Below are 144,179 nucleotides of genomic sequence, written 5' to 3'. Positions count from 1 at the left end.
ACAAATGGCAAAAATTTGAGAGCTACGTGACCTTGCCATCATAAAAGCACTCGACGCTTCCAACTCATGTCTATCAGTCCACGGCGGCACCATTGATCGCAGTGTGCATGGGAAGTTTGTGGGTGCAGCGATATCGCAGCACGCATTCTTTCTGAATGTAGCCGTACAGTACAAAAAGACAGTCTTTATTCCGCACACTGAAACTCCTTGATTCACGCCCCGCAGATAGAAAACGTTACTGGACCGTGGGCACGGTCGCAATCGTCGGTGAAAACCTGTCAGGTACAGCTTCGCTTCTTCAGTATCGAGCCTGCACTATGTGCTTGACTTTGCGGCGCACTTTAGGTTTTAATCATTTGCCGTACTCCACTTCTGTATTCGCTTATCTATTTGCCCCAACGCAACGCAACGTAGCAAACATTCGTTCTCCTCACTCTTTTTCTTTCTTTCCTATTCGCCAAAGGGTTCACAGCGTAGACCGTCAAAAGGACGATGGGTGACTTAAGACTAGTCACGTGACCTTCAGCACTAAGTCATGTGACCAGCCACGTGACCAAAAATATTTCAGGAGTTCAACGCTGCTGAACCAAATATTGAGCGAAAGCATTAGCTGGGAGTGACCGAGCGTTCTTCTTCTTCTTCTCTTTTTCTTCTTCCTCAGCCCTCATATAAAGCCCCGCTTTAACCGAGCCGTATGAACGTACCTCAGTGGCCTATAGGGGTAACGTGAATTCCAGGTTCCTAGCGGGCTGATTCTGACATAACCGTCTCATGTGAAACGAGAGACCCAAGTTGGCAGCTCCTGCCAACTAAGCCGCAGCTCCGACCGCGCCACGCTGACAGCTTGAGTTGGAAGCCCATCTCTCGCTTTTGTTTCACGTGGAATGTGACGTCACAGCGTCACGTGGGTAAGATGTGGCTACCACCGCGCTACGCTGAAGGCTTGAAACCTATAGTAGTATTGCTTTCGCAATAAAATTGACAGCCATACAGGAACATGCTGAGATCAGGAATCACTAAACCCCACCCGCCGACCATGTGACTAGCATCAAGAGGCACCACAAGGGTGCCTCCTGATGGTCACATGGATAATTGTTAATGCTAATCACATGGATAATGCTAGTCACATGGATAATTGTGGTGTCCGAGATTGCCACAGAGTAACACTTTGCAGCAGGCCTTGGTCATCAGCAAAAGCTAGGCAGAAGTACAGCAGCAGCTATGATTATTTAGCGGTTTGGCTAGCATAGGGCAATTATTTTGCTTTTTTTTTTCTTTCGTGTCTTTGTTTCGTTCTATGTGGTTATTGAGCGAAGTTTGCCTTAGTTTGTTGATATTAAGGACTAAATTAATAAAATCGATTGGAAGAGAACATCACTGATTCAGTTTAATTCAAGAGGAACGTCAGCAATCATTGAAGCATTGTGTAATCTTTGCATTGAAGAGTTAATTCAAAGCTGGTAGAAATTATTTCAAGAAGTCTACAATATGGGACTGGCTGGCATGACGTTTTAAAACATAAAACTGACATCGCACAGCCTACGGGCACCTTGCTTTGCAGTGCCAGTGCATGTTAAAAAACCCCAGGTGGTCGAAATTTCCGGAGTCCTCCACTACGGCGTCTCTCATATCCTGAGTCGCTTTGGGATGTTAAACCCCACAAACCAACCAAACCAAAACATAAAACTAAGGTGGAGGTGAGGGGCAGTACACAAAGCAAGAGCAGACAAGACCAGCGCGCTCGTCCGATCTGCTTTTCTCCCATATCTTGTTCCCCGCGCATTTTTTAGTTACAAAATAGAATACATTTGCGTCGAACTACAGTTATTTCAGCCCTGCACTGCGCAATCACAATCCTGCACAAGTTCTAATATAAGCCAGGAATCAGGAAAAATGCGACTTGAGTTGACGCATTCTACTCGTCGTTACCAATCACGTGCTTATAAGAGGTAATTAGGCATGTCGGAGTGGGAAAACGGGGGAAAGAAGGCACAAACAACCTCGCTTTTATATGTCTGAAAAGGGTTCGCTAAATGGTTCGATATAACATTAATTTCCTGTATAAGAATAGCAATAAGAGAGTGAATACTCATGGGCATCTACCTAAGTGCAGTAATATGGCTACAAAGGAAAGCTTTCCTTTGTTGCCGTATGGCTGCGCTTAGGTAGATGCTATCGTGTAATCACTCCCTTATTAGAACTTCTACTGCACCTATAGAGATTCCCCTAAACTTTGGACTAAAAGTAGCAATAGATAAAATTACCTGTACAAAAAATTCCAAGAGCACTGTGGCATCTACACTGCAGAAATGCGAAAGCCTGAGCGTTGCTGGGGCACACGGTGCATCACGTTTGCTCTCATAATCATTATCAGCTAAATGCACCGTCATTGTTGTTGCTAATGTCATCATTGTCATTATCACTAATTGCAGCGTAATTGTCATTGCTACTGTCATCCTCACTGTAGACAAGGATAATTATGATGTGCATTTCACAATACCGGGCGTGGTGTAGTTTGTTAAAGTGCTTGGCTGGGGATCCGAAGAATGGAGGCTGGATTCCCTGTTGAGACTGGACTTTTATTTTCTGATGATGTTAGTTTTGGTTTCGGGTGGTGACTTCATTTGATTCACAGCTATAGTGTTACCGGACGAACAAACGCTGGCAGAATGAGCCATTAAAGGCTTTCACCTTATAACCGCCTGCGCTAGTGATGCTCTCATTGCACAGATGTGCCTCCCACTAGGGTGCTGGCAGCGCATGCTCACTTGGTGCTGGTAGGTTTAATCTCCTTCGCATACAAGCCGGTTCTGGGGCGTCCTTTGGAACCAGCCACTACCTATGTTAAGACGCTGGAGCCTGCTATCAGCAATTTAAATATAATTATCACTCTTTAAAAGGGAAGTACACCTGCTTGTTCGCATCGCCTTCAGCAGCGAAGCAAGCAAAGCACGCCAAGCGGTCTGCCGCTACACTCGAGTTCATTAAAGCTGGCTCTACGGCAAGACAGCAATGTGGAGCTGAAAATGTGTACAAGAGATCTGAGCCCACCCCACACTCGCCTCTTTCACGCACTATCGCCTCTTAAGGATGAGCCGCGGCTGCTGCAGCTGGTGTCAGACTAGGCAACGCGTTTACTACGAGCCCTGCCAGGCCTCCACGAGGTAAAGTTCTTATTTAGGAATGAAAACAGTCACTGAATTTCTCTTACCAGCCATCAAGCACGACACATATCGACAACTTCCAGTGGGGCAATTCAGAGGTTTGATCTTTAGATATATCCTGCGAAAGAGGATGATAACGCGGCGCACACACACCGCCACCAAAACGATGACATTCTGGATTGTGATCCTGTTCGAACATTGTAAGGTCATCCTTCTTGATCCATTACGAAAAGTAAGAGGGAATTGAACGGGTAAACTACGTAGATGGCAGGCTCTAAATAATAAAGATGGTAGAAATGTCAGTGGGTCCACTTCGATTATGAAACACACAGCTCAACGACGACTCGATTCAACACAAATTAACTGAAGTCCTGAAGGAAGTGCTGGTTCGATAAGAGCATGGAAGATAACCTAACTCCGCAACCTGTCAACTACGCCGATTTAGTGACGACTGTTATAAGAAAAAGCCGGTCGCGTTTGTTTTGTTTTTGTTTTTGTTTTTTCGCGCAGAAGGGATAAGGAGAGGCTTGGTACTTCTCCTGTTGCTCCAAGCCCGCTCTCCAATGATTGCTTCCGTCTGATGTAACAAAGTTGCCCAGATACTGTCGAAGATTGCCCAGAGCTTTACAGCCTTTAATATTACGCTGCCTCTTTCGAAGAGGAATGTTGCACAACGGGGCGTGATCGTCGCCTTTATGATTGACATGTAGGGTAGACATGGCGCAGAGAAAGAAGGGTTCCTCGCATGCGGCTCTTGTGAGTTCGAGCTGCCTCAAAAAATCAGAAAGTACGTTAAAGAGGGCACATAGTTAAAAATAAAGTTCCTTATGGGGTCTTCTGTAAAATATATTTTGAGTATCATATGCGCAATAATAAAAGAGTGCGTTTTATTTCTTAGACGTCATATCTCATACCGATTATCTCGTATATAGGCTGCCGTTTTCGCACTACCTAGCGCTGCTCATGGTGGCTGTACCTACGTAGTTAAATCTCTCAATTGTGCAATACTGCGCCGCACCAAACGTGATCTGGAGTTGGTTCCGAACCGTCCCTCTTCATCATTCCGTTTCAGGTTTGATTTCAAGACGACTAAATATATATATATATATATATATATATATATATATATATATATATATATATATATATATATATATATATATATATATATATATATATATATATATATATGGATTTTGGCTCCGTGTTGCTTCAATGTTCAGTTTCATTTCTGGTTCGTCACCTTGCCCAAACGAGCTTCTAAGCACAACCTAGTAACCATGACGCAAGATTAATCACCTATATTAGCTTCAGTTTTCGTTTCTCTTTTAAGATACGAAGTGTTACATGCACTAGACGACACACGGAACATGAGGCACAAGCGTCGCTTGTGAAACTAGCTCTTTCATGCTGCCCTAGCCCAAATAAAAATGCTCGGTGTGCTGACGAACGCAGTAACTTAAGCACGACCCTAGCTCTCCAAACCCTTGAGCTTCGCATGTCGGCTAGGCCTCAGTCGGCCACGGTGCAGTCAGCTAACCGCCGTCCTTGTAGTTTACAGCGTTTGGTTCGAAACAAACACCTTTCTTTGTACCTGCGCCGGGAAGAGGTTTCCACTAGGCATTTTCTGAACTGAAGATAGCCAATACGAAATACGCACTTTTCAGGGCCAAAAACAAACTTCTTTCAGCGAACTTTACCCTTACCTTCGAACAATCCAGGCTAACACGAGAACGTTCTGTAAATTTTTTAGGCATTGTATTTCAGGAACATGTGTTTTGGAGCGAACACAGAGACTACATTAGTAATAAAATTTTTTGCTATATTGGTATTCTAAACAAGACGCGTCGTACTCTTTTACCATAAAACTTCAAGCTACAGCTGTATTACACCTTTGTTTACTCTCACTGCTAGCTGTGCGAGGAATATCTAAAATAAACGTGTTGCAGATATAACGCTATGCGTTTATCAGATGCGTTTAATCCTTGCTTGCACGCTCACACAAGCACCCACTCCTTTCCCGAGGGCGACCGCGCACACTCCACGCTACACGAGCGCCGCTTTCAGTGCTGAAGTAAATCCTGGTTAAGTCATTCTTCTCAGTTTATTAATACATATTCAGCATCTGACAGTATGGCCGTTGACATTAAACAGCCGGAGAAAAGATAATTTTCTGGGTTACTTAGATATTGAAGACGCGAAGTAAATTTCACGTAAATCGTGAAAATTCTTGCGGGACATAGGACTTGTAAATGTTCTACGTCTTGTCGTTCTACTGATCATTACTTATCATCTGCCGTTAATATTTAGTAGAGCATGCAAAAGTGGACTATTCAATTAAATTCAGTTTAGTTATCTTTTTTTTTTTTTAGAAGGGGAGGCTGGACTAAAGCCGTAACAACGATTTTATGTGCATGGGTGCCGGCTTCTTACAAGTTAGCTTTCAAACAGGTACGAATATCCTGTCATCATTAATGCCCCGGGGTAAAACAAAATAGTAAAGGAATGACTGCCGTAAATGCATCTGGATAAATTTACGCATTTTTCTGCTGAAACCGAGGTGAAAAAAATGGTTGCCAAACTTGAAAAAAAAAAAAAAATAGCGAGGATGCTCTGAAAATTATGCAGTAATTAGATATTTTTTCATTCGTATGTAATAATGCGCATTCGCCACTTCTTAATTTGTTTACCTTTCCTGGCATGAAGACAAAGCAAAGAACACTGCAAGTTCTCGCTATAGGGGAACAGCAATCGGTTTACTTACCCCGGCGGAATGGAGCGAAGTGCTGTTAGGTATCCAATTTTTTGAAGCAGATGGAAGCACGGAGACGGCCTTGCAAAACTGTGATATCCGCTGAAGGAATTTGATTTTGGCGGAATTTGTCGCCACAGGTCCGAAGCATTGCCTGAGGTGTGGGTCCTTTCATAAGAAACAAAAAGCTAGGGAAAAAAAAAGACCCAAGTCCACCTCTAAAACCTCAACGAAAACAACGCTTTATCAAATCCCCATCATACTGCGCTGCGAAATCAGCCTTATGTTTGTGTTCCTATCAAACACTCAGCAGAGGAATTGGGATAGCTTCAGGAGAAGAACGGTGTCAGTGCTAGCGCCACGGGACGTCCGTCCCCCGCGGAAACATGCGGCGTTATGCCGAGCGCCGCTGGCGAAGCGCGCGCTTGTAGCCGCGCAGCGGGAGGAGCCACGGGGCGCGCGCACTCCTCCCTGTCTCCCGGAATGCTTCCTTTCCGAACATCCCCTCCACCCGCTTCCCCAAACGAAGGAAGGAGAGAACCGCGCTTCGGCCACTTGTTCCTCCCTCTCTGCCACCAACGATTTCGCTGTCTCCGGCTCCGTCTAAAACCCCGGAATTGTAGTCCTTCCCAAAAATATTGCTCCCAGGTACAACCGAAAGAGAGGGGTTGCTTGTGGGATATGGGGCTTTCTCTTTCCGATGCGAGGAGAATAGGGTCTTTGGAGTTTCTTCTTCCATGGCAGCCTCCGTTTGTGAACATACTTCCAGCGGGGCTGGGCGGCCAGAGACGCCGTTTTTTCACCCTAATCCCAGGTGGCAGTTACCATCGGGGCCGTGTACTTCGTCGTCTATAGTGTTTCCGAAGCAGGTTCCAGTTACTCCGTCTTATCCCGTGGGATCCCATTGAGGATGATTACGAGAGAAGGCCACTACAGCTGTACTCCCCATTTCAGTTCAGTTCCCTATCGGAGGATGGTAGCGATCGCCCGCGCCTTTTGTACATGCGGAAATGTTTCGACACAAAGCGTCACCTTTCCCGGCGGGCACCCATTGGGTCCGTTGCTTCAACTGTACATCTGTTCTTTCTTCTTGCATTGCGTATTACTTTACTTCCTCCTTGGCAACAGAGGTAAGTAGACTAGTTGTGTTCAGCCGTTGTATGGTCGCCTGCAATGCATGGAATGGCGCATCATCACAACTCAAGTTTCCAGTGTCTCTCGCAGGTGAAAAGGGTTATCACTAACCTAACCCTAAAACGAAAAATTGGTGACAAGAAATAGCGCTCATTCAATTTGTGATATTTTAACAACTCCATCCAACCAGCTTGGTCTTATGCTCGAGCGGTCACTATTTTTGTTTTTACGATATCATGTTGTTGCTGCTATGTAAAAAGATTTGCGTTTCGACACTAGGCGTCTCCAATAAATCTCAAGGGTTTCTATACTCAACAAGTTCAATTAGGATATGGGTTGTCTTTCGACCACGGGAATAAGTACACCACGGAAGGATTCCGCTACGCGTTCCAATCTAATGTTACCAAACAGACTATATAACACAAGTACTAACCACCCCCACTGAATGTCACTACAAATAACGAATTAATAATTGACTTTGCATAAGTGCGTGTACCCCCTTACAAGAACAAGCAATGAAGCATTCAAAGAAGTGGTGGAAGTTTATTACAGGCATGGAGTGTTTTGGCCGATTGTGCCTACATAGGCCAGTTCTGCTTCATCAGGGCTAGTATGGAAGAGCAAGAGGACAAAGCGAACTCATAAAGACTTCCTTTCTACTATATGTATTGGCTGGACTTCGTCAAACCTTTCGCAACAAAATTTGCCCCGACAAAATCAAGCGGCACCTTACTTAAGACAGTCGTCGAGCAAGTGAACGACGACATTCGTCGCACAATGGGCACACTATTCCAGAAAATGATATTATTCACTCAAGAGCCGCGTAGCGGAGCAGTTTTTGTGTGTCTGTGGGTGTGTTCACTGAAGCTATCAAGCATGGGCATCGTTTGCGCAATGAGGCAAAAGAAAGCGGTCTGACATCCTTCCTGATTTCTTATTTTCTTGCGCGCTTGCGAATATAATGGCAGTCGGAGCTGTTTCCTGATATAGCAGTCATTCTTTCCCCGGCGTCTGGATTTCTTTAGCTGGGGTAACCAATGGATTAGTCTCTCCAAGAGCCGCACTACGGACACGAAGGAATGCCTGTCTGCGATTAATAGAGAGCAGAGACGTCGATGTCATTTGCTTTTATTTTATGCTATATTGCCTTTTTTTCTTCCAAGCTGGTCCCGAATAACATCATTCATGAAAACCATCTTTAAAAAATATTCTCTGGTGCTTTAATGCACCGCCCTAAGTAAATCCCCTAACGGGCAGAAAGCCTTGCCGGATAAATGCCTCGTGGATGTTGGCCCTGCAGCTAACTGTGATCAGCCGTAATTTATTTAACTGCTTGCCTCTCACAGTAATTCACAGTTTACAGACCTGCAAACCGATCACGATAACTGGATAGACAAGGGAATGTCAAGGCTCAGGACAATCACTGACTGATCTTACGAGCAGAACAGGTCTCATGCAGGTTCTCTTTTTGTGATCTGAGTCCATATCTTGATTTCATTTGCTGCACAGTTTTCATAGTGCAGGCCAGTTTTAAAGAGCTACACGCACCAATTTTATGCTTCTCGATTTTCGTTTTTGTAGTGATGAGTGAGACTTTACAATACGTTAGTTACCTCATGGTATTTGTCCATGACCACTAAGAATATTTCAACGTTTTCTAAAATTAAATGCTCTTTCCGGCTTCGATTTAAGTAGTAGTAGTAGACAAATACCTCATGGGCACACATGTACAGCGATATCGTATGCTTCATTACAACGGACAAAACGTTTCATCAAAACACTTTTAATACGAGCATTTAAGCCTTTCTTTGCATCTTTGTTGTTTAAGTTCGTCTTTAGGCACTTCAGGGGGCAATATATATACCGGGTGTCCCAGCTAACTTGAAAAAAGGGCTACAAAATAATATTTTGAGGTAGGTCAGTGAAACCAGTTGCATACAACTACCAGCCTGCTTGCGTACTACAGGCAATTTTTTGTTTTGCAATTAGTTAATTGGCTAATTATGTTATTTTTTCTAATTTAATAAATATTCACCTTAGACCAAAAATGTGAATTGGAAAGTTGTAGAGCACCTTCAGAAACCTCCATTCCATTAATTGCAATAAAGAAAGTCTCACGTGTATCTTTTTTTCCGGACTCAAAAGAAAGCCCGTGAAATACAAATAATACCACGTGACTAGCGCATTTGAGCGCAGCGATCGTGGTGCTCTCAGTCGTGGTTTGAGCGAACGAAATCTGTGATCTGAGTCCATATCTTGATTTTGTTTGCTGCACAGTTTTGATTGTACCGCCTAGTGAAGAGCAGAGACATTAGTCTGCCAACGAAGATCCATATAACTCGTGCTATGGTCTTTCCAGTTGTGATGTATGGATGCGAGAGTTGGACTGTGAAGAGGGCTGACCGCCGAAGAATTGACGCGTTTGAATTGTGGTGCTGGCGAAGACTCTTGAGAGTTCCTTGGACTGCCAGAAGATCAAATCAGTCGATATTGTCGACCATAAACCCTGACTGCTCATTGGAGGGTCAAATTCTAAAGTTAAAGCTCAGCTACTCTGGTCATCTGATGAGAAGAGAGGAGTCGCTGGAGAAAGATTTGATGTTGGGAAAGGTTGAGGGTCGCCGGAGAAGGGGTAGGCAGCGAACGCGATGGTTAGATGGTATCCTCGAGGCACTGCAGATGAAGTTATGTGATGTTAGGAAGATAGTGAGAGACCGGAAAGCGTGGCGTGACATGGTCCATAGGGTTACGAAGAGTCGGACACGACTGAACTGAACTGATATATATATATATATATATATATATATATATATATATATATATATATATATATATATATATATGTGTGTGTGTGTGTGTGTGTGTGTGTGTGTGTGTGTGTGTGTGTGTGTGTGTGTGTGTGTGTGTGTGTGTGTGTGTGTGTGTGTGTGTGTGTGTGTGTGTGTGTGTGTGTGTGTGTGTGTGTGTGTGTGTGTGTGTGTGTGTGTGTGTGTGTGTGTGTGTGTGTGTGTGTGTGTGTGTGTGTGTGTGTGTGTGTGTGTGTGTGTGTGTGTGTGTGTGTGTGTGTGTGTGTGTGTGTGTGTGTGTGTGTGTGTGTGTGTGTGTGTGTGTGTGTGTGTGTGTGTGTGTGTGTGTGTGTGTGTGTGTGTGTGTGTGTGTGTGTGTGTGTGTGTGTGCGTGCGTGCGTGCGCGCGCGCAGTCACTTAGCTTGGTGAGAAGAATAGCTTGAACATTTCCTCATTTCTCCTTCAGTTTGTGGGGCTGCGCTAGATCCTGACTGAGAAGCATGGCAGTGGAATATCTTCACTGAAAGGATGCCTTGCGCACCTTGCTTGATTCACGCAAGGTGCGCAAGGCTCACACCACCAGCGGAGATTCACTGAATGATTCGTGTTTTCCATAGGTATTTATTGCACTGATGAAATGTGGTGAAGAGATGCCGGAAGTCTTTTACAGCTTTACAGCAAATAGCACCCCGAAATTTTCAGCCCCAGGTGCAAACGTTGCGATGGCATAGCGGACATGATCCACATGATATGGAAGTGCCCTAGATTTGGAGAACCTGACAGAACCGATGAGTCCTGGGAGGCACTACTTCTCCAATGGGACGAAAAAGCAACGCGAAGTTCCGTCTCGCCCTGGCCGCTGCTCATATTCAAGATATCCAGGTCGACGGCTAGGGGGAGGACATGGCTGGTACAGAGCTGCGCCTCGGATCCTCTCCAACCTTTTTACGGGTGTGAATAGATGTCTTTTCTCTCTCTTTACATGTAGAGCGGCTGTTCATGACGAAAACGAAAGCAGGAGGCTGTCTGCAGCCACATAATGTCATCCCAAATTCTAAGATGAAATTCGCTGTAATCTGCCTCTGACGATAAGGGAATGACATGCACTTGTTACTGAAGTGTCGAAAAGGGTGAATTAAGAAGCCGCGAGCTATAGACCTTCATACAAATTAAGTAGGACAGATATTGGGCAAATGGCGTACGACTCTTTTATGGCATCGCTTTGGATCGCACCGCTTTTGGCATGATTCAAAAGGAATGTTTTAATGCATCACATCTACAATCTGGACATGGCGTCCAGTAATTTTCCTTCCTTTCTTAATCTGATAAAAAAAAAAAGAAGAAACACCTCGAAGTGAGATGGCTTGCCGCAATCGACGCGTTGACACAAGAAGTCGTCACGTGATTTACACTGCAGTCATGAGATTTTTATTACCATGGTATGCAAAAATCGGTCCTCAGGTTGAATAATGACAGGAAATGTGTGGTACCTTGTGGGTTGTGTGGTACCTTCTGAAATGCTTTGTCAAATAAATAATATCCTTACGTTGCGCTGACCGACGCACCGAATGACGACAAATGAAAGGCACATCAGCAGCCTGGCGCCGAAACACATATGCCATCCTGTATTTAGTTGGTGTATGCCCCGCAGACATAACCGTCATTCGTCGTGACTATTGGAAGTTAATACTGGAAGCCCGATTAAGAAGAAACAGACAGGAAATGAAGCGCTCTGAAATCCGTCGTTTCTTAACGGAAAGCATATCCTGTGCTTTTCTACTTTCCGGACAATCCTCGTTTAAAAGATGATTTTGTTGAGGAGTTGATAGATAGTGAGAAGTTTGGGCTTAAACTGAACATTAAAAAGACGAAGATCATAGCGTCTTGCCCTATCAAGTCCTGGAGCATCAATGGACAAGAAGTGGAAGCTGTGACAGATTTTTTGTTCTTGGGCGCCAAGATTACCTCGGAAGGAGACTGCAGCCATAAAATTAGGAGACGCCTGCTTCTGGGAAAGAGAGCAATGGTTAGCCTTGACCGCCTAGTAAAGAGCAGAGACATTAGTCTGCCAACCAAGATCCGTATAACCCGTGCTATGGTCTTTCCAGTTGTGATGTATGGATGCGAGAGTTGGACTGTGAAAAAGGCTGACCGCCGAAGAATTGACGCGTTTGAATTGTGGTGCTGGCGAAGACTCTTAAGAGTTCCTTGGACTGCCAGAAGATCAAATCAGTCGATATTGTCGACCATAAACCCTGACTGCTCATTGGAGGGTCAAATTCTAAAGTTAAAGCTCAGCTACTTTGGTCATCTGATGAGAAGAGAGGAGTCGCTGGAGAAAGATTTGATGTTGGGAAAGGTTGAGGGTCGCCGGAGAAGGGGTAGGCAGCGAACGCGATGGTTAGATGGCATTCTCGAGGCATTGCAGATGAAGCTATGTGATGTTAAGAAGATAGTGAGAGACCGGAAAGCGTGGCGTGACATGGTCCATAGGGTCACGAAGAGTCGGACACGACTGAACGCCTGAACTGAACTGAACTGATAGAATTCGGCTCAGCGATACCGTCATTTCTCTTATTGAACCTGACGTCTTCTTAGATGCCTGTCTAAGAAAAGCGGAAAATCCCTGCCAAATGCCAAATGCGGTCTGTGAATTCTCAGGGGTCACTGCACCTGTGCTGTCAGGAGCGCACAAAAAAAAAAAAAAAAAAAAGCGCTGAATAGGGCTTTTCTCAGGAGCGCTGAATACTGACCCGTGTTGAAATAAGCGAAAAGATAAAGATCTCCCCTCCATTCGTAGCGTTACTTTACGGCCGGCAGCGTTAGCCGCTGGTATCTCTCCAAAACTGCTTAACTATGCGTACAAGCGAAACACGAAGTTTTATTCGCAGAAGAAACATACTACGGTCGCATGTTTCTATTTCCACAGCACACGATCAAGGCGGAACGCTATTAGGAGCACGGAACCGTCTTACGTTGCGCTGACCGACGCACCGAATGACGACAAGTGAAAGGCACATCAGCAGCCTGGCGCCGAAACACATAGGCCATCCTGTATTTAGTCGGTGTATGCCCCGCAGACATAAACGTCATTCGTCGTTACTACCGGAAGTTAATACTGGAAGCCCGAGTAAGAAGAAACGGATAGGAAATGAGGCGCTCTGAAATCCGTCGTTTCTTAACGGAAAGCATACGCCGACATCAGCCTGTATCATAAAGAGACTGCGATATGCTCAATAACAGCAATGACCTGAATCAGCGTCGCCACGCCCACTCTGGCGCACTTTAGATAACTGTATCACGCAAAGGTAACGGTATCGCACATGGCGACTGTATCACGCAAGCAGCAGTGCCTGTGAGTCTTTCACAGGGCGTTTGTCGTGTAGGTTCTCCTTGGATGAGTAACCTATCGAGAGACTTTCTTTGCTTTTGCGACTCTTGAAGATAATCTCCATAATCGCTTTGGAAATTAATCTCCAAAGTGAATGTCTTTATGATTTCATAAAAAGATATTCAGCGCTACACAAGGACACGGACACTGGAAGAAAACACAGGACGGGTGCTGACTCCAACTAATTTTATTGAAACAGATTCATCCCACGTTTGTATACCAGTCATTGAACGAGAGTGCATGCGTATAGGAAAATACCTGCCAGATTAATAAAAGCAGGTACATTCTATCTTCTATTTGGCAATCTATATTCAGTGTTTCGCAGGTAGATTGATGTGGTGCTGATGCATGTGTCAACCCTTTCCTTGATAAAAAACGCCTCTGACGATTCGCGTGCTAATGTATCCTTACTTTTGCGCAGAATTTTGATTTCCTCAAGTCGTGATTGACAGTGATTACCGTTGTCATCTTTGCAAGAGCGACAATGGGCTGGTATATTTTCACAGGATTGGTTTGGTTTGGTTTGTAGGGTTTAACGTCCCAAAGCGACTCAGGCTATGAGAGACGCCGTAGTGGAGGACTCCGAAAATTTCGACCACTTGGGCTCTTTAACGTGCACTGACATCGCACAGCACACGGGCGCCTTGCTTTTCGCCTACAACGAAAAGCGGCCGCCGAGGCCGTGATTCGATCCCGCATCCTTGGGAACAGTAGTCGTGCGCCGTAACCACTGCGCCACCCCGGCGGGGTGATTTTCCCAGGAGTGCAACGCATTACCAAGTGAACGTTCATGTTCCCTGACACGTTCGTTTACACAGCGGTCAGTTTGCCCGACCTATATTTTGCCACATTTTAAGGGGACTTGATAAACCACACCCGTGGCACTGTGAACGTACGGCTTGGAGTGTTTTATGCCACAGCGTTTCGTTCACTAATTGGTGTACAAATGTGGGATGAATCTGTTTCAATAAAATTAGTTACAGTCAGCGCCCCTCTTGTGTTTTCTTCCAGTGTCCGTGTCTTTGTGTAGCGCTGAATATCTTTTTATGAAAGCATGCTTCACTAACTAGCCCAGCAATGCGTTTTGTTAATGTCTTTATGACTTGCCGGTTCGTATGGTACGTGGCATAAGGCGTAAAAAGGAGTGAACTGTCAGCTTTGCATGTTTACTTGCACTCTAAAAGCAGCTCGCAAGAAGCACCGAATGACCTATCGTGAGCGTGCGTGATGTATCAGGCAGCCAGAAAGGCCCGGTTCAGTGCAGCAAGAAGCTAGTGTGACGTACACAAAAGATGACGAGACACCTGCGCTCATCATTCCCTCTTCACCGGCAGCCACTTTGAGCAGCTTCACCAGCCGCAAGTACATTTCGAGCAGAGCTTGTGCAGACCCAACTGTATGCTGGGACTCGGAGATGTCAATTTCTTCTCACTGCCACTTATCCCAGCATGAGGACAAAAATTACGTGGCATCGCCAGTGCAGGGAAGCTCTCATACATTTTGAGGTAATGCGTAATCGTGAGACCACCACAGGTGGGTGCAAGCAAAGCAATGAGTTTTTCATGCTTTTCATGCAGACAAGAGAGACAAGAAAGGAGCAAGAACACTGCAAGAAAAATTACCGGGACACCTAAGCTGTGCCTTAAAGGTATGACGTGATAGCGGCCTATGTGGTCCTCTGAGATTCGTCCACAGCGAGAAATTGAAAGAAGATACGAATATTAAACAGGAAAAGCCACCTTCTAATGAAAAACGCTGAAACCATAAAGGAACGCTCTACTAGGACGCAAGCTAGCAAAACAACTTTTGTTGGAGCAGCGGCGTATATCAGATCGCCAGGGTGTTCCGGTGGCTGCCTCTTGTCGGCGCGGCTCCCCCGGGAACGAAACACATCAAAAACCAGCGCTCACTTGGTTGATTGCTTACTTTGTGCTTTTGTAATTACAGCTTCTCTAATTAAACTCCATACTACTTAGCATACTCTCGTAAATTTCGGCGGAATGTTACTCGGAATGCAGGGACGTGGTCTCAGGCGGTAAGGTTGCGCATTATACTTAAGGTACGGTAAGGGCACACGAAAAGAAACGGTAGTTTTGTAGCGTGAGCTTGTTACGGAACACACCTTGAGCCGTCGTGGAGCCTAAGTCCTTCCAAGGCCACTGATCCAGGTGAGAGCCAAGAACAAAAAAAGATAAGAGAATGGAGATGAGTGGCGATAGCAGAAAAGAAGGTAGAAGTAAGACAATAGGCAAAGAAGAGTAAGACAAAAACCTCGAGCTCAGCGGCTTTCGCCAATCACTGTCGAGGCGGCGTCGTGCTCACAAGGGATGTCATCCATGACGAAATTCGCAAGAGTCGTTTATTGCCATCAGGCCATCGTAAGCCGCTCTTAGCTCCATGTCTTAATCTCTTTACTACCCAGGCTAGTGGCTGCACCTCGGAAGCGAAAGCTAGCGGCATGAATGATTTCAGCCTAGTTTTTTGCCTGAAAGTGGCCGGACGAGCAAAATAACAAGCCGGAAAGCCAACACGCGTACATTTTGCAGCCGCGGCCGACCCACATTTACATGGATGATGCGGAGGATGCCCAGTGATCGCAGAAGCTCGATGCCTGCGTAGAAAAGATCAGAAGGAAGAGAGTAATTTAATGGCAGAAAGGTAGAGAGGTTGGCAGGCCATAAGGTGACCCTGGTCTGCTACTTCATACTGGAGAAAAGAGAAAGTGAAAATAAAATGAAAGATAGAGTACACGTTGAGGGTGATGATATTATATGGCACCGAATTGCTCGGGGTTATGTAGAGAAGACAACGCACACTCTGGTTGCCACTGTTTTCACCTAGAGTGAACTTATTGCACTTGCAGCCCATAGCACGCAGACACACTAGTTGTCATTGCATACGCATCAAGCACAGTTACAGAGAACAGCTCTACACACTCTCATATGCCGGGACAAACGCGTTTGCACGCCCAGCACTAATGCAAAAATAACTCTAAGTACATTCACGCACACATCCAGGCGCAAATGCTTATACGTTTGATGTAGATTTACCAACACGACGAGCACAAGGACTGCGCCGCATATTGCATCGGTACAATGTATCGTGAAGCAGCACTAGCATACAGACGGAAGGATCAGAGTGGTCGCTGCGCAGCTTGTCGATAATGAATCGCGCGGAAGAATCACGACTCTGCTCGATGCCAGTGTGGAGAAAGTCCGAGATGGGCAAAGTGCTGCCAACTGCAGCATGGTCAGGGAATCGGGAGGATTAACGGTATGGCGAAAGAAACAGTCAGTGTCTCGGTGTAGCCGGCCTGATCCTACAAGACTAGGCCCAGTGACCTAGAGGGTCTGTACAATCATTACGGAATGACAGCCAACACAAGTCATGATGATCCGTCACGACTCTAAGGGCCTCCCAAACAAATACTGTATTTAGTAAGAGCCTAAACGAGTGCGAGGCACTCTCCCTGCGTAAATGCTACGCTAAAAGGGAAATACAAAGCGTCTGCGGTAGACAATTACACGGGAGTAAAACAAAGTGCTGGCGGTTTTCTTTACTTCATTGCTTATCTCGCCTGGGCCATGCGCTGAATTTCCACTCGCATTATAAGATACCAGAAATCGCCGTTGGCATTCACAATTGATAAGTGGAATTCGTTACCACAAGCATCGTTAGCCATATCGAATAATCGTCTTTTCAAACAGCAAAACGCGTCATATCTTGATCTATACAAAATATGACTGTGGTAGCATTTTTTTCTTTTTCGTTTTATTTCATGTTATTCTTTGTAGAGCATTCAGTTCAGTTCAGTCGTTCAGTCGCGTCCGACTCTTCGTGTCCCTATGGACCATATCCCGCCATGCTTTCCGGTCTCTCACTATCTTCCTAGCATCACATAACTTCATCTGCAGCGCCTCGAGGATGCCATCTAACCATCGCGTTGGCTGCCTACCCCTTCTCTGGCAACCCTCAACCTTTCCCAACATCAAATCTTTCTCCAGCGACTCCTCTCTCCTCATCAGATGACCAAAGTAGCTGAGCTTTAACTTTAGAATTTGACCCTCCAATGAGCAGTCAGGGTTTATGGTCGACAATATCGACTGAGTTGATCTTCTGGCAGTCCAAAGAACTCTCAAGAGTCTCCACCAGCACAACAACTCAAACGCGTCAATTCTTCGGCGGTCAGCCTTCTTCCCAGTCCAACTCTCGCATTTATACATCACAACTGGAAAGACCATAGCACAAGTTATACGGATTTTGGTTGGCAGTGTGATGTATCAGCTCTTTACTAGGCGGTCAAGGCTAGTCATAGTTCTCTTTCCCAAAAGCAGGTGTCTCCTAATTTCATGGCTGCAGTTACCTTCCGGGGTAATCTTGGAGACCAAGAAGAAAAAAAATCTGTCACGGCATCCACTTCACATTACCGGCGATTTATTGTTTTAACACTATGTTTTCCCAGTGTTTTGGTGTGTGTGTGTGTGTGTGTGTGTGTGTGTGTGTGTGTGTGTGTGTGTGTGTGTGTGTGTGTGTGTGTGTGTGTGTGTGTGTGTGTGTGTGTGTGTGTGTGTGTGTGTGTGTGTGCGTGTGCGTGTGCGTGTGCGTGTGCGTGTGCGTGTGCGTGTGCGTGTGCGTGTGCGTGTGCGTGTGCGTGTGCGTGTGTGTGTGTGTGTGTGTGTGTGTGTGTGTGTGTGTGTATGTGTGTGTGTGTGTGTGTGTGTGTGTGTGTGTGTGTGTGTGTGTGTGTGTGTGTGTGTGTGTGTGTGTGTGTGTGTGTGTGTGTGTGTGTGTGTGTGCGTGTGTGCGTGTGTGCGTGTGCGCGCGCGTGCAGCTGCTAATCCAAGTTGGCCTAGTCTATCTCCGCAGTTTCTTATCATGTTGCTGCTTTCTTTAAACAGCCCCTTACCCCCCTCCCCTCCCCCCATCCCTCTTTGTATAACGCTCAGATCCGAGACTTGATTACGCTAATATATTAGAACGCAATGCACAACATCGCTGCCTTGCCAAAATTTACACTCATTTCGACTGATGAGGAATATGCACAGTTGAGCACATTGAGCGCTGCTATATAAAAGTGAGAGAACCAAAAATGTAAAAATAAAGTGGTACGTTGCGCTTGTTACAGCCGTACAAAATGAAGTGACAGCCCCACTCCGCACTGCTCATACATGAGAGCACCTAAAATTAACGCGATTAAACTCCATCGTAAGGCAAGATAAAAGTCCAAGAACCCAAACAAAAAGGAGTGTCCTACCAGCCTGGCTTTTGATCTGCGCTCTGTACTTCCTCTGATTTCCCGGTGTGGTTACCGCCTCCCTGATAACTAGATAAGATAAGGTGTCCCTTAAAAAAAGGGCTGAGGCGCCCACCAATATGTCGGTTGTATTAACGTAGATGTGAGACTCTCAGTGTGAGGCAGGGCTGAGCACACGCCGGCTACTGAGGTTGACCTTCATTACCTTTTGCGAACGTCTTCAGGGACACAAGCCTCAGGAACAAGACTTTCATAGGAAGCTGGACTCAGGGCTGCAATAGAGTAAAACGTGTCCTTGTGGATAACGAACAACGCTAAGAGCTTAAGCCGGCTTTCTAATAATAGAGAATAGCCTCCACAGCCTATTGCAGCTTACAAATGCTCTTAATTTAGGCCCTGTCAAGGCTTCAAAATTCAGAGAGACAGAGAGAGAAGATAAGAGCTAACCCAGCCTGCTTTCACTGATGCTTCACCGCAATTCTCACCTGCCTAGCAGTAAAAACAATCAAGCGAGACTAAAGTAAACTCAAAGTGGCCGACTTGTGGTTACTGTGACAGATTGGACTCATATTTACACTGATATCTATTTTACAGTCAATGGCAGATTATTATTGCTGACACGCGTCGAGCATATCGAGCAGTTTTCGTCTGAGAACTTCAATGACGGATGACAAGAGTTAATGAGAGCGCGTGGTGGGAAAAACGGTCGGAAAAATGTCTGCAACGACCTTGATTACAGAGTGTCGGGTAACACTTCATATTCGTTCCGGTTTCCCCCGGCATTAAAACAAAAATAAAGGCGTTTAATTTTGACTGAACTCAGCGGTATTTAAAAAAAAAAAAAAAAAGAAAGCATCTGAAAAGTTCGAATGAGCCTCGTTGGTATTTTTACGCTAAGACAGCTGATGAAGCCAAGGCTAGTTTGTTTTATCTAGCACAATAGAAAGTTTACATTTAAAATCAGGTAATAACTGAATAACAAAGGGGATAAAATCTGTTCCTTGGAGAAAAAATGCGCCATGAACGCACAATTATTGAGCGGTGTGTTGTTCAGTGCTTCTGAAAAATAGCATGGTAAGCCTTACAGCGAGCAGAACACTCGCTGTGCAATTATAGACGTCTTATTCCCGTACGGTGCACCATATTGAACGTAGCTTATGCTTATATAGGCTCGCTAAACAATTCCCAGGCGCCAATAGCCGTAAACAGGTTTGGTTCACTCTTCGCTTTATTTCGGAAAAGAAAACTGAAAGGTTTCTGCTTTTTATTTCAGTTTCGCGTAAAAATAATATTCTTTTGGTGTGCATACAGTTTTGTATTCCCCTACTAACGTCGCCTACTAACGTCCTTCTAGGACATGCATATCAGTTCACAATTCACTACGCACCGCCACCGCAACCCATGAAAAAGATACTGTCCCACGCATTCCACAAATATAGCTGCGCCCGCAAGAAGGCGGAAAGTAAAGCCAAGACAGCGGCTCACAAACATGAAACACGAGCCGCTATGGCCGTGGGGTAAATGCTTCGTATCAAGTGCATTCAGAAAAAAAATATTAGACTCGACCGCCCTATCTAGAATGGCTCCGGGGAAGAAATTATTGTACTTGGTTTGAATGCGTATATATCTCCCGAAGGCTCTAAACCAAAAACATCATTCTACTTTGAACATTTTCTCTGGTGCCGCTATGAACACCATATTCTTTTCTCGAAATAAGAAAGTATTCCTTTGGAAACATTACTGCTCTGTTGCTGGTGTAAAAGCACGTCAGCACATAAAAAGTGTTAAAGGCCGCTTATTTGAAGTCAACGCACGTCACACGACGCCTAAGGGAATGTTGAACCAGCGCTAACTCGCAACAGTTGTTTGCTCTTCTCCCGTCTAACCTTTCCTCTGTCTGCACGTAAAGAAAGGTTAAAGGCGGCTTACTTGAAGCTCAACACACGGAACACGGCACATAAAGGAATGCTGGACCAGCCCTAACACACAACTATTGCTTGCGCTTTTGACGCAAAGCTTCTCCTCCGTCTATCGTGTTTTGTTCTATCTCTTATTTCATGCGCAAACTAGCACCAAGCGAACGATATATATGTGACTTTTCTGTTATATTCTTCAATTTCTGGTTTCAGTCATACCATATCAAAAAAGATCCCCTTCCAAATTTTGCTTTTCGCGATCATAGACACGCGGCTTGTTCTTTGACTGCGCCGACGTTTGTCAATGATGGACTGATTGAAAACAAAATTGGCTCTATAAAATTTCGCATCGCTCGGTTCAAACTCATGGTGTATACACTGAAAATAACGCCGTGGTCGCTGCTTTGAAGTGAAGGACGTTCCTCCAGTCCTCTAAGGTCCGTGTCAAAAGCCTTATTTATTTCTGGTCTTTTCTAGTTTTTAAAAGTTTCGTTTTGAGCGAAAATAACGCTTTTGTCTTTCGAATGCTGTAGTTACTTATACTGATTAATTTAATTCTGTCCAAACTTTTTGCTTAAAACCGGGATTATTGCCCCATTACTCAGATTTTGAGATACGTGAAAAACATACAATGTGGTTTTCTTAGACACTGAACTGCACTTATTTTTTCTTAGACTGTATAGAAACCGCCCGTTCCCTTAGATTCACGTATACATTTAATTGTGAACAGTGCGACGCAGTTAACGTATGCTGGTGTCCTTTTTTTACATTTTATTTTACATGTTTACATGGCACGTGCTGCAGTATTGACCAATATAAGCATCGTACAAATCAGCGCTTCGCGACTAAATTGATATCCAAGAACAGAATAGGTACAAGCAAACAATTCTCAAGATTCGTTTGTGACGTCTCATCATTTGACAAAACGCATGTGCGGATTCGCGTGATTTATCGCGCGTAATGTGGTCATTGTATACGTCGCACACCCTCTTTGCGCCCGTAGCCGCGTATTATGAGTACGGCTTTCCGCTAGAGATGTTCACCTATTCCTACAATATCAGCATATCTTAGACGCGGGAAAGAGATCAAAGTTTAGGAACACAGGCAGGTCATGAAAGGTGTCGTGGGGTTAAACATCCAGTTTCTTGACAGCCGTCTCTTATTCATAGCATTACTTCTAATCTTTCCAGGCAACTATAGATAAACGCTGCGCCTTCTCCCAGAATTGGTCCTTTCTGAAGAAAGTATATCGTGTTAGGATCAAGAAAAATTTGCCGCAAATATTTTTGGTAAGGTCTTTGTCCTGAGAAGCGCATTAGAAGCTTTCTTCAGTTGTGTTTTAACCGAGACGACCCATAGAAATGGAACGTTGATTCCGAGTTCATTAACCGAAGCCTTAGAGGGAAAACTGTGATTGCCGCTTGAAAACACTCCAGCCGTCTTCGAAACCACTGCACTGATCTCTGAAATACTGTCTCAAAAACACTACGTGACTCGAGTACACCAGAAACCATTAAAGTCAGCATGCACCTAATGGTAATGTATCGCAGCCAGTGACTCGTTGGGCTGCCGTTTCGCGGCCCGAAAATTTCATTCCATGGAGACCTCGGCGAGCTATCTGTCCCCCTTTCTCGCACCTTGTTTCCGCTGAAGCACATTCGAAGAGGTCGTGAACCCCATATAGCCACGATCAATACACGGCTAGTGTACGTAAGGTGTGTACGTAAAACACAATAAACACTATAATGGGTTGAGAAATCCTCTTTCGACATTCGCACTCTGATGCAAGCATTGTCTTCGAAGTCAAAGCATTCGGGGTGCATTCTCAAAGCAGAACCAATAAGGGGGCAGTAAACGGAAGTTAGGTGGACGCGCATCCGTGGAGGGGAATGGAATTCAAAGGAAACCGGAGCGGACTGGAGGCCGAAATGAGTCGGCCAATTTTTACGGGCGGTCGCAGCTGTGCTGTGCAGGCATTAGTGAGCAGCGGAGTAGCGATCTTTCCTGTATCCTACTCAGCCATTCGTTCCCAGCGAGAGCCTCGTTAGCCTTCCATTGTTAGCGATTTCGACAAAGGCGAATGGGGGATATGTGTTTACTTCACGAAGGGCTAGAATATGACTCCAGCGTAGAGTTAAAGGCTGAGAGTGAAGCCTATCGGAAGCCCCTCTGGCGGTCTTATCGTGTGCGGGCTAGCACCGCACAAGTGGGCATCTGAGGTAACATCGGAGCGCCAGGCATCTGGTGCCGTTAGGTGACGGACATTTTTCTTTGGACGAAATATTTAGTTATTTGCTATTTTAAGAAAAAGCGCTCACCGCCGACAGGAATGTACACGGCGTCTGAACTGAACGTGAACAAGCTTTTATAGACAAGCGGTGTGTCCTGGGCACTGAAACGGGTAGCTGGTTGTTGAGGGTCAAGCAGCATAATCTGCAATATCTTTTCCAAGCACTAAAATTATTTAGGAGTAAGGACTAACTAACTAAATTTATTTCTGGGAGAAAAGCTTTTATTCGAAAATAGAGGAAGTCTTAAAAAGCAGCTGTATGCAATGTTTCCCACTGCAAGTTGTCCCTTACACAGCTCTACTTACTTGTCTTGAAAGAACCTTGTATGTGACTAACATCTCTCTCCTCCAGTGCTCTCGAAAAGTCCCATTCAGAAGAGCGCTCCAGAAAGGATCGGTTTTTGTTGCATGAAATGCGACTTCGGGCTCTCAAGACGCATTTTGTAACGTGGAAGAGCGAGTAATAATTTAATTTTCAAAAGAAATAACTTTATATACATGGTTGTCTGCTGTAAACATTGATGTCATTTGCTAAGATGATCTACTCATTTTAAACATAAACGCTCGTCTGGTGCAAACATATCTGTCCGCTGCTTGTTAAGACGATATGCAACACCTTAATTTGGACTGAAACCAGCAGCTACAAAATTATCTCATTTTTCCTAACCCATTAGAAAACATTGAAGAATAAAATAAATGTAGCAGAGTAGGTGATGTATCTCAGAAGCCGTCAATTGGCTTCACTTCGTTTGGACGCTCGGGCCTTTTAATTAGCTTGAGTACATTTACCTGGGGCACCTGGTATAAGCATATACAGCATAGCATAACATAAATCTATGGCTTTCCGAATATTCGAAGTATTTGAACAGAAAATTAAATATAATTTTGTTTCATTCACTGAATGTATCAAACAGTACCCTTCGTAATGAATGAGCCCAGTTATGAAATTCTCAATGATTTTTTTAACAGTCGCACATACTATAGTCTTTTTCCCCAACGACTGTCTCACAGAGCAGATTCCAATGATGCCACGATAGGTGATAGCGTCGACGAGTAGTCGATTCGTGCGCAAGTGCTCGCAATTCTCATATAAATGGCCTTAAAATTTCAGCGACCGAAAATAGTCCGGTGAGGTTTATCGACCCCTTCATGGATCACTGCCTTGTCGTGGCGGAGGGGCTTGCGAAACTCGATGAAGTCGTGAGCTCTGATGTGTAGGGCCACCCAAGATAGACAGGTCACGGCAGAGAGTTCTGACAAAATGTGATTCACTGGAGAAGGTAATGGCAACCCACTCCAGTATTTCCTGCCAAGAAAACCCTATGGCCAGTCACAATACCATTAATGATATGGCGCCGGAAGATGAGCCCCCCAGGTTGGAAGGCGTCCCACATGTTACTGGGGATGAACAAAGGGCGATTCCTAGTAGCTCCAGGACGAATGAAGCGGCTGGGCTAAAGCCAAAAGGACGCTCAGTTGTGGATGTGTCGGGAAGCGACCGGAAAGTCCGATGTTGCAAGGAGATGTATCACATAGCAACATGGAATGTAAGATCTATGACGCAAGGTAAACTGGATATCGTCAAGCGAGAAATGGACAGATTGAACATTGATATCTTGGGTATCAGCGAGCTCAAGTGGACCGGAATGGGAGAATTTAACTCCGGCGACCATTATGTCTTTTATTGTGGACACGAATCCAAGAGAAGGAATGGGGTCGCTCTCATAGTAAACAGAAGAATGGGCAAAGCAGTGCTAGGGTACAACCCCAAAAACGACCGAATGATTTCACTTCGGATCCAAGGTCACCCTTTCAACATAACAGTTATCCAAGTCTATGCACCGACCACTACTGCTGAAGAAGCTGACGTTGAGAGATTTTATGCGGACCTACAATGCCTTTTAGACCGCACCCCACCATCAGACGTCGTTTTTCTCATAGGAGACTGGAATGCTAAGGTAGGGAGTGAAGAATTATCCGGAATTACAGGCAAGTTCGGTCTTGGTGAGCCAAATGAAGCTGGGCAGAGGCTAGTAGAGTTTTGTCAAGAAAACAACCTGACCATAGCGAATACTCATTTTCAACAGCACAAGAGGCGCCTGTACACATGGACTTCACCGGACGGTCTGTACAGGAATCAGATCGATTATATTATTTGCCGACAGAGATGGAGAAGCGCTATACAAGCAGTAAAAACAAGGCCTGGGGCCGATTGTGGCACCGATCATCAGCTTCTTGTTGCCAAGATTAAGCTTCGATTGAGGAAAACGCAGAAAACTAGAAGGCCTTTCAGCTTTAATCTGGATCAAGTTCCATTAGAATATGCTGTGGAAGTGAGGAATCGATTTCAAGAATTAGATCTAGAAGACAAAGAGCCCGAAGAGATGTGGACTGATGTTCGTGATATAATACAAGAAGTTGCTACTAAGGTAGTTCCAAAGCAAAAGAAATGCAAGAAAGCAAACTGGTTATCTGAAGAGGCTTTGCAAATAGCTGAGGAAAGGAGGATGGCAAAAGTTATGGGGGAAAGAGAAAGATACAAGGTTCTTAATGCGGATTTTCAGAAAATAGCAAGGAGAGATAAGAATGCCTTCCTGAACATACAGTGCCAAGCAGTTGAGGACAACAGCCAATTAAGGAACACAAGAGCTCTGTATAAGACAATCAAAGATATCAAAGGAAGCTTCTGTGCTAAGATGGGCGTGATAAAGGACAAACGAGGCAAGGACCTCACTGAAGTTGCAGAGATAAAGAAGAGGTGGCAGGAATACACAGAAGAACTTTACAAGAAGGACCCGAATGTGCAAACCCAACATAAGACGGTTGTGGTCACTGATCTCGAGCCGGGCATCCTGAAGAGTGAAGTTGAATGGGCCTTAGCCAGCCTTGCTAAGAACAAAGCCAGCGGAATTGATAGCATTCCAGCTGAGTTGCTTCAAAACCTCAACCATGACGCTGTTAACATTCTGCATACATTATGTCAGAAGATTTGGACAACCCTGCAGTGGCCACAGGATTGGAGGAGGTCAGTTTACATCCACATTCCAAAGAAAGGCAGTGCCAAAGATTGTTTCAACTACCGCACGATCGCGCTTATTTCGCATGCTAGCAAGGTGATGTTGAAAATCCTCCAAGGTAGGCTGCAGCAGTATGTGGATCGGGAGCTTCCGGACGTGCAAGCTGGGTTTCGCAAGGGCAGAGGAACTAGAGACCAAGTTGCCAACCTTCGCTGGATCATGGAAAAAGCAAGAAAGTTCCAGAAACTCATCTACTTCTGCTTTATTGATTATGCGAAAGCGTTTGACTGCGTAGATCACAGCAGACTGTGGCAAGCTCTCCAAGAGATGGGAGTTCCAATTCACCTCATCTGTCTCCTCAGGAACCTGTATGAAGGGCAAGAGGCCACAGTCAGAACTGGGCATGGTCTTACTGATTGGTTTCCGATTGAAAAAGGAGTGAGGCAAGGCTGCATACTGTCACCCTGCCTATTTAACCTATATGCAGAGTGCACCATGAGGAAGGCTGGTCTGGACGAGTCTTCAGCTGGAGTGAAGATTGCTGGAAAACGTATCAACAACCTTAGATATGCGGATGATACCACTTTAATGGCAGAAAGTGAAGCGGAACTCAAGAGACTTCTGATGCGCGTACAAGAAGAGAGTGAGAAGTTTGGGCTTAAACTGAACATTAAAAAGACAAAGATCATGGCGTCTTGCCCTATCAAGTCCTGGAGCATCAAAGGACAAGAAGTGGAAGCTGTGACAGATTTTCTCTTCTTGGGCTCCAAGATTACCTCGGAAGGAGACTGCAGCCATGAAATTAGGAGACGCCTGCTTCTGGGAAAGAGAGCAATGGTTAGCCTTGACCGCCTAGTAAAGAGCAGAGACATTAGTCTGCCAACCAAGATCCGTATAACTCGTGCTATGGTCTTTCCAGTTGTGATGTATGGATGCGAAAGTTGGACTGTGAAAAAGGCTGACCGCCGAAGAATTGACGCGTTTGAATTGTGGTGCTGGCGAAGACTCTTGAGAGTTCCTTGGACTGCCAGAAGATCAAATCAGTCAATATTGTCGACCACAAACCCTGACTGCTCATTGGAGGGTCAAATTCTAAAGTTAAAGCTCAGCTACTTCGGTCATCTGATGAGAAGAGAGGAGTCGCTGGAGAAAGATTTGATGTTGGGAAAGGTTGAGGGTCGCCGGAGAAGGGGTAGGCAGCGAACGCGATGGTTAGATGGGATCCTCGAGGCACTGCAGATGAAGTTATGTGATGTTAGGAGGATAGTGAGAGACAGGAAAGCGTGGCGTGACATGGTCAATAGGGTCACGAAGAGTCGGACACGACTGAACGACTGAACTCAACTGAACTGAGGTTTATCGAAACCTGCCTTATTGTCCAGTATTAGAGGTCATGCTGGAAGCTCTCGATCATCTAATGAATTTATATTTGCGCTCTTTTGTTAGCAGTCTCGAGTCCTCACCAACGAATGACAATTTTCCTGCACGTAAGACTTGATGGTCCCTTAGTTGCTATAGCAACATCGTGTTTCGTGCAGTCTACTTCAGATCGTGTTAATTGCAGTTTTGACAGAGAGCACTGGGCGTCAGAAAAAAATGCCACAGCTTAAAAAATGGTACCCCAGTTACTATACTGGCTTCGAGTTTCATGTCGCTTGCTCAACATCCGTGTTCTTCAATCTTTTGACAGTATCAGTTTCCTGCAATACTGAATTGTAGGCCACGCGGGGAAATCCGCATCTTCATAAGTTTCCGCGTCTGACAAACTCACAACAGCTGACAACAGTGAATCGCTGGCCACATTAAAACAAATCAGGGATACATAAAATATACCCATAATTCACAATATATTGGCAAAGCTAGGTGCGGTGGTACACACTGCCGATACCATGTTCCCGTAGCATGCACAGAAAAATATCTCTCAGGTGTATGGGGAGCAGCAATCTCATTCGTCGTCTATAATATATTTTTTTTTTGCTCGTGATCAGATCACGCCCATCGTCATACGACTCTTTGAGACACACGAGAAAATATTAAAAAGTTTGTAGCTTTAAAGTTATTCACCAGAAGAGAGATTTCTGTTCTTTGAGGTGCCTTTATACGTTTTGAGAATCCACCAAGGAAAATGATCACATTGCACTCTCTTGAACCAGAAGCTGCGAAGAAGCCCAGAAAAAGGTCAGAAATAAAAAAACAAATTGCGTCTTCTAAGTAGGTATCCTAAATGTTCGTAAACTGCTTCACTATTTTACGCCTTTCCATGCTGTGACGCCGGACATAATTCGTCAAGGCGAACGCGATACTTCGACGTCACGTCTATGTTTGCGAGTGAGAAACTCGAATGTACCGATATTGAGTCATCAAGCCTTTGGATTCTGGGATGTGGGGCTGGTAGCGCTGGCAATACTCTTATTTCGCGCCCCCAAACTGAAACTCGGTCTTCAGCGTGATCAAAGAAAAAAAGATCGAGTCGTGGACGTAATAAATGTTCTTTAACAGAGCAGCAAGATTGCCTTTCGTTTTCTTCTCACATACGCTGACTTCTTTGCGGGAAATAATTTCTTGCCAGAAAATTTATTGTTTTTGGTGTAGTACGACTGGAAATCGATTGCTTTGTTCGTCGTGTCAACAAATAGGTTGCCTCTCGACTGCAGCGACCGAGTAAAAGAACGATCGTTTGTTCTAATCAACATCCTTGTTGTGCTGCCATTGTTCCTCAAACTTATTTGCGCCGGAAGATTTCACTCCGCCTACAGCAGCTGCAGCATTGCAAAATGTGATACAAAAAAAAAAATACCTTTATTTATTTAGTTAATGTTGATCGATTGAAATACTTCGACGGACTAAAAGAAACAAAATTCGCTGGTTTGTTAAGCAATGAGGTGAACTAATTCACAAAAAGAGGAACAATGAGGGCGCGAAGAGAATGGAATATTACTGTTGCCGATAATGTTAGCGGGCCCTTTGATGCCAGATTATTATAACCAGGTTACTAGAAGCGAAAGGGAACCACAGTTATACTTCACAAGCTAATCAGAGTATTCGAGTGGTAATTGAAACAGGGCACAGGTTCCAGAACATCACATAGGACTCCAGGAGTTCTTAAATTGGGTTCCGCGAGCTGCTTTAGTGAGATCCGCGAGCTCACTCTGGATCTCGACAATGCAGGTTTCGTATTATTATGGCTGCGACTGCAGACATCGGGTTCTTTGTCCGCATGATCACTTTATGCTTCATCAAACGCGTTTTGTACAATTGTGGCAAGCAAATTTCCTGACACATTTGTCATTAAAACGTGCAGCATAAATTTCTGTACACAAGGCTGAACATTGATATGAACCTCCACGTGTTTTGTTTGTTTGTTTGTTTGTTTGTTTCTTTTTTGTTGTTTTTCAATACTTGACTACGGGCACCTTTTTATTAAAGCGAACATGACATGTAAAGCCACGACAGTCGGCATAACACCCCTCCCCCCCCCCCTTTTTTTTTTCCTCCCTTACACTGAAACTCTAGTTGGTTGGACTATGTTCTGCCGGACACTCAGCTGGAGCCAGCCCATGTATGCTAGTCGAAACAGTGCTTTGTTAAGCTGTGCCCAAAGTGCGAGTAAGGCATGTAGTCCCCAGACCAGCGCAGCTTAAACAACGGCAGCCACTCGTTCGGCACACCAGCCAATGAGCAAGCCACGCCCCCCCCCCCCCCCCCCCCCCCCCCGCATTGGCAAGTTTCGTCATCACCCATGAGAAAGGCTTTACAAAGAAAACCCAGCGCTGGAGTTATGAGCGAAAGGTTACGAGCATGCCTGTCGGGCAGGTGGTAGTTGGCAGGTGATATGGCTGGATTTGTCTGCGGGTTTAGTTAAACTGCGAGGCCCCTTGGCCTGGCAGGGTTGGCAGGAGTTGCCAGGGGGACCGTAGTTAGAAGGAGATAAATATCGAATCCCAGATCCTTCATCCGAAGTCAGACATGCTAGGGTCTGATCCAGGAAAGTACGTTCGTACGGTTCGTTATTTTGCTGGCTCTTCCGCGAGCACAAAATGTCGTATTTTCTGGTATACAGCCCTGGAAAGAGGTCCCTGTAGATATCCAACACGTGGAAATGTGTGACCAGGAAATTGTACGTATATCTTCAAATTCGCGAAACGACAACAAAATAAAGCCTTCAAAATAAACTCACAGGGGTGAAGAAACCCTTCCTTAGACGAAGTAGGGCGGGCACTGAAAAAGCCTTGCCAGCGTTTAATATATTGCATCGTGTACTTCTATTGCTTTGTCACGATGTCATTTGAAGCACACGCTGAGGGTATGAAAATTGTCGTTTTTAAATCCGTCAAAATGTATTTGCATACAAAATGCGAGTGAGTGCAAGCTTTGAAGAGGTCGCTTCTTCTTGAGCGCCACTTGGTTAATAATGGGGATGAAAACGTCCATAGAGAGCCACAATGATTTCGACTCGGCTGACCAGGTCCCTAGTCAGGGACACCTTCGGTAAGGCCCGCTGCCCGTGCTCTTTCGGCGAGGGCTTGTTGTTCCTCGAGGTTCGAACTGGACAGAGCTGCCTCTCAGCCCTCCCACGCTGGTTGATTTATTACATCAATACTGCTACTCCTCTGAGAAGCCCATATTGTATAAGTTTGCCTTCTCGTCACAACATTTTTCACTAGGTGGAAAGGACTCTAGCTCAACGGTTTTCTGGTTTAGAAAGCCGGTTTTTCTCTTTTTTTTTTTTTTTCGCCTCTATTCAAGGGCACTGAGTGAAGCATGTGAGTCTCTGATTAACGTTCACGGAAATGTCAACCCCGGAGATTGGTGGTAAAAAATAATTTTGTTTTATTTTTTCATTATGCTTACTTTGAGTTTTCAGGCTTCTCCTAAGCGCACAGCATCTGATAACGGCGGCATGGTGACAACATCCACAAGTCAGGTAAATTTAAAACGCCGAAGCGCTTGCTAAATGCAGAAAATGAAAGGCACCGAAGGCAAACCCCGAGGAGCGTTGCTTAGAGGTCTTCGACGGGGCACGGTAAGGCGTCAGAAGGAGAGAGTAAATCTTTAATCTAACACTTCAGGTTCTTAATTTTTTACACCATAAAGTGAAACGCGAACTGCGCCATGCCTTTAGCTGGCATTTACGTCATCATTTTAAGTTCTAGGAAAAAAGAAGTTCTCTAGTTAACTTTAACTAGACGTCTCATATAACCCAATCTCGACACTCTCCGAAGTCTTACAAAACAGTTCAGCTCTATTTTTAAAAACAAAATGTGGGGAGTAGTGAAAATGCTGCCAGTCATTATTGTCAGCCGCAGTATACTGCGTTGTCGGCGGTGCAACTTGCAACCGTCATAAATCATGTAGCGCCAATAGAATGTCAGCCTCTACTTGAGAATAGCCTTAAACGCCTGGAACACGCCTTCGTGTGCCGGCCTCTTTTATATAACTGGTGACTCGAGATAAAAGCGGTCATTACGGTTTTCTTTCCTTCGCACTATAAATCAAGGGCTCCATTTTTCAGTAACGAGCACACCGCCCGCCGTCTAGCGACAGAACAGTTAGCGTCCACAAAAAAGCGACTAAAATCGGGTCCGCCGTCTGACCCCTTCGATCCACTGCTACCGTGAAATAAGCCACACCGACTTTTCCGGTATCCCAGACTGCAATCAGTCACTCACTATCGCGGACTAAACTTTGAGCTTGCCGGCCAGTCCTAGACCTTGACGCTTCTCCCTCCCCACACCCCCACAAAAAAAAGGAAAAAAGAAAAAAAAACATGCAAGCAATAAGGCTGAGCTGACATTTAATAATAATAATAATAATAATAACAATAATAATAACAATAATTTATGTTTTCCTTTAATACAAGGAAAGGAAAGGCGCAGCTGCTAAAAAGCTGCTTCAAAGAGCAGCTTGACGGGGCGGGGCGGCTGCCCCTGTATATGATAGCATTTCACAGCAGTTGAAGTATCGCTTAAACAATGAATAAATAATGAATGAAGAAATAATTAAGTTACAAAAAAGCACGAAGTAAATCGGGCAAAATACATGAAAATAGCACAGAGACACGCCGCAAGATAGAACACTTAATTTGAAAGTATGTATTCATAGAAACATTTCGCGGATTAATTTATTGGGAGGGAGGAAGAAAGAAATCTTGACCACTATTAGGAAAGTATTGATTTAATATGGTAGGAAGCCTGAAACGAAGCATCTGCCTGCCATAGTTCGTCCGGCACGCTGTAACGTGCCAATGCAATGCTCCGGGTTACGGGTGTCGTATATGTTTATGTTGTCTTGAAGCGCTGCTATGAATGTTAGTGTGTTTGCGGCATTTATCCCAAAATCGATGTGCCACATTTCTCAAAAAATAGTTATCCGCTCACTAGAGACAGGCTTGCGGTGAAAATCAAATAAGGTCGACCGATGATTGAAAGCAGAGAGCGTTGTAATCGCCGTAACCTAATATCATCTGCCATACGTACTCACCTGGCAGGCCGAATTGTTACACAGACGTACGAGTCCGTTCCGAACTTCATTTGCGAAGCATTGCCTGCTATGCCTATTCGACGGGAAAGTGTAGAGCGTTATCCTTTCAGCAAAGTGAGGCAAGATGCTGGTATATTCTTTATGCATATAAAAGTAGCACATGAGTCATTTGGGTTGAATATTGTGCCTAATTTTATGCACTAAAGTAAGCTTTATTCTAACTCAAAGGTAGAATAATTAAGTGCCTCCATTTTTTAGTTTTTGCTAACTGTAAAATTTAGCGCGATGAAGTCTTCAATTTCGAACACTGGTTTCTGAGATTGGAATCGGAAAAAAACATATATTTAAATAATTCTATGTTGTGACTGGATAAATGTAATACGTTCGGTAGTTATTGCATGAGTCTCCCAAATTTCGCTTTATATATCGAGTAATAAGCCCCAAATTACCTTGTGTTTGAAGAATTTGGAATGGCAGGTTTTTAGTTTGTGAAACACCGAATAAGACTGCAAGCTGACGCGTCACCTACACCGGTGCCTTATCAAATTCGTGTCGTCTGCATTAGCGATTTTTCATTCTCTGGGCACCACGTGTCGTCTGCACCGGCGCTACCGGAGCCTTTTTTAACCATGCCATCGATACAAGAAGCGCTTTGGTGCTCACTAGCACCATCAGTGCCCACACTTTTTTACGAACGTAAAAACTGTGTATTGCTTTGTATGGCTCGTTTTTTTTTTTTTTTTCGAACTCGGGAAAGGCGTTGCGATGATTTTTCAATTAGTGACGTGAAGAGCGACCGGATTTATTCGTCACCACCGAGAGCTTAATTTTTCGGCAGAGATTATTTATCCCGAACGATCGCAACCAAACGCAACTGTTTTTGCATTGTTGGAGATTGACCTAGCAGCATTTGGCAAGTTATCTTGAAAGTTCTTTGGTGCGGCTTCATCAGTAGAGCAGCCGAACGCTTTACAGGGCATTTTTTAAAGTGCGGTAAGCACCCGGGCGAGAGTGCGGACAAAGTTTGTCGTTACTTGCTGGAACCTTGCAGTGAACGCGTCATAAAGACAACAGCACCACCATATGGCTGCCTTCGATCGCCGAAAGGGGGCGATCGAGGGCATCGCCCATCGGCCCTCGAAAGGGAAGGGGGGGGGGGGGGGGGGGGGGAACTGTACTTCCATTTCTTTCTGTTTTCTGTGCCTCCGTTCTTTTTCCTGTTCTCCTATTTTCCCTCCGGGATCAGTTCCAGTTTTAATTTCGAAGCAGGGTTGTTCAGTCCCTCATTTCTTCTATTTGTATGTTTATTTTTCGCTCTCTGTACTAATACAACAATTAAAGGCTTGCTTTGATACACTACTGATGTTTTCATCAGTCTAATGAAAATCGCATAAACAAGTCACCCCTCTTTCTGACCCTATAACCTCTTTTTACACTAGTCTACAAAATAACATGATACAGCCTCTCCTACTTAATCTTTCACCTCCCTTTCCCTTCTGAACTATTACTCATCACGCTAATGTTTCTTTCCGTTAGGCTTAGGCGTACTGCCTTCGGGAGGAGTGCCATCACCGTTAGCCTCGTTGTCCCGGTGTTAGCAGATCCCATCAGTGCCGCATCCTTTTCACGTGTTGAGTCGTTAAGACGAACGGCAGAACCAGCTGTTCTCCCGGTCCCAAGCTAAAAGGACGCAAGGCGCACGCCACGAATAGTGCTTATCGTGCGGCCACAGGCGTTCCCCCACCTCACGAGGCGGCATACGCGTCAACGATACACGCACGCAAAACTTTCCGTGTAGCACGCAAGTGCAATCTTGAAGGCCTCTCCCCTATGTTGGCACTGCGATGTTTTTTGCTATGTCGCAAAATTATTGATCAGCCTCGAGCACGTGGACCCGAAGAAAATGTGCGCTAGACGATAAGACGCGTGGGGAGAAAGTTCGGTTCACGAGATTAATGTAGTGGGGCAGGCACGTCACCCAAAGGATTAGCGTTGAGCAAAAGATGTCACGATGAATTTTTTCCCAGAAGTAGACGCGGATGCCATTGCGCCTTAGGCGCGAACTAATATGCCCAAGAATATTTCCGCTGAGAAGGTGTAAAACTTTCCATGCAGTCCCGAGACTGGGAAACAACTGGTCGAAAACTTGGTTGGAGCTCTCAAAAGTGTATTTACTTGTCGATGAATCAAAGCTGTAAAGGAAAAGTGGGACAAAATATGTATACGCAAAACCTTTTCCTCGCATACGACGTTCACAATAAATAAGGAATATGTATTCTACGTTTGGGTCATAATATGCTGAGTAGAAATTCGGAAAATGTCTCGTGGAGAGCGTGCGAGAGGCAGTGCTGAAAAGCTTTTGTTTCTAACCCGCAGCACAATGCATGCCGGGCATATCACAGTTTCATTTTGCACTTTCTGGCCCGTTCAGACGCTTTTCAAGATTCCAAGAGAAAATTATCAAATTCGCAACCAAGAAGTATGTAATCCTTGCCTTGTGACTGATAATTGATGTGCAAACCAAACCTAAGGTAATTAGCGGAAACGCATCACGGGACGTTGATGAGAAGTTCGTTGCCTACGCCGCTTATTTTTACTGTTCACTTATCCTCTTTCGCAAGTCTGCTTGCTCTCCCTTTCCAACCCCCAAAATACAAACGTTGTCTCTTCCAAGAAAAGTGTCTGACACAAGCATTCCGTCATCCAGTTTGCTCAGAGAATGTAAAACCTAAAGGCCTCGATAGATTACAGCGCAGGATCAAAAGAAGAAACAAAATAATTTTGTTCGGCCATCAATTATTAGATTCTTAGTTTTATGCTTAGTTTATTGAACAATTACCTCAAGATAATCTTAGTGCGGAGGCCTGAGATTCATCACCTGCTCTCATTCATAATAGAATGCGCTGTTCTGAAACTGTCATTGTATTTAGCCATTAGAATTTAAGCGGAAAGTACCCAAGTTAAGCGGAAAGTACCCAAGTAGCAACAATCCCAAAACAGGCAGAAGCACGAAATCGTTTGTCGCTAAAGACTTGCTCTTACAGCGTCGGCAAAAATAGGGATTTGCAGAACACAAGCTCCGCTTAAAAGATATTACCTGATAGTTTCAATGGTGCCTGTCTGCAGCTACACTTGCGTATTCTCGTTCACGCACTTTGATACTCGCTTTATATGTGCCTCTATTTTCTCGCACACCCGATAGCATAGAGCAATAAGCTACGTCATTATGCCGAAGGCCGCTAGACTTAGGTATATGTAAATACACGCTTTAACCAAGTCGTACGAACAGGCCTGTGTGACATAGCCATATCGTGTTAGAACGGAGATCAAAGTCTTGTGATGGTTTTGTTTCCGATCTAAAAAAATGGTGGAAGGGGGGAGGGGTAGAGTTAAGCATGGCTCGAACCTAGTTATAAAAGCGAATTCTCTTAGTTTAGCCCAATTACTTATCTTTGTCTGTCCAACGTAGCTTCTCCACGGCTATTACCAGCTGGATGATCAAATGAAGCCTGACGTTCTCGTTTCTTCTACCAGAGAAAAAAAAAAAAAAAAAAGCCGAGGCAACGCTTTAACTCTATCCCCTTTCATCGCTGCAGGCCGTGTGAGGACGAGCGCGCAGCAAGCTCCCTCTCATAGCACCGGGCATGAGTTAATGACGTCAAATGTGGTGTCCCCGATGATTATACCGCTGACATAACTAGTGACGTCAAAGGTGAAGGTCATCGCTCGTCAGCGGTCACGTGACTGCTATGGCCATAACACACCAGACATTGATGGCTGCACATTGTGAAACGGCAGTCCCAGTGTGATCTTGCGTGACTCCTCGAGGTCGTTTCAGCAACGGACAGCGAAATCTGAAGTTTGACTACTGTGCCGGAGTTCCCGGGATCGAATCCCGGCCTCGGCGGCTGCGTTTCGATGGAGGCGAAACGAAGTGGCGTCCGTGTGCTGTGCGATGTCAGCGCATGTTAAAGATCCCCAGGTGGTCGAAATTACTCCGTAGCCCTCCACTACGGCCCCCCTTTCTCTCTATCCACTTTCACTCCCACCTTCCTCCCTTCCCTTACGGCGCGGTTCAGGTGTCCACAGAGCAAGTGTGACAGATACTGCGCCTTTCCCTTCCTATGAACCAACCAACCCCGAGTAGTAAAGCTTTAGCTCTAAAAGATTGGTAGCTCCTGCCAATTCGGCCATCGCACGAGGTCTCGTGACGTCTGATAACCCACCGCCCAGCCAGCGCCTGGTCGAGTCACCTGCCAACAACGACGTGCCAGAGGCATTCTCGTGATTATTCGCTCGCAGAGGAGACGCCAGGGCATACAGCGTCAATGCCGGCGCTGGAATTTTTTTGCTAAAGAGATATTTAACTCTGCCGCTTTAAATAAAAGAGAGGGGAAAAATGTTTAGCCGATGCTCACGGGCTAATGGCCGTCGTCTAGGCAGTGGGTAACCTCTAGGTGACTCCCCTGTAGAAGTCGGACAATAAAGTTTTCCCGTCCTTCCTTCAAATCTGCTACATGCGGCTAAATACTACTACTAATATTAATTGATGTACAGGATAAGAGGAGAAGGAGGAGGAAAGGCAGGGAGGTTAACCGGTAAAAGAAACCGGTATGCTACCCTGCACTGGAGGAAGGGGGTGAATGGATATGAAAGTGATGGGTGAGAAAGGGATGGGTGAAGCCAGTATAGTCACATCATAGCCATATCACGTCACGTCATATCATGTCACAGTCATATAACGTCACATTACAGCAAAATCGCGGCCTATCGATCAGGCCCGTCGTTTTCATAAGGAAAGGCACAGTATCTGTCGCAATTTTTTTGTGGACACCAGCCCTGCGCCCTAAGAGAAAGGAGGAACTTGGGAGTGAAAGCGAAGGGAGGGAGGGAGGGAGGGAGGGAGGGAGGGAGGGAGGGAGGGAGGGAGGGAGGGAGGGAGGGAGGCTGTCATATTGAGGAGCTACTGAGTAGTTTCAACCAACTGAGTATCTTTAACGTGCACTGACATCGCAAAGCACACGAAAGTCTCTCCGTTTCGCTTCCATCGGAACACAGCCGCCGGCGATCGGGCTTGCGCTTGGCTAACGAACTTGAATTCCGGCGCTTGATTATACCGCACCACCAACTGTAAGAAGCTTAAGTCAGAGCTCGTTTGGCTCTATTTTTTCTTCTGCGGGGATAAATGCATTAGGGACACAAACTGCGAAATTTACAAATTCGTATTCATGCTTTCTACTGCAAAAGAGTTCAGGAGAAGGAACGACAGTTGCAGGCTGCATTTAGAACGAATCCTGTCACGTAAGTTCACAGGTCCCGCTCCTTTTAGGTGACATCGGTAGCCTGCATTCGCATCCACTTACATTCGACGGGCCAAATTAAGCTCTGAGGAGCACCAGCCTTTCTGAGCCTGTTAGGGGTATAGCTGACGCGAGGTAAGGCCACTTAGTTAGCATAGCGAAAACCAGTAAAAGCTGCACATGAAGACACTAACTGAATCTCCTCTAGCTCATTACAAGCGGAGCGATGCCTTCAGTACGCGCCGAGACATGTTAACCTGATTCTTCGCTTTAGTGTCGCTTGGTTAACTACAGGAGGACATCAGTTTATCGGAAGTTGCGACGATTGCACGGAGCTGGTTAGTTAAGCTGATGGTCTTTCAATATCATCGGTGTCTCGTCCACGTGCCCTCCCTAGTTTAAAAAAAAAAAAGCGGCTTTATGTCAGCCATTGCTTTCCTCCTTGGTTTGGAGCCTGTAATATTATTTTATTTTCATAGAGGCAGTCTTGCATACATGAGTTCATCGGAGGTAGACGTATAGGAAGCAGTGCTCTATTTCATTTTCTGTGCACTCCATTTCGAAGATTAACAGCTCTAAACGTATCTTTGTACTTCCTTTTTCTACTAAAACAAGGCTTCGAACAGATCTTAGGAAACCAAGTGGCCCAGGTTTCATCCGAAGAGGCCAATACACATACTTGCGCAAACTACCTGCCTACAGAGATTGAATCCTGGTAATGTAAGGCGCTCGGTAATAGGGATGTTGGGAGCATATCTTTCAGTGAGATTGTGCATATTGCTTTCGAAAATAGCTGGTTATTCTTGGGAGAGCTTTAATTGATGCCGATTAAAACAAGGTAGGTATCTCAGCTCAGTGGTTACGGCGTTCGACTGCTGAGCCCGGAAACGCTTGCTTGAACCCTGGTTCCGGCGGCCACATTTCGATGTAGCAAAATGCAAGGGACATGTGTACGTCCCTCCACCTGCCTGAGTCCACACTAAGTTGCTGCGAAATGGCGGGTCAAAAGGCTGCCAAAACTCAAAACTTTAAATTGTTCTCATACCGCTGGATCTCTCGATACAAAAGGCATACCACCCACCTGAGATGGGTCGGTTACCGCGACCGTAGAGCTCGGTGCTTAGTGGACCTGCGCGGTTGAGGGAACAAAGCTTCTGCTTCTAGAATCTCGCTTTTGGCTGGAATCAAAGCTAAAATGACCTTTTTACTGGAGAAATTCCAGAGCAAGTAGCTTCTAAGCTCGGGAACGTCAAAGCTGTCAGTACACGGCTAGTAAGAAAATCGAACATTTCACTTCGGCCATGCCCTAGAAAGCACAATGTATCGCCATTACATTAATGGGGCAGCCAGAAGTACTGAAAGCAGCTGTGATGATACCCGCTCGAAAGACAACACGCCAGTTCATATTAGGGTTTACGTCAACCGCTGCTGCTGAGCTTGCGACCATTGGTGGTGTATATTCAGAGACTCGAAGCTTAAGCTAAAACTTTTGGTTTTTTATTTTTTATTTTTTTTTTTACGCCGCACCGCCCACCAGTCTCTGGAACTGAGATCAGTGAGTTCTTTTCATCTTTTCGTGGTCGAGCTTAGGTCACAGGATGGTGTTGCAGTAAATCCCTGCATAGTGCGCCTGTGACAGAAATGGGGAGACCGATACTGAAGCAAAGAACGCCCTCAACAGGGGCCTGTGAATGGCTGTGTCATTTTCTATATAGGATGTGTAGGGTCATTTACCTCGCCGGCGCGACATTTTCAGCATGAGCCTAGGAAGACTTTCGCCTTAATAATTGGCTAACATGAAGGGAAAAGCGCAGTAACTGTCATTTCTCTGGACACCTGAAGTCGTTTTGGGGAAAAGTCGAGTCCACACGCCGGCGACCGGATTTTCACGTAATTTCACTTTAAAATGAAATTAATATGAAAATAAAATGAATTCTGCATTATGGTCCGATTATGAAAACAAAATTTGAGGACACTTTGGCGACTACAGTGATGAAAAGCGTAAGCCTGAGTGCTGCATTCTGCTTTGCGACTGTTACGCACGTAGCGATGAATGCTGCTACGAGTAAAGCGAGCGACTACTGGCAGCAGAGGCCGCCGGCGAAACCAAATCGGCCAGCATCTAATGCGACCATCCCGTGCGGCTGGGCCGCTAAGTCCCCTCCCCCTTAAAGGGGGGTGAGACAGAGCGGCCCAGGCGGTGTGGTCCTTCTCTGTTGGACAATAAAAGTTTTCAACAACAGCAACAGCAACAACATACTCTTTCACATTCTGCGAGTGCATTTATTCAATGAATTCTGCTTGGCAGCAACGAGATCGCGCTCCTTGTATCTTCGCAGTTGTTCTATGTTTACTGTTGTAAGTTGATTTTACCAGGAGCGCGGCAATAATTAGCAATTGATTGATTACGCAATGACACTAGATAATAATAATTATTAATAATTAGCTGTTAATTAGTAATTAAAACTTAGTTATTGATTATGAATTATTTATTCGTTAAGCTGGAATTAAATATAAGTAACTGATTAACTAGTCATTGAATAAGGAGGTAAATTGATTGTCATATGGCCCATATAAGGCACGCATTCACGCATACTGTGCTGGTGCTCTGTGATTCGTCGAGACCTCCATGACGTCATCGTCTCGACCAGTCAGCGCCACCGCAAAAGCGTGACACTTTTGCTGACGACAACTATGAGGCAATAAAGGCTTTCGACTTAATAAGCTTGTTGTTGTTGTTGTGGCAGTAAGAAGAAGGAAAAGAAAATTCATGGGTTTTCTCTTCTGTCGGCACGAGGCAGCGGAGGTGGCTCAGCTACAGAGCCAGTAGCAGGCCCGTGCATTTTCTTTTCCTTCTTCCTAAAGCCACAACAACAACAGGAAGTTCACGGGCCTGCTACTAGCTCTGTAGCTGAGCCACCTCCCCTGCCTCGTGCGGACAGAAGAGAAAATAAAGAAAAAAGAAAAAGAAGAGGAAGAGAAAGACACGCGCCGCAATAGCCATCGTCCACCACCGAAGCGGTAGCGGTAGCAGGCTAGCCCCAGCCGCAAGCGGCGGTGACCTACCTGTCCCAGCCCTATCAGGGCCAGGAGCAACCACCCTTCGTCCCCCCTAAGCCTACACCGCCGCGCTGGCTTAGTGGTTACGATGCCCTTCTGTTGTTCCCGAGCCCCCGTGTTTGAACTCTACCGCCGGCGGCTGCGTTTCGATGGAGAACGGAGAGACGTCCGTGTGCTGTGCGATGTCAGCGCACGTTAAAGATCCCCAGGGGGTCGAAATTACTCCTCAGTGCTCCACTATCTCACCTCTTTCTCTCTTTCCGCTTTCCCATCACTAGGTTGCCCGGGTTCGAACCCGACCTCGGCGGCTGCGTTTCGATGGAGGCGAAACGGAGAGGCGTCGTGTGCTGTGCGATGTCAGCACGCTAAAGATCCCCAGGTGGTCCAAATTACTCCATAGCCCTCCACTACGGCTCCTCTTTCTCTCTATCCTCTTTCACTCCCATCTTCCTCCCTTCCCTTACGGCGCGGTTGCGGTGTCCACAGAAATCAAGTGAGACAGTTACCGTGCCTTTCCCTTCCTATAAACAAATCAGTTTTTTTTTTTTTTTGCTTTCCCTTACGGTACGGTTCAGGTGTACACAGAACAAGTGTGACGGATACTGCGCCTTTCCTTCCCTGTGAACCAATTATTTATTTATTGGACGCCAGTCCTGAGCTCGAATGGCTCGATGCCAAGGTCATTCGTCGTTAGCAGAAGCTGTCACAGTTTTCTGTCCTCCTGATTTGTCTCTTCCGTGTCGTGCGGTCACTGTCGTTGGGCGCGGGTGTCCGAGTGGTTCGGCGCTGCGTGAAATTACTAGTCTACCGTGAAGGAAAGAAGCGAACAGTAGGCGAGGCCAAGGAAAGCAGTAGGGATTGTACTTTGTCTTTCTTTTTAATTTTTACTTGGATAATCACAGAAAATGGTACTGTATTCTGTTTAGGGGAAAGATAATTAAACACAAAGTAGAAGAAAGAACAAAGTGGCGATGGTGGGAACCGAACCCACGGCCTCCGAATATCGCGTCCGGTGCTCTTTTGGTGCTCTATCCTGTCCGGTGGAAGAGCACCGGATTCCGTGAGTAACAGATACTGCGCCTGTAAACCAATTATAGAACGCCGGTGAAATTTGTTGCGTTCGACGGAGCACTGGTTGCGTTCAACGAGGGGCGCGTAATATACGGTGTGCAGCAGCAACGTTCGGGCTTTCGCTTTTCTCCACAGTAGATTCTGCAGTGATTGTTGGTTGGTTTGTTGGTTTGTGGAGTTTAACGTCCCAAAACAACTCAGGCTATGAGAGACGCCGTAGTGGAGGACTCCTGAAATTTCGACCACCTGGGGTTCTTTAACGTGCACTGACATCGCACAGCACACGGGCGCTTTGCTTTTCGCCTCCATCGAAAAGCGGCCGCCGATGCCGGGATTCGATCCCGCATCCTTGGGAACAGTAGTCGAGCGCCGTAACCACTGCGCCACTCTGCCGGGGTCTCTGCAGTGTGTGTGTGCGTGTGTGCGTGTGCGTGTGCGTGTGTGTGCGCGTGCGCGTGCGTGCGTGTGTGTGTGTGTGTGTGTGTGTGTGTGTGTGTGTGTGTGTGTGTGTGTGTGTGTGTGTGTGTGTGTGTGTGTGTGTGTGTGTGTGTGTGTGTGTGTGTGTGTGTGTGTGTGTGTGTGTGTGTGTGTGTGTGTGTGTGTGTGTGTGTGTGTGTGTGTGTGTGTGTGTGTGTGTGTGTGTGTGTGTGTGTGTGTGTGTGTGTGTGTGTGTGTGTGTGTGTGTGTGTGTGTGTGTGTGTGTGTGTGTGTGTGTGTGTGTGTGTGTGTGTGTGTGTGTGTGTGTGTGTGTGTGTGTGTGTGTGTGTGTGTGTGTGTGTGTGTGTGTGTGTGTGTGTGTGTGTGTGTGTGTGAAGTTAGCTCGCACACATCTGTGTTACAGTAATTGAATATAACGTATTTCGAATCGCACACTAAAACTCTGTCGGATAATGAAACGTAACGTCCCTTGGGTTCACCTTCAAGTTAACATTGGGCTAAAGCTCTCTTTTTTCAGGAACTGCATTCGTTTTAAGCAGTCATGTCTTCATAATCATCCCCGGCTACCGCCTTGTCGAGTAAGAGCTTCGCAGGAGCTGTAATGTGTTTTTCTTCTTTCCTCGCCCTATCAGCAATCGACATATGTAGACAACCGCAACGCCTACGAACTCTCACACAATGGATGCGTTCTATGATTAGCGATCGTACGAGCAATTTCCGACCGGGGCGCCACGTACGTGTCGCGCGTCTTCCCTTTGTAGCAGCCTTGTGCTCGCGTAACGACCTCGCGAGAGGCTGTTCGCTGTTTCCGCTGGAAGAGGGACGTCGACGAGTTTGCTTCAGTTTTCGCTGCACTGCGGATGAGGATATTCCTGGCGCCACTAGGGCGCCCGAGAAGCTCGGCAGCCGGCTGCGCAATCAGGCCGGATATCAGCCGCGATCCGCTATGGCCGGTTGGCGGAGGGATTCGAGACGCCGAGGCGGGGGCAAAATGAAGACAAGTAAAAATGTGGGGAAACCAGAGGAAGCAAGTTCACTGAGGAGATGCTCGGAAGGAAAACCTAGGAAAATTGTAACCGTGTCGTACGCTGACAAGCAATAAGCGGACGAATCGAAATGCCATGTCTCAGGTAAAAGATATCTATTGAGCACTGCTATCTGGGTACGGGTGGTCGTGGTAACCCCCTCAGGGCCCCCTAATCCTCTTATTTTACGACCTTTTGTTTTCCGACATATTTAAATTATCATTTTCACAAAGAACGCACAATCATTCGCAGATGTAATCATGATCATATATACGGAACTCGAATGAAAGGATGAAAGGGGGAGGGGGCAAGGAGGGGACTCACATTTAACTCCGAAAAATCTAAGTACGTCGAGATGTTCAGGACTACGGCTGCCATTTCGCAATCTAAAAGTAATGATACAAAACTGAAAGCAGATTGCTATATAAAAATTCTAGGAGTCATCTCGAACAGTAATTAACTTTTGCAAGGTACATTAAACAAAGTAAAGCAAAGCTTAAAGTACTTGCGATTAACCTAGCTCGATTTACCAGAAGAAAAAAAAGTAGCACGCAAGCACAAACACACAAATATGAAAAGAAAAACACACAAACAGGTAAAAGAATGAGGGTATATACGGGGCATCCGTTCAGTACATTTTAAGTGCAATAAATAAAAATAAACTATGATTAGTTCGGAGAATTCCCCTTATCTTAATTTCGATGCATACAGGACAACAGCAAACGGCCCCTTAAACACCTTGGCCAACAGGCCCTCTATACACCTTGAATTGGAAAGCAAAATAGAATTATGTCAAATATTGAAAGGAGATGGAACATTTGAAAAAAACAGACTCAATTTCCCAGGAAAACAAGCAGCAATAACTTCAATATATAGGGATTGCATTCAGGTCAATGGCCTACGCTCAATACGCGTTTGTCGGCCGTCAATTTCTGAGCTTTTAAGTTCATCGAAGACATTGACAACTATTTCCAACATACGATACAGGTGAAAATGCGCAGCCTATTTGAGAACACCAGCGTTTACGACGTGAATGGAGTTTACAAGGGGAAAAGACTACGAAATGACTCTGGTCACAGAATAAACACACATGCTAGCTTAAGCGTTGGACAAGTAACCAAAGCCTTTTATTTTCTTCTTTTTATGCGCACACTTCATGCCCAAAGTAATGAACGCGCAAGAAAGGTTGAAAACGATTAGGCGCTTTTTGTTGTTATTGTTGTTGTTGTCGTCGTCGTCGTCGTTGTTGTTGCTGTTGTTGTCGTTTTTGTTGTTGTTGTTGTTGTTGTTGTTGTCGTCGTTGTTTTTGTTGTTGTTGTATTTTCCGGCTTGGTACATTACCTCATGATTTCCCTCTACAATTTCACCATACCAAAAACTGTCGTTTATCACACGCAACTCGAGACAGGGCCACGGTGGTTGACGGAAGGCAGCTGCAGGTTCCGGCATATGTCTCCCTTGGCGATCATAAGCACCGCGTGACTGCAGCGTGCCTCATTAATGAACACGGCTGCCGTACCAGCGAGGCGCAAGCGCGGGGAAAGCCAGCTGGTAAGCCGACACTCAATGACAAAACTTCTGCCAGCAAATTTTTTGAGGCATGGTTACTAGTGCTTTCTCCTGCTAATGATGCAACACTCTACCTCCCGGGAGATGAAAGCCCCGCATTTGTGCGGCATTGTTGCAATGTATGTTTATGCAGCACATCGACCATTGATGCGGTGTTTGTGTTTGCATGATCATCAGAATTTCTATATAGACCAACCACACATCGATCGCGCTTCTGATTTCGGTGCAGTAGGCTTGCTCGCCAATCTCTTCGTTTGAGTAAAAATTTACGCATGCAACAGGCGTGGGTATCTAGCAGTATTACTAATACTGTTTTAACCCACAGTACCCTACAGGTGGGCATTTCTTGCTAACTTACGTCGTTGTAATTGAGTGGATGTGGGTTGATTTTGTCGTTAACTCGCTCATTGCTATTTTTAATGTGTATGGCTGTCGCCTTCCTTTTAACTTTAGAAACTACCCGCTTCTCCGCTGGCAGAAAAAAAAAGCAAGTCCACTAGCGCCATTTTACATACTTGACCATTTTGATGAAATTTAGTCTGCTTCCACGACAGTCCTCCAACAGATTACTAGGCAGACAGGAAATCAAACTGTAAAACAAAATATGGGATAACCAATATTTTTGAAGTCCAGCATTACGTAACAGAACAGTGAAAAAAAAAATCCTCCGTAACAGTCGGTGCACGGGCACTGTAATGGGGAAACACTGGCTATAGATGGTGTGGCGATTGCACTAGCCACGACCCACTCCGCATAGAAGTACATTATTAAAGATTCCCAGGCGGTTTATAAAAACTATAAACAGTCATGACCCCCATCCTTCAGTACCGAAAATGACGAAACAATAAATCGATCACAACTGCTTACATTGCAGTCCCAAAGCGACAGAAGAACACTTCTATGTGACTGTAAATAAACTCCCCCACCAAAAGACCATCTCCCAGCACCCTCACAGGGGGCCTCACTTAGGCTCCTGAGGGAGCCGGACAAGAACACACAAGCCAAGCTTGCGGACTAGGTGGGAGAGGTAGCCCTTTGTTAGGGGGCCCCTAATTCCGTCTTACTGATCTTTTGATCAATAAAGTTCTACAATTCAACGGGAAGCTAGCATATGACAGACGCCGTAATCAAGGGCTTCGGAAATTTCGGCCGCCTGGCCTTCCTCACCCGCGATCGAGAGTAAATGCAAGCATGAAATAAGATTATTACAGGCGCTGTCCCATTGTCTGGCTCCATTGGTCACCTTCAGCAGTTGTAATGGAGACGTCATTCACGCTCGATGTTTTGCAGCTTACTAGAACCAGCCCCGCCTCAATGGCAGGTCTGTGAGCTAGCGGGGGAACGCCTAGATGGACAGCGGTCAACGCGGGATCGTTGTCCCGAGGTAGATTCAGGTGGGTCAAAGCTCGAAAACGCCGTTAGAGACGCGTGTTCTATGCGTCTGCTGGTCTGCTGGTCTGGTCGCGCGTTCATTCTGACTGCGGTGTCTGAATGCTTGCGGACGCGCAGTGTTGGTGCGGTGAGAGGGGTGAGTGTGGCAGAGATAGCTGCACTGTCTGAATGGCGCACCGAGATAAAAGGCGTTTCACTTCTGCTACGGCACGTGCCTCCTCCCACGGTGCGTGTCAGGTGTCCACCGAGAAATTAGATAGTTTTGCGTCTTACAGCACTGCGTGGAGCAGGGGGTGGCTGCTTCTGGCCCTGCGGGGCTGGGAATGGTAGGTCCCCGCTATTTGCAGTTGGGGCTCGCATGCCACCGGCGGTTGTACCTGTTGTAGGCCGTCATTGCAGCCGCCATCGCTTCGGTGGCGGACGACAGCTGTTGCGACGCGCGTCTTTCGCTCCCTCTTCTTTTTCTTTCTTTCTTCTTTATTTTCCTTTTTGTCGTTACAAGGCAACGGAGGTGGCTGAGCTACAGAGCCAGTAGTAGACCCGTGCATTTTCTTTTCTTTCTTCCTACAGTCGCAAAAGTGCCTTTCTGTCGTCAACGGGCAGTTATGTACTACATATACGTGGTAAGGACGCGTAGTTCCCTTGTGCACGATTAGAGCGAAAATGCGTTATGGGGCCGAATCAGTCATCAGTCGTGCGGCCGAATGCACTCAGCCTCGCAACCTGAATATAAAAGAAAGAGTGTCCAACAGCTTGCGTGCGGTCGCATTGAGTAGTAATTTCCTCCGTGATGCTTGCCAGTCGATGACTCAATTACCCCGAGCAGTCTGAGGGCGACAAGACGAAACGCCTCGAGAAGAAAACCGCACATGGTACGACCAGTATTTATTTATTTATTTATTTATTTATTTATTTATTTATTTATTTATTTATTTATTTATTTATTTATTTATTTATTTATTTATTTATTTATTTATTTATTTATTTATTTATTTATTTATTTATTTATTTATTTATTTATTTATTTATTAGCTGCTTGCACCCATTGATTGCGTACAAACAGCAATACACTCTCAGCTGTGGTGTGACATTGTACGTTAAAACATGACGCAACAGTTGAAGCATGCGGAGTATGTTGATGACATTAGCTCTATTACTATACAAGCAGATAGCATGCATGCAAATAGCATGCAAATTGGAGTATAGAAAGCAAACTTGTACACTGCTATATTAATGAATAATGGTCATCCATTCAACATGTGCTGAATGCGCAGTGGTGGAGAGAGGCATCTGCGGTTGTCAACAAAACACCCAGGGGCTTTATGCACTGCACTTGAGCACGGCCAGTTTAAATGCAGAGCCATGGTAATCTCTTCTATTTTTACCTTGCGAGCCTTTCTACAGGAATGATCTATACTGAAATGCACGCCATATCAAATATATGAAAAAGGTTCAATTCAAGCCATAGTCGACCATAATTGAAGTAGTATTACCTTCCTATATATCGATCATATACGATACGGATTAACCGCCTTTGAACGCAATCGATCACTTTAGACTAAGTGAATGTCAGCTAGTTTTATACGACGCTTGATCATTCGAATTTTGAGGCCCAGTGACTTGTGGAGTATTATTTCGTTGTCTTTAGATTTAAATCGGTGTGTTTAGCATAAGACTCTTCCCGGAGTTTAGAAGGCTCAAGTGTATTTTAGATAACTTATGTGCGCCTCAAAGTTCACTTCACCATCTAGATATACACCTAAGTAACGAACATTACCAACACGCTTTATTACACTCTTATTAACATAGTAATAGGAGCATTTTTCGCAAACACGTTTTATAATACTGGCGACGAATTTCATAGTAATCGGAGCATTTTTCGCAAACACGTTTTATAATACTGGCGACGAATTTGACCCAAGTGGTACACTACAACTTGCAGATTAACAATCAAACGAGCATCTGCGATAAATGACGACATTCTTTAAAATAAGCTTGGAAGATTCGCAATACGTAGTAATAATTTCTGCGGTCGTAGCTTGCCTAGAGTAATAATCGCTACCTAGGTAGGAAGTTTCTGAAGTCAAAATATATATCATTGAGCTGGATTTTTCTTTTTTTTTTCTTACCGAGGCCAGTTGGCCAACTACGCTAGTCTCCACTTAGCAGCCAAGTAGTAAAGCCATGGTACTCAATGATCAGCTTACTTTTAAAAGCTGCCAAGAACACGATAGAAAGAATTTTGACAGTTATGGCAGCACAGAAATTGGCTTAATTTGGACACATGAATAATGCTTTCTTTATTAGCCTTTGATACATTGATACAACAAATCACAGCTCTTCGCAAGATGAAAATTCTCTACGCCACAGAGATAAGTTAAAATCGTGGCTTAAAGCAGAAGGACACTGGCGCAACCTTTTAACACACACAAAAGAATTTTGCACGCTCCTGAAGATTTTTTTGGCTGCATGGCAAATGTAGCTTCTAGAATTCTCTTGGATCGATGCTGTCAATATAAAGTAAAGCTATTTTTTCGCTTTTGCTGATAAAGTGCATTTCTTTCTTTCGCCACTCAAGCCCGTGAATAAATATTAGTAAAATGTTTAAGCGCAGGGGGTCACTAACCTTTTCAGATCCTTTACGAAGGATTATTCCCAGTTTAACTCCATTTTCGTCTCAACCAGATGAAGCATATTTGTATAAAGTTGCAGTGAATTGCCCCACTCTTTCTTCCAAAGGTTGCAAATGACCATTCTGGTCGCCACGGTGAACGAATTTTGCCCCCGGCCGAAGAACCGATCAGCTCTGTATTTTTCTTGTAAATATCCACGTTCGATAATGTTACCTAGGGTGCCTCAATACGGCGGCACGCTACATCGAGGCACCCTAATGTCACCTATTACAGTGCAACTCTAGGGGCATTTCTTTTCATAAATCGGTTGGGAATAATGCGGGTTACCAGCTCCTTTTAATATCCTTACAGGCAGTAACGATCGCGGGGCCACAAAGGATTCTTTCTGTGCGGACCGCTTGGCGAGTCTCATGTACTACCTGCACGTAAAGCGTGCTTCACCTTTTGCTTGAGTGCGGCAGGTGATGCCTGCTGACAGGTAGGCAAAGGACCGAGCCTGAGTAATCGAATTTTTAGTGTACTTGACAAAGTGGCTGCACATATCTAATAATGCATAGCAACAGAGCTGAAGAGGAATTATTTAAAGAATAAAAGAAATTTTCAGTGCTGCAGAGTGATATAACAAGCAGAGATGTGTTGTCAAGGGATCGAAAAGCCAAGTATTGTCCCCATCTTAATAGGATGCACTTCTGCCTGTCAACGTAGAAAAAAAAATGCTGAAATGAATGCCTGCTAAACTACTAAAATAAGTCGACCTTGAATCCACTATGATTCTAAAATTATTTAACTCCTTCTCTTCTGCGCCCAATGAGCATTGTTAACCGCCTATTGGTGATTTCGCATGAGAATTTCGGCACCTTCCACATTGCTTATGGACCCGCTGTGGTGTTTGTCATGTAAGTAGAAAACTGAACTTTCATTTTCAAAGTTGTTTTCATTCTTTTTTTTTTCTCTCGATGCTGAATTTTTTTAGCGCATTCCGAAGGCGCGGTAGCGTGTAAGTCGAAACCAAGAATGGTCAGCTTTAAAACGTTGCAGTCGGGAATTCGCCTGGTCCGCGGTTAATTTTATCGACAGCCCGAGCAGCTGTGAGTCTTATTGCGTTTCTTTTAGCGTCACAATTCAGCTCTTTGCAACTACAACCAGGCTGGAACATCGGTGTCCGAGCATCGGTCAGCTTAGTTTTCGTCGTTGACCTTGTTTTGCGTGTGCAGGTATTACTTTGTACCAAAAATATATTGAACTTCAAACTTTCGTTGTTGTTTGTTTTTCGCAGATAGTGGCTAATAATAGGTCAAGCATTCTTTTTTTTTTTTTCATATACCAAAAAAACTTCTACTTGTTTTTCTGGTGCAAGTATATGCTTATATTTTTTTTTCAACGTTATTGTAAAACCGTGTTTTGTTTTGCGATTAAACTTTTGAATTGCAACGCACATTTCGTTGCCTAAACTTGTGTGCTTAAAAACGAAGCCTTTTTATTAATTTCTATTTCATAGGCTGCACAAAAAAAAATTAAATTTATTGGCCTTGTGGGATTCTCTACAAGGCTGCGGCTCCGCTCTTAATTAACCGCCGCTCCGTTAGCTCAGACCACACTGGTGGCCCCAATGAACACCGAGGACCAAAGGGTTAACCGTTTATTGGTATTCCTCGGCTGCGCGCGGGATCAAACAACGGCTGGGTACACCTGATCAGTCCGTCTGGCTTCGTGAACGCGTCCGCTCTCTTCGCCCGTCCGGTCTGCCCTCCTCGGTGCACGCACAGGCGCACTCACTCACGCACTCCTGTCTGCAAATGTCACACCCAGTGCCACGCCCAGAAAACACAGCGCGCGCCGCCGCAGAAGCAGACAAGAAAGGGGGAAGGAGGCCGGCCACTTGATCAGGAGAGGAGAGGCTGCGCGCTTCTCCCTCGCTGCTACGGCGTAGCCAGGAGGGGAAGTGCAAGATAGCCGGTAATATTATATGCCTTCCCACAGCCTTTACACAAAAAACACGACATAAGGTTTGGTTTGGTTCGTGGGGTTTAACGTCCCAAAGCGACTTAGGCTATGAGAGACGCCGTAGTGGAGGGCTAAGGAAATTTCGACCACCTGGTGTTCTTTAACGTGCACTGACATCGTACAGCGCACTGGCGCCTTGCTTTTCGCCCCCATCGAAAAGCTGCCGCCGAGGCCAGGATTCGATCCCGTGTGCTTGGGAACAGTAGTCGAGCGCCGTAACCACTGCGCCACCCCGGCGGGGTGAACGCTACTTAAACTTTTAAGACACGCTAATTTTCCTTACGGTAGAAACAGAGTTTAGCAGCGCACTTTTATTTTAATTGTGGAAAGGCCATTTTGCAAAGCACAAAGAGTTAGGTAATGATCGCAATTCAGCAGTAGAATAAATTAAGCGCACAGCTCATCGGTTTTTATGTTTGCTGTAAAAATTACATCTTAGATGAATTCTTGGCTGTTGTGGAGTATCACTGACGCAACAGCAGCATGTGAGTTCGTACAATGAATAAATAAATACGCATGATTATTGACTCCCAAGCAATGTGTATATCTTCAGGGAAACAACGTCGGAGGAGTATTATTAACAACACGAGAAAAGCTTAATGTCTCTACTGTTGTTTTTCGGCGGGATTTCAGAAGAAATCAAGGCGAGCGAAATGAAATCAGCCCACATAGCGGCGGCGCCAGCCACAGTCAGGTAGGGTAACATAAATTGACGCACATCAATGTCTCACTGTTCATTGTGCTCCCCTTTTTTGTAAGGGCCAGCTTTAAGAGAACCTTTATTGCTTCGTTTTTGCCAGCTTGCTGAATTTGCAGTCTTAGTGCGGCTGATTCTATGCAAGTTCTCAACCAATGTTGCTTTGTCCCACAAATTAACAGAAAGAACAGAACCGTTCAATAATCAAAGGTTCAGAAAGCACCATAACCACTAATATCCCCAAAAGTGTTTGTTCATGTTAGCCTGTCGCGCCCAAGTTGCAGTCATCCTAGTAGAGCAAACTTCCTAATCTCCTCAGCGCACTTGACTGTTCGCCGCCCCTTGCTGAGCTTATATTCTCTTTTAACTTCGTTACCCTGATCGACCATCGGTTATCGTTTCTCTGCATTACGTGCCCCATCTATCTTCATTTCGCCTTCTTCAGTATTATCAGCTAGTGTTCGTTCCCTGACCCGCTTTCCTCTGTTCCTCTCTCGTAACGTTGCCCCTATCATTTTCGTTTTCATACCTCCAGCCACTGTCACAAAACGCTCCTCGAGCATCATCAGTCAAATAAATGATGTCAGGAAAACTCTGTGGGAAGCCATGGTCTGTCTTTCGCTTTGAAACAATGCTTCTTGTGAACCTAGCTTTTGTCTGGATAATTCTTAACTTTTCGTCACCGTGAATGTTCAGCGACATCTCCTGACAGTAGCAAGGCGGCAGAATCATTGCTCAAAGTGAAAATCACCTTACCGTTTGGCAATACAGCTTGTAAACTAAAATGAATACATTAATGATTAAATGAATAAAATGAAAATACGTAGCAGGCCGAGAACGTAATACGAAATATGTCGTTCAGGAGAATCGCAGCTGGGGGGAATAGTAAGCACAAAATGCGTCCACATTCGCTTCCGTTCTACGTGTTACTGACTGGTGACCGAGAGGATAAAAGCTGGTTATTATTTCTTCCCTGGCAGCAATACGATTGGTGAAGCGCTTAGACCGGTGAATCGTTCACTGAATAACTGATATGTCTGCTAGTTCCACGTGCTTGTGTACGAACATGGGCTCGTTTTGTATGATTGACGAAAAGCCTGGGATGAGCGCCATCTCTCTTCCAATAATTATCTTGCAATAAATAGAAATACGAAAATTCAAGTGGATGCGAAAACAGCCCTAGCAGCAGGCGCTGCCACTCGCTAGCTTTAACAATGGTACTTGGTGTCGGACACGATACATTTGGAACACATTTGGTACTAGAGCAAGGATTAAATTACATATCAGTTCTCTGATAACTACGTTAGAAGGAATTAGCGTTTAGTGTTATTTATGCTCAATAGGTTGACCAGAAGCCTAGCACTGGCACCGAATCTTTGTTCATCAGCGAAGCAGATAGGCCGAAGTGAAGCTGTGTATCTGCTGTGCTGTGTGTGTGCAAGTATTGCTGTTTGTATATTGTTCTATTATTGTCCTACATAGAGTCATTTGTTGAGTTCGGAATTTTGGCTTAGAAGATGTCACGTTTTGTTTCCTAACCAAAAAAATGCAAATATAACGCAAACGCTGGCTAATATCAAAGTCCTAATGGGCAAGAAAAGTACTCAAGTGTCCTATTTCAAAACAAAAAAGCTTTTCCTTTTACCGGGCAAAGGGTAGCAGAGCAGATTAAAAAAAAAAAAACTGAGAGAGGTGTCTGTATGTACATACAGCGCTACATTGCAGGACTGATATATTATACTGAAGGACGAGAATTTTTGCAGTACTCTTTCATCATCTCTTTCATCATCAAAGGCTTAGGAAGGAATTGGCGCGCAATTTGAAAGTATCAAAGACTTAAATGGGTAAACAAAAAGTGAATTAATGTGACATATAGAATGTCACGTCATGGCAACCGGAATTAAAGCCGAAAATGGCATAGGAAGGGCATAGGAAGTGACTGGCGCGCAATTTGAAAGTACCAAAGACTACAATAGATAAACAAGAAGTGAATTAAGCAACTAGAAGCAACCAGAAGCAACCAGAAGCAACCAACACCAGTATCCGTGCTTTCGCATTATTCCAACGCAGATTCTGCAGTTCTCTTTTTTTGTGAAAGTGCTGACGTCGCCATTGTAGCTGCATCTTGGTTGCCCTCTGAGGTGATGGCCCTGTCAGAAGGATATGCTCCCTCCTTTTGTACCTGTCTCGAGGACAAGCATTCGGTACGTATTACATCCATTCTGAAATAAATAAGAGGCATAAATTGAAGGCTTTGATTATGAATCGAATTGCAAAGTTCATGTACGCGAACGAGGATCCGCCATTGGAGCTGCGAAAATGAATCATTAACGCTGCCGCACGTCATATTTTTAAAAGCGGAACTCGAATTCATCCGCTAATGCTTAATGTGAAAGCATTTCTGGCTTCAAGAGGGACTTGTACAGGTCCGGCATAGTGTGTCGGCACAGCGTATTATCAGAACATGTCCGCATAAATTGTCAATCATTAAACATAAAAAGGTATGTGAAAAATAACACTGAACTACTTTAAAGCAGTACGACCGTATTTCGAAAGAACCAAGCTTTGTCAGAATTCGTATTTTCTCCTAACAACAAATCAGTGGAACTGTTTGCCTCCGTTTATCGTTGAATGCGGCAATGAAAATATGTTTGCTGAGCTGTTATTAAAACATACGTAGTTTTTTTTTTCCTCTCTGCCCGCAGTATTTGTAGATAAATATGAATAAATAAAGAATTATAGAACCGCGCTTAAGTCTGCTTAAGAGTGGAAGTGGCGAAAATCAATTTACAGGACTCTTTTCCCTAACTTAATCCTCATTGTCATCGCTACTATCATCGTCACTATCACTACTAAGATCATTATCAACTAAATTTAGCTTCATTGTCATCGCTACTGCCATCATTATCATTATCACTAACTGCAGCGTCGTTATCATCGCTACTATCGTCCTTATCATGCATCATCATTGTCGTCGCTACCATCATCTTCATGGTAAACAAGGATAATTGCGATCTGCTTCTGCCGAGCCCGGCGTGATGTAGCGGTTTGCCCATGAACAGCTCCTTGAATACAATGGGATATAACAACAAATTCAGGTAAAGCTGTGCCCAGTCTCAACTAAATAGCTGCATGTAAAAAAGGGGTACATAGCATTCTATTTGAAAGAAGCTATACAAGCTTCTTTTCTTCATCATCGGGCTATCCCAATCATGTGACACGAAAAAAAACTTAGCAGCAATACCTATTACTCACTGTTTCCTCTGCCATTGTATAAGACCATGTACACTGCAGGCCTGGGACAAGATGCTCTCAAACGAGTTTTAAAAAATGAACATTATTCCTGAACCAAAAACATTTTTGTTTTTTTTAGACTGCATAATGGGACTTAACCGGTTAAAGCATGGTTGCAAGAGAAAGCAATTTTTGTGCCTTAGGGTGTCCACTGTCTACTATGCAAACCATTAAGCCTGTTTTCTTGGATGCTGGGACGCAGTTTTCTGCTGTGTTCATCATCCAAAGGACTCTTCAGAAAGATTTTCCATTTAACCCTCACGGTATCTGGTGTCTCTCGATTGAAAATGAGGGCGGTATGATCTTGCAATGGCGTTGAGTGTGCATATTATATGGAGAAGTATGATGGCGGTACGTCACGCGGATCTTGACGCACGAACAGTGAGAGAACACTCTTTTGAGTAAATCATTGCAATGCACTGTGAAGTTGTAAAACTTGTGGATCCAGCACCTGACGTACTCCCGCACATGAGACATTAAATACATTGAAAGAATTTTATTCATGTCACTTCAGTCGAATACGGCTGAGGGTTCTTGTGTAAATATTGCATATTTTGAGTGCAAACAAATGTGAGGTTTTATGTTGTGATTGGGGCTTCTTTCTGTGAAATATTGCATGTCAAAGCCAGTCAATAAAGAGGGTGTCACAAAGAAGATAGTGGTTTGGAGTCCCAAAAAAGCCGTACGTCCAGTATGGTCAAGGATTTGAGTTGCAGTAAAAGTCGTGAGTTCGGGTCCCTCGTTCGCATCACAGCAACTGTGATGCAGTGCGCGATGTCGAGACGCAACTGTGACGCCAGCCATTGTGGGGCCGAAACGGCGAGTGAGAAAACGGCATGCACAACAATTACTCCTGTGTCACAGACTGTTCGTGCTTTATCGCCTCTGGCTCGCCATTCGCTCTTAATGCCCCACTAACAGGTCTTAAAATTCTATTTCACAAAAGTGCAAACTTGGGAAAGCAGGTGTAGATCCACGACGTAAAAAAATGGGCAAACCCAAGACAATGGACAAGTGATAGCAACACACAACACAAGTGCTAGTGGTCCGTTTTCTTTTTTTTTTTTTTTTTTTTCAATCTTCTGTCCGTTGTCTTGGCGTTGCGCTCTCTCTTACCTCATAATCCTGATGCAACCGTTCTTCGTACAGAGTTCCGGGCAGGGGGGCATGCGTCTACTAGTACAGTTGGCGACAGCGATTCTGATTAATTACTTACATTTAGTTACTTCAAAATTATCATTTGAGAGCTCACACTTGTGATTCCATGTCCAGATAAGAGTTGCACGTCATAATAGCCACAGACTTCGACATAACACGGGCCCATACTCTGCAAAAGCCACCTGGAGCGACGTGCAAGTATTTAACTGCTCCCGGCCCTTTGGGGGTAGCGAAGGGGGGCCTTCACCTCAGCGGCCGTAGCTCCTTGCTACCGGGGTATCTGTTGTGCATTCCGTCTTTGCACTCGCCGTCTCTACGGTGACGGACGGCAGCTGTTGCGATGGGCGTCTCTTTCGTTATTTCTTTCTCCTTCCGTTCTTTTTTTTTCTTTCTTTCTTTCTTTCTTTCTTTCTTTCTTTCTTTCTTTCTTTCTTTCTTTCTTTCTTTCTTTCTTTCTTTCTTTCTTTCTTTCTTTCTTTCTTTCTTTCTTTCTTTCTTTCTTTCAACACGGCGTCCTGGCTGCATCTTGCCTTATCCCGCGCGTACACTTGCTAACACGCGCACCGCAACCACCATGAACGCATCAGCCCACCTTAGCTACGGGGAAGTCGAGCCAAGCCTACGGAAATAGTATTTCAGCCAGACCGGGATTTAGCGCAGCACGAAGCAGAGGGCAAAGAGAAACAGGCATCAGTTCCCATGGCTGCTCCTTGCCATGTTGGCTTCGGTTCCTGGGGTTTAACGTCCCAAAACGACTCAGGCTATGGGAGGCGCCGTAGTGTAGGGCTCCGAAAATTTCGACCATCAGGGGTCATTTAACGTGCACTGACATCGCACAGCACACCGGCGCCTTGCTTTTCGCCTTCATCGGAAAGCGGCCACCGAGGCCTGGATTCGATCCCGCATTCTTGGGCACAACAGCTCTTCACCATGTCATCAAAGAGGTTACATTGAAGAAACATGTACCAATAATGCATCAACCAATGTACGTACTGAACCAATTTTTCGCAAAATCAAATGTCCTGTTGCAATGGCCATGTGAGAGCATTCAGCAAAGTAGCTAATTTATGCAGCCATGATTGGCTTAGGACAAGTAAGATTACAGCATGATGAACATCAACCACAGACAGATGGAAGAGTGAGATAAGACAAGAGCTATCATCTCAGTCTTCCGTCTGTCCGTGTTTACTGCGCTGTTGTTGCATCATGAATATATGTGAACCTGCTTACCTTTCTTTACAAAAGTACCAGAATTATAGTAGATCGCTTTGTTGGGCTACTTGGTACATTTTGATCCAAAATTATACGACACGACGGACGAGGACAAAGAAGGAACACAAACGTCAGGACTACCGCCTAGTCCTGTCGTTTGTGTGCCTTCCTTTTCCTCATCCGTCACGCCTATTATTTCTGAATCAGCATCATAGCTTTAAAACCGAGAATCTTTTAAGCAGTTATGGTCCAGTGCAAGAACGAAAGTATTAAAAAAAGGCGGCCCTCATTAACAAAACAATGTCGTGTAAAACAGTATTTCAATTATATTGCATCAATTTCAGATTAATTTTGTGGCATTTTGTTCCTATACTTAAATGCCAGAATGAATCCATCCTAACTATACCAGCAGCAATACTATGAACCTCTGTTTCAAACAAGTATGTTAAAAAAGCATCTTTTCCTCGTTTACAATATTTCTGACACAATAAAAATATTTCAGCTTATTATGAAGCCAAAAACAAATGTACCACCAATATAGCGACACAATACCTTCAAAGCTAGAGTAACTTAATCATGACCTATACTGATGCTAGCAGAAAGTGTAAAAATAATATATCTAATTATGAATTTCTAGAATCCTTCAAATACACTGAAAACACACTATAAATAGGACACACTTTTCTAAACTGTAAAATATATACGAAAAATTCGCCAGAAATATAGTTATCAGTGCTGTAAAAGATAAAAATGCACCAAGCATTTTCACAGCTGGCTAACAAGAGGACAAAAAAGGGTAATCACCCTTTTATTTATGTATTATTCTTTATTTTTTTTTATTGTATGCCGGCTTTTGTTACATGTGTCTAAAATTCGGTGAATGCTGTTTTTAAATTTCCTTGACTTCTGAAATTTTCTATTGCTGAGTTTTTGTGCTGAAGCTACGTCAACCCACTCATGTATGGGCATCTACTGGCCTACAGTGTGACTAAATAAATAAAGAAATTATAATGACTCCATAATTTACCTTAGTTTCTGTTTTGCTGTCCCTTGGTATGTAGCTTTCAAAGTTGTTAGACGATCTGACATTCCATTTTTAAAGTGAAAGCCTTGTTAGCCTCATTACGCGAGAATGAATCTGACTGTGTGCGTGCGTGCGAGAACTCAATAACAAAACATGATCGAATTGTAATAGGCATGATGTAGCAATAGACATCATCCCCGGAGGGCACGAATGTGTGCCAGTTCTGAAATTTTCTTATCAAATTTGTGCCTCAACCATTCGTTGTACAGCATTCCAGGTAGCGCCGTACAATTTTTCGTTTACTATAGTCTACAGGTGTTAGTCAAGCTAGCCTCTACAGCTTGCGACATGAATTAGGAATGACGACAAAAATCCCCAATTATGAATATTTTGAGCAATTTCCGAGATGCTTATCATACTTGTGACACAACTGTTTGTCCTAGCATCCCTCCAGGAGGTGTCACATGATTTCTCTTTGCTCATAGCCTCCGTCTCTTAGTCAAATTGCAAACTAGCTCGCGACCCCCCGCCCCCCCCCCCTTCCCCCGCCGTTCAGGAAATTTTAATGAAAACATTGGCCGCACAAAGAAGTAGTGCTTTCAGATTCCCAGGCGCAAGCAGTCTTAGGTGTGCAACCGATGTTTTTTTTATTCACCCCTGTATTTTACCCAACTAGCTGATTATAAGACAAATCTTGTGAACAAGGTTAGTGAATGTCCTCTACTCTGAGGTACTAGTGAATATTTTTGGCGTGTTATAGGTAGGAAGGTTGGAAAAAGAGATCCCTGGATAGTTACAAGTATCCGAACTTCTTCGTGTGACTGCTAGCTTCTTGTATCAATGACTTTACTAGGCTGAGGGCTACCTGGTCGCAAGGTTGTGGGTATCTATCTGCCACAGGTTATGGTAAACGAAAGAACAATTTTGTGTTCGCTGAAATATGATTTTAACCTCAAGACTAGCTTGAAGCATGCTGCAATTATGTTTTTAAGGACTGCTCTTTTGCTAGATATACGTGTTTCCGCGTATTCTAAACATTCTCAAACCATACTGTCAGATGCGGTATTTTTTGGCAAATTTTAAAAACATATTTCGAATATCGAGCAAGAGTTGAAGTATATTTCATACTAATTGATCTCTGATCTTCAAAACTACATTTCAATTAACTGCCAACATGCTAAAACCGCATATGTATTTCTCCCGTATTCAAAATATGCTCGAAATGTACTTTCAGATATGAAAGTTTTGATAAATATTAAAACCATATTTCTAATATTCTGTAAAACATTTGAACAACCACCTTTCTAGCGTTTTTTTTTTTTTTTTCTGAGCTTGTATTGGCACTATCGCCATCAACAGTGTTGCGCCGTCTTGGCTCGTAATACGCGCTAAGGTAGGCTACGCGAAGCCACACGCAGAATAGGATAAATCAGTCAACACCTAAATCCCGGCCTGTTCACTTCGTCCGCGTCACGCTCCAGTTAATATTTCGGTGACTAAGTACCCGCCCTCAACAAGTGTATTCGCGAATACAAATTATGTTTAAAATACATTATGAATATCGCGCTGTATATTTCAAACGTATTACGTTTTTGCTAGGAGGCGGAGTGCAGGGGGAAGGAACTCAGTAAATGTTAAGTGGAAGCCTAGGGATGTTTATCGGCAGCTCTCAAAAATGGATAGCAAAGCTCTGACAAATCAAAAGGCACGCTACTTGCATCGCTTCTTGGTTGTAAACAAACGACATCAAACAACAAAAGATTGCGAAGAGAGCATAAAAATGATAAGCATTGTTTGCTTACAGTTAATTATCAGTTCCTTAATATTTAAAGGGGACATTACAAAGAGAGGGGAGAATCTAAAACGCAGCTAGCCAAAAGTGCAAATACAATTCGTTGACACGGTGAAAAGAAAAAAAATTACCGCAATTTAAACGAAGTTTACTACAATGAGGTGATGAGAATAAAGCTACAATGAAGCTAAAAGATTTTCACTAACTAGTCACGGGAAGCACACATAGCGCGGACTGCATTTGCTGCGAGGAATAAAAAAAGATACATTTCTTCCTGCCGGTTCTTCGTCCTTATGAGACAGGTGCCGAGACGGAAGCTCGTTTTCTAATGCGTCATTAAGTAGCGATGAGTAAAGCAGGCCCCATTGTGCATGCATAATCGAGTGTGCCGTCCTCCATTCTAAAGGTTCTTTTATGGGAACAAGAATAACTAAGAAGTAGTAGCACGACATTCGCTTCACAAGCGCGAAAGCCACTGCAACCGCTTTCATGTCCGGATATAAGTTGCTGGGCGCCTCTAAACAAGCGCCTCCGATCAATAGACTGCAGGCATCAGCTCCGAAAGAATGCAGCAAAAGAGTATGCATTTAGGGCATGAGTTTTGTTCCGCTCCTTTGGCAATTTGGTTGCGTGAAAAAACACGTAGTCACTTTCTCTCGGACGAGGGAAATCGTTAAGGCATTTCGCGAAGCTTTTGCTTGGTTACAAATATGGGACACAAAATGTGATGATGCCCGTCATTGAATGCTCATATCCAAACTGTCGATCATAAAGGAGCCTTCCTACTAACTCGTCCCGCTCACCGTTGCGTACGAACACCACAATTACAAATGGCAAAGTTTCCTGTCTTGAGAACCTGTAGACAAAAATTGCGTTGCCATCTACATTTTAGACGGAATTGTTGCTTCCACTGCGCTTTAAAAGCCGCTACCTATAATCTACGTGCCCTGTTTGGGCTGTAACACCGAAATAATTCTGAAATAACTGTTCTTAGTGCTGATGTGTCCTTGTTGAAAAAGACTGAGGAGTCATCACTTTGTGTTATTTGCATAAAATATAGCGTGACTGGCACAACATGCTCTCTTATACAACATTCCTCCTAAAATTTTGCTGCGTCGGCAACCAAGCCGCGCTACACGTGCAGACACATCCGCTGGGCTTAAATTGATTGCGAGCCTCAGAACTGTCATCTGGTGTACGATTATGTCCCCGGCAGCGGCTTGCTTAAGTTATGCAACCCTAGATGACCCACTTTAAAATTTTTCTCAAAATTTTGGTGAAGAATTTTTTTTTTTTTTTCTGCACCACACTCCCTGTGCACTTCAGACGGTGCTATGCAGTTTGAGCGCTTGTCGTATGTATTGACGCTAAACAAGCATGGCCTTGCTTGCGCCCATGCATATGCCTGGAGGGGTGGACGTTACCCTGATATTCATTGCAAATATTCCTGCTCCTCCTCGCAAGGCATTTTCGCCGCAATTATACCATCTTTGTAAACTAGCACGCCACATCGCCACAGCGTCAATATAGCGTCTGGAACGTGATGTTAAGGACGGAAGGCAATAAGCGCTTCATATGAAAGAAAGTAAGGTTTCAGATTAAGTGCTGCTGGCACCTCTTTCAAGCAATTATCTAATCTCGAACAGCGCACTTAATGAGGTATTTATTTTTCTTAGATTAATTATCATCGCCCATAATATTCATCTGCTGCAGCAGATTAGCTTAAGTAAGTCCTAGCGGACTTTATATATTGGTATTTATTTGCTTACAACGACAAAAATGCCTACCCTACGCGCATGAGTTATTTCTTTTTTTCCCTCCCGATGCACTGCTCAGTTCAGTTTTCTCAAAACTGAGAAGAGAGGAAGACTATGCCAAAAGCGCTGACCTTGCATGGCTGTCCTCTACGAATCTAATAACGGGATTGGGCTCTCAGAATAACGCAAGTAACACAATGTTACTAAGTGTTCCGGCACATAAAGCTAAGCAGGAGTGAAACAAAAGAACATGTTGGTAAAAAAACTTTGAAACAAACGTTTTTCTACCCCTTCCGCGACGTGATCTTCATCGAGGCTGCAGTTCTGGCGCTGTCATGTAAGTGAGGTGCTCTTAAAGCAGTTAGAACATGTTAGCATAGGAAGCTACTGACCAAAGCAGGGCTGAAGGATCTTCTGGGAAACTTCAGGATTAACTAAGCCACAAGAGCGCGACGAAGACCATGCATCAAAAAGGCTTGCAGACACGTTGTGCGGATAACTTACAAGTAGCTCGATAAGACAAGCCCACGCATTAACAGAAGGAGACTTTCTGCCGCAATAGCCGAGCCGAAGAAAACTAGAGAACCGTGACAAAACTACGACAAAACATTATTTACGTAGTTGTTTAGTACTTTTTTTGTAGTGTGTAGTTTTTTCTCTAATCTGTAGTTTTGTAGTACTTTTAGAGTTTTGTACTGAGCGAGCAGGTTATATGTCGGTTGTAGATGTCTGCGCTTGCTAATTTTGTGACGTAACGGCGCAAATAAATGCTGCTTTTTACGATGCTTTTTTAAAGAAAAGTCAAAAAGTTCCACTCTTTTTCTTGCAATCTTGGAAACTTTATCATTTCGCTAATGCTCGGCAAGCAACATGATTATGATCAAGCAGCATTTTTTGCAATCTTGGAAGCTTTATCATTTCACTAATGCTCGGCAAGCAGCATGATTATGATCAAGCAGCATGAGCAGCGACATGATCATGATGCCCGAATACCTACGATCGGCATAACGCCCTGTCGTTTCGCTGTTGCACCCGACCTTGTTCATGCATCGCACGTTTGAGAGCAGCACAATAGCAGTCCTCAAGCGTCTGCCGTGTATTTACTTTTAGAGCGCAGGCGCCCTTTCCTGCGTTTCGAGTCGTCGTCAGCGTCGGCCTCGTAGCCAGCTCCGCCCCCTTTCAGCCCCACAGCTCAGCCCCCTTCTCCCTCCATGGCGGCGACCGCGCGTGTTATCTGGTTGCTCCGTGCACTCCTGCCACCCCCGTTCGCAGCTGCATATACCCTCCCCCCCCCCCCCCCCCCTCTCATCCTGCATGGCGGTGACGGCGTTCTCCGGTTGTCGATGCGCCGGCTCGCTATCAGCGGCTCACGGTGCGTGCATCCCAAGCCGAAACGCAGAGCCACTCCAATGGGTCAACGCGCTTCCTCCTGCAATCTCCCGATAACTTATTTGATCTCTTCATTTCTCCGACCACGAAGCTTACTTTATGACAGCCAAGAACTGTTAGTGGAGTGCTTATTGAAGGAATACGTGTAAAAATTAAGAAAAGTTTTCTGTAATTGTACATACGTGTCTTGCTCGAAATCTTTGCCACAATCTATCGAAAACGTGAAACAGCTGATGAGCTGCGCTCAAATTTCGCATTAGGAAGTAACGTAATCGTCGGCAAATTATATATATATATATATATATATATATATATATATATATATATATATATATATATATATATATATATATATATATATATATATATATATATAGACATGGTTTGCTTGTTACTAATGGGCCGGAGTTAAATTCAAACAGGATGTCACACAACTTTCCCGATTATCTATTTTATTCCAACAGTTTCGGACGGTCCACCGTCCGAAACTGTTGCAATAAAATAGATAATCGAGAAAGTTGTGTGACATCCTGTTTGTATATATATATATCATAAAAGTCTTCCAGGATCCAGAAATATGTGTAAGCTGAGGTAGGGGTGCACAAACGAAAACAATAGTTTATTTCCGACGCTTCGGCCGGAGGCCCGGATATAAACCGTTGTTTTTGTTTGTGCGCCCCTACCTCATATTATATATATATATATATATATATATATATATATATATATATATATATATATATATATATATATATATATATATATATATATATATATATTTATATATATATATATATATATTGTGGGATTTCCCTAAAACGCAGATAAAATTATATAAGGAGACAATTTACAGAGCAAATAATTCAACTAGTGGTTTCTGAAGGTGTTCTGCCGCCTTGTGTATCACATTTGGGATCTTCAGCCAATATTTAAAACGTTGAGTAACTAAACATAACTAATCAGTTAAGAGGAAAATCAAAAGCAGCTCAGTTACTCTGTTAGTGCAAGTATTCATTCATTCGGTTGAGTTCGCGTCAGTGGTGTCATTAATATTGAATGCACCCGAATATCATGTATCTCCAGCTTCAATTTAGATCATCTGGCCACTGCTCCAATAAAAGTATCACCAGTGCTTAAAATTGGCAAGGTTTGTTTTTCTGGCAGCTTCACAATATGCTTCGTAAACTTCCTGTCATGACTACAATGCACCTCATCAGCGCAGCCTCGGCCGAAAGCGCAATAAAACAGTCCTCTATAATTGCTTGCCTAAAGTTTCGAAGGCATAAACATGCTGCTCCCATAAACTGCGACATCTGTTGCTGCAAGCAATTTTACAAGTTTTTTGCGCGACTTTTCACCCGATGGAGATAAAATCAGCCTGCTTCACACCCGGAGCGTGCGCTTGCTAACTGTTAATTTTGCAATGCGTGTGTGCAATTCATTGCCAACTCTGAGCACTACTTTTGTAGCATTCAGTGACCAGAAATAAAACACGGGGTTATTGACATGTTCTCTCTGCTTTAGTGCAACACGTCATGCCACAGGCAGTGAGCGTTTTCTTAGTTATGTTGCTATGAATATCAAATGACGTCTGGCTTTGCTAGCGTTCAAGGTCGCAGCCCTTTGTATAACTAAAAAGAGTGACGTAAATAGTTCACTGGACTCTGCAGAAAAGTGCCAATATGAATTCGAGTACCGCCCACCATTTCTTGGCAGAAAAGAACCTTAGACGTGCCCGTGAGGTGCATTGAAACTGGAGAGGGTTGTTTCGCACTCATCTTAAAAAGATATTCGCGCGCACCAATCATTTGCGCTCTACTGAACTTTCTCTCCCCTTTTCACAACTTGACTGCGTCCACTCTGATGTCCACGTAAGAGAGAGAAGGATTGTATTACGGGTTCTTTCTCTCCATCTTATAACTTGCCTATTTGTCATTGGTCAGCAGCTGCTCTCTTCCCTGAAATTTTTCGTGAGATTGCTCTCATAATTTCATATGATTTCATTGCGGTTTATCTGAAAATCATATAGAACACGAGGAGTATATGTTGACAACAAACACGAAAAGTCGAAACTACTACGGATTCCATACGTATGATGTCACATGCATTATAGGGAAGTTCTATATGGGCTTTGAAGAAAATATGCCAACTTTATAAAAACACAACAACAATGTGTTCGTAAGTGGGAAATAAGGGATTTAAACAATAAAATGTTGAGTGCGTGTAATATTAAAAGAAAGAATGGATTGCTTATACGATGAATGCATGAAGTTTGATCGTATTTTAGGCGACGTTTTATGTGAGTTTTTTATCGCCTCGTAAATTTGTTTTTTTCTAGGTTCAACGCAGTTCATTAAAATACCATTTGTAAGTCTAGCGTTGCAATGTGTACTTACCATTCTTTTGTTCTCACTGTGTTTGATGCACACCAATCAATCCGCATGGTTAATCTGACAGTATGCACTGGTCTTTTTCTTTTTCTCGGGGAAGAAACATGGGTTTTCGACTGCCGAGCGCCACTTTGATAGGAAGGGATTGGTATACAAGCAAGCGTTACACGTGCTAGCTGATCCTGCTCACCAGCAGTTAACTTGAGTTTGTTTCATAGTGGCTCTAAATTCACCAACCAAAAAAAAAAAATTAACAGACGGTCAATGAGACTCTCGAGGCATATACGACAGGGTCACTTTTCTACAGCATGCTATCTAGTTACGTTAACGCCTATGTAAACGATTAACAGAAATATTAAGGCCTGTTCCTAAATTTTTTATCGCCGTCTAGGAAACTTCGACTCTACAAGATTGTCTGTTGCTGTGAACATTTCTTTCAGAAGGTTTTGAACTCTGGAATCGTCATAACCTGGTGGTCTGAAAATTGGACACTCCCAGGCCACCTCCCAGGGGAATGCGACGCTTTAAACGGGGGATGCAAGGGTCCCGTATGTTCGCTTCTCCTCTCGCCCCATCCATCCGGTCTCGTCACGTCCCACGACCCGCCAGCAAATGAAACGTCCTGCGACTTCCATGGGAGAAGGAGAAATGAGCTCCGGCGCGTCGTTGCACCTCCGACCGATCAGGGCCCAGTGACGTCACTCAGACGCTTGCGACACGCATGCACATGATTTTACAATGCTACGAGGCTTCCTTAAATGGTCGACGCCGACACCGCCAATGCTGACGGAATGTTCCCTTTTTGTTTTTTCGGCATTAGGGTAGTATAACATTCCAGCGTTGAAGGAAAAACTTCACGGTTGCGTAATTATCCTTACCGTATTTCATTGCATGGCTTGAATATAGCCACAGAGCGAAGGCTGCGAGTGCTGCAGCGATAGCTTCTGCAACAAATTAAATTAAATTAAATTGGTTTGCACGAAAGCAAAGGCGCAGTAGGTGTGCGTGAAAGTGAAAAGAGAGAAATGGGTGCCGTAGTGGGGGGCTACTGGTAATTTTGACCACCCGGTGATCTTTAACGAGCAATGTCCTCGCAAAGCACACGGATGCCTCCCTATTTAGCCTCCATCGAAACACAGCCATTGGCGATCGGTTTCCAACCCGCGTACTCAGCACAGAATGGTGAACACCTACACCCAACCAGCTCATATTTTTCTTGTAAAACGTAAATTGGGCTTAAAAAAAAAGAAAGGCGCGTTTAGGTGAAGGTCGCTTGAAGGTCAAATTTATTGACACGCGAAGAACGACTCTGTATAGCCCCGGCCGGTCTCAATGCGCGCGCTCCCTGAGCGTGCATTGAGACCGGCCGTGGTCTAGCTTAGCAAAGCTTTCGCTTCAAATGAAAATGAGCGGTACATATCATTCACCTCCCGGTGGACAACTGAACCTCTCCTTGAGAGAAATCTAAATTGACTTTCCGGAAATGAAGCGCGGACTTCTCTCAAATATCGACAGACCCCTCAGCCGCGCCTTAAGGGAAGAGATGAAAGAGAGATAGATAGGAGAAGGAGAGAAAGACGCCCTTAATATAGAGCTCCAGATCCGTTTCGATGCACTGAGATCCTTTAACGTGCACTGATGGCGCACATCAGACAGGCGTCTTTACTTCTTGATTTCATTGTAACGTGGCCGACGGGACCGAAATTGAACCCACGTCCTTGTGCTCGGCAGCCAAGCGTTTGGGCCACCGCGGAGGGTCGCCGTCGTTTCTTGCAAGAACGCATGGATGTCGCAAAGCACCCGACACTCTTGCATTCCTGCGCCACGAATGTTTTGGGAGGCCGATGAATGACGTACAAGGCGCTATGGCGCTTCAATACAGCTATAGGAAGGAATACAGAAAGACTGAAGGCTCTAGCAAATACGATAATGCGAAAGTGGCTGGATGTGACATCAGTTGAAATATGAACACTTAAAACCCCAAAATAAAAAACATGGTCTCCAATTTACCCAGCGAAGGTAAACGCAGCTTAGGTGCGTTATCGTTTTTTGCCTTCGTTTAGCCCCAGCATGAAGTTCTGCAGTTTTGACCCTGAGGTGATGAACTCAACAGCTGGAGCAAAGCGGCGCACTTTCCGTCCGAAGACTAAAGATCTGAGACACCTGCTTCTTCAATTCTACGTTAATGTGGTTTGGTCTGCATTCGGTATGTTCCCTTTTGTTTGCGTGTGCTCTGACCACTATTCTGACCACCCATAAAACAAGGGGACTTTACCCCGGTTAAGCTCCGTTACAAAGTATATAGTAAGAAATATAACGAAATCAGCTATTCGCGCTCTTGAGACTGGGTCTTAATTAAAGTTCACTTTCATAGTCTATACGCCCGCAACCTTATTATACTAATGCGATTGCTTGTCCTGGGTGCCTCAAGTCCAATAGAATGGAGTGACTGTCGGCTGCGAATAAGGCATGTTATATTCTGCTGTCCCCTTAAGGGAAACCACTTTTTTCCCAACAAACGTGAAACGAGTTTCGGAATTGCAGCACGCTCACTTTAAACACTGGCTTCAAATCTTCTCGCTCAATTATTTAAAAATATCTACAGCACTTTATCCCGCTCTCGTCATCTCAAGCTCGTCTCGAAGAGATAATTAGTTCGTACTGTCAGCTTTGCTCTCATCCAGTTCGCCAAAGTGGCATAAGCCTCCTTCCACAAGAATAAAAGGAAAAGAAGCTTTGTTCTTGGGATTAGTTTCAGCGCTTATGTGAGTCAAAAGCAGCTTTCGCAAACCCCCTCCAAGCGACGAATCCCACTTAATGGAGTAAAATTCATCAGTGGCATCATTTGCTGCCTAAGAGGATGAGATCATCCGAAGTGCTCCCAACGCAAAAACAACACTCGCGCAGAGGAACAGTTGAACCGAGTGTTGAATTTTGCCACAAACACAATAATTAATCTGAAAATGTATATCCTATACATGCGAACATCACCCAGAAAATATGCGGAAGCGGCGCCTGCTCTTACATATTCACTGAAGGTCGATTTTTTTTTTTTTCTCACTAATGCGATTAAGGAGCGAATATGTTTGGACGAGTACTACATACGGTTCATTTACGCTAAGGAGGAGGAGGATAAACATTTACTATCTGAGGAAGTCAGACAGGCAGGAGCTTCCGCGCTAGATGGCTGGGAGCCCTCGAGCTCTGGCGACCTGGGTTGCACGCTCGATGGTACGCAGTTGGATTTGCGGGTCCGAGCTGAGCATGGCGGCCTCCCACTGCTCGCAGGTGGAGAGCTGCGGATCCCTCGGAGGGGGTCTCGTGGGCATGCCCATAGTATGTGGTGTACGTTGGCCCTCTGGTGGCATAAGTTACAGTACGTTGTGTATAATGCAGGGTATTTGTATTTGGGAAGGAATGCGTCTGTAATTTTCGCCAGGTGACCTCCTGTGCCTTTGTAAGCCCGGAGGATATAGGGCACGTGTTTGACGGAAGTGTAGTGTAATTTATTGATAGGAAACCATACGGTCCCTCGCCGACCTCATGAGGGGTTGTCCCATCGGCCGGCTGACGAGTCCTCGGGCGAAATTGTGGGCAGCTTCATTACCAGGAAAGGAGGAATGTGCTGGTGTCCAGATTAGCTGCCTTGAACGGTGAGTTGTTTGAGAGGCAAGCAGCAATTTGAGTGCCATAGGGGATATCCTGCCTTTGCTGTAATTTCTTATTGCGGTTTTCGAGTCGCTAATTATATGAAGGGCTGAGGTTGAGCTTAAGCCCACAAATAAGCTTAGAAGAACATCAAGAAGATGAAAAAGAGTTATTTTGCTTGTGCTAAGACTCGGGGGCTATAAATGCTACAGTTAAAGACCTGGTAGCAGTGAAAAAGGTAAACCAATGGAAAATTAACTCTTATAAATTCATTATAAGAAACCAATCGATCCTCTTAATAGTTACACTAAATCACTCCCTTTCTGATCTGCGCCGTCACTGATGTTATCATGCGATGAAACACATATTTGGAAGTTGTACTTTCCTGAAATCAGCAGTATGTCCAAAACGTGGCGATTTGTCATCAGTAACTGCTTCCCGAAAAAAATGAACAATCCGCCGTTGACCATTATGACTGAAAAAAAAAAAAAAAAAGAAGGAGGAGGAGGGGAAGGAGGGGGGGGGGGGGGGGGGTCAATGCAGATACAGGCATTTGTATCCAGCTTCCGCCTGGGTTTCTATGTCCCGGCGAACTGCGAAAATGGCGTGCGTGTATAGCAGTCTTGTAGAAATGAGTTTTGAAAATGTACTTTTTCTTAAAAATAATATCAATATGTGCACAGCGTGAGTACTTGTTTTTCCGCACCAGAATCCCAAAAAGAATGATGAGCCCAAAGCAGAAGTATGTCTGAAAATGAAACAACCATGAACGGAGGCCTTTTTTTCTGCCATCCACGTGGGTGTCTGTGACGCAGCGAAAGGAGACCACATACGTTTGTAGGCAGCTCACGTAAAACCGGACGCAGCTGCAATAGATATTGAGAATTCTGTAAAAGTGAGAGGCTATTTCTTTCTGAACTGTGTTTGAACGGCAGCAAACGATGAAAAAAAAAATACAAATTACGCATCTGCATGATTTATGGGTAAATACAAAGAGCATTGAAGAGCAGGTGAGTAACAACAAAGCAAACATGGAGCCCATTGGCCGTGACGGTTAAAGGACCGCTCCAGCTGCTCTCCAGATATGTTCATGCATTTCGCGTTCACCACCGATTTAACAGAGGGAGATGGAAAAATGGCATAAGTTTTCATTCAACATTGTGCCACTGGTTTATGCCACTACTCATTGGGCACCAAACTTGGCCGACGACGCCATTTTGCTGTCATCCATTGTAACTTGGCGATGTAACCTACAGACATAAGAAGCCTCGAGCAGTAATTTTTGACAAATATAAAATTGAGACAAAAATTTAACCTTCGACACAATTTACTTCCAATATTTATAAATTCAGACGACGACCACGGTAACTATCAATGCGTCATTGTCACAGAGTTGTTTGCGAATTTCAACAGCGACTCGAGTTATAGGTTACACGTTACGACTACACACTAAGTTTTCTTGTAACATCACTGCCAAGATTCTTGTTCTCTCTGATTCCGAAGATACAATCCCCAGCATGTAGAGTGGGGAGAACTGATTCAGGCTTGTTTTATCGGGTTTATCACCCCTAAGCGACTCGGGCTTTGATGTACACTACGGTGGAGAAATCCGGAAGTGTCCACCACAGGGGGTCTATGAGCGCGCACTGACATTGCACAGCACACGGGCGCCTTGCTTTTGCCTCCATCGAAAAACGGCCGCAGCTGCCGTAATTCCATCCTGCATCATTGGGCTCAGTAGTCGACCGCCCTAGCCATCGAGTTACAGCGGGGCGAGTGTGGGAAAAACTGTCAACGCTGTCAAGTGTGTATGTGGGTGAGGGGTTCGTTCGATGGATGTGTGGGTGAGCTCGCTACGTGTAACTCGGGGTGTGGTTATAACTACCGCCTTTTGTTTTCGGTGATTGATGGATTTCACTCCATGAATAGAAGTTAAAAATTTCGAAATATTTTGTTTTCCAGTCTTCGTGTTTCATATAAGATATATATTTGAGCATTAACAGCTTAATAACGTCTTAAATGCATTTGTAGACCTTTTTTCGTAAATGTTTATTGTGTCCATGTCCGTTATTTTCTGGCAAATCTGAACTGATCATGCAAAAGTGCAATTAATTTGAGGGCTTTGATAGGTTATACTGAAAATAACTGATTACACACAGTATACAGTATACTTTCTTTGCATGCATGGTACATCACAAGTAAAGTATATCACAGTGCAGTGTCATTACAAGATAGTATTTCACACAGCATGGATATTTTTAAGGACAACTGCAGTGCGTTTGCCAAGCAATAAATGCATACCTGAAATAATATTCATCACCATGAAACTTCTCCTGCAGGCTACGGGCACTCCTTAATTTATTGAACTAGCCTCAAAAGCTGTGATTATGAATATACAGATGTGTGGACGTCTGTAGCATTACAGTGCTAATACAAGTTCTGATGGCCCTCCCTGTTTCTTTCGCCTTATTGTCTCTCCTGTAAATCTTAATCATAAGGAATTGCTAGCATGGCTACTATGTTATGAGCCTAAGCATGGCCTCGGAGACCAGAAACTCAAACTGTCCAATATATGTGCCTATATACACTTCGCGTTTCAAAGGCAACTCTGGCTCAGCCAGCCACAGTAAAACATGCTGTAAAGCTAAATGCATTACGCAAGGACAAAAACCACACTGCAGCGCCAACTTTTCGTTTTATTGAACTTTTAAAGTCATCACAGGTTCACCAAAAGGCATGGTTGGACGTAAGTGTGACTAGGCTCTCAAACAAACGCAACAAAAGTAGATTGCAGCACTCCGCATCAAGAGCAGCATTGCATACCAGAAAGAAAAAATTGAACTCAGATAAAAGTGGCGCCTGGAAGCTTTGTTAAAGGCTCCATATTGGACGAGACACATGCACGCTCAATCAGCCTCAAACGGGGAGAGTTGTGCCATCTATCATAGAGCGTGATTAAGTTGGGTCGTAAATGGGAGGCTACTTTTTAAACTGCAATGGCATGCAAATAACTCGACATTAAGACATTTATTCGTGACTCTCAAGCATAAAGTTCTAAATTCATTCTAGCAAGCAAAGATATATGATAACACTGCACAGTATAACAAGCGCAGCAGTATTTAATTGGTACGTTATATAGCAGTTTATATCGAAAACCTAGAGAAACCCTGAACGTGAAGGCTCTTCGAGTTGTAGGTTTGGTACTCTGCTCTCCTGTTATGTTTTTGCAGCAGCTATGTATTTACACGCAGCATCACTGAACTAAAGTTTCAGATGCGAGTGCTGTGTGTTGCCCCATGTTTCTTCAATATTTTCCTCGTATTATGCAGGATGCTTGATAACTTATTTGCAACTTGCACCTTTGATGAAGGCTGATTTGAATTATGTGGTCAGTTATTGTACATTCTCTCACTTGCATTTTTCTAATAATTCAGATTAGTCATAGGCAAGCAAACATGACTATCATTCATTGGCATATGTTAAAGAGCGATTAAAAGTTTCTGTCGTTGTATCGCTTAAATAAGTTTTGAATGCTGTGCCAGAGAATGCATTAACAATTTTATGTTCATCTGAGCCTGCATGGTGCCAGCAGAACTATTTGGCTCGAGCAAGAAATGATATTCAGTAGATGGAATATTCGGTACGGATCGTCCATCTTAAAGCAGAACTTCGGCACCAGGAGGTGGTGTAGTAGAAAGCAGAGGGACTTCGTTCTTTCATTCATTTGCACAGAAGTACTAGGATAAAATCTGCAACCAACTTAGTAGCTGAATATCCTAAAACAATAATAACATATAAATGAAACGGACTGGATGCATGCCTGCCTTATGATAGCTAGTCTTTATAGTTCGGCGTAATTTTACCACAGTACTCGTAGGTATCCGCCACACGTCAACATGTCAACTCCCTACAGCAAGGATTTGAACGACAACAGCTCATCCCTTGTTTCTATTATGGGAAATTTGCTAGGCCAAATAGATACGAGCTGACCCCATTCATATACGAATGTGTTCGGGCCACGCAGCATACATTTGAACATCATGTTGAGTGCTCAAAACCGCAAACAAAAAGAAAAACAAAGGCTGGCACAAGGCTTCCTCTTACCTTGAGGAAATTAACAGCTTTCCATGTGCATTTATCTCTCTGTTACATGGCTTTAAAGTAAACTGCGTCCTTAGTCACCTTTTTACATCTGTGGTAAAAGTAGTCTGTGAACATTACGGTAAATGCTCATCTACAACAAACAGGATGTAAGTACCCCAAAAAATTTCTCCGAGAAAGGCCTCCCAAAAGCATCAGGGACGCGTACCTTCACCGTCGCAAAATGACACATGCAAAATAGGCGAGGACACCGCAATAAAGGACCCTTTCTATTTATTATTTACATTAATAATTTCATCGAAGTAACGCATGACACACCTTAAGACTGCGCTTATGCGCTGATGATTACGTATTGTACTCGGCGATCAACGATCTTAGTGACTAGCGGGTATGAAGAACCACTGAACAAGGGTAAATAGGGTACGCCTCAGTTCGCAGGTCGAGCCAACGTTTCGACAAGTGGACTTGTCTTCGTCTGGGCAAAACAACCATCACTGGCAGGGGTTTAAATACGCTTTTGCTTCCGAAGAAGAAAAGTTGGGGAGGGGAAAGTGAGCGAGAAGAAAGTAGGTGTGAAGGAGTGGGGAGGGGAGGATGTGTGAGGAGAAAGTAGGTCATGAAGTGAAAAAAAAAAAAAAACACAAAAAAAAATCCTCAGTATGTATTTCTCAGACTGGAACCAGGAATTATGTGGCCTGCAAAAGAAGTAAACGCGTACATTTCGCCGTTCCGTCTAGGCGGGAGGCTCTGCAGCGCCCGCCGACGCTATAAAGCGGAGGCGCTGAGATCAGCATTACCAGCCCGTGTTAGAGGGGAGGAAAATAAAGATGTGCAGCGCGTGTTGGAGCGCAAGCACGGCACGGGCTGTTCAGAATGAGAAGCCTGCCACGCTGGTCATATTGCTCCGCTGCGACCCTGCAAATTCGCAACACTGTGATGATGATGATGATGATGATGATGATGATGATGATGATGATGATGATGATGATGATGATGATGATGATGATGATAATAATAATAATAATAATAATAATAATAATAATAATAATAATAATAATAATTGGTCCACAGAAAGGAAAGGTCGCAGTATCTGTCTCACTTGTTTTTTGTGGACACCTTAACCGCGCCGTAAGGGAAGGGAGGAAGGTGGGAGTGAAAGTGGAAAGAGAGAAAGTGGAGCCGTAGTGAAGGGCTACGGAGTAATTTAGACCACCTGGGGATCTTTAACGTGCGCTGACATCGCACAGCACACGGACGCCACTTCGTTTCGCCTCCATCGAAACGCAGCCGCCGTGGTCGGGTTCGAACCCGGGAGCTCCGGACAATAGTCGGGCATCTACCACTGCACCACCCCGGCGGGGCAACACAACACTGTGATATAAAAGTGTTTTCACCCTTATGTTATTTTTAACCAGGTTGCAACACTGACGGTTACGACCGCGCGAGGCCAAAAAAATGTTAAGAACTGATAAACTGCGGCCTTATAGCCCAATGAATGAAAGCAAACATAAGCTCCCGAAACAATTACAACAATGACGAAACAAGCAGACATGCTATATGAACTAAGCACACTATGCTATTTGTGGGCCTCCTCGAAACACAGCAGGGATACCAAATTTCCAACCTAGCTCAGCCGACACGGCCACCGGCTTTTCGCGACTGCACTTTCGCGATGTAGCTGCTGTCGTCATAACGGCGTTTTGCTATGCCGAAAAATACCATACTTTCTTGTTCAAAACCACATGACTTCAAGCATACATTTCGAAATGCAGTTCGGAAATCTAAGGCCCCTATTTTTTCCTTCCTCAATGATCAACGTCCCTGCTGCATAAATGTTTTAATTTCTAATATTTACAGCGTTTCATCATAACATGAGGCTAGGGGAGCCCATTTGTTCATCTCAGCGCACGAACAACAAATAATTAACTCTTCTTAATGATTTGGATGGAACGAACCGAAAAGCGAAAAGTCTCAATAGAAACTGAGGTGATTATCTCCCTATATGTCGCCTTTCGCGGCAAGCCCACTTCGGGTGCTTCACAACCGTTTAGCTCGAGCCACGGATAGTGCCAAGCTTAGATATCATCAACGCGACCGAAGTGGGTACGTCGCAAAAGGTGACATCGAAAGAATACTACCCCTGGGTTTTCATTGTAGTGAATATCGGCTTGTAATCTGGAACTTTCCGCTAGTATAACAGGCAACACTTAGCGCTAGCCTTATGCTCCTATCGGCGCATCGTTGAAATCCAGCCATGCAGACCGCGACAAACACGTGCGATGAAAGGCAAGAAGTGGAAACTTCTCTAGGCAGGAGAAGTGTTCATCGGGGTGTCTCTGTTCTTCCAGTTTTCCCTGTACAGGCAGGAAACGCCTTTCACGACAGCGGCCTCACAGCGTAGGCTTGCAACAAAAATAAAACGAGGGTTCTGCAGCCGGTCGGAAATTGGGAGGCCCGAATGTTTCCCGAGCAAAGATGGCACTCTCACTATCGCATATCAGTGGACATAGCTCTTCATTTCCGCAGCGCCTTGCCTCTGTGCAGTTTCGACCATAAAAACAAAGTTACAACCGCTTTCGGAACCGATTGAGAGCATTTCTACGGATGTCCGTAACGAAATCTAACTTCCAGATAGTTGCTACTTCGAAAAACCTACAGCATAGCCTGCGTTACTAAAGGTACGGCGTCATCTACGGGCATCTCTGGTCCGGAGATAACCTAACAGCCCGTTCCTTAGAGGTAAACTGGGAGCGCGTGACCGCCGTGCTTTCGGAACTGCTGCTACCGTTAGCCGGCGAGAATGGGTTGCACCAGTAACACGCGCAGAAAGAGAAACTAACAATGCTTATTCACATGAAAATTTCCGCCCATTCTATCAGGCTTTCGGCGGCTGTGCCCCACAAAAGCGGCGGTCACGCGCTCCCAGTTTGAAAGGGACTGTACACACCCTGCGCGCACACAGTGGTTTGCATATAGTTTCTGAAAACTATCTGAATGAAGAAGGAATGTTATGGCCGTTCACACGCGGCAGGAATGCCGGATTAGGCTGGCTTATAATTGACCAAAATACTGCCTGAGTTATACGGAAGAAAACTACATTTAGGCAAACAACCTAGCCTCTAGTTGATTTCATGCTCATTCACGTATTTGGGGCATCCATAGAACAAGAACTCGCAGCGACCGTTCAGATTTTATTTTGTGCACTAACGTGTGTCTGTTAAACTTAGGCAAGCCACCATACTTATCCCCAACCTCAAGGATTGAGCTGCTTAGGTCTATCTTTTAGTCAACCCTCCATGTTTACCGGTTGAAATGGAAATTTAGATAATCTATATGAAAGCGACCGCCTCCCTGTCATGATCAGCCTATCATCCTGACCATCAGTCATCCTGACGAAAGGCCGGCGATGGAAGCTACATTTAAATGACTGGGCTTTGTCCAGACAAGAAACCAGTCTACATAAAATAGCGTTAAACAAACTGAGCCTAGATGAAATAAATAAAGCGTTCACAACACGCGTTGTTGCTGCAACCCGCCTATCAATTCCTTAGTCCACATGTATAATGCACCAGAACCACAACGTCTGGTGGACAAAAAAGCGTAGAGAAGACAAAAAACGACAAAATAAAGCCTGGGATGTATTCTAAAGAAGCCTAATAGCATTCAAAAACGCAAAAGCAAAGGCGCGCTACATCCGACGCAATGCCGAAAAAGTATCATGGCGAAAGTACATCTTGTCTGTGAACAGCTCAACCACCTAGAAAAACATGTGGAAGCAGGTTAGAAAATAAAACGGCAGCTTCTCACCATTTGCAATTTCTCTTCCTACAACGCATGGAGTACAAATACCTGTAGAGGAACAGGCAGACATATTGAGGGAGTACTTTGCTGAAGTGTCTATTCCTTTCGCTATACACAGACGTTTTTAAAGTACAAATACATAGCTATAATGGTCTAATTACTCTCCAGGAGATCAAGAGAGTACTTTCCCTAGGGCCCGACGAAATTCACTACGAAATGCTACGAAATGTTTCTAATGCGACTGTAGGGATGCTTCTGAAATTATTTAACAGAATACTCACAGTAGGAAAAATACATCAAAACTGGAAAAGAGCCATTATTGTGCCGTTCTTGAAACCTGGAAAGCCGCCGACCGACCTTCCCTGCCTATAGCACTTACAAGCTGCATGCCTCGTAACATCTTTTTCGATATTCTTCAGTGTGTATTTAAAGAAGCGTGCTCAACTACTCTTTCAGCTCACTCTGTAACCGAACCATTTCCTCAAAACTTTCAATGCCGCCAGTTGTAGTCAGGTCCCAAGCAGTGCGCCTTGCACATACCACATGCATAGGTGAAAGCCTTGTAGTTTGTATTCTATACATGTAACTTTTCTCCTCTCATGTCCACCAAAAGGTGCACGCTGACATCCGCATCCAGACTGCAAAGTTACCAGTGCGCATTGATCCCATACAAACAGAAAATATTAGGCGCGAAACGGCATTTTCGAGCTGGGAGACGGTGGGCGTCTCCAGGCTCATTTTTGTTTTAACGCTTTCAGGTGCAATTCTCACTTTAACAATGAATTTGTCTTTTTCACAGAAAAACGGTAAGAACTGTAAAATGTACTACGCTCTTAGGTACATTCACTCTCAATTCCCCTTTTAATTAAGGCACCTGGCCTCGCATAAACGTGCCCTCATTCTCATTAGTATTTTCTTTTTTTTTTTTTAGTTAGCGCGTAGGGATTACACTTGTCATTCCACTGAGCAACAGACATTCCATGCCTTTCGGCGTTTTGAAAGTGTGAGGCGAATGTGTGACTGGGCCGAGGAGCGAGAAAGGCACAGGACGTAAATTAACAAGAAGAAAGGAAAAACCGCCAGCCGCGGTCCGCGCTTGGGAAAGGAGAGTGAACTACACATACACAAAAAGAGACGATTCGGCCGCTATCGGGTGTCACGTTCCCGCGCAGGTGTTTCCGGTGGATATTGTGTTAATGCAGGTGTTCCCAGGGTACACGCACGTACACAGGCTCGGTCCAACTTCAAAATGGCGTTAAGTCTCTAGCTAAACTAAGGCGTGCATTTTCAAGCACTCCTCAGAAGAGAATAATTTGTTCTACGAGATCACACTTGCCAGTCAATGTCTCAGCGGCACCAATGCGCGCCTTTTCGCGTCTTTAAACAATAATTAATTTCGCCTTCCGGCCCTTACTCTCTCTCACTGCCCAGCTGCACCCTCCTGAGCGCTGCGACCGATGCGGACCGCACCCCCCTTGCGACGCCACTGCATATGACTTAAGCTTATTTTGGCGCTCACGTTCTTCGTGCGATAAGATAGACTGTCGAATAGCTTCCCCTAGATGCGATGCCTCGCGATGTTTCCTCTTTGCTTCTGGCGCGCATTCGCTCAAATAGGCAGGGGCGTTTGGCAAAATTGTCGACACTGCGTTCTGAGTAGCGCCCATGGGAGCTTCTATTGTCCTGCCGGTTCTCGGATTGGTGTACGTAGTACTCGTCCTTAAGTACTCGATCTTGAAATGGAGCTCGCACACCTGCAAACCATTCACAAAAAAAAAAAAAGAAAGAAAAAAGAAAAAAAAAAACAGTATATTACGGGCTTCGTGCTCCACATCCACCTCATGTACTAAGTTATAAAAACAAAAGAGGCTATTCGAGGTTTCTACATGGATACAAATGCGGCTGAAGTAAAGCCGTAAATATTTCAAAAACATAATGGAGGGGAACGCGTAAACATGAAAAGACTATTTTATGGTGCTTTTTATCCTTCAACAGCCGGGTTTTTTTCTTTTCTTTTTTTAGCCCACGTTGGTGCTTTATTGACGAAGCGCGCTGTCCAGCAAATAGATTGCAGAACAATCTACAGATTACTTCGAGCGTGCGTGCGAACTGATTTGTCCTTGCGCTCCTGAAAAAAATATCACTCAAGACTTGAGCGGTCTTACAGCGATAGCGCGTCTCATCACAACAAAGCGCCGCAGTCAAAGAAATTGTTACCCGTGACAATGACAAGTGTTACTGACTGGCAAGTAAAAAGTGCAGAAGAGAGCATTATTTTCGCTTCAGGAAAGAACAACCCTCAAGGCATGCGCGCGGCGTTATGAAGATAGCGTGTCTCATTACAACAAAGTGCCGCAGTCGAAGCGAACCTTTCAGAACAGAAATAAACAGACGTTACAATGTGACGGCTTACGCCAGCTGGCAAGTCGAAAGCGCACAAGAGATCGTTACTGTAGAGCGAGAACCGGGCATGTTGGAGGTGGTGCGTTTAGAACGACTCAAAAGTAGTATAGACGTACTGTGGAAAAAGGCCAGGTCGAGACGGCAAGGCAAGGGATGCCGTGTCTGGCGTTTATTCCGATGGACAAAACCCAAGCGCGTGCCGGAGCCGGCGCCGCGGGCCGATGATGATGGTATGTACAAGAGGAAGAAGAAGATCATGGTATGTACAAATGAAAGAATATCCGTGGAGGGCTCACAGTACACATACCTTCGGATCACGGAGAGAACTGATATCGACGACACCTTGACTAACAGCACGCTCCAACTTTGCTCTTCGCTCGTCCTTTGGGGACGAGAAAACTCGAACCTTCGGCCCATTGTCGAAATTGCCGCGACAGTTTGGCACGCAGCATCGTCCCATTACGACAGTTTGCAGGCGTACTCTACGCGAACATTCAGCGAACGACGCGCTTCACATCACAACACACCAGTTCACGAACGCAGAAAAACACGTCTTCTCCAGTCGCAGTCAGAACCAGCTCAAAAGAGAAACACTGTCATGCCGCGATGGGAGCAAATCTTGCTCTCGCGAATGGCGTGGGCACGTCCGCGCGCGAGGAGGCGTCGATCAAAACTGAGGGACGTCAGAGGCCACAACAGGAGAAGTCAACAGGCCTGATAATAATCTAAATGGCGCTATCTAAGCACATCTTGAATGTTGGAACGAACAAACAGTGCAGCCGTGCACAATCATACAGCACAAAAGCGTCACGGCTACTCAGTAGGACCACCTTCCTTGCTTATATTAGCCAATCATAGCTCATCAAGTAAAAATAAACCGCTCAGCCGAGATTATACAAGCAAAAGTACCTGCAATTTCACGCGTGTGTGTGTGTGTGTGTGTGTGTGTGTGTGTGTGTGTGTGTGTGTGTGTGTGTGTGTGTGTGTGTGTGTGTGTGTGTGTGTGTGTGTGTGTGTGTGTGTGTGTGTGTGTGTGTGTGTGTGTGTGTGTGTGTGTGTGTGTGTGTGTGTGTGTGTGTGTGTGTGTGTGTGTGTGTGTGTGTGTGTGTGTGTGTGTGTGTGTGTGTGTGTGTGTGTGTGTGTGTGTGTGTGTGTGTGTGTGTGTGTGTGTGTGTGTGTGTGTGTGTGTGTGTGTGTGTGTGTGTGTGTGTGTGTGTGTGTGTGTGTGTGTGTGTGTGTGTGTGTGTGTGTGTGTGTGTGTGTGTGTGTGTGTGTGTGTGTGTGTGTGTGTGTGTGTGTGTGTGTGTGTGTGTGTGTGTGTGTGTGTGTGTGTGTGTGTGTGTGTGTGTGTGTGTGTGTGTGTGTGTGTGTGTGTGTGTGTGTGTGTGTGTGTGTGTGTGTGTGTGTGTGTGTGTGTGTGTGTGTGTGTGTGTGTGTGTGTGTGTGTGTGTGTGTGTGTGTGTGTGTGTGTGTGTGTGTGTGTGTGTGTGTGTGTGTGTGTGTGTGTGTGTGTGTGTGTGTGTGTGTGTGTGTGTGTGTGTGTGTGTGTGTGTGTGTGTGTGTGTGTGTGTGTGTGTGTGTGTGTGTGTGTGTGTGTGTGTGTGTGTGTGTGTGTGTGTGTGTGTGTGTGTGTGTGTGTGTGTGTGTGTGTGTGTGTGTGTGTGTGTGTGTGTGTGTGTGTGTGTGTGTGTGTGTGTGTGTGTGTGTGTGTGTGTGTGTGTGTGTGTGTGGTTTAAAAACAAACACATTGAGTGTTGTCTTGTCTTTTGTGCGTTTTTCCATGTTAGGCTGTAGTTATACACCATTTTTAAAAATGGCGTCGTTTTGTCAATTTTATGCTGCAGAAGCAGTGAGCGTTATTTCGGCGACAATGTTGTCATGTAGTGGGGACAAGGCCGTCGACCCCAAAAGAGGACACAGGCATGATAGTACTGAAATTAACTCTTTATTGGGCTGACTTGCGCTCGCAAAAGAACTAAGCACCTCAGCGGCGGCAATAGCAACAAACGTGCCCGTCGATCGTCGAACTAAGAATGGCTGTCGCACACGTCAACGCTCAATTTAAAGGCGGCTCATAACCATCTAGATAACGTCGCAAATTGTTACTATAGCACAAACTGGAACATTGTAGAAACATACGCGAGTGGCCGTAGCCACGGCCAACGAGACCCTGGAATGAGGGTCCCCCCCGCTAACTAAATAAAGATGTTTTGTCCTCCTCCTCCTCTTCGAGGAAGATCTCGGCGCATCTTGCGCGATAAAGAAACTGATATATATGCGTCTCGCGACATAGAGCATTAACAAACAAAGAATACAGAATTGATATGCGTGCCAGAATTACAGATATAAGGCCGCATGCCGGCGGCTGCCAAAAAAACAATACAGTTATGAAGATTTCGCGGAAATATCATGTCCAGCGACGCAGTTTAAAAATGTGCATTGCGGGAAGCCAGCTTTATTTTTGATGTTAAATATTTCGAACTGCATTGCTAAAAAGAAAATTAAAAACCTGAACTACTCTTTTCCGTTGCCGGCCTTCATGTTCTTGATATAATGTTGACCCCGAAAATCGTAATAAGTTTATTGCGGTTGAGAGAATCTATTAGTATGTCATGTAGATCGGATTCCTGTATTCGGCATGGAATGTTGTAATTGGATTTAATGGATAAGTAGTAAGGCTTCTTGTGCGGCATGTATTGCAGCGCCGCGTAAGTCTCTAAAGTGCTTTCCTTACGAGAGTTGAAAAATGGCCCAGGTGTGTGTGCTATTAATGCTATCTTTTGTAGGTTACTTATTCTCTGTATGCTTATGACCCCATATCAGAGGTTGTGCATGTATATATCTTGATACATGTCCTACCTGAGTTACCTATGTGGTGAAGCTTTCCCTGCGCTTGGTGTCGATCGTCCTGAAGGTGCGGCGTCATATTTTGGTATGCTTAGAAATACTGTTTTACAATAGTTCCATGTTTTAAAATGACAGAACACTGGCCAATATTTGTCATAAAATTATGGTGGAAGGGAAAAGACATTACCCTATATATTACAGATCAAACACTACAATATCAAAGAGGTATTACAATTTTTTATTTACCATTTAAAATCGCATAAAACTACTGAGGCGCTATCTCGCGGAGAAACCCTATTACTATCACGGTAGTAACCCACGTGACTACATCTCAGCAAAATATTGCTATCTTAATAAATGCACATTGCTCTTTCTTTTTGTAGAAGTGCTTGTCGTATTTTATATTTTGCACTCTCTCTAGTGTTTTCTTAAATAAAAACCACAACTCATTTCGCATCACGTGCTTCTCATGTTTTATATTTACCGCTCTCTTCAGTGCGTTCCTAAATTAAAACCACCCCTCCTTTGGCACCACAAAATATATGCGATCAGGTTTTGTCACTAGATGGCCCCACAGTGTTTGAATTTCGTGAATGAAGCGGTAATAGTATCCACTAAAACTTTCGTCGACCAGGCGCACGTTATTGCGCCGTAACAGCCTTGAGCGTGGAAACCGAAAAGGGCGCCACTCTACGCTAAAAATGTGTAATTGCTGTCTGGCGAGTGAAATTATACCATTGCTTTCTCTTGCCATTTTTTTTTCCTCTATATGCTTTATGTCCATTGGTTGCGCATGATGGCAACAGCCGTATATTTCCTATGTGGCCCCTAGCCCACTGGACGGTTAGAGTCTGTAAGTTGGACCACACAGTACTTTTTGCCAAGCTTAATTGGCTGGACTAGTTTGTAAACGACCTGTCACACAAGAGATGATGCCTTTATCTGGACCATAGTTTGAAATGTACAGCTACTAAACGCTGCACAGGTGACCTTCCTGGAATTACGCGGGGGAAATGACCGCCACCAGCGGACGACATCGCGGGCTATTTCGCCCTGGTGCAGGATCTCCACCACCCGCACAACATCGTCATCGGCACCACAGAAGTTCGCCCTCGCCACCTAATACGTTTTTTAAGATTTTTTTAAAGACCTTTATTTGCTTTCTTCAAGATGTACAAGAATATAAAAATAAAAATTTGACGACTTAATGTTTTTTTTTTAATGGAAAACAACGACTAGGTGCGCACTGTCGCCGAGAGTTGGTCCACCCTATTTTCTTTTTCTTGCTTCAACTTTGCCGGTACTGACAGAGACGGAAACCGGTTTTCGCGTATCGGGTATTAGTCCACTTCAAGCCTGAGCCGCTGTGTGTTTGAGCTGGCGGCAGAGAAGTCTTCTTCAGCAGTACCACTCGGTGGACGACTGGCAGTTCTTGACCACGAGCACCAAGAGAAGGTTGGCGCACAGCAACGCCAAGGTGGCCAACATGCAGTAGACCACCTGCTCCTGGCGCCGCGAGATGGCGCTCACCTCCTGGAACATCTCGCCCAGCTGTCAAATCAAGACAAAATGGCGGTTCCAATTGTTAAAGCTCTGGTCTGCGTCCACGATTGTAGCCAAGTTCTGAGTGTAGTAACAACTGCGGCTACCTCCCCGGAAACGGTCATGCAAATTTTATGCTGTTCCCTATCAGTCGCGAGCAAGTGATAATTTCACATGCTTAAAAAGTCATACGGCAAAAAGGTGGGGTCGAAAAGGGGAAAAAAATCTATAAACTCGATTCCAAGATTAGCAAAATGATTAATACAAAATGTCGCTTTACTCAAAGCTCCTCGCAGTCATGAGGTCGTATGATTCATTATAATGATGTGACAAGAAAAACATGTACTTCCAATGCCGCGACTTACTCGAATGCCACAGGTGCTGTAATTTCAACTTTACCATTGAGGCAATGAAGTGGCGTCCGTGTGCTGTACGATGTCAGCGCACGTTAAAGATCCCCAGGGGGTCGAAATTGCACCGTAGCTCTCCACTACGTCTCCCTTTTCTCTCTTTCCACTTTCACTCCCACCTTCTCCCTTCCCTTACGGCGCGGTTCAGGTGTCCGCAGAGCTAATGTGCCAGATACTGCGCCTTTCCTTTCCTGTGAACCAATTTATTATTATTATTATTATTATTATTATTATTATTATTATTATTATTATTATTATTATTATTATTATTATTATTATTATTATTATTATTATTATTATTATTATTATTATTATCATCATTATTATTATTATTATTATTATTATTATTATTATTATTATTATTATTATTATTATTATTATTATTATTATTATTATTATTATTATTATTATTATTATTATTATTATTATTATTATTATTGATTTCACTTGTCGTTGTCAACTGTGCGCGGTGGTAGCTACGCTGTCGACAATACAATATTATCAGCATAACTATCCCATAAGCACTCAGACCGTATAAATATTTTTAGGTCGTCTGACAAATATATTATATAGATAACGTGACTAACCGCGTTCTCCGAATCCCGGCCTCGGCGGCAGCTTTTCGATGGAGGCGAAAAGCAAGGCGCCCGTGTGCTGTGCGATGTCAGTGCACGTTAAAGAACCCCAGGTGGTCGAAATTTCCGGAGTCCTCCACTACGGCGTCTCTCATAGCCTGAGTTGCTTTGGGACGTTAAACCCCACCAACCAACCAACCAACCATAAAAATCGGCGTTAATTGAGGCTGGCTCTCTCCCCATACAATCTCTGATTCTTCCCTTGTGTGACGCATGTCGGAATACGCATGCAAAGTTCGGGAGCGTCATCAGGCTATCCTTCCTGATAGACTCGAATCAACTCAGAACAGTGCAAATGGTAAACTAGATCTGTCTGATGAATATTCTGACATAAAAAATCTGACCGCGCAAAAAGGTAAGACATCGTCGCAACTTCATCAGTTCAGTCGTTCAGTCGTGTCCGACTGTTCGTGACCCTATGGACCATGTCACGCCACGCTTTCCGGTCTCTCACTATCTTCCTAACATCATAAACTTCATCTGCAGTGCCTCGAGGATGCCATCTAACCATCGCGTTCGCTGCCTAACCCTTCTAAGGCGACACTCAACCTTTCCAAACATCAAATCTTTCTCCAGCGACTCTTCTCTTCTCATCAGATGACCAAAGTAGCTGAGCTTTAACTTTAGAATTTGTCCCTCCAATGAGCAGTCAAGGTTTATGGTCGACAATATCGACTGATTTGATCTTCTGGCAGTCCAAGGAACTCTCAAGAGTCTTCACCAGCACCACAATTCGAACGCGTCAATTCTTCGGCGATCAGCTTTTTTCACAGTCCAACTCTCGCATCCATACATAACAACTGGAAAGACCATAGCACGAGTTATACGGATCTTGGTTGGCAGACTAATGTCTCTGCTCTTCACTAGGCTGCCAAGGCTAGCCATGGCTCTCTTTCCCAGAAGCAGGCGTCTCCTAATTTTATGGCTGCAGTCTCCTTCCGGGGTTTTTTTGGAGCCCTAGAAGAAAAAATCTGTCACAGCTTCCACTTCTTGTCCCATGGTGCTCCAAGACTTGATAGGGCAAGATGCCATAATTTTTGTCTTTTTAATGTTCAGTTTAAGCCGAAACTTCTCACTCTCTTCTTGTACGCGCATCAAAAGTCTCTTGAGTTCCACTTCACTTTCTGCCATTAAAGTGGTATCATCCGCATATCTAAGGTTGTTGATATGTTTTCCAGCAATCTTCACTCCAGCTAAAGATTCGTCCAGACCGGCCTTCCTCATGATGCACTCTGCATATAGGTTAAATAAGCAGGGCGACAGTATGCAGCCTTACCTCACACCTTTCTCAATCGGAAACCAATCAGTAAGACCATGCCCAGTTCTGACTGTGGCCTCTTGTCCTTCATACAGGTTCCTGAGGAGACAGATGAGGTGAATTGGAACTCCCATCTCTTGGAGAGCTTGCCACAATCTTCTGTGATCTACGCAGTCAAACGCTTTCGCATAATCAATAAAGCAGAAGTAGATGGGTTTCTGGAACTCTCGTGCTTTTTCCATGATCCAGCGAAGGTTGGCAACTTGGTCTCTAGTTCCTCTGTCCTTGCGAAAACCAGCTTGCACGTCCGGAAGCTCCCGATCCACATACTGCTGCAGCCTACCTTGGAGGATTTTCAACATCACCTTGCTAGCATGCGAAATAAGCGCGATCGTGCGGTAGTTGGAACAATCTTTGGCACTGCCTTTCTTTGGAATGGGGATGTAAACTGACCTCCTCCAATCCTGTGGCCACTGCAGCGTTGTCCAAATCTTCTGACATAATGTATGCAGAATGTTAACAGTGTCATGGTTGAGGTTTTGGAGCAACTCAGCTGGAATGCCATCAATTCCGCTAGCTTTGTTCTTAGCAAGGCTGGCTAAGGCCCATTCAACTTCACTCTTCAGGATGCCCGGCTCGAGATCAGTAATCACAACCGTCTTATGTTGAGTTCGCACATTCGGGTCCTTCTTGTACAGTTCTTCTGAGTATTCCTACCACCTCTTCTTTATCTCTGAGGCTTCAGTGAGGTCCTTGCCTCGTTTGTCCTTTATCACGCCCAGCTTAGCACAAAAGCTTCCTTTGATATCTGATTGTCTTATACAGAGCTCTTGTGTTCCTTAATCGGCTGTTGTCCTCAACTGCTTGGCACTGTATGTTCAGGAAGGCATTCTTATCTCTCCTTGCTATTTTCTGAAAATCCGCATTGAGAACCTTGTATCTTTCTCTTTCCCCCATAACTTTTGTCATCTTCCTTTTCTCAGCTATTTGCAAAGCCTCTTCAGATAACCAGTTTGCTTTCTTGCATTTCTTTTGCTTTGGAACTACCTTAGTAGCAACTTCTTGTATTATATCACGAACATCAGTCCACATCTCTTCAGGCTCTCTGTCTTCAAGATCTAATTCTTGAAATCAATTCCTCACTTCCACAGAAATTTCTAATGGAATTTGATTCAGCTCATACCTGAAAGGCCTTCTAATTTTCTGCGTTTTCCTCAATCGAAGCTTAATTTTTGCAACAAGAAGCTGATGATCGGTGCCACAATCGGCCCCAGGCCTTGTTTTTACTGCTTGTATAGCGCTTCTCCATCTCTGCCGGCAAAGAATATAATCGATCTGATTCCTATACAGACCGTCCGTTGAAGTCCATGTGTACAGGTGCAACTTCATACTAAATACCAATCGCCCTAGCTGTGTCTCTGACCCATGCTTTAGGTGAAGGAAGCCAACAGTCCTTGAAACAAAAGAGATTGGTTTTGTTTTGCGGGGTTTTAAAGTTCCGGAGCAACTCGGGCTATGAGAGACGCCGTAGTGGAGGGCTCCGGAAATTTCGGCTGCCCGGGGTTCTTTAACGTGCAATTACATCGCACAGCACACGGGCGCCTTGCTCTTCGCGTGCATCGAAAAGCGGCCGCCGCGGCTGGATTTCGATCGCACATCCCTCGGAACAGTAATCGTGCGCCCTAACCACTGTACACCGCAATGGGACGAAACCAAGAAAAGCACAGAGGATTTTTTACTGTTTATTTGTTTTGCAAATTAAAAATATATAATGCACCCTTTTATGGCTGAAATATAACTGATCAGAAAGCAAAAGAATAAGAAATTAAGAAACATTTAGCGTGGTTAGGGAAAATACGGATAGGGTGCGCTACAACGGTTTCAGTTCGAGGCTCGGTTTTCAATGTCTAGCAGCCTACAGACAAAGACCTTGAAAATCGGTGATCGGTGGTCTTAGTGGTAACACACTAAAACATTTGCGGATCCTTCACCCATCTTAAGAGGGCGATGAAATTACGGTGTGTTCTGAATTCACTGCACATGGATTGCAATCGATAAAGACGACGGCATGCGATGCACAGTCCGAGAGACTGGCACACGCGAGATTTCTGGCTGCGGCGATGCTGTAGTGGTATGATACATTCGCCAGCAAACTAATAGTTCACGCCGCCGCTTGTGTTAAAGGCACTCGCTGCTATAAAGTGATTTATTTTTAGTTTATTTTAACCTGAGCTACTGCTCGCCAATTACCGCGTGCCACGCCAAGAACAAGGAACGTTGGGACAAAGTTTTAAAAAGTGCTTCACTACATGATCAGCTTCGGGCTGTCCAGGAGGCCCGCGCGGCGGCGGAGAGCTTCGGGCTCTCTGTGCCCACGTGGGAGCTGCCCTCTACACCTGGCGCCTAGCCGAGTGTCCTCCAGGACCCCTACTGTGGGAAATAAAGTTTTACCAAACCAAACCAAACGGGCGGTCAAAGTCCGGTTAAGCTTAGGCGAAATCGGCAAATGCGCGCTCTAGCGCTAGCGACCTAAAACAATCACATGCCACCGTGGGTTCGGATGCCACCAAGCAGCATGTGGTTGTTTCTTCAACGAGTCTCTCATTTTCCCACGCGTGTCTGCCCAGTAACTAACGTTTCATGGTTTATTTGATAATGCTGCCATATCATGATCTTTCTTCTTTCACTGTCATTTAATATTTTCGTACCTGCCGAAAACGGACATACTGTCACATCCTAACTTTTTTTTTCTTTTACGAGCCGTCAAATAATCGAATGGCTTACTCCAATATATAGGGCATATCAACCGTACCTGCAGTTACTTACCCACCCCCTGACGTTAAGCTTTAGGCTATCTCGAATCTAGCCCTAAGCTCCCGATGCAGCCCTACAGTTTTCAGCCGCTTTCATCTGGTTTCCTGATGCATTTGTGATAATTTTTCCTCTAACACTCTAACTGCTCAGCAAGACATCAATTTCGAAAGTAGCTGAACGTCTCATAATAGCGTGCCGATATTTCATTAAAAATCCAGCGTCAATTTTAGTTTCAGTGAGTAAAAATAGCTCGTTTGGGTCTATAGGGAGAATAAGTGCTGTTCGGTCATAACAGTTCCGCGACTCTAGACATATTCCATGTTTGGGTTGGGTTGGGTTGGGTTGGGCTGGGCTGGGCTGGGCTGGGCTGGGCTGGGCTGGGCTGGGTTGGGCTGGGTTGGGTTGGGTTGGGTTGGGTTGGGTTGGGTTGGGTTGGGTTGGGTTGGGTTGGGTTGGGCTGGGCTGGGCTGGGCTGGGCTGGGCTGGGCTGGGCTGGGCTGGGCTGGGCTGGGTTTGGGTTGGGTTGGGTTGGGTTGGGTTGGGTTGGGTTGGGTTGGGTTGGGTTGGGTTGGGTTGGGTTGGGTTGGGTTGGGTTGGGTTGGGTTGGGTTGGGTTGGGTTGGGTTGGGTTGGGTTGGGTTGGGTTGGGTTGGGTTGGGTTGGGTTGGGTTGGGTTGGGTTGGGTTGGGTTGGGTTGGGTTGGGTTGGGTTGGGTTGGGTTGGGTTGGGTTGGGTTGGGTTGGGTTGGGTTGGGTTGGGTTGGGTTGGGTTGGGTTGGGTTGGGTTGGGTTGGGTTGGTTGGTTGGTTGGTTGGTTGGTTGGTTGGTTGGTTGGTTGGTTGGTTGGTTGGTTGGTTGGTTGGTTGGTTGGTTGGTTGGTTGGTTGGTTGGTTGGGTTTTTAACGTCCCAAAGCAACTCAGACTATGAGAGACGCCGTAGTGGAGGACTCCGGAAATTTCGACCACCTGGGGTTCTTTAACGTGCACTGACATCGCACAGAACACGGGCGCCTTGCTTATCGCCGCTATTGAAAAGCGGCCGCCGAGGCATATTCCGTGCTCCTGAATTCCCATGCACTATCTGGTGAAAATAAAATTAGGTCTGCCTATTCGCATTGATATTGTCACTCTCGTGCGAACATTTAGGTTTTTGAAAACATCTGACACCACCATGCCGAGAAACGGGCACTCACCTTGCTCTGCACGTCCCCAACGGTGTCCTGTATGGCTTCGATCTGCGCAGTGGTGCCGGGAGACGCGGTTTTTGGTGGGCAGAAGGACTGGTACGATTTTTCCTTGCCAAGCACACCTTGCTGGCGCCCACCGTTGGTAGTGGATCGCGAGGTGGCGTCTTTCTGCTCCGAGGCCGGCTTGCCACCACCGGTCACGCCGCCCACTTCGGACGCGTTCACGCAGCGAAGCCTGCGCCACGCGGTGAAAATCATTGTCGGCTGGATGAGTCGCAATGAAAAGGCGCAAGAAAATCTCAAATACACCAGAGTTGACTCCTAACATATATGTTACACCAGAGTTGACTCCTAACTTGACTCCTAACATATATGTTAGGAGTCAAGTTAGTCATATATGTTGACTCCTAACATATATGTTAGGAGTCAAGTTAAGACGAGTACAGCATGATGGACACTTGACGTTCATGAGTAGCTTCTGCACAGCAGGGCTCTAACACTTCAGTATTTATATGCACCTCCCCCCCCCCTCCCCTCCTCCATACACTGATAAAACTTATCAGACGTTGATTCGACCCTTATCAAAATGACAAACGACGTCGATTCTGCTACAAGTTAGTTTTCGCCCCTAGCACTGTGTACCTGTATGGAAAGCGATGACGCTGATATAGTGAGCGCGCACATTGAGGAAACACACTACTCGCATTTCGTTTCATCTTGCAAGGTACAAAAAAATAATACATGTAAATATGCCTAATCAAATTGAGTCATGCGATTCATTCATTCCGTATCCTCTCGTGTTATTTCTTGAATGTGTTAGCCTTAAGAGCCCATTTTCGAAAGTGTCAGGCATTGCAATGCGAAGCCTCGGTTAGCAGGAGGTAAAGAGCAGAGATTTCCACCTTCGTTCTCTTCCATCGAAAAGGAGTCGCCATGGCCCGGACTTGAGTCCGCGTCCTTGGTATCAGCCGTCGAGACATGGTATTCAGTCAATGAAATTGAAATTATGCTTCCGGTACCATTTGATGACAGCCAGAAACTAGAACTTAAATGTCGCTGCCACGAAACAAGCTCGCGTATTTTTCAATCCCGGTTCACATTTTCGTGAAACTCCGTGTATACATGTAGAATAGGTGCGGCACAAAGCTCCCATATTTATATGTCACATATATAGCTGCTCTGCCTTCAGCCGATGCTTGTTTCAGCTTGCTGTCATCTTTATATTCTGGTGTGTTACAGGTGTTCATTGAAAACAACAACACAAAGCCCAGGCAATGGTCACAGGCTTGGTTGTTTTCTGCAAACTTCCCTTCTTTTCAACCCCAACGCCGGCACCCTTTACGCGGCTGATATCTCACCCCAAGGGCAAGAAATTTTATTCTTCATGTAGTTAACAAGAGCTTGATAATTGCAGGACACGCACCCTTTCGCTACGCATAGAGAAATGACGACTGCACGTAACTCTGCGACATTTAAATGGTAACATATATATATATATATATATATATATATATATATATATATATATATATATATATATATATATATATATATATATATATATATATATATATATATATATATATATATATATATATCTGAAGCCCATCTTAGGCAACAGGGAGTCTCTCTAGAGCGGAGCTCCATTAGTCGGTTCAGACATCAATCAAAGCGCAGGGCCATTGGCCGCTTCGTGATGCCACGTGGATCTAGAAACACCCTAGTCGATCTTGACTACTCAACCTTCCAAACTTCTTTGGGCTCACCGGTGCTCTTTGATGTTGTCCTTGGCGACGGATCTCCAGTGATCAATAAGCTCACGGGGGCTTATTTCGAGAGTCTCGATGCCAGTGGTCATAATGAGCAGCTTGTCCGTCGGCTGGAACTGTGCACCTGTAGCGCGACCAAATTGAGGCAAACTATCAGCGCGCTGGGAGCACCTGTCATCGTGTACCGTGTTGAGATTACAGGCCACTCGTCCGATAGCTCAGTAAATTGCTACACAAAGGAGCCGCTTGCTCACACAAATGGTGAGCGCACCAAGGCGCATGTGTGCATGCGACTGTGTGTTTTTCTATGTATGTGCCTGCCGCTGTATGAGTGTGCTTGGGCTTGTACACGTGTGCGTGTAAGCGAATGTGGGCGCGCTCGCATTTACTGACCGGAGTGACGTTATGGTCATCAGAAAACGCCACAAGTGACGAGCTAACTGTTAAGCAATCGCCGATGTAGGTGCTGAAATTAATAGTTCCATATCTTTATTCACTGTTTTCCACCCTTTCTGAAAGCCGAGAAACATAGTGTACATTACCTACTACATTTACTGTTGAGAATCTTATTGTACCATGTGCACAGTAAGGATTCCCGGCAAGCTCTTGCAATGAAAATTTCTCTATTTTCCTTTTTGAAAGAGAATATACAAATAACACGTTTCTAAAGCTTTGTAAAAACGTGCTTTGAGATGGAAACTCAAATCTTGCTGTTTGCTTACCTGGATTTTGAGCAACATTGACGTTGACGGTGCTGTTATGCGGAATGATTCCGAAGAATGGCTTTACCTTGTATCCATCGATGTTGTTTGTCTTAATCTGCAAAAAGATAATAAAATCAGCTTCCATGATTTATTTTCTCTTTGTTAAGAAGGCTTCATTTCGGTGTCGCAGTAACTTTTAGAGCTACACTCGAAGCCTCTACTCATTTATGGCAGCAGGGTTTAAAACGTAAACGTCTGAAAATCTAGTTACCTGGTTATACGGCTTGTTGTATCTGTATATTTGGCAGTGAGGCAAAAGGAAGAGCTGCATGCGCGATAGCCGAAAAATATTTTATACGCTCTTCATTTTCCCAGCCATACTTCAGCTAAGAATATACTTTTATGCTGCTAACTACAGCCAACAGCTAAATCCCTGAACCCCCAGCTTGATAAAGACGGCACTCGTTGAAAACAATTTTCAATTTTTAAACAGGGAAAGAGGGGGCACCTGTAGGCATTCCATCGTTGGTTGTTAAGATAAGAAAACCCGGCCAGTGAAAGTTCAAAATTGAGTAGATAAGTACTCTAAGAATATCTTGAGAAATAATAAACAGACAGTGTTCCGCCGTGCAAAAAGATTACGATGTCCCATCGAAATAGGCCCCACCTTCGTCGTCAAAAGAATAAACCTATTTTCAAGACTGCTGTCGCGTCTCTCGTAAAGCGTGCTTTCTCGCACGATGAAACATATTGCGGGACAGCCACCGCTAGAAAAAGCACATTTGCCAGCGCAGAATTTAACTCCCTTCCCTTTGTCCTACTTATCCGTAGTGAAAGCATAGAGTAGCTACATTCGTGGTGTAGCCATCTGATACGGTAAAAGGTTACATAAAATTAATCGCTATTGTTCACTTGTTTTCTTAGGGTAGAAAGTGACGCCACCGTCTTAAGATAATTAGTTGAAGCTGCTACCTGAGAACGCTTCCGCCAAATAGTTTTTGCTAACCTCTTCATTTCAACATAAATATCGCGCAAATGCTTTAAATGCATGATATTAACTTATGGAGTATCGTGTGGTTAGCATTTAATTCATAACAGCAGCTAGCAAAGTAAAGAATATTGAAAACAAGTGTATTAGCTTTCGGCCCACGGTAATCAAATAACACTGCACTGAAGCACCTGTCCTTAAAAAGGTACCAAAAAATGTCACTGTGTAAATCCCATTGGTTGACGCAAGATTTAGAGAGAGCTGCGAAAGGGGGAAGGAGAGGGGGAGTATTATTGCATGATATACCGTGGTAAAGAATTTGAGAACGACTTGCCACAACGCCGCGATACCCGAGAAACTGGCGCTTAACACAGGTCGGGGTCGTTGTTAAATGAGACAGATCATGTTGGAACCAGGGTTCTTATACCAACTACCTTCCGGTTACGCCGCCTGCTGCCGCTGCTACAAAGGGTACACCGACTCCAAAATCAGACAAGTGCGCCTAACAGATGTCGCTGCAAAACATGGTATATCTTCTGCGTGATTAATACACCTGGTTTATATGAAAAACTTGCACCACCATCCACCAAGCAGCTGAGACAGCTGCTGGGGAAGTGGCGTACTTGCCTCTTTTTGTAGCTGGAACCGGCACTCAACTACACAAAGTTAAATGACCCAAAAAAAAAGGTGACGTTATGCCGATTTCAACGACTTGCAACACTGGCGGCTTGAGGCATAACCTTCTGTTAGCGAAGGCTCAATAACTTGGGGAGAACGCGGAGACTACGAACTGCCCACCTTGTGTCTCAATTACGCTCTTCTTGCCGGGCTTGTCTCATATGTACTTTTTTGGTCGTTTAGAAAAGTTTCTCGCTGGCCCTTGCAGGCGATACAGCCACGTTGTCCCTGCTTCTATGGCGTGAAACCATCAGTTACGTACAAAAATTATGAAGTGTTTCGAAATAAGGCATATTGCTCGCATCTACTCGACTGGCATGAGATCATTAACTGTAGGCTGGTGATGGCTTTATCATATTCCAGTTGAGAAACACAGCACAGGACAGCAGGAGGCGTTACGAATTATAACTGCTCCAGCGACAACAGTTCGGCGCTGACAAAATCTCTCCGAACGCTTTGGTAAAAAGCCGCAACTATCGGTACGGCTTTCACTGAACCAAATTACGAATCATCAGTCACGCTGCTTTTTTTTTTTTTTTTGTATCTGATAGAGCTTGTAATATAGTCGCCACGCCTGATGGATTTTCGAGTTGGCCCAGAAATACGACCATGAAGCTGCATTTCCTGGTTGTGCTCCCTTGAGCTGTCCAGAAGTTTAACTTTACAGCTACGAAGTGCCCGTGAAGAAGTTTTGCCGCGTAATCTCTTGCCCAAAAGCGAACGAAAATTATTGCCAAGAAGGAAAAATTTAACATTGAGGTGTTAGAGCTATAAAATATTCACGTTGTAAGCAACTGTTCTAATGCTACGCCATTTTCAAGGTCTATGCTGTCGGCGATTGAGCTGTTGTAGCCCAGTACTGGCTGATATTTGTCAATCAAGCCCACAGCGATAATGACGCTTGAAGTATTGCCTCTAAAAATTGGTATTTCTCTAGTGGTTTCAACGTTATTAATTTTTTTGTTTTACGTACAGAGTTAGTTGCGCGCATAGCCTGCGCCAACATGACAAATCGCCGCGTATTCTACTGCGCAGGAGCAGAGCACAAGGCATGCTATGGAAGAAGCCAGAGATCGGTGCCGTACCTTGAAGGCAACGTGGCTCTCCGAGGTGTTCGTGAGCACCAAGCTTCCAACATGTTTGTTGACATCCGGTTCGTCGGCGCCAAACACCAGATCCCTCTCTGGCCTGTCGTCCGCCCCAGGAAGAGATTGCAAAGTAGATTGCAAAACATTTGTGGAACACGTATCCCATGCATAACCAATAAAAGTAATTTTGTCAAATTAGTTATCTGCATTGTGGTATCCACCATATGAGAGTTGTACACTTGTGAATCAATGATTTCACGAAGCATACGCGCATACATTTCAAATACGTCGCGGCCACAAGACTACCAAAAAAAAAAAACGAAAAAAAAAACCATGAATTATCCTAATGTCCTCATCATTGATGTTCCTGCAAACACACCTAAATATAGGTCCTTTTTCCGGACCAGGAGTACTATATTTGCAGCACATGAAAGTGCCCGTCTGCTCCAAAAACAGTGCGTGCATTCTTTTCTGCCATTCAGTAAATACAAAAGAAATAATAATAGAGACCTGTGTTTCCCTCGCTCCAGAGAATAAAGAGCGTCCGCACTCGCACATTCCTTGCGCAGTAGCGCGGTGTATCGAGCAGAGAGGCAAGCTTAGCTCATTGTGAAAAGAAAAACAACGCATACAGACGAAGGACAAAGGAACAGGAAGCACAAAGACGAGTGCTGACACAAACACACACACACACACACATATATATATATATATATATATATATATATATATATATATATATATATATATATATATATATATATATATATATATATCATCAAACCCGCTCAGAGTTAGCTTCCTGATCTTAAATCACTTTGCCAAATTAGAGCGTCTTTAGCTTTTGCGTATTAATGCGGCTTCAAAAAATATCCAAGAATAAATCGGACCTTGTTTACAAATGGAGTGCTCACTGATTTTCGAATCTGCCGAAATAAATATCCTCCTTCACTTTTTTTTTCCTAACAAAAGTTATATGAAACATTCTGTTTAGGTACAATATTTGTGCCTAAACGCCGAGTTGTGAACGTGCAGTTGAATAATAGCATCAATAGCTGCTTCGGAAATGTTATATGCATGGAAACATAAAGGGATGCCTGCGTGCACGTCTGCATGCACAGAATGCATCAGAGAAAAAAAAAAAAGTGAAATAATTTTGAGGTTTTTGGCATTCGGCGAAAATTTGCCCCTGTGGTATTCACAACTATCTATTCACCTCGCCGCGCAGTAGGGATTATCATTTAACTCCAGCGGACGTAGTGTAACAAAGTTAGTAGCGGAGGGCTGCAGATACACTTCGTCGATACACATTTATTTAATGCTTATGATAACGTAAGTTGAACAGTGAGACACTAATGCGTCCCGCCAAAGGCAAAATACGGCTGAGAATCGAGGCCACGCAGTGATGGTCAGGAACACGGGGCCACGTCACTAAGTTACACCAGTGGAGCTAACGCCTACGTGCGCACCGTGTAACGCATTTTTCAACCGGTCAAGGCATCTTAGAGTTCACAACAAAAATTAATGGCCGCTAGTCGCCTGTAACGAGCTTTTTCGATTGCTTCCAGGGTTACATAGGCCTGGTGCGTGAGCGACGTTTGCTAAATTGAAAGCAGAAGACGAGAGATTCCACAAAGAGAAGATGCGAGCAGACCCGTCAGCAAGAACGAAACGAAAAAGGGCAAGAATTGTTGTTTGTGTTCCCAGTCAATATTATCGCAACGACATACCTTTTTCTACAGCTTAAAACAACAATTTTGTACAACTTAAACTTAGCCTCACGCAGAAAAGTACACCCTGTGGAGCGCGCTTGTTTTCTGGCCTTCCTTCACTTTCTGCGTTCTCGGCAAAAGAGAAACGGGTAAGAGGGTGCCTTTAACATGAGCATCTCTACTCGTGTTTCAAAGCTTAAGCCGTATTCTGTCCGATCAAAACTTTTCATCAGGTAGCGTGTGCACCCGCCCTTGCGATGCTGCCGCCTGAAAGCATTTTTATGAAAAGGTCGAAACCGGAGGCGCACTGGCAGCTGTAGACAAGGCAATACACTCACGTCATGAAATTTGTATCCTCTCGTCCTGAAAGGCAGGCTCAGCAGTCTCTGTCCTCGCGCGTCACAAATGCGCAGCATCAAATAAAGAGAATCGATAAAGGAAGAACCTTCTGCTTGCAAGAAGTTTAGCTTTCCAGCTTCACCTTTTGTCTAGATCATTTTACTTCATATTCAGAAGGAAACGATGTATACACTATATAAATTCGGATTTCGAACATTTCGCCTATCGACCCACCTTCCCCGCACCATAGGTATGTTTGCTTATTTTCTGCAATTTATGCTGTAACACACACAAAAGGGTACCGTCCGACTTAAAAATATCACGGAAACATTGCTCGCAATGGTTCACCAAAAGCAATTTGAACAAAGCAATGGCGCTAGTAAAAACTCCTCCTATCGCCGCTATGACGCGACGCGTGTGCAGCCAAAAAAGACTGGATGTCAGCAGCTTCAATAACGTCGGATTTTCTCGCTGCTAAAAACAATTCATCTCGGCCCTGAGACCTAGTTCGAACAGGTACATCTGCACGTCATTGTTTTTTCTATTCAGATATTTTACACACATGTTTTATCAGCGGTGCTTTTTTTTTTTTTTTTCAACTACAAAATTCTCGCAAAATTCGTTCTCAATGATCTGCAAGTTTTTAAACAAGAAAACATTTTTCGGAGAACCACGACGCAGTGCTTTGTTAACGGCTGCTTTGCGTAGCATAATCAATACGCGTAGAATGAAAACTTACGTCGTAATCAAGCAAAAAAAAACGCTTTAACACCTTGCGTTTAGTTCCTAAAGTGTCTAGCAAAACGATGACAAAAATTTCGATATGGCACGTCACATCTTAGGCCCTGAAAAGCGTTGCGTCACTTGTTTTGCAGCAGCGGGAGGAGTCCACACCGACTGACGGGGCCAGCTGAGGCGACATTTAAAGGGCCGTAAAAGCAAAATTTGGCTTTTTATTATTTACCTAATATACACATTTTTTTCTTCCCTCGCGATTGCTTTCTTCTTTCTTTCTCAGCGCTTGAAACTATGGTTGACAAAGCAGAAAGGCTGCGGCAGGTTTTGAGCTGTTTATATTGATTTATCGGGATCAGAGCTCGCCACATTATGCGATATCTTATGAAAACTTGCAGGCGCCGATATCAGCTGACAACTCTCGACTAGAGAAAAAATTAAAAGAAGCTTTTAAAAAAAAAAGCAAATCCAAAAAAGTTGTCATGTTACTTCGGCGGAAAGGTTTTCATGCGGACGCTAGCTGACGCGGAAGCGACATTCCGCCGTGAATACTCGAACGACAGAAGCGCGACATCTGCAGACCCTCGAACGCGGGCATAAAGCGGCAGTTCCTACTCCCCTTAAGCGTTCGCTGGACACCTTTCTTTGGAAGCACAACCAGAATGCAGCGAGTGTTTGTTTCATACGTTTTTACACTTGTGTCAGTTCTGTGACGAAAGAGTTATAGGAATATGCGAGAGGATGGCCAAGTCTTTCATTTCGTGTCTGTTAAGGTCTGCGCGCACCAGAGTGGAGACAAAACGATAATAGAGCCTATATGCAGAGTTTCGGAGGCGCCGTTGAGCCGCTTTCGTCGGGGGAAAGGGGGGGGGGGGGGGGGGGGGGGCGTCCAGAGAGGAAGTAAGGCTTACCGTTAGCAAAAAAACGCTTCGAGTCTTGGCATGGCGCAGCGCTGTTATGTACTAACAGTTCCAATGGACCACTGTAAGGGTCAAGCTCAAAGTTTGCAACAGAGGAAGCAGACCGACAAGAAGCGCTTATCGAAAACGTGAGAAAGTAAATGTGTTTCAGATACGGAGGTACCAAACGGGTGATAAAAGCAGAAACTTTCTCATCGACTCTGCACTGAAAACCGCCACGAAAAGAAAAAACACACACACAAGAAAAGTGCCCCGGTCCTTGGCGAAGTCGCAAGCAGTGATGCTGCGACGTAGAAGCTCCAAGCGAACGGAGAAATCCATATTAACGTCACAGGCACAGCACGCACTCGCTGTAGCTCGGAAAGCTACTTTCCTTTTTCATGATTCCCAGGAGCCCTTCTAAAAGCGCTTCGATAGTAAATGGATTTTCGTTGCAGGTCTCAGAGTTCTAAGGAACATGTAGGCGGACAAACATGATTATTGCGGGTTGATCCAGCGGTGCCACTCACTCAAGCATTTCTTCCATGGCCGCTGCCAGAACAAAGCGAATGCAAAATGAACGATTCGATAACTGACAGATGCTTATACTTATTCCCGTAAATGGCAAGACAAACGCGCCCGTCTGTTGTACGGCCGCAGGTTCAAAGAAGGCTGCGCGAGAAAGAAAAACATCTATCGGGGCGTCAAGATGCGATTTCTGAGGACGAAAAAAAAAGAGAAGCCAATTTCCCCGTGAGGCTACCACTGAAAGTCGCGGAAAGGGCTGTTGCAGGGTGCAGCATCGGGATTACCTACGCACTGAGTAGTGCCAACGCGACGCACCCTAAATAGAATTCTGGAAAACCTTTTTGGAAGTGCGCATGACGTCAGTATTTATGAAAATACAATGGCAGGCACGAGAACAAAGAATACCGGGCAAAAATTTGGCAACGAGGACTGCTTCCGGGCATACCCTGTATTCTGCCGCAGGTGCGTCTGCTTTTAGCGCTAGCATTTACTATTCGGTCCGTAAATTACTACTGTCTGTTGCAATCAGTGGATTACAGCAGAGCTAAATGGCACGTCATGAGCGCACAAAACATCTTAACACTAAAGGTCACTTGAATGTTCGCAATCAATGTTGACTACCAGGTGAAGTGATGGCCTAAGCTTAATCATCACGATGTCACATTACTGCATCTGACGCTGTACATATAAGCAAGTAGGAGTAAGAAATCTATTTGCACGTTCGGTTTTCTTTCTTTTTTCTTTTTTTAGTTTTCGTTCACGCTTTTAAAGGCGACCTGAACGAAAAGGATCCAGGAAAAAAAAAAACTACAGGGTCTCTTAAGATACCTCTTATATGGTGAGCGGCGAAAACCTAGCAGTAGAAGCAGTCATTAGAAGCCATTTTAGTCATTACTACTGATTACTAAGCTTTGTCATTTCTAATTATTGCAGTTGTTACACGTCGTCATTAAACATATTGGTCATTACAAGTCATTCGCAGTCATTACAACTCATTACTAGGCACTTTCACTCATTTCTAATCGTAGTCATTACAAGCTCTCGCTAGACATATTGATCATTACCAACAATAGTAATTGTTTCAATTAGTAGTTATTTAGTCATGACTACTCATTACTAAGCATTTAGTGATTTCTAAGCAATTGTAGTCGTTACAAGTCGTCGTTAGACATATTGGTCATTACAAGTAATTAGCAGTCAGTGAAAGTCGTTAATAATCATTACAAGTAAATGGTAGGTCATGTTAGACCTAATACTCATTACTAAGTATTTGTCATTTCTGATCAATTGTAGCCGTTACAAGCCGTCGTTAGACATATGGTTTAGCTTGATTTGGGAGGTTTTAACGTCCCAAAGGAAATCAGGCTATGAGAGACACCGTAGTAGAGTGGTCCGAAAATTTAGACCATCTTTAGCATGCAACTGACATCGCACAGCACACGGGCTTCTTACTTTTCACCTCCATCGAAAAGTGGCCGCCGCGGCCGGGATTCGATCCCGCATCCTTGGCACAGTAGTCAAGACGGAGTGTTAGATATATAGCTCATTACAAGTCATTAGTAGTCATTATAGCCTCTACTAATCTCAACCTCTATTAATCACTAGATATCACGATCAATAATTTTTTTCCTGTTTTCATGCGGCGGACATTTCCTGATGACGTGTCCGGCGGTCATTTTCTGTCGACGCACCAATAGCCTAGAAAGGCTGTCGCCTTAAGTATTTTCAAACGCACTGACTGTCCAGCGCTCTATACAAGCCACTGCCACTCCTCTCCCAGCACGTTTGAAGAGGAGTGGCGTTAAAATTTGTCAGAGCTGTTTCGTTGGTGATGCGAGTCTGCTCTCCCGAGAGAGGGGTGGGGGGCGCAAGCCTTTTGCATATTGTTCGCCTAGTGTGGCGCCACTCTCTCAGAGAGTGTAAGACGGAGCAGAAAATAAAATAAAAAGAAAGGCAGGAAAGCCCACGCAACAAGGGACAGGCCGCTGAGCATACGCACTCGACTTTGATGAGCGCCACGTGGTGGTCGTCAGTGTCGGCGCTGCTTCGCACCGTGAACATGCCGAACCGACTCCGGTAGAACTCCTCGATCTCTGGTGTCCGGGGGATCCGCTCCCGAATCACCTGCGCACCAGTAGCGCCACAGAGTGGAGGATATGAGAGATGAGGAACTCGTCCCCTCCCAAGACGCCGGACGGGCGACCCGGCGCCTCGCAGCACGGGCCGAGCACCACGCAGATCAGTCATGGGGAGAAGAGGGAACCCTCACAATCGGCAGTGTGTATTTTAACGGGCCTGCTTGAAGCGGTAGTCAGAAAAATATACGGCGATGCTCAGAAGCGGTCAAAAGCAGACTAGAATGAACTCCCTGATGCCATTGTCACTGAAACAGAACCAAATAAATTCAGGCAATTATTAACAGTACATTTCAAGTACTGAATGATTCTTCCGCGCTTCTTAATGCGTGTTGTTTTTTCAGGTTGTTCTTGAGCAGCAGTGTCTTTTATGTTGATGTTTAACGTTGATGTTTTGTTTTTAGAATAGTTACAAGATGAACCCTGTACCATGTATTTCTGTTTTATATTATTGTATTATCGGCCAATGTATTATGTCACGGTTGTTCCCCCCCTTATGTAATGCCCTAACAAAAGGGCCCTTAAGGGTAATTAAATGATGATGATGAGAAGTATGCTGCGCAGCTTGAAACCTCGCTTAGAACCAAGCTACTGAGCACTCTTCTGGAACACATTCGCGCTAAATCAAAGCCCAAGCGCAGATTCGTGCGCTTTAATTCTGCCCATCAGCTCTGAGTTGTTTAGAACTGCGGGTCTTTTTCAGTGATAAGGTACCATGCTTACGGAGATAGACACATCGTCTCGACAGCAGGCTGCTACTTGTCAGTGACTACACCTTATTTGATACAGGAAAATCCCCGCAATGTACGCATTTATTTATTTATTTATTTATTTATTTATTTATTTATTTATTTATTTATTTATTTATTTATTTATTTATTTATTTATTTATTTATTTATTTATTTATTTATTTATTTATTTATTTATTTATTTATTTATTTATTTATTTATTTATTTATTTTTAGGTTTTCACAAGTATTCTGCCCTGTCGTTAAGCTTCCAACATGCCTCAGACTATCGCCTGCGACTAGCGCGCAATGCGATGTTGAAACTGCTACATTGTGCAAATAGACTGCACTGCATTGCGAGGAAAATGAACTTCGTTTCATTGAAGGTCAAATTGATTATGAATACACTATTTAGAGTGATAAACGCAGATTACCACAGTAAATAATCGTTTTATAGAATGTCGCCGAAAAGATAACATCTCGATTAAGTACGTTTTCTACATTTTGGCTACATTTAGAGGCCTCTCAATAATGTGCAGGTTCAAGGACGATATCAGAGACGCAATCACAAATCAAAATAAAACCATCGTCAAGTGCTTCGAAAGCAAAAATAAAGGAGCACTGAAATAATGCTTTTTACTCGTGTACATGTACTTCTTTGTGCTTAATGTAATACGTCCAAGCCGCAGTGTCGTAGCCTGTGCCCTTCCGAGGTTTTGCTTCAAATATTGGATTGATAAGTGCCCGTTAACACGTTTGCATTTCTTTTTCTCCACAATAATTGTGAGTCATCAAAAAACATCCGCATTTTTCCTCTTCTGACTACCCCCTTTAAAATTGACGATATGGCATACATTACCAGCCTCATGTCAACTACAGCCATTCAGTCTAAGAACCTACCTCGAAACATAAAATCCGTAGGAACACAGTTGCTCAAAAGCAGGCTGAGAAACATATTGCTGGGGCATCGCAAGCGACAAACACAGAATTCATACTCTATTTTCTTTTCAAATCCTTTGGCAGCCTGCCACCGAATAGAGGCAAGAGGAGTGGTCGCTAGCATCGCACGGCCGCAAGTGGTTACGAAGTTCGTTGTGCTCGGGAACGGTTTCCATGACATCTGTCCCAACTCAATACAAGGTTCCATGCTATGTGGCTAACTTTAAATTCACCCCACGTTGAAAATTGTCGTCACTCCAAGGTCATCGTGCCCATTACCAGTACAGGAAATAAACATGAAAAGACAGTGCGTGGTCGGGGGAGCGAAGGTGGGGTTCCGTGTGATTTATGAATGCAGCGTCATGGACACGCTCCTCGTGCGGTTCCGACCAGACTACACGACACAAGCCCAGACTGGAGCGAAGTACAGAAGAAAAATGGCCTTGTCTTTCGTCCCACACTTTTCCTCGCGATCTTTCACTGTACGAATGGACCTGACACGAAGGAAGGCGTCGCTTCCAACTGCCGATTGCGCTAAAATGCATTCTTCTTCATTTTAGCTTTCTGACGCGTGCGCTATTTGATCGCCGGTCTTCCGCACGAATACGAGAGGTGTCGAAATAAAGCGTCCAAACACCAAATGCTTGCGCGCAAGGACGAGTGAAAGTCATGCGTGAAAAAAAAAAAAAAAAAAGAAGAAGAAAGGAATACGAGTGCTTCCTTCTTGAAGGTTCGTTTATTCCCTTTGATTTCCTTATTTCTGCCGCATGTGTGTTTGCACTGTTCGTTCTGCATGGAACCTAACGCAGCCGTGTGGACACATCAATGACGTGTGCAGCGGCCATCTTTATTTTTTTTTCTTAAAGTTATCTGAAAGAGCTGCTTCTGCTGCTCGGTTCATTTCATTTGACAAATGCTTTTCTGAATTCACTGTATCTGGGTAAAAAAAAGTAAAACTAAATTACCTTTCTGTCATCAACTATCTGGTTGGCTTTTATACTACTGTAAAGCACCAAAACCAATAAGTCATCGTAATGTAAGCGAAGACATTTACTACCGGGAAAGAGATAGACGTCGCCTAGATAGTTTATCGTAATGCACCTACAAAGTTCTGCGTTTTCTTTCTTTCAGCAGATGCAGTTCCCGCTTCAGAGACGTGGGCTGACCAAAATGGCCGCCAGAATATCAATCAGTGTTTTTGCACTTACCGCTCAATGCGCTACGGAAGACGGAAACTGATGTGATGCAATACTACCCCGTGCATGTGCGCTCACCACTGGTGAGGAACTAGTAAAACTCCGACAGAAGCTACCGGGTGCTGCAACTTATTACAGGCGTAACATGTCTGCGTATACTTTGTCAAGTAGTAACTATACGTGCAATTCCTATTTATTTTCGATGTGAAGGCATATTCTAGTTATCACTATATTCTTACCCTGCTGCCTAATGTCTCAAACGGTCCTTATCCTCCATTCGCGGGTGGTCCCCTTGACACCCTATATTCGAATTATCAATCAGCACTGTTTGGAAATAGCCTAGAACCATATGCAGAAAAGATTAAATAACACTTTAACATCGAATAGAAGTATCGCATTTTGCATAGCTATCTCACACAATAGGAAAAATTGATTGCGTCAATACACTCATCCAAAGGTGTGTCACCTAGCATCTTAGTAAAGTAAAAAATGTGAGCAATTATGGTGTCGCGTCCTCCACTCCAGGGCCCTGGTTAGGTCTGCTTAGCTTACACTCATTTTGAACACGCGGGAAAGAATATAAGCAAAGTTGAAGTGCGGCACCAGCCCATGTAGCCTATTTCCTCGCATTTTTTGGAAGTCCATCCAGGTCAAACGCACTTTGTTTAAACCATTCCTAGATTACCGCTTACCGTGGGTGCTAAATTATTACAAAGCAGCTTAAGCATCAAATCAGGGATCACGCCATAAAGAGTGCGTGTTTGCTTAGGACGCTCCTTTCTTTCATCAGTCGCGACAGATGGAGATCGATCGGTTCGAGCAAGTATGTATGTGCGGAAAAACGAGAGACCGCCACTCACATCAGGGCTGGCGACGTTGACAATAAAGTCCACATCGTCCCACGTGTATTCCCGGAAGGGAAGTTTTTGCTGCAAGTGAGAGAGAGAACATAAATAGTAACTTACCTTCAAAAATACAATGGTACATATTTTCGCACACCGTACACGCAAGTAGAAATGACACCTACCACGCTCGCCGCACAGTTTCTGCCAATCTACCACAGTAACCTCTATAAAGAATGTTACAAGAGTGTCGAACGAACGACATCAAATTATACGCCGGCACAAATAGCACCGCTCGCATGAAAATGAGCAGGGACGTGCGGTGCAAATAAATCAAAATTGAACCATAAAAGGCTCCAAAGGTCATTTTTCTTCTCCAACGCGACTTGTCTGCGCGGTATGCTAATGAGGTAATTCATTACCCACCCCCCTTAACCGAGTGGAAAGAACAGTAAACCAAGAAAGCACAAGCAGCCTAAACACCTCGCCAGTGTAAGCCCTCTTTCAGCAGCACTGTAACAACCACAGGAGACCCGCGAGGTTCGGACGCGAACGCAGTGTTGATAGTAAATGACACGGAATGCTTCGTTTTGCGACAAGAAGCCTGCTTTTCAAAACAAGTCCGCAAAGTGAACTGCAGGAACAGTAGTAGCCGCTGTACATAATGTACACAGGTATAGATTCAAGCCACACAGGTACGTACACATACAAGTACGTCCAACACCTAAGCCACCAGGAGCTTCTGCAGGACCAATGGCCCAACGTCCAAAGGGTGCACCACTCAGTAATGCGGTCACACCTCGCATCCTATTTATCTCATCAAAATCGCACAACGCGCATTCCTTAAGCTTAAGGGACCGCGAAAACCAAGCCACTCGTGGGATCGGCCACTGATCGCTTACCGAATCTCATTCGGCTTCCCAAGATGTCGGCGGCGGGTGCACGCGCTTTGCGGAAGAACGCGCGAAGATGATGAAGACGATGACCTCAGACTAAATGGCACATACCCACGGCGGGGGTATGGCAAGGATGCATTGTAGATTGTAAATATATATGGTCATGTACTAGAGTATTCAGATAAATATGGGTGTTTAACTGGAATTTCGAAAAAAAGTAAGAAGGAAAAGAAAAAGTAATGAAGTCTTACCTAACATAGAAATCTACCTGTTCCAATTATGTAATCATGAATAGAATCGCACACTGGTTTTAGGGCATATCCCTTGACGCTTGCCCTGAAGGAAAGAACTGGAATGGTTAGAGGAAGGCCCAATCTCGAAAGGGGAGTCGCGAAGTAAATTTTGCGGAGAGATGCAAACCGCTGACAGAAGAGGAAAAAGTGATCTATGGATTCAATTTCTTTGCAAGACTGACAGAGGTTAGTAACGGATAGCCCCGAACGACATAAATACAAATTTAGTTTCGGTAATCTGTAGCGCAAGAGAGTCATACACTTCACATTGCCTAGAGCTACACATTCGTCCACGCTAAGGCCATCTGAGGTGTTGGTAATCCGGTGCAGAAAGGAGAGCTTCCCGACTGAGGTAATGGAGACGTTGGAAATTTTAAAAACGTGCTAAACAAAAGTAAACGGTATTAGGTATGCACGGAACAAGAGGTTCATCAAGAGAGGATTTTGTGCGAAGATAAACATAGAAGGAAAAGGCGACTGCTTTTCTTTCTCCTCTTTCGTCTCCACCATTGTGCGCACTCATATTAAAGTCTACGTCAATGGTTACCACTACACGCTTTCTTGCAATAAAAAAAAAAAAAAAAAAGATGATAAATGTTGGAAGGTCAGCCAGCTTCACATAAAGGATATCGGGCAAATTGAAGTCTTTCACTCTTTTTTCTAATTATGAGTGCCTCAATTACTTGGGTGTAAGTTTAACAGCAGGTTTATTTCTATTGTTTCTATAACATTGCGTAAACATTTAATGTTAAAGCCCCGAAAATGAACTGCTTTTACCGACTACAGACTAAGGCATGTTTCACCGACTAGGCCAAGTTCGCAGTTTACCCGCAGTTTCGTTTACTGTCCTTCAAGCTCAAACTTCGCCTCTACTGCAGTGATGGACGAGTCTGCCTACTGACATAAAGCAGACACAATGGAACCACAAATTTGCATATCAAGTGACTGCGCAGCCTGTGTTCGCCATGGCACCGCTTCTTAGAAAGGGTTCCCTCGCCCTGTGATTCCGTCTCCCGATGATGGACAGACCTGTCACCCAACGAAAAGTGTCCAGTATCTACCGGCATAGCTATGGAAGCAAAAAAAATAATCTGTCTCAGTATATTCAGTTCCACGCTACCGATGCGGCTGAACCAAGAGACCGATGCACAATCGGCTTCGAGTCCCTGGATATTGATTTACGCCTGCCGCCACACACGTACGTCTGCGGAGAAGTCAAATAGCAGATACTAATGGGACTAGGATAGTATAGAATAGTAAATAAATAGAAGAAGAGAGGAGGAACAAAAAAAAAGGACGGTAAAGTATACGTCCTAATGAACTCGCACTATCCGTTCGCTTTGTCCAGAAGACAAATGAATCGTCCGAATTCCTCACATTCCCGCGGGCTGACCGCAGCGAGCTGCTGTTACCGCGCTCTCTAGGCGCACTCGAGGCTAAAGAAACAGAAGACGGCGCAGGCGGCAGCAGCGCCTCCTAATGTCTCTGGGGGATCACAAATAAATCACCGACGCGTTGGCAGTGGGTGGAAGGTAGTGAGAAACTTGGGAATGAGAAATCAATACCGGAAGCATGAACTTGCGGTGAAAGAACCGAGGCGAGGCAGACAAAGACTAAAGGCTTTGAAGGAAAAGCCACTGCTCTGCTACTGTCGGCAAAACAGTTTACCGAGAGCGTAAGGAGGACTTACATGTCTGCTGTCCTGGCACACTTTCATAAGCGCTCATAGCGGCCTGAGTAAAACGGTTCATATGAAGTTTTCCAGTAATACACCGCATGGAGGTAATATTCTCTCCCATACACATCTTGCTATGAATCAAAAGACAGACATCACCAGCCAGCCGCACGCAAGCCGTCACTTCATTTCAAATGTCATTGTTTCTAGGACAGTGCCGTAGTCACAATCGCCGGAACACATTACGGCTGAGCGACATCAACACCCATTTTTCATAGATCGCAGATAAAACTATTTCGCATGTCGCACTATGCAATGACGTCTAGCATATTTCTTCGTCCTCCATTAATTAGTGCTGATTGCTGCGCTTTAAAGCCGATCTTATATTGTTCATTTAATGTAGTGACAGCCGGTAAGCGCATTCTTTTTTCTATGCAATCGGGAACTCATGAACTGACCGCAACCATCTACCTCAAGAACGTTGCGCTCGCGAAAAGCATGAGCGACCAGAGCTCGTTTACGAAGAGAGAGAAAACACAAAGTTCTCCACTGCAAAGTATTCTCAAGAGAAGGCTTACCATGCCCGCATAAGGGCTGGCATACATAATGACTGAGGAATATGCGGCCGCTAAGTTCGATCAATTTCGGCATTTTTCAGGCAGGATTCAAAGCTCGCGCCTGCCTTCAAGACGCTGCTGTTCAAGAGGTAAAAGCAGAAAAATGCATTACCTTGCCGCCCATGTACTCGGGCAGATTCTCGGGAGATATATAATTTGTGATGGTGTTTCTGTCGACAAACTTGATGCGGTCCATACCTTCGGCTGGTAGCCAGGACTTGACCACCTTCCAAGCCGCTGCAAGTTATGATAAAAGAGGAGCAGGAGCGAGGAAAATAAAAGCATGCTGTAGCTCTGTTACCATGCATGAAAGTTAAGTGGGAGCCAGATGCGAAGGATTTGCCTAATTAAACATTCTATAATGTGAACGCCTAACGAGGAGATCGGGCGGCGTGTCGAAACAGGCGCAGAAATGAAAGCGCTGGTGAACCGTTGGAGAGGCAGACGTGACTCTCCATATAATATCGGTTTCCTTCAATTTACACGCTGCTTTCTTTAAGCACCATCAAAAACGCCTAGTGCGGGGCGAGACTCTTTGAATGCGGCAGAGCAAACTATCCAAGCGCTGTAGTAAGTCAGTGAGGTTAAGTAAGTTGTTAGGTTAAGTTGTCGTTGTCATTGTCGTTGTCGTTGTTGTTGTTGTTGTTGTTGTTGTTGTTGTTGTTGTTGTTGTTGTTGTTGTTGTTGTTGTTGTTGTTGTTGTTGTTGTTGTTGTTGTTGTTGTTGTTGTTGTTGTTGTTGTTGTTGTTGTTGTTGTTGAGCAAAAAAAAATCATTCCAAGAAGGATGTCAGAAAATTATAAGTCCATACTAATTATCATTGGCTTCTTCATTTTTCTTCACTTCTAAGGCCCGATATTTAAGTAGCCGCATGCACAAAAGAAAAGGTCATTATTATTAGCAGAGTTGCTTCCGTCCACACACAGAAGCCTGCAGATACTACTAACCTGAATGTGTTTACCTAGCGAAACTAAGGTGAAAGTTAATTAAAAAACAAAAAGCACTCTCCATCATTTTTCCTTCTACCTTGTATGAACGTGATTCTGACCCCGATTTCATTGTATGTAAAGGCATAGAAATTCAAGTGCCCGATAACGCAAGGTTGCAGTTAAAATAAAAGGAGCTTACTGTTGAATAACCAGGGCATGTCGTACACCATGATGAAACCTGCGAAATAAAAAAACAATAATGCAAAAAGCATACATCAGTGGTGAGGCGCAAGGAATCATTCAGCAGATATTACCTGGAGCAGAAAATTTTCAATGCATATATTAGCTATTAATACGTCATTAAGAACTTGACACCTGCTGTATTGTGATCCATGAGCGTGAGTTATATGTGTGCGAACGTATGTCAAGGAAAGAAAATTTCCACTGTGCGGCACCAGCCCTGACCTTGCTAGCAAAAGCTATACAAGGGGCGCGTGATGTACCTTGTGCACCTTGTGCAGCAACAACGCTCAGGCTTTTGCATTTCTCAGCGGGAACGCACAGGCGCATACTCCACCCCGAGAACTCAGCTATCGGGAGGAGCACCCTCCTCAGCCTGCCGCTTCCTCTGACAAGGCACTCATTTACGCCTTGTTACATACGCGGACATCCTCCAGCATTATCGGCTCGAACGGTGTCTATACCCACCTGCACACCGGGAACTATCCCGGCGCGAGGCCGTCCATTGGCGCAAAATACAAACAGGAACCTTTCCCAACCCATGGCTATATAGCAAAATTTTCCCAAATCTTATTGCACCTACATGCAAACACTGTTCACGATCAGCCACATTGATTCACATGGTGTGGACATGTACACGACACAACGCAGACAATTCAGCTACAGTGAATGCGTGGGAGTTCCTCCTGCGTACCACCGAGCTCGCCCAACAGCGCCAGCTCATTTTGCGCGCATTGGAGGCCGCAGAGTCCCAATGGATCCCTGCTGACCTTCTCTAAGCAGTGCAACTAGTCTTTCGGCTGGTTCCCCTTCTTTGGAAGTAAATAAAGAGCTTATCATCATCATCGCATTTCTTCAGTACAGACTGTGCAGTGCTCTCTCCATTTTTTGATCATGGTTAACTAATGAATGGCAATTAAGACCTGTAGTTAGTGTAGTGCAATCGTGCTCGGCATAAGCTATCCAATGATACATGATTTGATGCCGTAGCTTAAAGTACAATTTTTCTCACAATTACCTAATTAATGGTAACTAATTAACAGACTAAGTCACAGTTTGACCATGACCGAGCCTGAACGCTATCCGGGGTATTGAAGCGCGGAAACATTATTCTGCGCTATACTGCTTAGCCAAAAGGTTTAGGTTTGGCAGAGTTAAGATGCAAATGCGAGCCTTTGCGCACTCGCCAACAACGCATCAGGGAGAGTGGCTATAGTTAAATCAAATCTTCTCTGAGCTGTGCAATCAACGAACGCTCTTGAACACAAAGAGCAAGACAACAGTCCTTTAAAGTAAATAAGTTTGTTCCTTCTGACAGCAGACTGAGGCAGCGCAAGTAGAAAAGGACGAACAGACATATAAACAGGTTTTCTGCTGCCATCTGTCACATATGCTGGACGCAGCGAAATAGATCGATGCTGCTATCTTCTTGAAATAAATTGTTGGCAGTTTTAGAGCCCGCCTTGTTGGGAGTTGGTCTCCTCGTGCTGCCTTAACAAACAATCCTACACCTGCATATCAGACTGCGCACACGAACGGGGTCAAACAATGAAGGTGCAGGTAGCACACCCATTTGCTAGTACAACAGCTGCGCACCTTTAGCTCATTGTGCATGCTCCTAAAACAAGTTCATGGCTTTAATCTCAACCTCGGCGACTGCACTTTGGTGATAGTTAAACGCAAAGCACCCATATATTGGTATTTCGGGCGGTTTGAAGAACCAAAAAGAAAGGTTCAAAAGCCCTCCATTATGGCGACATCCCTCATAGATCGTAGTGCACACTAAACTGTGACGTAACGATTCGGTAACCAGGCTGCACTGATGGCTAGCGTTTTACCTGGTTGTTTTTTCCGTGTTACGCTAAACTGATCCAATTGTTTCAGAGAGAACGTCACCAGCGTGCTATCGCACTGCACTCACCCAAGGCCCATGGGTAGTACTCCTTGAACAGGCTTATCAGGAACCCGATCAGCTCCATGTCCTGAAAAAAAGGACCAGCCACACGGCGCAGCGAGGTCATAAAACACGTCTCTCGCAGTCCTAGCGTGTCGGATTCTGTAAACACAATTCTGCGAACTTCTAGACAAGCAAGGCATATTTTTACTTGGGAAGTATTAGTTGTGCAAAAGCCTAAGATACTGCGTTCATCACACTGCGCACAGGCTAAAGAAAGCTAATCATGAGAAGTTAAAAAAAGAAAAGAAAGCTACAAGGTTTTTTCGCTGTGCTTTCTTACATTTTCTTTTTTTCTTCTTTCAAAATAACTCAAGTTAAGCATGTTATGAAATCCTGGCATGGGGCATCTAAGGCTGTCAGGACCACACGTTTCCCTTGTAATTAGTTAACTGCCCAAAATCGCTTTAGCTAAAGTCAAGCGCACTAAAAGAGATGCATGCGCTAACTCGTTGAACCCCGTCGTAGTGCATGGCAGATTGCTCAGCCGCCGCATTCAACGGTTAGACCCAAACTGTGAGTTTGTCAGCACCTGCGTCTTCAAATGGACAGCTTCTCTTATAGGACGGGCCAGCCTCAGCCACCGCAGGGAGAATTTCGACGCCGCTGACAAAAGTGTGAGGTCGCGACATTTGAACGAGCATCTACATTGCTGAATTTCTAATTCGTTCGCAGACACAGTCCCTTTATACTACTGACACCTATTAACGATCAAAAAGTGTTTCAACCGTATGCCTTTCAATAAGGACCAGAAACCACATTTACTGGAAATATGACGTGCAGCCACCAGCATATCGAAGAACGTGATGATGTCGTAATCACGGTCGCCTCAAGAGTGTAGGGGGCTCTGCTAGGCTTCAAGCACGTAAGGGTACAGTTTCGCACTTTTCGTCCCTTCAACTTCCTTCCGCCCAACAGCACCATAATGACTCGATGAAAGGCGTTAGAAAAGTGACGATTTGTCAGTAACTGAGTTGAATTTAATTTTTTGCCGGAAACTACAGAAAACTAAACTGAGCTCATGACGTAGAAGCGCTGCCTCCGAATGCCTTACGCAGGCTAGCATGCATATACGGCACACACACAGCAGTCAGTACGAGAGCATAAGCGGACGTCGAAATGGAAACGAGGTCATACTGTCCGCTTCTTCGGTCGTTAACGGGAAGTAAATTGCCTACACAGGCCTCCTTCAGGTATACCGGACTTACTGCACCACCCCGGCGGGGACAACCCCGGGTCCCCTCCGGGATGGTGCAGTGGTAAGACGCCCGACCACTGTGCCGGAGTACCCGGGTTCGAACCCAACCTCGGCGGCTGCGTTTCGATGGAGGCGAAACGAAGTGGCGTCCGTGTGCTGTGCGATGTCAGCGCACGTTAAAGATCGCCAGGTGGTCGAAATTACTCCGTAGCTCTCCACTACGGCTCCTCTTTCTCTCTTTCCACTTTAACTTCCACCTTCCTCCCTTCCCTTACGGCGCGGTTCAGGTGTCCACAGAGCAAGTGTGACGGATACTGCATCTTTTCCTGTGAACCAATTTTTATTATTATTATTATTATTATTATTATTATTATTATTATTATTATTATTATTATTATTATTATTATTATTATTATTATTATTATTATTATTATTATTATTATTATTATTATTATTATTATTATTATCTACTCCAACAAATGGATTGATTCAGTTAAGGCGATAGCCTTTCCTGGCTCTTAAGTGGCGCCCGCAGGAAAATGTCAAACGAGGCACAGCCAATGCAACAGTACCGCCATAACAAGCCAACATTAGCTAAAAAGGCTAACGTACCTAAACATTGGGTAATCAATAGCCAAAAGCCAATACAGAAAGGTCGTAAACCAATCCGAAGTTCAGAATCCAATCCAGTAGCCACATAAAGCAACATTGGCTAAACTGGCTAAAACATCTAAAGATTCGGTAATCAATAGTCAAAGGATATACAAAAATAATAAAATACAAAATATAAACAAAATTAAAATAAATAAAAAATTGAAAATAATTTTAATAATATACAATAATAAATAATACTTTCGCCTTACCGTACTTAAGCTGCCTTAAAGGTCAACTCCGGTGGTTTTTCCATCATTCTGTGTTTTTGGTTGAATTACATTCCTCGACACGTCCTGACTCGAACACAAAAAAACATTTTTCGAAATTCCAATTAGAAGTATTTAAAAAAAAAACAGCAAATCGAAACCGAAACTGCTTTCACGGCCAGAAACGACGTACAAGGTGACGAAATAGTGACGTCACACTCAGTATTAGAGAAACACTCGTACGGGCGTTGGATGGTGAAAATAAAGTATGGAAATCACGAAGCATTGCATAAAGTGTCTGAAGTAGTTCAATATAAGCCTCACAATATCATAATCATGCGGGAAGTGGACAGTAACGCCGGTATACTGTTTGTGACGTCAGAAACTCAGCGTTGCCGGCAGAAATAGTCTCAACTTAAGCCACGAAAACAGCATATTTTAAAGTCGTGTTGCGCGAGAACGGAAAAACCGCCGGAGTTGCCCTCCGGGGGTTTTTTGACATTCGAATATTCTAATAAAAGTTTTACTGTAGATTTTCCTCTCCGTCCTGACGCATTCTACAAAATTTGGGCGCCGTACGATAATCCGTTCTCGCGCAACACGACTTTAAAATATGCTGTTTTCATGGCTTAAGTTGAGACTATTTCTGCCGGCAACACTGAGTTTCTGACGTCACAAACAGTATACCGGCGTTACTGTCCACTTCCCGCATGATTATGAAATTGTGAGGCTTATATTTAACTACCTCAGACATTTTATGCAATGCTTCATGATTTCCATACTTTATTTTCACCATCCAACGCACGTACGAGTGTGTCTCTAATACTGAGTGTGACGTCACTATTTCGTCACATTGTACGTCGTTTCTGGCCGTGAAAGCAGTTTCGGTTTCGATTTGCTGTTTTTTTTTTTTTTAAATACTTCTAATTGGAATTTCGAAAAATGTTTTTTTGTGTTCGAGTCAGGACGTGTCGAGGAATGTAATTCAACCAAAAACACAGAATGATGAAAAAAACACCGGAGTTAACCTTTAAGTGCCAATTAGAGTTTTAAATACATTTTTCAAGAAACCTTAGCGAGGCTCCACAATTTGGACTCACCGGTAATGAAGTTAAGTGTCACCTAGAGTTCTAAATACATTTTTCAAGAAACCTTAGCGCGGCTCCACAATTTGGACTCACCGGTAATGAAGTCACGAAAAGGTTCTGCGTCTTTTCTATCCTACATTTATTCATGCAGTTTAGGCTACCACTGTCCTCTTCTTTTTTGCGTTTCTATCTGCACAGCATTTTCACCAGAGCAGAATACCGAGCGTTAATCTCTTCGCCTTCGCTTCGTACCGCCCCCACCCTGTATCCTTCCGGTAACAGCAAATGACATTACCGGTCAACTTGCGTTTCGATACCCGGTCTACTCCAACAAATGGATTGATTCAGTTAAGGCGATAGCCTTTCCTGGCTCTTAAGTGGCGCCCGCAGGAAAATGTCAAACGAGGCACAGCCAATGCAACAGTAGCGCCATAACAAGCCAACATTAGCTAAAAAGGCTAACGTACCTAAACATTGGGTAATCAATAGCCAAAAGCCAATACAGAAAGGTCGTAAATCAATCCGAAGTTCAGAATCCAATCCAGTAGCCACATAAAGCAACATTGGCTAAACTGGCTAAAACATCTAAAGATTCGGTAATCAATAGTCAAAGGATATACAAAAATAATAAAATACAAAATATAAACAAAATTAAAATAAATAAAAAATTGAAAATAATTTTAATAATATACAATAATAAACAATACTTTCGCCTTACCGTACTTAAGCTGCCTTAAAGGTCAACTCCGGTGGTTTTTCCATCATTCTGTGTTTTTGGTTGAATTACATTCCTCGGCACGTCCTGACTCGAACTCAAAAAAACCGTTTTTCGAAATTTCAATTAGAAGTATGTTTAAAAAGAAAAAACAGCAAATCGAACCCGAAACTGCTTTCACTGCCAGAAACGACGTTCCAGGTGACGAAATGGTGACGTCACACTCAGTATTAGAGAAACACTCGTACGGGCGTTGGATGGTGAAAATAAAGTATGGAAATCACGAAGCATTGCATAAAGTGTCTGAAGTAGTTCAATATAAGCCTCACAATATCATAATCATGCGGGAAGTGGACAGTAACGCCGGTATACTGTTTGTGACGTCAGAAACTCAGCGTTGCCGGCAGAAATAGTCTCAACTTAAGCCACGAAAACAGCATATTTTAAAGTCGTGTTGCGCGAGAACGGAAAAACCGCCGGAGTTGCCCTCCGGGGGTTTTTTGACATTCGAATATTCTAATAAAAGTTTTACTGTAGATTTTCCTCTCCGTCCTGACGCATTCTACAAAATTTGGGCGCCGTACGATAATCCGTTCTCGCGCAACACGACTTTAAAATATGCTGTTTTCATGGCTTAAGTTGAGACTATTTCTGCCGGCAACACTGAGTTTCTGACATCACAAACAGTATACCGGCGTTACTGTCCACTTCCCGCATGATTATGAAATTGTGAGGCTTATATTTAACTACCTCAGACATTTTATGCAATGCTTCATGATTTCCATACTTTATTTTCACCATCCAACGCACGTACGAGTGTGTCTCTAATACTGAGTGTGACGTCACTATTTCGTCACCTTGTACGTCGTTTCTGGCCGTGAAAGCAGTTTCGGTTTCGATTTGCTGTTTTTTTTTTAAATACTTCTAATTGGAATTTCGAAAAATGTTTTTTTGTGTTCGAGTCAGGACGTGTCGAGGAATGTAATTCAACCAAAAACACAGAATGATGAAAAAAACACCGGAGTTAACCTTTAAGTGCCAATTAGAGTTTTAAATACATTTTTCAAGAAACCTTAGCGAGGCTCCACAATTTGGGGACTCACCGGTAATGAAGTTAAGTGTCACCTAGAGTTCTAAATACATTTTTCAAGAAACCTTAGCGCGGCTCCACAATTTGGACTCACCGGTAATGAAGTCACGAAAAGGTTCTGCGTCTTTTCTATCCTACATTTATTCATGCAGTTTAGGCTACCCCTGTCCTCTTCTTTTTTGCGTTTCTATCTGCACAGCATTTTCACCAGAGCAGAATATCGAGCGTTAATCTCTTCGCCTTCGCTTCGTACCGCCCCCACCCTGTATCCTTCCGGTAACAGCAAATGACATTACCGGTCAACTTGCGTTTCGATACCCGGTAAACCTGTTCAACTAAACCGCTATATCAGTTTTTTTTTTTTTTTCAAACCTCCAAGAGCACTAAGAAAAACTTACTTCCTTGCTAGGCGATGCGTGCCCGCTCTAATGGAAGCCAAGCTGTCACTATCGAAAAAACATTCGCTTTCAATCATTTTGCTTCTTTTCTTTTTCTTGCTGGCTTTTCGTATCCCTACATAGAGCGTGTTTTGGCGAGGAAATAAGTAGTCAGAAGTGAGCGTGTCGTTGTATGTTATTTCCCTCTCCAATTCTTTAACTCTCATGAACAATTAATTGACCCATCAGTTTAACTTCCCGCTGAGCGTTCCTCCTCTCCTAACCAAGGAAGTCAGGTGCAGCAGGAGAGAGCATACGCGTTCTGCAAATTGCGGCCGTGGAATCTATTAACGAGACCCAGATATAGAAGGTATGGTGTACGTAAATAGCGTGCTATAATCGCGGCCATCTTTCACTTTCTTCGCTATACTAGATCCCGGAAGAGACCAGAGCCTGTTTTGGAGCGAAGTCGGGGACGACACGGCCGCCACTTCCTCCCTGCTCGACTTCGCTTTCCCGCAAGCTCGGGCCCCGTTTGCACGTATCACGCTCTCTCGTCCAAGGAGCGAACACCGGCGATTTGTTTCTCGATCGCCGTTGTAGCTGCATTTGCTGCGGCGCGTTTTATTCCCAAAACTAGATCCGGCTTTCACATTATAACTCCTTTCCGGAAGCCGCTGCTACGAAAAGATTGCGAGCCGAAAAACGAAAAGCAGATGTTACTTTTCAACGTAGAGCCCCGCGGGCCACTGGTCGACAGCTGACGGAAAGAAAATGTTTTGTATCCGCAGTTCTCTTTTACATTATTTTGCGCACAGTGTTTGTTGCCTCTCGTTGATTTGTCTCCTACAGCCGCACAGGAAGTGCCAGCGAGTGTCCCTCTAGACATTTTTCACTCTCTTTGGGTGATAACACTAGAGAAGCTTTGCGCCAGGAACTCGGATCAGCGTGGCTTTTTCTCTGACGATTTTTATCCTGGTTATTTCATTTGACTTTCTTTGCGAACGCGACAGCGTTAAATGCCTATTTCTCCGAAAAATCCGGCGTCGACACTGTCGGCGAAGCGAGCAAAAAAAAAATGAGAATGGTTCAACGCTGCTGAACCGAATATGGAGCGAAAGCATTAGCTGCAGGTGACCAAGCGTTCTTCTTCTTCTTCTTCTTCTTCTTCTTCTTCTTCTTCTTCTTCTTCTTCTTCTTCTTCTTCTTCTTCTTCTTCTTCTTCTTCTTCTTCTTCTTCTTCTTCTTCTTCTTCTTTCCTTCTTCTTCTTCTTCTTTCCTTCTTTTTCTTTTATTACTTCTTTTTCTTCTTTTTTCTTCTGCTGCTTCTTCTTCTTCTTCTTCTGCTTGTTCTGCTTCTTCTTCTTCTTCTTCTTCTTCTTCTTCTTCTTCTTCTTCTTCTTCTTCTTCTTCTTCTTCTTCTTCTTCTTCTTCTTCTTCTTCTTCTTCTTCCTTCTTCTTCTTCTTCTTCTTCTTCTTCTTCTTCTTCTTCTTCTTCTTCTTCTTCTTCTTTCCTTCTTTTTCTTTTATTACTTCTTTTTCTTCTTTTTTCTTCTGCTGCTTCTTCTTCTTCTTCTTCTGCTTGTTCTGCTTCTTCTGCTGCTGCTTCTTTTGCTTTTTCTTCCTTTTTTCCTTTTTCTTCTTTTTCTTGCTCTTCTTCTTCTTCTTCGCGGCTGTTCAAGGTCATTCGTGACTGCACCCACGGATTACGCGACAGGCCGAAACCTGGCGTAGAGTGTGCCTCTATAGCATGTGTTGACAGCTGACATGGCCGGCCACTGTTGTCAAACGTCATTCTCGGAAACCACAGACATGGTCGGAGCTGCCAACTCGGGTAGCTGCCTACAGATCGGAGGTTCTGGAGGATGAAGATGGAAGTCTGGGACATTTGGATACCGAGTGAGACACGCTACTTCTAAGCCACGCAGGCACGTTTGTACTGCTTGATCAAAACGGAGCTTTTTTTCTATGCCCGGTGGCCCTTTAGATAACGTGACAACTTACGACAGCATGCTAATGATTATTATATGAGAGATAACGAAGGCACAAATTACATAATTACTGATCAGGTGAGTTGCAAAGGAAATGTACGCGAACGAGGATTCGCAAGGGCAGATTGGAGCCGTTAACGCTGTGACTGCATACCCTTAACGGCGGAGCTTGTATGTCCCCAACACTTCATTCAAGTCTGATTAGACTCATAGACCTCCTTAATGTTTCTGTAGGTTTCAAGGTTACACATGCATCATGCAAACGCTTCGCTGTTGTTGTTTTTTTTAATTGTTTTTTTTTTCTCATTCGACTACTTTCGAGCTCTACTGAAACTGTAATCGCGTCATTTGGTATCTCAGGCCATTCATTTTCGTTTTAGGGCATTCAGGCTGGCTATGGGTCCAAGCAGTGTCTGCCTATTTTCCTGTAGCGCGCCGAAAAACAATTAAAAACAAAAAAAAATAAAAATGAGCACCTTCTGACTAATGCTCACATCGAAGAAAGGAGCGGTTTATTTTTTATCGTTATTAGCTTTAGTGCGAATGCGAAGCGCGAAGAGATCTAAAGAGCCCATTTTGAAGTCGTTCATGAGACTTACTTCTTCCACTGAGATGACAACTGTTCTTTTTTCCAACCTCGTTATACCTGCAGAGCCTTATACTCCTACGTCCCCTAATCACATAGCCCATCGCACAGTATAATAGGTAGGCTGAGAGGCGCTGCCAGACAATTGGCGATTCACTGAAGGCGACCTTCGACCTTTACTGCCCCTCCCCCTCTCTCTCTCTCTCTCTCTCTCCTTAACCTTCTCACTGTGAAAAGTGCCGAACATTCCTATGGTTGTCCGCTAAGCAGGTGCTTCCGAGCGTTCATCCCATAGCAACGAGTGGCATCATTTTAAAGAGGAAGAAAGGAAAAAAGTTGGTATACCATGTTTCCGTATCCAGACTCGCCCAGGTCGAGAACGAAGCTGAGCCGCACATGGTTGAGCTCGTAGAGCAGCTTCTCCACCCAGAAGACCAAGAAGCGCCGGTGCTGCACCGACATGCGCTCGTGCTTGCGGTGGAGTTTCACTCGGTGGTAGACTGCGACCACAGCGAAGGCATATCCCCAAGTATCTCTCACCGAAAGCCACCGAGTGTGAAGCAAGTAAACAGCATCGTTTGTTTTTTGTTATGTTTTTTGACACCCGCGTAGCGCGTATCTTCGTTAAACGCGACGAGTGCACCTGCATTCGTTGGCGCGACCCAACTCACAACACAGACTCTGTGTGTTCAACATACAGGTTGTGGCCCTGCGTCATATACCCTAGTCAGCCAAGAACAAACCAAGCATGCTGGGCCGATCAACAAGCGTATCAACAGGATACAAATATCCCTGGCGGACCAATACAGGGTTATGTCAAGTCAGTGTGCATTAGACGACACGATAGCCGTCGTTCCGAAAAAAAAAAAAAAAGGCGAAGCCAGCCCGCCAAAATCTTCTCAAGTCTGTTAAAGGGTTAGATCTCTTTTTAAGCAAGGCGCCCGTGTGCTGTGCGATATCAGTGCACGTTAAAGAACCCCAGGTGGTCGAAATTTCCGGGGTCCTCCACTGCGGCGTCTCTCATAGCCTGAGTGGCTTTAGTACGTTAAACCCCCCAAACCAAACCAAACCAATCACTTCTTAACTTCTCCCGAGGTAACGCACCATTTTATACGTACTTAATTGGCTCCCATACTTGTCTTGGCCAAGGGGAAACATGGCGCCGAAGTCAAAGTAGACCGGAGGCAGGCTCGCCTCTGTGATGTCTGTCTCAGATCACAGAAAGGGAAGGGAAAAAGTGGGAAGGGGGGGGGGGGGGGGGCGATAGTTATTACAATTAGCGTCGATAACGGAAGAAACGCTCCTCTATGGCATACCAATACAGTCTGGAAGCAAAGCAATCGTATAAGCTTACTTGTGAAATGCTAGTTGGCACCAAGACCGTGTAGCGTAAAAATTTTGCTGTATGCTACCAAGCCCTCATAGAGACAAGAGCGATGAACTCACCGTTGACCTCGAACTTCTTGCGCCAGATGAGGGCGTTCTTGGCCATCTCGAACGCGTCGTCCATGTTTATTTTTTTCTGGCGGATGAACCGGCGGCATAGCTCGTCGCAGTCGGCGATCTTCTGCAGGTCCGCGGGGTGGAACTGGTCTGTTCATGTCATGCGATGGTTTGCACAAAGAAAAAAAAGACAAGATCTTTAGTGTCGCAGAAGTGCATAAACATACAATCTTGAAACAGTTCAAGAATCTGGAACAGAAGCAAAAGGCTTGCTTACTGTCGTCCTTTTACTATGCGCTTCAAGCGCACAATGAGAAAAGTAATGAAAGTGTTGATAATGGTGGGTGGGAAAGACAGAGACGACATGCGGTCAGTACTCTGCAGACGAGTACCGTCTACTCCCGTTTACTTGAGAAACTGGTGCCTTAATTAGGTCTGGACTAAACTGCAGACTACGCACACCTCATAGTGGAATGGCTCAAGTTTGTTCCTATTTGTTTAACGTGTTCCAGCACAAAACAAGTGCAAACAATTTTAATTCGCTCAAGCACAGCAATAAATTGACGGAGACTTAGGCTCGGTATTCAAGGGTATGACGCAAAGCGTTAATGGCTCCCCGGGAGTCTGCCGCTTCCCACGCATACTGACGTGCACGCGTATGCATGGCTTATGGGTAGCTTGTCTGTCGAGGTCCAAGCGTCCCAGAGGGTTCGATTCCCTTCTCAACCTCCCATGTCAAAAGCAAATCCAAGTTCGCAGCTGATGCCAACTCGGCCATATCAAGTGCTCTCGTGACATCACATAACCATACGACCAATCAGTGCCTGTCTATGTCACCTGCCAGTTGCTCTCGTCACATTACACAACCATACGACCAATCAGTGCCTGTCCATGTCACCTGCCAGTTGCTCTCGTGACATCACACAACCACACGATCAATCAGTGCCTGTCCATGTCACCTGCCAGTTACTACCTGCCACTTACCACCTGCCACTTACCACCTGCCAGAGCCATGCCCGTCATCTTTCGTTCACAACGTCGAGGCCGACAATTCCAACGCCGAACAATGAAACGCCGAATTTTCTTAATAAGGGGATTTAATGTTTTCGCCTTAGTATAAGGAGAGGTTGGCGTCGACAGACAAGACGCTGGCTAACAATTTATTAAAATGGGAAAGAAGAAATGAAATAGATGAACGGCGGTCGAAAGTTAAAGCCCATGAAAGTAGAAAAGTTGCTCTTTACAAGTATCAATCTGCAAGCGCATGGCAAACGGAAACACAAAAACGGCACTCTGAAATCGCCTTCGCGCATGCGCTTGACTGCGCGCATGTACGGAGGACTCCGAGGTAGTTTCGAGCACCAAGGTCTCAAATCCCGATACGTGAGAGTTCGAGCATTTTGCCTCCAGTGAAGCGTATGCCCATGAACCGAATCATTGATAACTGAATATCCAGCACTTTATTATATTGGAACGTAAACTCTGCTACGCCATGTCTTCCAAAGTCATTCATCTCCTTCGCCGTGACCTTGAGCTCGCTCGGAGTGCAAACTCTTGCAGGTGTAAGTGACGCCACACCGCGCCATCACGTGTCTTGCTCTAGGGGAAAACAGCTGCTTCGCTCTTCTCGCTTCTCAGCCTCGCCATGGATTGTGTGCCGAATGGGTCGCCTGCGCTTTCGTTTCATCTCAATCGCCAGGCCGAATCCGTTCACACAGCAGGTGTAAGTCACTCTCTCTAAAGACAGCGGACGCAGTAGTTCAGGACATGCTGGGGAGACCCCTGAACAACAAGCCAGACTAGCCCTCTACCGAGAAGCTTACCAAGCGCTCCAAGGTCGAAGTGACAGCAGCGACTGTGGCCGATCGTCTACGCTCGTGAAACTTGGTTCAAGGATATAGTTAAGCATCTATGGTAATTAATTTTTACTAGCTCCATTAGATGAAGGAATTCCATCGGCGACCATTGCTGTTGAGGACATGAATTGGCCCTAAAGAGAGGGTGTTGCAATAGCTGTGGTCTAGATACCAAAGCGATGAATTTAGAGAGGGCATGTGCATCAAATGTCACTGCGGCTGAGTCCCCGTTACAGCCGGTACCATCATTCCTGGCCCCGAAAGGTCAGAGACGGCAACGCAGCAACGCAGCAACGCAGTTTAGCGGCGGAAACTGGCCAGAGCTTTTTTCATACTTTTTTTTTTTTTTGCCTTCTTTCCTTCAAGGAAGCATTAGAGCCGGACCATTGTGCCTGTGTTAGAAAAACTGATGCCTTCGATGCGGTGGTAGCAAGATTCTCACCCAGTGTGTGCTACATGAGGAGGTCGTTATTCTCGAAACTAAATTCTCCAGGGCTTGTGAAACCGAAGCGTGTGAGCGGAGCTATTTTGTCTGCTGAGCAAGAAACTTCATGGAAGAGAATCATGCTGACTTCGGTCAGTTCTACGCAAAGCGTCTTACGTGTATTGCATACTGAGGTAAGCCTTTTGTTCATTTCCGCGAATGCTTCGAAAATGGATATCCGTAAGAGGATCTGCTCTTGGAATACGACGCGCACTGTTTCGAACGAAATGAGGTGCTTCGGTCGACAAACTTGATATAGTGTCAATACGACAAAATGTTTGGCTTTCTTTTTCCTTCGTACTGTAGCATTTTTATTTGGTACTTTCCTAAACTTTGGTCATTGCGACGAAGACGAACGCAATAGTAAATGAAAAAAGCATAAGGGCGATTACAAAACTCCCTATTGCGTAACAGCTATTTAAGCGTTTTTGCGATATATTGAAGCCCAGAAATGGAGGGTTGCTTGTGTGTGTGTGTGTGTGTGTATGTGTGTGTGTGTGTGTGTGTGTGTGTGTGTGTGTGTGTGTGTGTGTGTGTGTGTGTGTGTGTGTGTGTGTGTGTGTGTGTGTGTGTGTGCGTGTGTGCGTGTGTGTGTGTGTGTGTGTGTGTGTGTGTGTGTGTGTGTGTGTGTGTGTGTGTGTGTGTGTGTGTGTGTGTGTGTGTGTGTGTGTGTGTGTGTGTGTGTGTGTGTGTGTGTGTGTGTGTGTGTGTGTGTGTGTGTGTGTGTGTGTGTGTGTGTGTGTGTGTGTGTGTGTGTGTGTGTGTGTGTGTGTGTGTGTGTGTGTGTGTGTGTGTGTGTGTGTGTGTGTGTGTGTGTGTGTGTGCGCGTGCGCGTCCGTGCGTGCGTGATTAAAAAGCGCGCTATTTTCACAGCATTAAGGAGGCTCCTTGCTGCCTATGATAGACGAAGTGGCCTTATACAAGCAGTGTGAAGCGGGGCTTCTCAACCTGCTTATTTGATTTCTCTGAACTTGACTGCGACTTGTACCCTTATGTCTTCGAGTTGATCTATTACCTCACGGACATTTTTTCCCCTTATTCCACATCCCCTAACTACGGCCTCGGGCCTTCTCCCACTAATATAAAAGTTCATTCATTCATTCATTCATATTTCTCACGAGCCAGAAGAATTTCTCAGAAGAGAAAGCTTTGTTTTCCTTTATATTTTTTATTTAAATTCTAGTTTAACACTCAAAACTATTCAGGACTCCATTCCTTGTCCATAAGTCTTTAGTATTTGCAATGCACCCTGGCCCATCCTCCGCCGTGAGGATGTGCCATTACCACTGAGGACATCATCATCATCATCATCATCATCATCATCATCATCATCATCATCATCGTAGTGGTCATCGTGAAGGATCGTAGGTCTTTTTTCTCTTCTCCTGCGAAGTTCTCTTTGGGTCGTGAGACGCATCGGACATTGAGACAAGCCGTATATTGGGCACATTTTGATCCATTTTACAGGGTTTCAAAGCCAGTCTCACTTTAACCGCTGCCAGCAGGAGTCCTGCAGCTTTCTTGAAAACGAAGGTCATAAGCCCGAGATGACACTGCTTTGGTCTCATCTGCCTCCCGGGAAACGTCCGTTGCTTGTCCTCGACAACAAAAACAAAGCCACACAGAAGGAAGTAATAAAAAATGCTTAAGAATTCCAAGCGACTCGCGTCAGATCTAATTTCAGCGTGAGCGCTTAACCTGACGACCCTGGGCTCTTAATTAACTTGACAGCGCATCTAATTAGGTTAAAGCTGATTCGCGCTCGGGAACAGATGGCCAGATGGCTGCTTGTCGAATGTGCTCACTCACGCTTCCACTTTGAAAGCGCAAACATTGTACAAAGCTGAAATGCCCCATTATGAATCATTTGGCTTAAGCTAAACAATGGCTGTCCTTTGCGCTGTCAGGGCCAAGAAAAAGAGACTAGAGGAAGAGTCACGACGAGCAAATTATCGAAAAAGAATACTAAAAGCACAATTCCTTGAAGCTAACCGCTGCCATCGACCCCGATACATCCCTTCATCGGCTTCTTTTCTTCTTTTTTTTTTACGTTTTCTCTGTGTTGTTTTGCACGGCACCGGATCCCCGTTCGCACGACGCGTTGCACAACACAACGTGAGGAAAGTCCTCCCGGGCCCGCTGAGGCACGCTCTCTGTTGCGACAGAACGAAACGAAAGGCACGCGCACACAAAGGAAAACTAGCGAATGAGAGTGTTACGAAGGTGTTAAAGGGAAAAGAAGAGACGCAAGGAGGCAATAAAAGAAGACATATTTCGGGATTGTGTTATTGTTTGTTTGTTTTTTGTTGTTGTTTTTTCAGGTATCACCAGTGTTTTACATCTCTGTTCAGCCTCTCTAGAGCCACTGCTTCTCCTCTCAGCCTTCGTGCCTTCCTTTCTCACCCCTTCAGTTCTCGGCAGCGCTGGAGGTGCTCAAACGATCACGCCAGCTCTCGTCGGCATAAACAACCGCAAGGAACATCCCGCACCGAGAATTAAAGGGCCGCCTCAATAGCCCTGGAGCAAGCGCAGCAAGAACGAGTGGAAGGTGCGACCCTGTATTCCAGTGCCCATTATGTCGACTATAACGGAAAAAGGACACGCGGATCGTCCCCGCCACATATAGTTGGGTGCGTCCGCCCGTCCATTATTTTCGCATAGGGAGATTCCGCTCCTTATACCCGCGCCATGATCAGCATATTGTGCTCTTTCTACCGCTGTGACAAATACCATTTCAGTCTGCATACCAAATGGCATTCACTTTCCACCGACAAAACAGCAGTAAAATGATCTGCGCAGAGGCACGGGACGGCCAGTGCGTGTGGAGAAGTGCGGAATGAAACTTGCCGCCGCAGCGTCTCCTGTGCCGCGAAAGCACTTCAAAGAAGCGCCCGTTTTCACTTTGTCAAGGAAAAACGGTGCTTCTTACGTTTCCCTCTCTTCGAAAACCTTTACGACTTTGTGCTGCTCTTATTGGCACCACCGTGGCTTATAGAATTTCACTCATATATATATATATATATATATATATATATATATATATATATATATATATATGTATATATATATATATATATTTACGAGAGTAGTGGAGAGCAGCGTTTTTTATTTATCCCGAATTTCGAGGATATATAACGGTCTCGTCCCAACGAGTTGTACTTGAATAGCAATGAGCGCGGACTGACTGTTAAATATTCAAATATGCACCAGGGAGCGGAAAGGCGAACCCCTGCCGTAATTATATACAAAATATGCGCCGAGACGACGTAAAGATAAAACAAAACAAGACAAAAATACATGCGAGTCGAGTCAGCCAGAACTTTACACCTCCTCTTTGCTCCTTGTTTAAGAATGCGCAATAAAGCGCCTTTGACAACTTCGGACTCCCTCTAATTCAGTGCACATTTTACCTCCTTTGTACTACTTCACAGTTAAGGCGGGCCTGGATGTTGCGGCGCCAGATCAAGCGAAAGCAAACTGCAAGGTACATGTGTACTTTTTCTAAACCACGGATTAGTAATCGTGCAATATTTAATATTTCCAGTTCCTTAGTCACGTATAGGTCTAAGAAGCCAAGAGTCTATGAGTAAAAGGAAAGCGCAGGGGTGTGTTCTTCTTTTTGTTCTTATTTTCGACTGTTGACAATAATTAGCACTGTAATATTCTTCTAGGTGAAAGATAATAAAACACAAAGTAGAATAAAAAAGAAAATGTGTTATTATTTTACATTGGATGCACGCGCTCTGCCTCTTCCTTTTTGAACGGCGTCTTGGTGACAGAAGGCGACGTGCGATGAACAGGGGACAGAAAAGCCAAGGGCTGCATGCGTCCCAGAAGTGCACGTCATCACGGCGCACTTGAGAATAAAACAAAAGCAGAATGACGCGATAACGTCTCGGTACTTTTCTCCATTTTTTCGCTACCCTTGCACGCTTTTGTTCATAGAAAATTTAAGCCCCGGGCAACATCCGGCAAGGAGCTCAGCGTGCCCCGCGAATTGCCAACACCGTAGCCTTCCCAGAGCGGCGAGTGTATTTGTGTTGTGTTAACCCCCTGCTCAGCTCCAGTAGAATATTCCATATTTTCTTTCGCCCTGCCTCTATGCATTCATGCGCCCACAGAAATTTCTTAAAAGCCGCGAGCAGGCCTCTAGGCGCCAACGCGCAGCTCCTGCGAAAACACGCATTGGCCTCTGTTTATCTGTAGCAGGCGAATGTCAGTGCCCTCTACTCGAACTGCTATAAAAGCGACACGTGCGGACACTGGTGTCCATACATACGCACCGCTTGTGCGTAGATCGTACGTGTCCTGTACCGGCGAGCCGTGTGCAGGCATTGAACCACCGGCTTTTGGGGTCAGACACATATAGCAAAACAGTCGCTCCTGGGATGCGCTCAGTCGTCTCGCTGCTCTTGCGAGCTTCTTTGTCATATTTCACGTCACCATCTTACGACTCAGAGATCGATAACTTCAACACAAGTGAGGTTCTTATCTTGGAGCTTATATGGGCGAGTAGAGAGAAAGGTAAAAGTTGACTTTAAACGCGAGATGGAGCAGAGGCCAACAACTAATACGCCCGTGGTCAATGACCTGAATACGAGTATTCCACCGCGAGACTTGATGCGGTTTTTGACTCCGTGCAACGGTGCTTTTGGGAAACTGTTTGTTCAATGACAGTTTCATGCCGAAATTGTATATATACTTCGTCTCACAAGATGTCTGCAGCACTGCGAGAGGCAAAGGCACCCCGGTCCAATCAGGATCACGCGCACTACAATAGGCAATTGTGCTCCTATGCGCCTCTCGCCCCTCAAATTGTCGGGGGTGACAGTAGGAACACAATTCTCTATTATAGTGCGCAGGGGCGAGAGGCACTTAGCACAATTGCAAGGGCTCCTCTGCCTTTCGCAGTGCTGCAGACATCTTGTGAGATGAAGTATAAGTTGCCATCCGTCTCTTGCGTGTATTTCAGAAACTCTCGTAGCAAAATACTGAAGTAAAATGTATATCCTAAGATAATTAAATTCCATTATCAAATTCCAATCGTTGTTGGACACTACGTATGGCGCGGTCGCTGTGGGTAGGAAACATCAGAAGCGATAATAATGCCTGCCCTCTGCGTGCGGTACTTTTTTTTTTTTTTGCATTTTTGTTTTGCGTCTCACAGACATACTTTTCCAAAGTGAGCCAACATCTAATTTCGGTTCAAGCGCAATGGTTCTTGCCCAACGCTGAGGCCAAAGAATTCCTCGCTGATCTCCTAGCAGCCCAAGACCTCTCTGCCGGACCCCTTCTGGTCGGTTTCTTCCCCCTGTGTGCGCGAGAAGTCTTCGACAGCAAGAACTGCGTAAGGTGTACTCCAGTTTGTTTTAGTTTTTGCATACCGTCGTATTTAGAGTGTCGCTTCCTCGCCTTTTGCACTTGAAGCTATCCTCCTGGGATGGTGCGGTATGCGTGAAACACGGTTATAGAGATTGAAGAGTTGGGGCACACAAAAGCACGAGCAGCATTTTGCAGAGATGGTGCACCCGTGTACAATATAACGGTGCCACATCTACGTTTATTAGCCTGGTATACCACTTATTTTTGATCGTTTGGAACAGTCTCGCCGATGAAAGGGAAAAATAATAAAATCCGAGCTACGAAGCCCATTTAGATCCAAGAAATTCTACGCGTACGAACACAACCAAACAAGAGGTTGATGGTTGGGTGGAATATCGTCAAAATAGGCGGCTGCCAGGTGAAGCCACATCGTGCGAGTTAACTGAACTTGGCACGAATTCTAACCGTTCTAACTGCACACAAATAATAAACACAACATTTTCAAAGAGTAAACTGCTAACCACCTGCTCGATATAAAAAAATATTGTCTTAAATATAAGAAAATAACAAAAGAAAAAACTTTCCGGGCGAAATTTAGAAAAAGGGAGGAAATGTTGCGGATGAAATTTCCATAGCTCATTTTTTTTTTCTTTTTTTTTTTCAGCAGACAACAAAGAGCGATATATTTAAAAGCACGATTTTGCTCGATATTGTTTTCTATTTTGTAAAAACAATGAGCTTTAATAAAACATTTGCTGGAAATATTTCCTCCCTCTCCTGAAAAATAAAATGTTTTCACAAAGTACGCAAAAATCCGAACAAATTCGAGCACTCTAGAGCTTCTGAAAGGGCTCATGTCTATATTCTCACCCACGTAATTCGGCGAACCAATTAGAGTTTATTTTCTTTCTTTTTTTTTTCTCTTTATTTATTTCTCTTTCTCTCTATCTCTCTATGGAGGCTAGCACTGGTGAAGAGGGGAAAGTTGCTTTATCTGCTGACCTAGACATATTTTTCCTCGGAGCCTACCGCTCTTAATGAACCAGAAATTAAAGTGCTAATAGTTATGGTAAATAAATGCCCAAGCGAAAGAGAGCAGGATATACATCCTCCTATCTTCCATCTTCGACGCCGGCAGGCGCCAACGCAGCAACCTGGGAACTACTGACCAACCTTGCACTACATCTCGTGAGGCACGGCGTACCTAAGTTCGCTGAAGGTCAAGCGACCGTACTTTTCATTATTTAATTTTTTTTTTTTTTTCATTTCATGAAGACTGTTTACTTCAGTTGAAACGGCAATTTCTTTTTGTTAGACGCTGCTACTTCCAAAAACAGTCGGCCGAAGTTTATTTGTCTACTGTACGATCCAGCGCTGGATGTTATTGTCGTTTGTTTAATGTTCTCTCACCTTCTATATTTTATTCTTCGCTTTAATCTCGCCATGCATATTTGTACCCACGTCTACTCCTTCTTCCGCAGCTCGGCTATCAGGCTTCCTCTGTAACTTCGTGCTTCTGCCAAGAAGCCAATTTAAAAATGATTGTTGCTACCCTGCAGATCGAATTCTGGCCGGGGCGGCATCCATGGAGGCGACAAGCAAGGCGTCCGTGTGCTGTGCGATGTCAGTGCACGTTAAAGAACCCCAGGTGGTCGAAAATTCCGGAGTCCTTCACTACGGCGTCTCTCATAGCCTTAGTTGCTTTGAGACATAAAACCGCGTAAGCCAACTAAGAGCTGCACTGTTTTATATGAAGATGGGCACCGATATCGTAAGAGGGCAGGAGCGCACCCAACCTCTCCAGCGTTTCTCTAATTTTATGCAGTACGGTTCTCGAATAATCAGTTTACACGCTTTTGTTCGTCCAGTCTCGTTCCTGGTTATCGAGACTTCGCTTCTTAAAACCTTTGTTCCGATGCAAAATTATAGATAACACCCTGCATATCTCTGGCATCATTCTTCAGCTGCGTGCACTTTTACTATTCTCGAAAGATTAGCATTCCTCCATTTGCGCGATGCCATTATGCGTCTGCTGGAATGTGTTATCTGTTCTATAGCAATAGCCAAACCTGCTGCACATTTTTCCTCACTGCTGTTCCGCTGACCTGCTTCTTGCCGAGAAATTTATTTGGTTTTTAACATCCCGAACAACTCAGGATATGAGAGATGCTAAAGTGGAGGATATTTCGACCACCTGGGGATCTTTAACGTGCCCTGACAGCACGCAGACGCCACTCCGTTTCGCCTCCACCGAAAAGCAGCCGCCGGCGGTCGGGTTCGAACCAGGGTACTTCGGCACAGCAATCGGCCATCCTATAGCCACTGCACCACCACGGCGGGGCCCGATAAATTCGCTACGATCTATCTGCACATATAAATACAGGCTAAATATGAACTAGCGATCCTGTGGGCGCTGCTTTTTTACTCTGCCTGTAGCAGCTGTATATCCTGAACGGAACAGAAATGGCAGCATATAGACTATATTTCATCTTTAGTCTCGGGTTCACGCTTTCCCTTCAACAGCAGTTATTCTGGCGTCTAGCCGTACTTGATCACATCAAATATTATAAAATAACAGTCAAGATACGTTACAGCTCTGCACATTAAAAGTTGAACAAGAAGTGATATAGTGACCAATAAGGGAAGCAAGCCCTGCGACCATTCAGGAAATGGCGGTGTGGGGCACCTCAGAAGTTACGTGCTTAAATTAAAGTGGTTACAGCGGACGATAAGTACCTAAACGATTGCTTTATTTGCATCAGCGTACCCTAACATTAAATTAGTTCAGTAGCAGTTTGGAAATCTGGGCTGCTTATCAGTCACGTCCAGTTAAGCATATGCTGTAATTGGATCTATTCTTCACATTGCAGTCAAATTGTAATAAAAAGGTCAGCAAAAACTGCAACTTTCAAGATTTATTTGTGGTTACTGCTTGGTTTTTTTTTTTTTTTCTTTATGTACCGTGTTTGAATGAAAGTAGTGACGGTGGACGAAAAGTGCCTCAGTCACCGTTTTATTAGCACCAGAGCACCCTACATTTCATTTAATTCAGTAGCAGCTTGCAAATATGGGCTGCTTATCAGTCATGTCAAGTTAAGGATGCGCTCTAATGGGATATATTCTTGACATTGTAGTCCAATGCCAATAAAAATGGCCGCCGGAAATAAAACTGAACGTTCAAAGTTTTACATATGCTTGTGATTGTTATTTTTCTCTATTTTTCTCTTATGCAGACTTCTTAATTAATGAGTTACTCAATGCCATGCATAAAATTAATCAGTCTTCACTATTTTAGAGCGCAGCTCTTTGGCGCCCGTTCCTGGGTTTCGCGTCGTCGTCACCGTCGTCCTTCGTAACCAGCTCTGCTTTCACTCCCACCTTCCTTCCTTGCCTTACGGAGCAATTCAGATGTCCACAGAAACAAGTGTGACAGATACTGCGCCTCTCCATTCCTGTGAACCAGTTATGAAAGGCGCGCTTCAGAGCTCAAGCGGAAGATGTGACCGCACATGGTACGCACTGCAAAGATGATAAAGTGGAAGACGTGACCACACATGATATGCACTGCAAAGATAATAAGGTGGAAGACGTGACCACACATGGTACACACTACAACGATAAGAGATCCGGACTATCGAACTAGCTGTATATACGCAAACTACATCAAAATATGATGCTTTTCTCTGTGAGTGTGTGAATACTCTGTTACTGTAGATGTTACCCTGCAGTTCGATGTGAGCGCTCACTCACAAAGAAAAGCATCATATTTTGATATAGTTTGCGTATATAGACCTTTGCAACGAGGGCCTCCTAGGCGCCACCATATTGCTCGCTGGGCTGTTGTATGCGCCTGACGTCAACACGGTGGAGGCGGCAGCGGAACCGGTTTACAACAGTCCAGAGAGGAGGCGCTTCGACAACCTCCTCGCCGGATGCAAAGGTCTATACAGCCAGTTTGATAGTCCTGATCTCTAGCCGATCCTCCCTTGGCTTTCGAGTAAGGCCTGGCCCGGATCTAGCCAGGCCTCATTTTCCTTTAGTACATACTTCTAGAAATTCAATGAGAGGCTTGCTAACTTTGGCTATAGCGTTTTCAAGTCAGTTTAAGATATTTGCGAAGGTTCTTTCTTCTCGTCTGGAGCTGTGGCATTAGTCTCTTCGCCGCGCAACGTTCCTATATGGGCCCACGCGCTGCCTCCCGCAACTTCCCGATAACTTAATTGCATGCTCTCTTCATTTCTCCGACCACAAAGCTTCATTCATGACAATAAAGAACTGTTAGTGGAGCGTTTCTTGAAAGAATATGTGTGGAAAATAAAATAGTTGTCTGCAATTGTACATGCATGTCTTGCTCGAAATCTTTGCCTCAATCTATCGAAAAAGGTGAAACAGCTGATGAACTGCGCTCAAATTTCGCATTAGGAAGTAACGTAATCGTCGGCAAATTTTTTTATGTCTGCTGTCAAATAGGATCTACTGTTTCTCATTCCTCTCCATGCGCCGTTTATCGGAAGATGCCCCAGGGAGGACTATGTAATGTCGGGCTGCAGATCTTAAGGAAATGTAGAAAGCAGCACTCGGGCATTGTATTTCTTCCTTGTGACATATCGGTGGCTAATAAACTCTTTCCACCGTGTAATCTTCTCGCAAACATGGCATACTTTGTTTACATAGCATTATACTGAAACACTTATCAGTCGACGAACATACTAGCTAGATTTAGAGCCTGGTGTACGCTCAAACTAGTGGCTGCACGCCCCAAGCAAATAGACACGATAATACAGACCAGCAGTCTTACAACAAAGGGCGAAGCTTCCCCTGGCTGCCTGCCCAAGAATACGGTATCAAGAAAAGAAGGCAAAAGCATTAAGGTTTAAATTCTGTGACCCTAATGGATTGTCCGCAATCACACTCGCTTTCGAGCGTCCCGGAAGTCGCGAGATCATTTGAGGTAGCTGAGAGTGGCGCCCTTAATGACCGCAAGCCGCTTTGACTAGTGAGAGCAGCGCCCTTCCTAATGAAGATGAGGATGCTTGCTTGCCTGTCACAGGCGTTGGCGGGCGTTGACAGTAGATGTTTGATACGGCAGGCATCTGCTTTGGAGTGATGTAGTTTATCCTTTTCTCGTGGTTCCAGAGTAGCCTCGAAAACAGCTGCCCAAATGCTTAGCGTCATCTGTAGTGAGAGGCAGCATCGCTCGCTTTTCGCTGTAATCGATGGATCTACAGCCACGCGCTGTCTGACGAGAAAATTGCATTTCCGTGCGATTAACGCCGGTCGATAGGTCATTCGGCACGAAATTGTTGCTCAGTCGAAAAACAAGAAGCCAAAAAAAAAAAATTTGAACGTTGCTTCTTCTATCCATCTGCGTAAACGTACAGTTTTCTTGAGAGTATTTTTTTATCGGGCAAGAATAACGTTCTCGGCAGAAGGCGGCGTGAATATGCATGTACCGGTTGTGGTGGTGCCTTCGACTATACGGCGAATTATAAATTAATTTCGTTTTCCTCTTCGAACACTGTACAGGACATTTTTTCACGCAATAGACAGCTGCCTTGAGCATTACACTTAGACTCTGAGCACGAGTTTCAAGCGCAGATCTAGATTGGTTAACGCCGTGCTGGTATAAACACCACTGCACTTCGCAATGCATCTCTCCGATTAGCAAAGAACTCGCGGAAGCGACGCCGCGAGCCAAGGAACTACGCATTCGAAATCGAGGTCGGCTGCCGCTGCTTCCCTGCTCGAAATGGTCCGCAACAAAGCGAAGCCGAAATCACTGCCCCGGCCGCGTATTTTCCTTTCTACCGAAATAAACGACCCCGAACTGGCGGCCAGCAAGCACAACGGCAACAAGCGTGCACGGCTGGCGAACGACACGGCGCACGTTGCGGGCGCACGCCTCCTCTCCCGTTCACTGACCCACATAGGCCGACGCTGCAATTGAGGAAGGGGCGCGACGCTTTGTTTGTGTGTCCCTGTACATTAGAGGCGAGGCGCCTCCGCGCCTTCTTCCCACTGTTGCCATAGAGAAAGAGATTCTGTTGCTTGCTCGAGTCCACGCCACGTAAATAACTGCGCCCAAAAGCGGGCACGTGCTCCGCAGCGTTGGACTTTCGGGTTAATCCACGCTCCGCTGTCAACGACCTGCAACGCCTAAACGTAACACTTTGTTGGCAAAGAGCAGTTAAGGCGAGTATAAAAATATGGTAGCGCAAAGTAAATAACAAGGCCCGGGAGATAGGTAAATTAAACAGGTTGGAAATGAATTTGGTTTTTTGGACAAAAACGACGCTGTATTTTTGTAGAGAATGAAGGAAGAGAAAAAGGGCTCCCTAGTGAATGGCTCTGGAATAATGTCGACCATCAAGCAGAAGACAGAAATTTAACAAAATGAACGCGGCGCGGTAGATTCATATTAGTATACAATGTCAGGTGACCCGAAAGAAAATTCATGAACGCGGCGCGATAGATTCATAAAAGTATGCAATTTCAGGTGATCCGAAAGAGAATTCATGCAGCTACGCTTATCCGCGTGAATCACTCTTTCATCTGAGGCTGTGGGCGCATTGCAGTACTGCTACCAACACCTAAACATCGTCACCTGAAAGTTTTAAGAAATGACACCTTCAGAGCATTCGCAGCAGCAGAACTAGTTGTCCTTAATCGTTCGTCGAGTTCACAACTGAGAAGTGTCTGCTGACAAAAAACGAAAACAAAACGCATTTGTATTCGAATACAGGACTTGTGATGGATGTCTAACTGTTGACTCGATGAGGGTTAGACTCGCGTTTATGTTAGGGACCATTTTTCTCTTGGTTGAAGTTACTAAACGTGTGGTGCTGAATACCTAAAGTTCTCAGACTAGAATCAAAAATATGTTAGATCACAGAAACCATCATCATATGTCATATGATTACCGCAACGACTCACCGGAAAGCCCGATCGAATTGCATACCTGGACACCTGAACGAAGTGAAATCTCTACTAGCACTTGAAACAGCCGACGTTTTGCGCGTTAATTGAAAAATATTAATTAATGTAAAACAAACTTTCGCTTGTTACCGAAGTTAGTATCCGAACTAACGAAGCGTGTTCCTTTCTCTTTTGAAGAGGAGTGAACAGGTCGAACCATCTCATTCTGACATCGACCACTGAGCTTCAACTCGCTTCTTCATGCACTTCCTTATGTCTCATTTATACCCTCCGTAAAGTGCGCAGTGCTTCATCACAAGAAGCCGCAAAGAATGCGCAGTGCCCTTTTTCACCGGCAGTAAAGAACCAATAGCTCCTCTTCCTTCCTTCAACACGCGTTTGAAGGACAGGCGTCGACGCGCGCAATTTTCTTCAAGATGCAACGTGTAATACACTGACCTGGGTCCCTCTCGGCCTCTTCAAAGAGCCTCCTGCGTAACTCTTCGATGTTATCCTTCATGACGACGAACTCCTTCTCGCCGAAGGTGTCTCCGTTTTTTTCCTTGATCTGCACCATCACCGATCACTCAACGGGCGTCGCTCACCGCGTCAAGAGCGGCGCAACGCCAGCCTGCAGGTCGACGGCGCTTCAAGACTGGAGTCCGCCTCCTTCGCGTAAGCTTCCCCTGCTTGAATCGGTCTCTTCCCGTGTTGCCTTGCCAGCACAAACAGTCGGCACAGGGCGCGAAGCCCGCAAGGAACGCGATTTCGAATAGACGTGCCGCGCAGAAGCGACGACGGCACCCAAGGCTCCCGTGAGTATCGGTGCCCGACGCTGTCAGCGGAGTGGCATCCTTGCCGCATGCGTGCGCAAGCCGGCCTGGCGGCGGCTGTGGCCCGGGCCGCTTCCTCGAGGCGAGGCCGGCCCAAGAACCAGTTCCCTGCTTTTTCTTTCCTTCTCTCGATTACGTAGCGGCACAGTTCCTCCTCCTTTCCACCTTGGGGGAGAAGGGGGCTGCTGTGCCGGCGACACAAGATGCCCCTTCACGCATCGCGGTCCACATATCGCGCCGCGATTTCACTTGGCACGCGCTGTGTAGCCTTGAGGAGACGTTCGTTCCGCCGAGCCCATCGTGAGCAAACACAAGTCGTCAGACGCCACAAGCTTCGAAACGCAAGCCAGAGCGCAGCACCGTCTGGCAGTCCGCGCATGCGCACTACCATCACACACATTTTGCGCGCTATTGTTCCTCCTGAAATTAGCCGCCCCATTGTTTTCTTGCCGGAAGTCGGCCTGACGGCTTTCACCGAAGTCCAATTTTTGTTCGTTTGCTCTTTTTTTTTTGTTTGTTTGTTTCTGTACGGCAAAGAAGGCTCCCTTGTCGTCAGTTGTGGGCTCTATGCAGATTTCCCGACGCGTCTTACCAGCGTAGATTGCGGTAATTATCCTGCAAACCGCAGCAGCTAACTCCGGGCCGCGTTGGAAAGCAGTCCGGGTAAGCCGCGCCAACTGCCCCCTTTCCTCCAATTCCATTGTTCATTTTTGCTTTCCTCGTTCCCTGTGCTCGTTCCTCGCTGGACAAAGGCTTCAGACGGAATAATGCAAAGGAGCACCGTGCGCGTCGCTTCTAAGTTCTAACCAAGTGACTGTAGAGTGACTGGGGAAACACTATTATTGTTCCTCCGGCTCCTACAAGCTCTCAAGACCATTGTGAATTAAACACAGAGCAAGAGACACCATTTGCCCTTCCCACAAACTAAATGTTGACGGAAAGCAACATATGCATCATGGGAGGTATGATGGATGTGGTATAGAAATGAATTCCTGTTTTCGATTTATTAATTTAACAATTTGCCATTTGTTTTTAGACCCGCCGTTAATACTGCAGCGAGGAATGGCATGGCTTGCTATAAATATGGGCGCTAACAGTTATTGCTGGAAGTTATAGTTGGCAGTTATACTGAAAATTATAGCTGGGTGTCCAGGTATAAATGTCTCAACTAAACGTTTTCTAGCGATTTGCGCAGGGGCAGATGAAGAAACCAGAGCCCGTACTCTGGGTTACAGTTTTGCAGAATACGAGCGAAAGTCACAGCAGGCGCTAAAAACCAGGGCCAACTATCTTACTGCTTCTCTTGTAGTTTTGTTATAGTTTTGTTGCGAATTTCTTCTCATATGCTGCCGAAATGGTGTCTCTTTTGTATACCTTTATTATGTGACATTGGTATTGTAATATTCTACCCTGCAACAATAGGAAGCGACTAACGGTATTTCAAACAAGACATTAATAAGTAAAACTAAGAGCATATCAAGTACTGGAAGTAGTAGGCGAATATGTCTACTTAGGACAGGTAGTAACCGCAGATCCGGACCATGAAAAAGAAATAACAAGAATAATAAGATTGAGATGGAGCGCATTTGGCAAGCACTCGCAGATTATGACTAGCAGCTTACCGGTATCGCTAAAGAGGAAAGTATATAACAGTTGCATCTTACCTGCACTCACCTATGGGGCTGAAACGTGGAGGCTAACCAAGAGAGTTCTACTTAAGTTGAGGACAACCCAGAGGGCTATGGAACGAAAAATGGTAGGGGTAACATTAAGAGATAGAAAGCGTGCAGAGTGGGTCAGAGAAATAACTCAAGTTACCGACATTCTAGTAGAAATTAAGAAGAAGAAATGGACATCGGCAGGACATGTAGTGCGAAGAGAGGATAACCGATGGTCGCTGAAGGTAACAAACTGGATTCCAAGGGAAGGAAAGCGTAGCAGGGGGCGGCAGAAAGTTAGGTGGGCGGATGAGATTAAGAAGTTCGCAGGGGTCAAGTGGATGCAGCTAGCACAGAACCGGGTTAAGTGGAGAAATATGGGAGAGGCCTTCGCCCTGCAGTGGGTATAGTCAGGATGATGATGATGATGAGCATATCCCATGTTCCTTACTACCTGGCACACCGGCCCGAATACTTTAAATTTGAGCTATGCTTTGGTACGCAGGGGGTTTGCTTGAACTCTATATACAAAAGTCGAGTCGGGTCCCATCTTAGAGGGAAGGGGCGAAAACGTTCAGGAAGAAAGTATAGAATATCAGTTGAATGTTTCCTGTTCACAACTCGCTCTTCTCTCGAATAATCGTCTCGGCTCACATTCCCCTCGAGTTCATGCATGCATACAGAGCTTATGTTTGACTTTTTGAACTAGCGAGACTTCCCGCGTATTTTGGAATGTCAACAAAATGCCGGCCAGTTAGCCGGCTACCATTCCTCGATTATCCTTATTCCAGTAAAATCCCGCGTATGCGCGAAACCCCCCAGCGGCCATTTTGACCGACCATATCAGGCGAAACTGGAGGAGCGGTTCGCTTACTACTTTTCCACGAAGTTTCCCCAATCATGGATGAGATGGACTGCTTGAAAATAACTCGGTGCAGTGCTAGCATAGGTATATAATGTTGTGTGCTTCCATCTTTCCCAGTACTTAACCTTTTGGCGCTGCATATTTCCCTATAATATTTTAGCTCCTTGCAAATGCATTCATGATGCCCACCTGCATCGTCCTCAATCGAGAAGATGCGGTGAGGTTCGCCAGCGTCCTTTTATCGCAGAATTAACAGATAGGCGTAGCGCGGAAGGTGTGCCGAGTTGTGTCCACAGGTGGCTCACGCCTCTCTGCACTGTTTAGGCGAAACCAGTCCTGCTCTTTCCTCGCCTCACCAGCGTCTGCAGTATAGTAAAAGGCAGTTCTTTCGTCCAATCACGGCTGCAGATGCACGGAAAGTAGTCTCTGAAATGCTTGAATCAATAAAATAGTATAACCTCCTTGGTTCGAGCAGTAAAGGTATATTCTGAAGCATAACATAGCAACTATAAAAATAGTTTGGATGATGATTTGCCCCACCGTGGTGGGGCAGTGCTCAGGACGCTCGACTGCTGTGTTCAAGTATGAGGGAGCGAATCTCGGCCGCGGTGGCCGCTTTTCGATAGAGGCGCCCGTGTGCTTTACGATGTCAGTGTCGAAATTTGTCGAAATTTGGTCGAAAATTCCGGAGCCCTCCACTACGGCATCTCACATAGTCTGAGCCGCTTTGGAACGTCAAGCCCCATAAACGAACCATCCATAGTTTGGATGAGTATTTTTGAAGTACATAGAGCTAACTTAGCTTTCCAATCACTGGTGAAATCAGCAGAAAACATGTTCAAAATAAGAAGAACGGCTGATTGGGCGAGTTGGTGAATCATTACGGGAAGTAATATAAGTGCGCAACAAAGACGTGACAAAGAGGAGAAGTGGACAACGACGGCGCAGAACTGACAACTGATTTAATGGAAGAACGGAAGAACATATATATATACACACACTTGGTGTACGCACATGCGCAGTCAAAATTTTTAAAAATAAGTCCTTTTAAAATAAGCGAAAGATTCCTAATGCGTATTGAAGGTTTTATCGCTGCTTGCTTTCATATAAGGTCTTTTTTTTTTTTCTTTGAAAACCATTACAGCATTCCCAGAAGAGAAAGTAGAAAACGATCGCCTATTTTAGGTTTTTATGGGGTTTAAGGACCCAAACCTACATCGCTATGAGGAATGCCGTGAGGATGGCTCCGAATAATTTCAAATGAGACGGGATTGTTTAGCACACCAGCGCCTTGCGTGTCGTCTGCATCGAAACGCAGCCGCTGCGGCCGGGATCGCACCCGGATCTTAGTAGACGAAGTGCTAAGGTCTTTGCCTGTTATGACGCCGTCTAGAAGACGTTCACAATGCCACAAAGTGGGCTGAAGGAAGCTCATACAGATGTGCCAGGCTGAACACAATAAGTCTAATTTATTGCTTTACCTCACTGCTTATGTCAAACAAAATGGCTGGACATGCTGCCACGTGATGAACAAGGCACACAGCCAAAGGACTTGCCCATGTGAGCTGCTTTATCCGAATGCAAGCCTTCGCACAGAAGATGTTGTTGCTGCATAGGTTGCTTTTCGGGAAGGCTATACAATAATTACCGTATTTACTCGATTCTAATCACTCCCATTCAAATGCCTCTCTCTCTCTCTTATTTTCGTGTCTATAAGGAACCCAACCTCAAGTTTGCCTACGCGACTGCAGCGCGCGCTCCTCCCCAAACGGCGAAATTCAGAAGCGCTGGCCGGGCGCGACGCCTTGACTCACCTTGCAACCGGCGAAAAGAAGATGGGAGAACTCTGTCGGCAATAATATCTGTAAAGTAGAGCAATAAAGTTTATCCTATCCTATCCTATCCTAACCGAGGCTGCAGGCGCTTTCTCTCTCCGCGTGCTCACTTTGCGCTGGTTTCCTATCGGCCGCGGCGGGTGCGAGCAGATGCCGATTATGTTGGTCGGTCGACACTATACTTGAAGAGGCGTCACAGCTGCCTAAAAGCGGGGATGCGTCTTGCTTTCCTCATATGATGCATTCGTCTACTGTCTTGTGTGTTATGCACTGAAACTCTAGGCAAGTGTCACGAATTGCATATGAGCGAAATGTCAAAACAAGTCGGCCACGACTCTACCGTTGTAACTGGGAAGTCATTAGAATGATACATTGCCTGCGACAACTAGCACACCGGCGGTCCTTCACTATACAGTTTTCACATATTCGCCCCCCTGTAAACCGGCAGTGCGTACGATTTCAAAGACGAAAATGGCAGACGTCATCTCATATGCAAAGTTCTGTCATATACTTGAGTTAGCACGGAGCGCAGCTCTGCAATTTGTAACCCTTCTAATTTATAGACGGCTGCGTAACCGCGCAAAAGCGGTGCTGCATTAAGCGCATATGAAAACAATGTCATGGTGGTAATTTTTTTATATTAACGACCGAAGAAGGAGTGCAACGACGGTCAAAGCCACATTGAGGGTTCCGGATCAGTAAACATTTGATAGAGCAGCCTGTATGTTAGATACTCTAACCATGACCATGAATTAAGGCAGCACCGGCTAAGATTACAAGGCAGCTAGGTGCTGAGTAAATGTCGGCTTCAGGCATCCTGTCATAGATGGATGGTAGTCATCGAAACAGAGATGGGCCGAATGTTAGAGATAACAGGTTTATTGATATGATGAGCTCTGAAGCGGAGAACATTCGGCCTTCTTTTTACTTTCCTGTGCACCTGTTCCCGAGTGCAGAATATGCTTTTTATATTATTCTTAATCAGTAATCACTTCAGTTTCGTCACATGAGTAGCTATAGCAAAACGGCACATTCTCTCCTCTCTGGCAAAACGCCGACCCGGGAATAGTCACCCCTGGATCGTAAATACATGTGGTCAAGTTATTGTTCAAGATCGGTCACATATCACATCACCCACAAAATTCAACCGTTGCGCAAAGGTGTCGAAGAAGACACGAGGTACACTTTTAAAGACGCGAATACGCTGGAGCCGTTGCGTGCGCTTTGAAAGACACAGCTGTGTCCAGCTGATTTCGCCAAACAAAAATGGGGACAGTGTTACTGACGCTCATCCACTTGAACGAGAACACGCAGCACCATTCCGCCGAGTCCTGGTGGTTCGTGCGGCGCGAACTCGCAAGCGGTCGAAGTCTTCAGTCAATGTGGCCCAAGCCTTCCCTCTGAGAACAAAGGGAAAGTTTTTTGCTGACACCATTGAGATGCGATGCCGCGCACTGAGTTTTTTATACGGAGTAAACTCGGGCGGTCGGATTGGATTTTTCAAGGCCAGCGGAGGCGTCCAACTTAGCAACGCTGCCTCGATGTGGACAAACGGTAGAAACGTACGTCACTCCGAAATTTAAGCCACCTGTGTTCAGTCACGTGCAGCGGCATCACAAAACACGTTTTCGTATTTCGTCCACATCAAAAAGAGCCAAGTGTCAATCAGGGACGTTCAGGTCAGCAGCGTGGAGCCAGAGCGAATAAAGCACCGCGGAAACAAAACAAAAAAGCAAAAGTAACAGACAAATGCAACCAAGACAAGAACTGCGCGGAAGTAACCACGAGAAGCCGAACAGGTATAGTATAAAGGCGCGAAAAAGCGAAACGCGTTCGCGCCGCAGATTTGTTTAGGGAAGCATTTTAATTTTCACTTCGTATACACGGTTACTACCTCAGGAAAAAAATAATGGCTGACAAGATGAGCGCGAAATACCAATTTTCGAAACTACGGGAACGCGCATCAAATCTTTCGCAATGGGCTTACATCACACGGGAAAAAGTGTATCCTATGGGTGACCAACAGCTCGTGCTCTTTTTATTTGGGCTGCGAAAATAGCCGCAGCTATCGGCTATTTTCTTAACACCACGTCGAAGTGTGTACATCCCTGCACATTCACTTCAAGCACGACTTCGTCGAAGCGCGAGTTTGTCACCTGCAACCGGTGAAGCTATAGAGCGAGAACCAGGAGAGCGCGCGCAAGGAGGAGAAGGAGGAGGAATAGCTTTATTTGGTGTCCAGCAGTGTTTAACGCGACCGGGTCTCCCACGTGGGAACGTCGAGATCTTGTCTCTTCGCCGCCACAAGGGTCTGCTGGGGCCGAATTACGGTTCTCGCTCTAAAGTTATAGAGCGTGACGTCAAAATGACGACGCCGTGACGTCTCGGCGAGACGTCAACGCGTGACGAAAATTGGAATCAACCAATGATCGCCAGGGTGCCGCCCCGGGCCGCTTATTTTCACGGCAACAGGTTTATTCGCACGTCAAGGAGCCGTTTGCTAACTTTTTTTATAGATATAGCGTATGAATAAATTAACTAAAGTTTTATATTTTCAAGAAGCCGCATTTAAAGTTCAATGTCATCAAAAAAATCAAAAAGCAGCTACAGTTTTGCAATTAAACGCTCTCGTGGGTAGCTTCTTTTGCCGCGAGGGCGCGCTGGCAGAGGTAAACAAACCGTAAAAATGGCGATTTTCAGTAAAACAGCTGATTCCACGGCTAGTGCCGGCTTTTGCGCATCGGCTGATGTCAAGGTACTGTGTGATGGTCCTAAATGCGCGGAGAAATCATATCGAAAGCAGTGTAATCGGGGCTTTATTTTTCTTTAGGAAACAGAAACAAAAGAAAGATCGATCGCGGAGCACAGGCAAAATAAACTTTTATGTCCACACGAACGTCTCACACACAAATGCTTCAGTTAGAACGAGCACGGGGAAAAGCAAGCGTACACTACCAACCTCGCTCGTTTTCATTCGTTTTGCACTGTATGTCACCTTCGCCTCCGCCTTTCGCTTTGGGCGCACTGCGGAGCCCAACCACCCTTCAGCGCCAACTTTGCAGTAGTTGAGTTCAGCCATTTGACGCACGCACTTGCTCACCGTCAGTTATGAGAGGCCGACTACCTGTGGAGACGAAATCCTCCAG

At 44.8% G+C, this 144,179-nt stretch overlaps 1 protein-coding gene across 1 annotated transcript; it reads right to left on the bottom strand.

The window, feature by feature from the left end:
* Positions 1–83,330: 83,330 nt before the first annotated feature.
* Positions 83,331–136,970, bottom strand: LOC146198193 (motile sperm domain-containing protein 2-like). The gene is made up of 14 exons (XM_084593589.1): positions 136,302–136,970; positions 121,269–121,415; positions 120,941–121,027; positions 120,168–120,322; positions 111,885–111,945; positions 109,923–109,961; positions 108,908–109,032; positions 105,333–105,401; positions 101,473–101,597; positions 95,258–95,360; positions 92,525–92,621; positions 91,800–91,926; positions 90,040–90,268; positions 83,331–83,740 (listed from the first exon to the last, which is right to left on the bottom strand). The coding sequence occupies exons 1-14, from the start codon at positions 136,417–136,419 to the stop codon at positions 83,588–83,590; spliced, it is 1,635 nt and encodes a 544-aa protein (XP_084449715.1). The 5' UTR covers positions 136,420–136,970; the 3' UTR covers positions 83,331–83,587.
* Between the last annotated feature and the right edge of the window lie 7,209 nt (positions 136,971–144,179).

Source organism: Amblyomma maculatum, chromosome 2 (genome assembly GCF_055883805.1).
Source record: "Amblyomma maculatum isolate TAMU_Amacu chromosome 2, ASM5588380v1, whole genome shotgun sequence".
Taxonomy (NCBI): domain Eukaryota; kingdom Metazoa; phylum Arthropoda; class Arachnida; order Ixodida; family Ixodidae; genus Amblyomma; species Amblyomma maculatum.
Note: the sequence above shows the minus strand (reverse complement) of the source record. Positions and strands in the feature narration are given on the sequence as shown.

Bases quoted from the DNA above. Each gene is read 5' to 3' on its own strand.
- LOC146198193 (XM_084593589.1), bottom strand. From the start codon at position 136,419: ATGGTGCAGATCAAGGAAAAAAACGGAGACACCTTCGGCGAGAAGGAG. The intron at 121,416-136,301 runs GTCAGTGTATTA...TGACATGAACAG, and splicing joins AGAGGCCGAGAGGGACCCAG to ACCAGTTCCACCCCGCGGAC. The intron at 101,598-105,332 runs GTGAGTGGCGGT...ACTGGTGCGCAG, and splicing joins TCAACGTCGCCAGCCCTGAT to GTGATTCGGGAGCGGATCCC.